This window comes from Aulonocara stuartgranti (genome assembly GCF_965226115.1).
Source record: "Aulonocara stuartgranti genome assembly, chromosome: 16".
NCBI classification, from domain to species: domain Eukaryota; kingdom Metazoa; phylum Chordata; class Actinopteri; order Cichliformes; family Cichlidae; genus Aulonocara; species Aulonocara stuartgranti.
In genome coordinates this window covers 26851325-26964353 of record NC_138952.1, presented here as the reverse complement: position 1 = coordinate 26964353, position 113029 = coordinate 26851325, and the positions used below count along the sequence as shown (strand labels likewise).

The window sequence follows — 113029 nt, the reverse complement described above, 5'->3', positions numbered from 1 at the left end:
TCAAGCAGAGGCAGCCATCTGCTGGGTGTGATAGGAAGGAGACAGGGCACAACACACACTGTGGAAGACTCACCAATTAATAATTGGAATAAAAGAAAAACAAAAAAAATATCCTTTAAAGTCAGGACTCTTAAAAGTAGTTCACGTGTAGCCACTGTTAGCAACTGATAACATTTTGTTATCACATGTCATACCAAGCAGCACAACAAGATACCAAGGACATGTTTCCACTCACTGTAGTTGACTACACCTTCCTCACTTTGACAAATACACAAGACTTTAAGAAACATTAGCAGCTATGTCAATAGCAGCTAAACTATAAACTAGCAGAAGAACAAATGTGTTTTCTGCAGGAGGAGTTATTGAAAGGGAGTGGCTGCAGGGGTAAAAGAGGATGCCTTTGTTGCTGCCCCATACTGTATCATATCATATTATGAATGTACTTCACTTATTACGCACATGACAAGTAAAACAACAAAGCAAAGAACATTACCCAAATGCCCGTCTGAACAGATGGGCTGTAAGCTGTTTTTTACATGATGCAAAGAGAGAGCAGCAAACACTTTCACAGATTTGGAGCTAAGGTCTGGAATGGACAATCCCTCTTACTTTTTAGACGGGTAGAAGGCTTCCAGGAGTGGAACTAAGGATCAGGCTTGGAGAGCAGGAGTGGAGTAAGTGATAAATGGGTGCCTCACCTTGTAAGGCCATAAAAGTAAGAACCAAGATTTTAAAATGATACCTAAACTTGAAGCATGTGCAGACACTTTTTAACATTTGGGTGATATGAGATAATTTATAAGGGTGAGTTAAAAGCCTTGAAGCAGCATTTTGGACAGACTGGAGGCGATTAATAGACACTTTAGACAGACAAGGAAATGGAGCATTGCAGTAATCCAAGCGGAAGGAGATGAAGGCATGAACAAGTTCACTTTTTGAGACAACAGTCCTGAGTTTAGCACTATATTTTTAATGGAAAAAGCAAGAGTGGGTCATAGACTCTATGTGAGCATCGACAGTCAAAAACTGATCAAAAATGAACCCAAGACCGAGTAAAATTTAGTATGAAGAGAACAAACAGACATTAGAGAGAAAATGCTCTGTTTAATGTTTGATCTGTATCATCTATACTCTGATGTTATCTAGTTGATTCTCAAATGAAAGCACATTTTTACTGTAATACGTTTTGTGAAGGCACACCAGGATCATTCACAAACATCTGCTGAAATAATGATAGCAAAGAAGTGTTTGTGAAAAGGCATCATATCAGAATTTTCTAATTGGTTTACATCCTGTTCATTAATTGGGAATCAGCATGTGCTGTGACTCGAAGACTAAATGCATACTTCAGATTAACACACTATAATTAGTTACAGCAACGGAACTGACAAAAACTACCCGTAATGCAATAATCTAGTGTCAAGCAGGGAAAAATGCTTAAATACAGGCTCTTTTATGTGCCATATTTAAACTGTGCAAATGTGATGCACTGAAACATGTTTCTTTGAGCAGAGCTCTAATTTCCTTACACTAAATATTCATCAGCAAACACTGTGAATAATCATATTAATCTGATGCAAGTAAACGCTATTACATAGACAAAGGCCGCTGTTAATAATTAAGCATCAAAGAGATGCTAACTCCTCTAATCTCTCCTGCTTTCACTTCTCCTCCCATCTTTCTGTTCTGTCTGTGTATCCTCCACCTGCTCCTTTTCACAGCTCCTGCAAACATGTGTCTGTCTATTGTCTTCTTGTCACGCTTGCCTTTACCCACACTTATTCTCCTTTGGGATTTCTTAGAAGAGTTGACTCTGCTTCTGTTCCTCCATCTCAGACCTCGTTACTCCCGTCAGTATCTCTGTCTCTGTTCCTTTATACAACCTGCCCCTTAGCCAGGTTAGAAATGTGGGTTAGTGTTTAGCTTTGGGCCTTCACCAGGACTCCTTCAGTAAGGGTTAGTTTACGTGAAACTGCACTTTCCTGATCACTAATATAAAACTGACCTCACAGCCCATTGTTCGTCAGTGGTGCTAGTTTCAGTCATTATGCAGATGCACTGTTTAAAAGGTTGGGGAAACCTGCAGTCAGCTCAGACTGAAGGAGTCACTTGGATGAGTGACAACACATTTCTCCCACTGAAAACGTTACGCCCAGGTGAGCAGAATCAACTTTTTGAGATGATCCTTTCTTGGATTAAGCAGGAAACAAGCTACTGGAAATACTCCTTGTAATTCAAGTGAGCCGCTTGAACATCCCTCCCCAAAATACTACATAATAACTATTGATTTACATCAGAAAGGGGAGCAATTTCCCCCAAAGTACTCATATCAGCACTTTGCACTTACCTAAAGCTCCTTCTTCACCTACTACCTCAGGACTTTTTTATTTTCCTAGACTGTTGCTGAACAAGTGACTTTCATCCACAGGAGAGCTCAAGGGGAATCACCTCACACAATCATTGCTCTACACAAGGAGAATGCTGTCTTGTCTTTCACAAAAGGCAGATGCCTTCAAAGCCCTTTGCTTTCAACCTTAACCTGTTGTGTTTGTTTTATGCTTTCTTTCTTTGCTCTGTGATTCATTTTCTCCTCATTCTTGATGAAGTATTGTTTCCATTTTCTCAGGCAGTAAGGCGGAGTTAAACAGGATTTTAAAATGTGCATGAACTTGTGTTTAAATCTAGCTTTCTCTCTGTGTGTAGGTGCACATCCCAGTGCTTGTTATCATTCATAAATCAAATGAGAGAGGTGGTAGCCAGGATATGTCTCCAATCCCCTAGACTTCCTTTCTCAAATTCACTTTTTATTAAATAGATCTTGGCTGGAAGGATACTAAATGACTGTCAAATCAAAACATTTAATTACTGATAAGATAAGATAAGATAAGATAAGATAAGATAACCTTTATTAGTCCCACACGTGGGAAATTTGTTTTGTCACAGCAGGAAGTGGACAGTGCAAAAGTTATGACGCAAAAATTAGAATACAATAAGAATAAATACAGTACACAACTGTACAGAATAGAATAAAATAATATACTATATACAGTAGAATAAAATAGAATAAAAATATACAATAAGATAAAAATAGAATACGAATGCTATATACAACTGAGTAAAAATACAACGATGCCAGAAAAGATTATTGCACTTAGTGTTATTGCACATGTGTGGATGTGTGTGTTTGTTCAGTTAAAGTCTTTGTTGTGGAGTCTGACAGCAGTGGGGAGGAAAGACCTGCGAAATCTCTCCGTCCCACACCGTGGGTGCCGCAGTCTCCCACTGAAGGAGCTGCTCAGTGCTGTCACAGTCTGCTGCATGGGGTGGGAGATGTTGTCCAACAGGGATGACAGCTTAGCCGCCATTCTCCTGTCACTCACCACCTCCACTGGGTCCAGAGGGCATCCTAGAACAGAGCTGGCCCTTCGGATCACCCTGTTCAGTCTCTTCCTGTCCCCAGCAGAGATGCTGCCGCCCCAGCAGACCACACCATAAAAGATAGCAGAAGCCACCACAGAGTCATAGAAGGTCTTCAGGAGTGGGCCCTCCACCCCAAACGACCTGAGTCTCCGCAGCAGGTACAGCCTGCTCTGCCCTTTCCTGTAGAGGGCGTCTGAGTTATGAGTCCAGTCCAGTCTGTTGTTCAGATGAACACCAAGGTACCTGTAGCTGTCCACAGCCTCAATGTCCATACCCTGGATGTTCAGTGGTTGCAGTGGAGAATGCTTGTGCCTGCGGAAGTCTACCACCAGCTCCTTGGTTTTACTGGCGTTGATCTGGAGGTAGTTCAGCTGGCACCAGTCCACAAAGTCTTGAGTCAGTCCTCTATACTCCTTGTCGTCCCCATCAGTGATGAGGCCGACTATTGCAGAGTCATCAGAGAACTTCTGCAGGAAGCACTGGGTGGAATTGTGGGAGAAGTCTGCAGTGTAGATGGTGAAGAGGAACGGAGCCAGAACCGTTCCCTGTGGGGCCCCCGTACTGCAGACGACTCTGTCCGACACACAGCCCTGAGTCCTCACATACTGTGGTCGGTCGGTGAGGTAGTCCAAAATCCAGGTAGTGAGGTGATGGTCCACTCCAGAGTTCACCAGCTTGTCCTTCAGAACCGAGGGAAGAATAGTGTTGAAGGCACTGGAGAAATCAAAGAACATGATTCTCACAGTGCTTCCAGCGGTCTCCAGGTGAGCGAGGGAACGATGTAGGAGGTGAATGACGGCATCATCCGCTCCAATGCCAGGCTGGTAGGCAAACTGAAGTGGGTCCAGTGATGAGCTTGTTAGGCGCCGAAGCTGAGCCAGGACCAACCGCTCCAGGGTCTTCATCAGGTGGGATATCAGAGCCACCGGCCTGTAGCTGTTGAGGTCCTTGGGGCGTGAAGTCTTTGGCACTGGTACAACACAGGAGGTTTTCCAGAGCTGTGGGACTCTTCCCAACCTCAGGCTCAGGTTGAAGAGGTGCTCCATCACCCCACACAGTTGGTCCGCGCAGGACCTGACGACCCTCGAGCTGATGCCATCTGGGCCCGCTGCCTTCTTGCCATTAATCCTCCTCAGTTCCCTCCTAACCTGGGTGGTTGAGAGAGACAGGCTGGAGCCTTGTGTTGAGTGTGTATTGGATGCTGTTGTTGGGGGTGGGGGGGAGTGAGCAGGGTGAATAGAGGAGGTGTGAAGTGTCTGAGGTGGAACAGCAGCAGTGGGGGTGGGTGAGTCTGCAGCCGATGTTGCAGACTGCCTCATGGCTGAGTCAAATCTGTTGAAGAAATGATTCAGTTCATTTGCCCACCTCACATCCCTCCCAGGCAGAGAGTTCTGCTGTTTGTGGCCTGAGATGGTTCTGAGGCCTCTCCAGACTTCACCAACGTTGTTTTGCTGAAGCTGGTTCTCCATCTTCTGCCTGTAGCTGTCCTTCCCATTCCTTATCAGTCCCCTCAACTCTCTCTGCACCCTTTTCAACTCCTCTTTGTCTTTGGATTTGAAGGCCCTCCTCTTCTGCTTGAGGACAGCTTTAATTTCTGGGGTAATCCAAGGTTTGTTGTTGGAGAAACACCGTACAGTCCTGGTAGGTACGGTGTTATCCACACAGAAATTAATATAGTCAGTAATGCATGTAGTAAGGCTGTCGATGTCCTCTCCATGGTCGTCACAGATCACCTCCCACACAGTCGACTCAAAACAGTCCTTAAGAGCCTCCTCGCTCTCCTCTGACCATCTCTGCACTGTGCGGGTGGCTGGTGGCACCCTGCGCACTAAGGGCTCATACACAGGGACAAGGTGCACCAGGTTGTGGTCAGATTTGCCCAGTGGAGGGAGAGGTGATGAACTGTATGCCTCTTCAGCATTGGCATACAGTAAGTCCAGTGTTTTATTGTCTCTGGTTGAGCAGGTCACATACTGGGTGAAGGTGGGCAGTGTGGAGTCCAAAGAGGCATGATTGAAGTCCCCTGATATTATGAGAAGGGCTCTCGGAGATTGTGTTTGCAGTCTGCTGACCACTGAGTGGAGAGTGTCACAGGCTGCATCCGCGTTGGCCGAGGGGGGGACATACGCTGTTGTTGCGATAACATGCGAGAATTCCCGGGGCAGATAGTACGGACGCATGCTAACGGCTAACAGCTCAATGTCTCTGCTGCAGAGTTGTTCTTTCACAGTGATGTGCCCAGGGTTACACCATCTGTCGTTCACAAAAACTGCCAGTCCCCCTCCTTTCCTCTTACCGCTCTCTCTCGTCCTGTCCGCTCGCAGCATCTGAAATCCCGGTAGTGTCACGCTTGTGTTCGGAGTTAGCGGTGTTAGCCACGACTCCGTTAGCATCACGATGCTACATTGCCGGTACTCCCTCTGTGACCAGGTTAGCGACGTGAGCTCATCCATCTTATTGGGCAAAGATCTTACGTTTCCAATGATTACAGAAGGAAGAGATGGTCGATAACGTCTCCTTCTCGGGCGACGGCGCTCCTTCCCAGCACGACACCCCCGTCTTTTCCTCCTCAGCTCGCTGGGAATGTCGGGTCCAATGATCCAATAATAGCTTCTATCACCCGCTCCTCACTCCCAGCACAAATAAACAGAAGGTAGCTCAACAAGACACTGCATGTCTTTGAACTGTACGGAACATTTTTCATGAGCAGTAAATCATGTCGAGTTTAACTGAGAAAAGCTGTAAGTCAATAGCTGAAGGGACTTACAGATCTCTGATATAAAATATTGCTCAAGTCAAAGCAGATGCTTTTAAAGTGAAACTCAGAAGAGATTCATTGGACAGCACCATAAATCCAAGCAACTATCAATGGGGCTGAAAAATGAAGCTAATGCGGAGCAGCCAAAAACTGCAGTTCCTCAAGTGGCCACTTGAACTTGAAGTAAAAAAGCATGTTTCCAAACTGGTACAAAAATTCGCTTTGGACTCTGTGGATTGCACCCCTATTCATAAAAATTAGGAATGAGGCTGCTTTGATTGACAGGTGTGTTGACAGAGGCAGCTGTAGCTGCTAGTCATCTGCTAGGCTAGTCACTGGACCCTTTGTCCGTGTTTGTCCTGCTGGGACGATTTGGAACATTTTGGATTGAACAGTCTGATAATGTATCATTTTATGTGGAGCAGCTCATTCAATATACTTTGTATTCTACTTTACAAGACTCTAATTGTAGTGTTTTATTATTATGTCATTTAGCACTTGCTAGCAGGTATGTGTTGCAGCTAGTATAGCTTGCTAACATAAGCTTATAACGTAGCATTTTATCTTCTCATCCAAATATGATCCCTTCCAGGTCTAATATGTTGGCAAAGGAAACTACTCCAAAGTAGTATTTCATCCATTTTCCATATACATAGTGTATCTACACACTATAAACCTTATAAAGGTATTTTTGCAGGAATATTAAACTTTTTTTAATACCCCTTGACACGAAATGTTTTTTTTTTAACTGTTTTACAGAGATTCATATTCATCATTTAATTTTTTTTTTCTGCTACTTTGATGCAGTCTCCATCGCAATGCACTCTGTCCTCTCACACCTGGACAACAACAACACCTACGCCAGAATGCTGTTTATAGACTTCAGTTCAGCATTCAATACAATCCACCCCTCACAACTCATCAGGAAACTGACAGACCTGGGCATCAGTTCCCTCATCTGCAAATGGTTACTGGACTTCCTGACCAACCGCCCCCAACATGTCCGGCTGGATAACCGCTGCTCATCTACCATCACAATGAACACCGGTGTACCACAAGGCTGTGTGATGAGCCCTTTCCTCTACTCCCTCTTCACCCACGACTGCAGACCTGCTGATGGTTCCAACACCATCATTAAGTTTGCAGATGACACCACGGTGATTGGCCTCATCAGTGACAACGATGAGGCCGCCTACAGGGAGGAGGTGGATCGTCTGGCTGAGTGGTGCGACAGAAACAACCTGCTGCTTAACACCGAGAAGACCAAGGAGCTCATCGTGGACTACAGGAGGAATGCTGACCCACATCCACCCATCCACATTAAGGGGACGGCTGTGGAGCGTGTGAGCAGCTTCAAGTTCCTGGGAGTCCACATCTCTGAGGATCTCACCTGGACGACCAACTGCTCCAAGCTGGTCAAGAAGGCTCACCAGCGCCTCTTCTTCTTGAGGACTCTGAGGAAGAACAACAACAACAACAATCTTTATTTATAGAGCACATTTAAAAGCCTTGGGCATACCAAAGTGCTTTACATAAAACAATAAAAGGTTCAAACATTGATAAAGGATAAATAAAAATAACGAGTTATGTTCATAGATAAAAGCTACCAATAAGAATGACTACAGCACATGGGTAATAGCAAGATAAAAGCTGTACCACCATAATAAAAGACACCAATAGAAAGATAGGAGGGAATTAATACAAGAGGTCAATAGGTCACAGCAACCAAACAAACAAACAAACAAACCAGCAATTAAAAGGTGGAGAAGGCAAGTTTAAAAAGATATGTTTTAAGCTGTGATTTAAAAGAATGAATAGAATCAGATGCCCGGATGCCAATCGGGAGATTGTTCCACAGCACAGGTGCAACAAGAGCAAACGATCGATCACCTCTAGTCTTAAGTCGAGATCTGGGCTGAGCCAGCAGTAACTGTGACGATGACCTTAAAGCCCTAGCAGGAGCATAAGGGTTTAAAAGGTCCTTAAGGTAGCTGGGTGCAGTGTTGTTAGTAATTTTAAAAGTAAACAACAAAATTTTAAATTGAATACGATATTTGACAGGCAACCAGTGCAGATCGGCAAGGACAGGAGTAATGTGGGCAAACTTGCTGGTTTTGGTTAGAATGCGAGCTGCAGCATTCTGAACTGTCTGTAATCTCTGTAAAAGGGAAGAGTGGAGACCACAATAAAGTGAATTACAATAGTCTAGCCTCGACGTTACAAAGGCGTGGATGAGCTTTTCGAGATCTTTATGCGGGATATAGCGCCTAGCCTTAGAGATAAGACGAAGCTGGTAAAAACTAGATCTGACAACAGCAGACACTTGTTTGTCAAGTGAAAAGGAGCTGTCAAATAAGACACCCAGATTCCTGACAGTATCAGAGAGAGAACAACTAAGAAAACCAAAGGCATCCCGGAGTTTGGCACGAAGGGCATTACTACCAAAAATCATAATCTCGGTTTTCTTCTCATTAAGGATAAGAGAATTCGACAACAACCACTTCTTGGCCTCGGACATGCATTCTCGGAGGCTATTCAGAGACAGAGCAAGATCGTCGTTTAGCTCAAAATAGAGCTGGATATCATCTGCATAATAGTGATAAGCAATATGGTATTTCTCAAAGATGGCACTTAAAGGAAGCAAGTATAATGAGAAAAGGGTAGGGCCCAGCACAGATCCCTGGGGGACACCACAGCAAACAGGTACAGCCGAGGAAGAGGATGTAGCCAGATGTACCGTAGAGAGCCGATTGGAGAGATAGGATTTAAACCAATCCAGGGCAGCGCCCTTGATGCCTACAGTGTGCTCAAGTCTCGCTAATAAGATATTATGGTCAACCATGTCAAATGCCGATGATAGATCCAAAAGCACTAAGACTGAGGGGCGTCCGTTGTCAGCCATTAGTAGGAGATCATTGAAAACACGAAGCAATGCTGATTCTGTACTGTGATGTTGTTTGAAGGCCGATTGAAATTTATCATTTATATTATTCTCATCAAGGTAGGTCTGCAGTTGGAGCAGAACCACCTTCTCAAGTATTTTAGCCAGAAAGGGAAGCTTAGAAATTGGCCTAAAATTGGCAAAATCACTAAGCTCAAGGTTCCTTTTTTTTAGAACAGGTTGGATTATGGCATGCTTGAGAGCTGAAGGTACATAGCCAGAAAGCAAGGAGAAGTTCAATATGGACAATAAACAGGGTCCAATTACACTGAAACAATCCTTAACAATACGGGATGGGAGAGCATCATGTACACAGTTAGTATTGTTCAATTTATCAATTAGACGCTTCAGAGTGGAGAGAGAAACGGGTTCAAATTGATAAAAGGTGGCCGAACAATCAGGAGTAGACATACAATCAGTCACCAGAGGAAGAGTAGATCTAAGGGATAAAACTTTATCTAAAAAATAGTTTCAGAATTTTCCACAAAGACCCGGGGAAGACAGCAGTGGCATAGAGGGACGGGGGTTCACCACAGAGTTAAAAATTTTAAATAGAATTCGTGGATTATCACCATTAGTGGTAATAATTTTAGAGAGAAAAGCCGCTTTAGCCGTTCTGGCAGCAGTTTGGAACTTCGAGCGGCTAATACGTAAAATATCATAAGAAGACTGAAGTCTATCACTCCTCCACTTCCTCTCATCACGCCGACATATACGTCGTAGGGCACGAACAGAATCATTTAACCAGCATTGTGAGAAAGTTCTAGGGCGTTTCATTTTGATGGGTGCAACAATGTTAAGAATCGAGGAACAGGTGGTAAAAAGAGTATTAGTAGAGTTCTCAAGTGTGTGTGGGGAAGAACAATCCAGCATACTAAATGGGGAGTTAACAAAAGACGTAATAAAGTTGACCACAGTATTGGCATTAATAGTGCGCGTAGGATAAAGAGGAGAGTTTAGGTATTGACCAGTATCACCCAGGTCTACATCGAAGATGACCGGGGAATGATCAGAGAGACCAGTATTCCTGATTTCCTTAATGCAAATGTCCACATTGAATGAAAAAAACCAAATCAAGGGTGTGGCCTTGAACATGGGTAGGCTCATTCACCCACTGAATAAGATTAAAAGAATCAGTCAGCACAAGAAAGTCTTTAGCCAATTGGTCATTCATACAGCAGACATGAATGTTAAAATCTCCAGAAACAATAACAGAATCATATTTAAAAAGAACGGATCCCAAAAAATCAGCAAATTCAGAGATAAACAAGAACCACCTGTCCTCAGACATCCTGGTGAACTTCTATCGCTGCACCATCGAGAGCATCCTGACCAACTGTATAACAGTCTGGTACGGGAACTGCTCTGCCTCGGACCGGAAGGCGTTGCAGAGGGTCGTGAAAACTGCCCAGCGCATCGCCGGAGCACCACTTCCTGCCATAAAAGACATCTACAGGAAGCGGTGTCTGAAAAGGGCTGGGAAAATCATCAAAGACCCCAGTCACCCATCACATGGACTCTTCACCCTCCTGCCCTCTGGGAGGCGCCACAGGAGCCTCCGGACTAAGACCACCAGGTACCGGAACAGCTTCTTCCCCACAGCTGCCAGACTCCTGAACTCTGCCTCCTGACATCTGACCCACGTTAAACTCATGGACTGAACATACACACACCCACAATGGACAACTGTACCCTCAAACACAATAATAACATGGACTGAACCACCACTCACAACCACTAGCACTTTATATAGCCTCTGTAGAAACTATCTACACCCTCACTTATCTTAACTGCACTACTGTATAGCTCTGTGTAAATAATCATTCTGTACATTCGATAATCTTTAATCCTACAACTGTTTACAACTTGCATAGTTCCCATTTCTGTATAGCTGTATATCTCAGATTCCTGTAAAGTTATTTATTTCATATTCTGTATAGTTTTCATATTTATATCCTGTTCATATCCTGTACATAGCTTGTACTCACTACAGCCTGTACATACTTATAGTTATAGAATATTCACAACATACTTCATACCGTGTACATTATAACATACCATAATAGACCCATTTCTGTAATATACTCACATATCTATATTATTGCTAATATATATTGTAATATATCTATATCACTAAAGCACTTCTGGATGGATGCAAACTGCATTTCGTTGCCCTGTACCTGTGCATGTGCAATGACAATAAAGTTGAATTCTATTCTATTCTATTCTATCAAGTTTTGTGGAAACTTGTTTTTAAGAATCTACACTTTTAGCACTGCATTAAAACGGAGAAGACTGCAGCCAGGAAGTTCAGAGCTGTGAACTGAAATGTGAAATTATGCCTTTTAAACAAATTAGAATGAGAATATTAGGCTCCATGTAGGGCAGCCAGTTGGAAACCAACAGGGGGTCATTACTTCCATTACATAAGCCACTGGCACAGAGGGGAAGTCCCCGTAAGCTACTTTGTTATATGCATCGATAATCACCAAAATCTCCAACTCTAGTCTGTTTCATTTGAAAGGAAACTGACTGATTTGGTTGACTATGATTGTTCTCATTGGTGTCATATCCAACAGCAGGCGGTTTTTGCATTCAGATAAATCTACTGCTTACTCACAGCATAACAAAGAACAAAAACAAAGGACAGTAGAACATTTAGTTTCTAAAGCGTCACATGCAAGCTCTGGGAGTTGGTTTCTAAAGCTTGCAAAAGTGACTCCAAACAAATAATAACAATACTCCGTCTCCTGGTTGTCTATATAGAGAGCTCATATTACCAATATGTTTGCCAGCAAAATTTTAGGCAATAATTTCTCCTTGATTTAAACCTGACTGGATTTTTCTTTTCTTTTTTTCCTGGTAGCATCACTAATTTGTTATTAATAAAATAATAAAAATGTGTTATTTTGTCAACATGCTTCTGAAGCAGCCCTTGAAACACATGAACATGCAATACACAGTTAACAGCTGCTTGAATATTGCAGTCTGGCAATCTTCTCTCAGTAAAAACACAAATTCTGCATATCATTGCATTCCCCATACAACTTTCTAAAAAAAAAAAAAATCCCAAAGGCATCAGCGCATAAATTTGCAGTGTGATCACAATAAAGTGGAGTGAAAAACCTGTAGTCCAAAACAAGCTTTGACTCCGTTGTCAAAGCTAATTACCCCAATCAAGGCTCCAGCATGCAAGAACAACAGACTCTAACTGTGGATACACTAATTACTGTTCTCTCCCTCTCACTTTGAAGAACTGCAAGTGAGAGAACAGGAACACCCTATAACTGCTACTCCATTTTTTTTCTTTTCCCAGCCCATTAAGCAGCAGAATAATATTGCTGACTATTATTAGATAAGAAAGAACTTTTCAACAGGAATTACGTGGGTAATGACATTTAAGCAGGGAAGCTGAGAGGTGAAAAATATCTTCCCCTGTTATTCCAAAACAGGTCTGAATGCTGGTCTGTAATGAAGTTCCTGTCCTCAGTGGAGTAAGAGTCAGGAAACGCACGCACGCACACAATCCACCACTATGTCTGCACTGTCTTGGAGAGGCAGATTCTTGAAAGGAATGCATGCGTGGGCTAAACTGTAGGGGTTTTTTATGATACAGAAGATGGGTGATAGGGCCTCCACAAATCTGCTCCTACCTGTCACAGTTTCAGAGCTTCATTCATCATCATTATGGCCATTACTGCGTTTTCCCTCAGGGCTCTTGCTGGCAAAAAAGCCAGCTCAGACACTGTCTGTGAGACACTGAGGCTGTGAGGTCAGCTGTGATACCTCCACCCTTGTTTTTTGTTTCTAGGAATCAAGATCGGAGAGACATGGATGAAGCATGAACACAATAGGTAAAGCCACAAGAGAGGCAGAGTGAGGAACCTCAGTTGCCTCTAGTGACATCAGTCCTTTCTTTGTCATTCATTATGACACTCCAACGGGTCTGAACCAGCTGAGTTATCGCATCAGATCTGTGGCACACAGTGGAATGTAGCTGGAGGAGAAAGTGACAGAGACAAAAGAGAGAAAGAGAGTACGGGAGAGAGAATGGTGGGGGTGGTTGAAGGTCTTGCCAGAGCAACTTGAGTTAGACAACGTGATGCAAGAGTGAAGCAGAAGGGAAAGAATGAGAGAGTGGAATGGGGGCAGAGAGAAAGGAGCAATCTGCAAAACAAATCAGGGTATATAGGCACACACACACACACACACACACACACACACACACACACACACACACACACACACAAGCACACTTAAATCACCATGCAGGAAGTGGAACAGGCAACAAACAATAAACAGCAACAACCAAAAAAGTCAGTTCCAGCCTGTAGCCAAGGCAACAAGTCCCCAGCCAGATGTGCATCCACCACCATGTGCAAAGTCAGCAAGTATGCAATTCTCATATGACTATGAGCTGGCCTGTGGATGACTCTCCTGGCTCAATATTTTGAGCCTCTGATAAATTAAGCGTAGCCCACAGCTAACTCCACAGTGGGCTGATTTAGCCACAAAATAAACTTTCAGAAAGCATGGAGGAGACACATGGAGAGAATTATACTAATCAATACAACTAAACTGGAATAAATGTCAGGATTCTGCATTTCCAGAATAGTTGATTGGCAAAGACTTCTTTTTGTGCTCAGAAAGTTTTTTTTCCACAGGGCTCTATGCAGTCCTCTGAGGAAAAAAAAAACCCTTACAGTTTCCATTGCAATTAACAGGGCAAGTATCATCAAGGCGATGAGGCCACTTGTCTGACAGCTAACTCTTTGTCCACACTAGATCACACCGGACTGCCTGTAAATCTTAATGTACTGAAACAACGTTGCAAAAAACTCAAAAATTCCTCCACACCAATGTGAGAGACTGATAAAGTCATATAGAGAAACTTAGCATATGTGTTTGTATTTCAAGTATCTAGCACAACAACAAGTCAACACATGGCAGCATACAGACAAACACTGTTTACTGGTAGTCATGGATGACAGCCTTATCAGATCTGTTTGGAGTGCTGACCACACTAACACTGTGCCAAAACCACATCCTCTGCATGACGTAAGATGCTTCATAGGACCATATGAAATTGGATGCATTACTAATGGGGGATTCACTGACTCTGATGTCTGATTTTACTGATGCCTTCATTTATTTCAGATCATATGATATCAGTAGCCACATGTACTGTATATAAGTGATGTGAATGTAGGATGTGTACAGATGTAGAGAGATTTCAAATAGCAGTCTGTGGTAGCAAGAAAACTAGAACAATGCCAGTTTTCCAAGCTTGCTCTCTTTGTGTTTCACTGGCCTGATATTACTTACACACTCATGCACAGAACCTTGCTTGTGTCTGAATCGGCTGTTATCATTACAAATGTTCCACTTTGGTCTGGCAAGACTTACCTGAGTTATTCAACAACTAAGCACATGGTTTCAGCAGAAACAAATAGCTTTTCCAGAGAGACTATGGAGTAATCTGTTCAAACTTTAACTACCTGACAAAGTCAGAGAAAACAGGGGCACTGTCTGAGTGCATGTTGTACATACAGTGTGTGAATGTGTGTGTGAATGGGTGGATGACTGGATATGTAAAGCGCTTTGGGGTCCTTAGGGACTAGTAAAGCGCTATATAAATACAGGCCATTTACCATTTTTACCATCTCTTCAGTATAGCTCATTTACTTACATATCAAGCTGTAATTTTACACAGCTCCCCGTGAGTTCATTACAGACCACAATTATGTTGCACCCTGCATTTTGTCCACTGTATCAAATAAGAGCGATGTGGCCGAAATACCTCTTTCCTTTAAATGCACTCTGATTAAGAGTTTGTGACACAGTTCAGGTAATTTTCCTTGGAGATCAGAGGACACTACCGTAAATTTCCTCATTGAAATAATCCATAAAATTTCATTTTGAACTCAGTCAGTGTAGTGATATCTGCTAACTATCAAACTAATCATTAATTGCGTGGCACACACAAAACAGCCGAATCACAAATGAACCGATCTACACACAGCAATTTTTCCCCGGGGAAGCACAGCATAGATACTAATGGGAAAGCACTGAACTGTATTCAGCAATGTAAATCTTAATCAGCGGACATAAGTGGATGAATATCACTAACTTGGTTTCCTCTTGGAAATATTTTTTTTTTCATGCTGTATTTATACATTTAAAAACAGCTAACAGCAGGCCAAACAGTAAGTTAATTTCATTTAACTTAAGAAAAGTAGGAGATGACATTGCAACACTGGGGCAGGGAGTAGCCTTGACCTGATGATCTTCAGGTTTGGACAGTGCAGGCTTCTCCACTGCAGAATGCTGTTTTTAGGTTCCTGTTTTTAATTTACCCTCAGGCAGTCGATGAGGCTACCCAGTCAGATGCCAGAACTTAGAAGTCATCTGGCTCCTATCATATCCAAACCCCCAAATGTTTTTAACAGCATGGTAAGAGCTGGAGGATCCAGCTGATTGTCCAAAACACACGAGGCAAACCAAAAATGTAATAATATACCTAAAAAAACTCCAGTCCTTTTGGCTTTCCAGTACTTTCTTGGATCTTAGCCAGGTATCTCTATTTGACCCTTAAAACACTTTTGGGTCTGTTTGATGTTCACCATAGATCAGGCGATCAAAAATCAAAGATGTTTGAGGATTAGCTACAACTACAAAGTCCTGCATATGACAACGTGGCACCTGTAATGGTGATCGATCACAAAATTCTGAGTTAAGGCATTTTTTAAATTTATTTATGATCAGGTAACAGAAAATAAACTGCTGTTCAAAAGCACAGACCCAAGCAGTGATACTAAGGAACCCAACCAGCTGTTCAGGACGTTGAAACAAACAAGAAGCTGTCTCTTCCTGTGCCTGTCATGTAGTTATTCGTTCTCATTGTCTGGGAAAAATTCCTCTCTCCGTAATATATTGGCACTAAACCAGTGACTGGAAGTGACTGGGGCACTCTGGAAAAACAGAGACTATCCTTAGTTTTAAAATGTTGAGTTTCCTTCCATAACCACTAGAGACAGGAATCTATACTGACCAAGCGTTTCATTTCTGGAGCCACACTTCAGCACAGAGCTACTCCTTTGACTAACAGCCTGCTGAAAGTGAGATTCCTTAAAACCTTACCTTTGACCAGCAATCACTACAACAATGCGGTACTGACAGGGGTGGGATGTCCCAACTACATGGTAAAAAGAACATATTAATGCTGAAAAACTGCACTTAAAACTAATTTGTTTCCCACAAAAAGTACATTAAAACTAGTTAGCATTAATCGTATTTATATCTGCATATAACACTGACATACTGACATGCTAAAAACACATTGCCCGGGTTATATCAATAATAGGTTTGCCTTTAATCATTTCATCAACATACACTCATGTTTGGAACAAAAATTGTGTCAGGAGAACTTGAATGATGTGATGAAATAAAGACGTGTAATCCTCTCTGTACCGCAGTTTGTTTTTCATCACTGCTCCAACAGTCTGACTGGCGGCCCATGTGTCTCCGTATCAGCATTTCTATGTGTCAGGTGCTCCGCCACTCTGTCTTTGGGTCTGTCAGCAGCACAGCTCATAAAGCACCTCCCGAGATTTCATGTCCAACTCAATTAGGGCTTGACAGGGGTGGATGTCAGGTGGCTATTTGTCAGGATGTGTGTGTAAGGTGTGGGTGTGTGCCCAACCCAGGAGAGACCTTTTTTAGGCAGATGAGGCCTCTCTCTTGCTGTTTTTCTCCTTTCCCTTTACAACACAGACATTCTTGTCTCCGCAGACTCAGACATAGACTGATACTACCAGCTAATGAGTACCAGAAAATGTGCTACAACTTCACCTAATTCAAATGAGGAACGCACCCTGCTTCCATAAACAATAAGAAATGTGGCTGCACTGAAGCATAAGACTCACCTGCAAAGTAACAGACCAAACAGAATGCTATCTGTCTCACTGTTGATGGCTCTTCAGCCCCTGTACAATGTCTCTATAGGTTCTCAGTCATCCGCGTCATGGTAGTCTTAAGAGCTTGAAAAGAAGGAGTCCGTTGTTGGGTGCAGCCAAAAAAATAGAGGGTACCAGGTACCTATCTACAGGTATGCTTTTTTGCAGATGATGTAATTCTGTTGTCTTCAATCTCCAGTTTGGAATAGGCTGGTTTGTATTTCAGTGTGGAGTAGCTAGGATGAGATTCAGTATTAATTATCATTAGTCTGAGGCCATAGTTCCCAGTTGGAAAAATGTAGTGTTCACTCCACATTGGGAAAGAGCTGCTGTCCCCAGGACCTCTGGTGCCTCTCAGCTGCCTTGGGAATGCCTTGGTGTGCCTCCAGAAGAGCTGGATGAGATAGTTGTCTGGCATAAGGATTCTGCTTAAGAGCGCCCCAGTAAGGCAAAGTAAAGCTGCCATTGCACATATCGTTCACACAAAGATGTACATTTACAGCAATGTGTTTATTGAAACAAAAAACAGAGTCTGTGTTTTTGAGAAATGTTTCCATCTACTGAGCAGGTAACATTCCTGTGGGTACATTCCTAACATACAGGGCTGCAAGCAAGCTAGAAGACTGGCATCAATCACCCAGCAGCTACAATGAGCACATATGCCCCTGCTTTTAATGTTTATAGGGAAACACTAAAGCAGGGGTCCCCAATCCCAGTCCACGAGGGCCGGTGTCCCTGCAGGTTTTAGATGTGTCCTTGATCCAACACAGCTGATTTAAATGGATAAATTACCTTCTCAACATGTCTTGAAGTTCTCCAGAGGCCTGGTAATGAACTAATCATGTGATTCAGGTGTTGACCCAGGGTGAGATCTAAAACCTGCAGGACACCGGCCCTCGTGGACTGGGATTGGGGACCCCTGCACTAAAGCAATCACCCCACCTCATGTCTCCTGCTAGGCTGCCACAAGATCAGCAATCAATCACAGTCACAGTCAATCTCTCCCTGTGGTGTCCCTCCTGTGATCAGTCCCACTGTAGTTTAACCCAAAGCCAGCCATGCGAGTTGCTCACACTTATTACAGTACGTAGTGAACATGTATTTGTGTGCCCAGGCATGAAATGTAACAACATCAGCAAGAAGTAGCTGAAAATAGATTGCACATTTTGCCAACTGCAAAAAAATACAGTGTGACTCATAGGGTATGCCAGCGTGTAAGAAGGGGGAAACACAAGATAAACACACATCTAACTGTGACTAATGAATGTAACGCCCCACTATACCACGTCTTATTTTGCGTTTGTAGAGGGACTTAGGATGAGTGTAACAGGTTAAGTGTGTGTCGGCACACAAAGTTATCCTAAAACCATTTGTGTTATAGAAAGGGCGCTTATTTTTCCTCACAGGCCCACTAAGAGTAAACAGAGGAAGCAGCATAGTCAGAGAAAGTCATGACAGCCATTGACTGAGAACATAAATAATCTTCTAAAACGTCATTACCCGAGCACCGGAGGAGGAAAGACTTCAAAGCAGCGAGAACTGTGTGGCAAATTATTTCTGGTGGTAAAGCACGGAAACCCAAAGAACACAATGAATGTAGCACCAGAGCTATCAGCATGCTGTGCGTATATGTGAACAACAGCACATAGTATGCAGACAGTTGTTTTGGCTACAGTGGGAGGGTGGGCCTGGTGATTGTGGTCCAATGAATGGATCATTGAGGCACACGGAAAAAGTGACCAGCAGGAAATGAGAGGAAAGCCGAGCGGTCTGGGATGCAAAGAACTGCCTCGGTTTCTAAGAATGGAGTTCTTGTGTTCCCTTGTAGAATTATACACAACACAGTAACGCATTATTGCCCACATATCATTCGTGGTTTTACTAAACATCCTAAATATGTTGCTGACACTGAATATGAAATTATAAATGTTGACTCTAACCAACACTTGCAAAATGTCCTTTAATCTGCTCACAATTACGGCTTGTGTCAAGCAAAAGCAAAAGGTTTTTTTTCTGAATGTATTATAAATGTTGGAAGATGATTGCATCAGGAAAAAAAGAGAGTCTAGTGCAAAATCTGTGCCATATTAAAACATGCGGATCCATCAGCCGTGACAACCCACTGGAAGAAAGGGGCAGCCCGGAGCACTTTTACGAATTATGAACTAAAGAAGTCAGTTTTTGTGTTAATAGCAAGCAGTGGCCATTCTCCAACTGGAAGTTTTACTTCATTTCTTCTGTAAAATTACAATTTAGAGACTAGTCTCCACTTATTACCACCAGCAAACGCTTGTGTGTATCGCTGCCATTATTTCAGTCTGTAAACATGATAGGTCAGAAAGTTTTTAATGAATTCTGATAAAAAAAAATTTTTTTTAAAAAGGCGTGTAAAGTGGACTCATGTTAACAATCTATTAAAATCTGGCTTCTATCCACTGAAGTCTTCAAGGTCCTTTAATATCATGTCACATTTGACCTGTGACCTCTCCTTCAAGGTCAATCGATTGAACTGAATGTCAAAGTGATAATAAAACTATATAGACCTGTTGCCATTACTGTCATTGCTTATACTGACACCATAGGGGCATATAGGGGATGATATATGGGGATTCTAAATATCACTTACTTTGGACCTTTGACCTCTTCTTCAAGGTCAAATAATATCAAACTTTCATAAAATGTCTCATCTTTCAAGCTACACTTAAAAGCATTTATTGAACGATTCTGGTATATGGGGACTCTAAACATCACATTATAGTTTGCATCTAAATATATCACATTTGACCTCTGACCTCACTTTTACATTTCACATCTGCCTTTCTTTCAGGTTGACTTGTTTAAAGAAAGAGAATGAGTTGCCTAGTTAAAAATACACTGCAGTATAATATTGCATTATAAAATAAAGCTATTTGTCCAGTTATTTACAAATCATACCATCGCCTACTCCTTCAGAAGGTTTCTGTAATCAAAGTAAACATCTTCATGCATCCCTTATCTGATTTTAACTGGACTACAAAGTTTTCAAAGTACATTTAAAAATGATTAATAATAATTATTAAAATTATTTAAAAATATTCCTGGATGGAGTAGAGCTTGAATTAGCTCCAGAATTTAAATATCTTGGGGTCATTCTAGACCCAACATTATCCTTCAAGAGTCACATAAATAAAGAGTCCCAGGTACTTAAATTTAATAATCGAAATTTTAATCATATACGTAATAATTTAAATATGAATGTTGCAAAAACTTATTTTTACTCAATGATCATCTCTCATATGGACTATTGTTTGACGTCCTGGTCACTTGCTTGTCCAACAACACTTAAAACTATTGAAAACATTTATAAAAGAAGTTTAAAACTACTTGACAAAAAACCAACTTCCCACCACCACTGCCATGTGTTAAAAAAACATAAATTACATGAACTTCAATAACTTAGTGAAACTTAAAAGAGTGTGTTTAATATATAAAGTCTTACACTCCCTTGCTCCACCACCATTAAAGCAGTTCATTAGGCATAAAGAAAGCTCAGACAGGACCACTCAAGCTTCAACCCGAGGAGACTTGTTTATACCCCACATACGGACAGCATTTGGGCAGAACGTCCTCTCTGTCAAGGGTGGCCATCTGTGGAACAGTCGTCCTCAACCCATTAGAGAATGCTCTACACTCAATTTGTTTAAGTCAAAGGTTAAAAACTGGTTATGGACAAATCAAGTGTGTGATCATGTATGAGTTGTATAGTTTTAATGTTTTATTTGGGAACAGAATGGTGTGTATGTGTGAGTTTGGTGATGGAGTTTTTATTATGAATGAATGATGCATTTTTTATGAATTATTATGTCTATTTTTTATGGACAACAGATGGAAATTAAATGGCTATAATCTGGTATGTTTACATTCATGTAATTTTTTTACATTTATGTTCATTAACATGCACTGTTCTAAATAAATAACATAAAAAGAACAAAGAAAACCAAACAAAAATTTACAAAATATGAAATGATTTCCCTGAAAGTAAAACCTGCTCAGAGAGTGAGCTGCTTTGACGGAGGTTTGCGCTCTCTGACTGCTTCTTGTTAAGAAATACTTAATCTTCGTCCATTATCTCCACTTGTTTTTTAAAAAAAAAAAACCATCTGCAGATAAACGGTTTTCTTTTGCAACACCAGGAAGGACGCTCGTCAGAAATGTGACTTATCGGATAATCGAGCAGCAGCAGAAATAGTCTTCAGAAGGGAAGTGATGGGGCAGAAATTGAATCAAATAGCAATGTTAACATTTATTAAAATGCTCTACATTACTTTTACAGTTTATTTCACCAGAAATTAACAATGTGAAAACTAGATACATGTATGAATTTTAATATACACTTTTTAATGCCTTCCCAACATGAGGTTCCACCCAGCAAATATCTTACATTTCCAACTAATCAGCAGCCCAGGAGCCAGAGGCAAATTAAAGTAGGTTAATAAAAAAATGGCATATGCCTCACTCACAGAAATCAATAGAGGCTGACAGCTGGACAGGCTTCTATTGATTCAACATAGTCAGGCATGAACAAAAACTATGACAACCAGGGAAGACACCGATATGATGTTTGATACACACTGACCCACTAGTCCTGTATTTTTCTCTTCATCTGTCTCGCAGTGAAAGTATTTTGTGTTTGGGAGCTCTTGCAATGAAAGGCAGCTCTGAGCGCACACGAGGCAACACATGTTCCACCAGACAGGAAGAAAAGGGTCTGCACATGTTGACATAGATGCTCTAGGAAAACACACACACACACATACACGCACACTCACACAGCGTGGGGGTGTACAACAGCGGCAGGCTTTAAAGTCCGCGTGCAGCCAGGTGGGAAATTCCCTGGTGGCAGTCCCAACATACCAAAGGCGCCAAGTTATTGCTGCTCGGCGCATCCTAGTGTCGGTCAGGTGGGGCTTTACTGTCGGCTTTCTTGTGTGTGTATGTGCATTTTTCTGCGTGACAGACAAGAAGTCAGGAGCTCTGACATAAATGGATGCTGTCACGACTCCATGGCCCTTCCCTTTGAGTTTCTCACAGCCCGATAGAGGACAAAGGTGTGTGTGTGTGTGTGTGTGTGTGTGTGTGTGTGTGTGTGTGTGTAGGGGCAAAAACACAATTAAAAAGAACAGCTGTTAGGCTGTGTGTTTGATCCCTAAATGGGATCTGAGACAGGCTCCAGGCATACGCGTCACCGATTACACAGCAGATTACAGTCACACTAAAAGAGATCACACACTTTGTGTACTGTAGCTGTTCCCAGAGGGACACAGCAAAATATCTAAACATTAGTTACTCTGTCATGCTAACAGGCTTCTTAACAATAACAAACTGTCAAACCCCCGGCTCGTGCTAATGCGACCCCTCCGGACCTGCTGCAGCCATGATAAAGTCATTTGATCTGACACAGAGTGTGAAGATTTTCAGCGCTTTCACAACAAACTTTTTGAAGTTTTGGGTGTGTGAGATAACAAGTGAGTGGACGGTATGTACTATGTGTTTGCATCAAGCACTCGATAACATTGTGGAGGTGAAGATCTGCTGCAGGATTTGGGGGATCTGCTTGGTGTCCATGGCGACAAAGGACCTCCCTGCTGGAAGGGTCTTTTGGAGTCTGAAACAAAAGAACACGAAGAGAGAATGAAGATAGAGGTCAAAGAAAGGAACTGAACTTTAGCACTGGAATTGTTTCCCAAAATTAAAAGAGACTACTTGTATTTGCTGTGTGAGCTGGCACTACATATTCCCATTAAAAGAATACAGTGTATGAGTGTGTGTGGATGAAAGAGATGCCTTTCACTCGGTGGAGCTCAGCAACAAGACAACAGAGCCACCTCCAATGCCTTTGAATCATTTGTATAAACCCATTTACTCTAATGAGCCTCTGCCTTTGTTCTTTCATTCAACCGTGTCCCTATGCATTTCTCCTCTCAGGACATACACACACATGGGCAGTCAACAGGGATATAAAATTAGCATTCCCAAAGTGTTGCTCAAGAAGGAAAATTATATAACTCTAAGGGCATCCGTAACCAATTCCAGGGCTTCCAGGGCATGACAAGATATTATTTTAATTTCTATCTTCAAATTCTGACAGCCTGCCCTTAAAGAGTAGTTGACTTCTTGTCTCTTTCTATCTTTGCTTTTTTTCTGCTCTTCGTGAGCAAAGCATAGAACAGGTTTATTATCTTCTGAAGCTCCTGGAGCTAAAGACTGCATTAAGCCAGGCAGTTCTTCAACGAGTTTAAAGCTTCAAGGCCTGCAAGCCTCAACAGAGAGGATGTATGTCTGGTAAGGAGCTACAGTAGAAGCCTGCAGTAGAATGGCAATGAGGATGAGGAGGAGCAGGTTAACGAGTACACTTGTTGCGCTTTCATCTGGCCTGGAAACTTGATCTGAGACAGGACAGTAAGGACAGGCAGCAGATGGGGATGCTGATGTTTTAATACAGCCCAAAAGGAGCTACTTTAACATTCTGGAATTGAAATTGAAGATTTAAAACCTTAACTAAATAAAAATTGGTCAATCTCTTCTTCAGGGTTATCTCCTCATTCATCTCTGGGACTGCTTTCAGTGATAACCGCAGCACTGAAAGCACTGGAGGGCTCTTTCTGTCTCCTGGCCCTTCTGTCTCTAATATGCCACTAGATTCCCTCTGGTGTGTCAAAACAGTAACCCTGCACTTTGCTTTCAATCAGAGGGAGTGGACAAATTTTCAGCAACATGAATCTGTGGGAAACTAGGGATGGGAATTGAGAACCGTTTCTAGCAGTTCTATTCCTAGTATTTCTATTTGTTTAGTCTGCTTGCTTATCAGTTCCACTCGCACCTGCACTACAATCAGCTGATTTCAGATTGTGTGGCTGAGGAGGAAAATAGAGCCACGGTCTACAGCGTGGATAAGGACTTTTATTTTTATTGCACAAAAGCATGAGGGCGCAATGGTAAAGTGCAAACTGCATCCAGGACAGAAACAACCACATTATGCTGCTAACACAACTTAGGGTCTTTGCAAGGATCTGCACAGACAGCATGCTAACCCTTAGTTAGCCAAGAACCTAGAGTGATGATATACATAAGTAAATACCGACCTCAGCCCTCAAAGTGGAGCCAATGAGATCATTATTAACAATAGTTCCAGATTTCAAAGCACTCACTGTGTAAATTTGAGGTCCATTTTTAAATTGCAACGACACAGGTGCAAGCAGACATAAGCAATCAGAAAAATAAAAGCAGTGTTGGAAGCAATACAGAGGTGCATGAGAAGATGACCTTGAAGAGCAAACTAACTAAATGCAACTGTTTGGAGCCCCAGAACTTAAGAATTGTCTCATGATGAGTTCTTTGCATCTTCATGTTCCTTCATCTACTCCTCTTTTCTTTCCATCTCTTTTGCACTTTGCTCGCTCTTAGTTAACTCCACCCAAGTTATCATCATCTTCACCTCCTTACCTTTCAGCCTGATCGCCAAGGGAGCCAATGAAAATGGCAAAGGCATTGACCTGTGGGTCAGAGGTCAAGACTTGGGCAAAGCGCTCGGGCCGAATGCCGTAGCGCTCCAGATTAGCGTCGCTCAGCACCACCACAAAGTGCTCATCTGCTTCTTCTCTCGCCAGCTCCTTGATGCTGGCCTCCGTCCCCTCCAGAGTGTAGTCACCACTCATGCAGAACTGAGAGTGGGCATGCATGACCTGAAGTGCAAGGAAAAGGCTGATTAATAAAGAGCAAGCCACAGATTTTATTTAGCTTCATACTTGCAGCCCCAAATGACATCGTTTGGAGATGTTCATCAGTTTGTGTGGCTACTTTGACTTAATGTACAATTTCATGTGAACACAGATGTTAAAGAGAAAGAAATGCATGCAAAACACTTTTTGCAGTCCAATTGGGTGAGCAAAACAAAGCATGAGAATACCTTCAGGACTTTAAGTCTCTGCTTGTTATTCTTGGGGATTTTGTCTGCCGTGACCAGTTCAATGTCGTAGCCATCGCCCGAGTGGCCCACTATGTCATACTGTGTAGAGAAAAGAGTTAAAAGACACAAAAGACACATTGTTACAACATTTAAGTAAAGACTGTAGTGATTTGACTTGTTACTTAACTTGTAATGTAACAGTCTCCCCGACAGAGGTGTGAAGGTGCAGAAAGGTCACATTGTAAATGCGAACATTGCAAGATGTTAACAGTGTCAGAGGTTTACATGTCTCCACCAGACCATCCATCATAACTGACTTACATAAGGCAGCTCACACTCAGCCTGACACTGTGAGCCCCCAGGCAGCTATTTGAAGACCCAGGTATTATGTATATGAGCCACATCTAATAAGGGCAGTTATGACTGTGGTGGTCAAAGGTATGCGACTGTGTGTCTCATGCATCCATATCACTGTTGCTGGGTAAGAAGACCTTTTGGTGCTGTCAATTTTGTATTGTTTTTCCAGGGTTTATTTTGCTACATGACTCATAAAGTCTAACACATAGCTCTAAATCTAACCAGGTTCAATGTCACCAAAATTAAGGCCATGTCAATCCACAGTGGGCGTCATCCACTTCAGGATTGTGAATGGGTGCCTAAAGAGTGTACTAAAAAAAGGCATCAAACTATAAAGTGACACGTTTGACTATCGATGGTGGATGATTGTAAGATGCAAACACGCATATAATGCGAAACTGCGGGCAGCACGGGCACATGGTGACAGTGTATATATCTTATGCGTTACCAGACGCTCTTTTATGTAAGGAGTGTTATTCAAAGACAGCAGTGAGACTGAAATGCCATGTGGAACACTGAAAAATGTGTATGCGAGTTTGTGTGATATGTGATCAGTATTAGGTTGGCTTGAGTGTCACTAAGGGGCCAAGAAGTCTGTCTCTCTCCAAAACTTTTTTTGTATGCACTCCCGTCTCCCCCTGTCTCTTTTCATGCTCCATCTCTGGACCGATTCCACTTCTCGTGGCTACAACGGACTCCTGATTTTCCATGAAAAGCGTCAACTGTATTACCAATTCCTACCCAATAAAGCACTGACAAATTAGATCACAGTGTGGCATGAGAAAGGCTTTAAAAGACACACTGCATGTTTTGATATACGAGGGTGCAATTCAGGAATTATGGCAATAATGAATTTCACACCAGAAACAAAAGCTTGAATAGTTATTATTATTTCATGTACGACTACTTGATACTTAAGTTAAAATAAAGATTTACACTAAGTATATAGGGTATGAAGTGTACTATATAAAAGTGTACTAACACAAAGGAAGCACAGTAATTGTTCATGTGAAGTAAACTCCATATACTGGACATGCAGCTGTTATCTATCACCTGACTTAGGAAAAGTCACATAGAATCTTCTGTATTGTGATGCGCGATGTAGCGTTTTCACCTTGAATTTGTGCTCATAGTTCTCAAGAGCTTCCATGACCATACAAACAGCTTCCATGGAGCGCTCCAGCCTGCCATCCACACCGTTGAAGCGGTACATGCTGCCCGACACGTCGGCCAACACCCGTAACCGCTTGGGCTTCTGCTGAGGGCTGCCCAGCTGTAAGCACACATAAGTTACTAAATAAATAAATACATCAGCAACTACTGATTAAATCGAGCTAAAATCCCTACTTTAGATGGTGTAGTTACATAAAAATAATATTTTACACAAGGTCGGGATTTCAAAACTGGGTGCAATTATTTCAATGTAGCTCAGCTCAGACCAAAACTATGTAAGACTTGGAGCTAAATACGTTAGAAAAACACAGTATTTATATTATGGGCTAGTGTGTGTTGGCATGATTAGTGTGGGAACTACTTTTCTGCTGTGTGCATGCGCGCACAGATGACAGCACAAGACGTAACTAGAAACTGAGTGAGCTGGAGCAGAAACAGCAGGGTGTAATAATAATCTCGCACACACACACACCGCTGGAATGTACCGCCTGACAGATAAAGGTCAAAATTATGTGTGACTGTGGGAGTGAGTGTAGCAGTCTTTGGAGGTGTGGCAGATTCAAAAATAAGAAAGTTTCAAGAAAAAACAAACACCTCTGGTTCCAGCTCTCCCCTGCGTTTATATATAGCCTTCTCTCCAGTCAGTCCATCGATGATCTTGGTGTCATCCAGCTCTCCCAGAGCCTGGTTCTTTAACCACTGCCGCTCCTTCCCTTTAGCCTGAAAGCACATCCACCAAATTAGAATAAGTAAGCCAAATATGCCTGGGAGAGATGATTTTGTTTTGATGGAGGTTTTTAAAGATGACAGAGGAGCTCAAAGTTCACCAATACCAACAACTAGCACTCACACCCAGCAAACAAAAAGAGGCTAAGGCTACATTGAAAAGGCTACACTGAATCTGTGGCCCCATTTCTTGTGATGTTACAAGGAGAAAACCTGAAAGGAAGAGCGCCATCACTCCCTGTCCTGCCCTCATCTTTCCCTCAGCGGAAGGAGATCTTTAGGGAGAAGACGTCAAACAAAGAGGAAACCCGATGTGCCTCTCCCCATTCTCTTTAGGTCACTCCTGCAGTTACTGGTGAGTCAGGATATTTGGTTTCGTGTCTTGAGATTTTCTTTACACGGCAAATGACGTGTGAGCACACAAAGAAACAAAGAATAGCCAGCAATAACAAGGTTGTTTGACTTCACATCATTGATAAGTAGTAACAGATGTAACAACTACTTTCACCTTTCTGAATGCAGTGCACAGTAGAACAGCACAAACAAAGGTAACGGAACCAGATCCCTTTTTTCCTCACTATGACAAACGATTCTGACATAAATGGATGCACATTCTCTTCGTTCATGACGCAACAACATTTCTCAAAGCAGGCACAAAAATTACCTATCCAGAAATACAACAGACTGAAGTTATTACTTCTGGTGCTTAAGCGCATCTCATTTAAAATACAAGGTGTCAGCTTCAATTTAACTATTCAGTTCAATTTTGTTCACATGGTGCCAATTCACAACAACAGTTGGCTCAAGGCGCTGTTTTTTTTAACTATGTTGAACTGTAACTGAAAGAGGTGTTGTGTTAGTGCGGCACCTAAATGTCATATAGGGCTGCCACAAACGATTATTTTGATAGTCGACTAGTCACCGATTATTTTTGCGATTAGTCATTGGACGTACAGCGTACAGCTTATTGCACCAGCAGCATCTGGTCTTATATAACTATCATTAGCTTACAGCTTGAAGTGTTTGTGCTAACTAAAAATAAAGACAAGATGGTAGTTTATTAATTTTTAATGAAATTTGCAGATTGTTTCGGTGAAGTTTAATAAACTCCTTGCTTTCTAAAATATAACAGGACACCGGAGTATATTCTCCAGCGTCTCACACTTCTGATAATCAGCTGTCTGCTTGACAGTTTTAGCTGTGCAAAAAACTATAACTTTAATCTCAGCCAAACCGATTTACTCAGGAACAAATAAAATACTAAAGAAAGCCAAACAATAACATTTTTAAGTTATCTAAGTGACTTATATATATGTTTAACCTGACTAGCGAAAGACGGCGGTGGGTTTGAAAACGATTTGCCGGGAGTCCGGTGTTCTCACGGCTCTAGTTAGCCTTGCCCCCGCCTAGCTAACGAGCTACTGGGTAACAGACGTCTCCGAAAACGTCGGAGCGCTTTTGAAAATATGAGGTGTCTTGATAAACTGAGCAGATATTTGAGGTTTACACAGCTACATTCTCGCCTGAAAATATGTTAAACGTTTATTTTGTGACCCAGAAAGAATAATAAGAGTAAAGTTAAAACTAACTAGCTGCCGCCATTGTTGACAGCTGCGCTATGGATTCTGGGACACAGCTTCTTCTTCTTCCGGGTTTAACGGCAGCTGGCATCCTTGTACATGCAGTGCTGCCATCTTCTGTTTCAGTCCGTTATTACACTCTTAAATCCTACTACTCATTCCTGCGTCCTTTGTGATCTTACAAAGCTTCAAACGATGCGTCGACTATTAAATTAGTCGTCGACGATTTTAATAGTCGACATAATCGTGACTAGTCGACTAATCGTGGCAGCCCTAATGTCATATTAATGAAATGTCTTGACGCAAAAGCCAGGATACTCTTCCTCATCAATAACGTAAAATAAAAACACTTTGCGGTCAGCTCGGACTGATATCTTACTTTTAGAACTTCACAATGCGGGCTGAGGGTTTGTATGTTCCAAGCCAGTCTATTGTTGAGAGGTAAATAGAGAGGGTTTTCCCTGAGGAAAACCCCAGCAGATGGAAACAATACACTATCAGTTTATTGAAAGCTTGCCATTTATAGTTGTGTGCGTGTGTATGACTCCTTTCAGTCCCTCTGTAGGAATGGCATAAAAATTGACATGACTTCATAGCGTCTTGCCTGCTGGGTTTTAGTGGGATCTCCATCATCTTTCCAGTGAAGAAGCTGCCCAAGGCAATAAGGACAAACGCAAATTACAACCAAACTCATGTTCAAAGCCCACCTGGATGGAAAACAAAATCACACACCCTCCACAGCACAACACATGCAAAAAAACACCTTCACACCTGGATAGAAGAATAATAGAGCACAGTTCAGTGTCACTGCTCTGTAATCGTGGCTGCATGATTGCGTTCTTGTCAGATGCCCATGAACGCACACAAACAAGCACACCCACCAGAGACGCTCGCACTAAGACGCCCAAACAAAGGGCGGAAAGTGGAAACCAAAATAATGAAACGTAGACAATACCACCACTCCCTGTGATCTTAGTCCGCATTCTCTTTAACAAATCAGAGTGCTCCTGGGGGACAGCACCCCCTCTTTCCGTGTCCAGCACCACGTGCGAGGATGTATAAGGTCAACCAATTGTCATCTGCTGACTTTATGACCCCATGACTTTTTTCAGTGTCAAGCCGTACAATAGAAGCTACTGCAGCCTGAGTTGGTGGTGTTTAAATAAACTGATCTGACAAAGACGAGCCTGTCATTACAAGCAACCACTTAAACCAGCAAATTGGGAATCTTGGCTTTCAATATTTTACTCATTTTATAATATTGGGACTGAGCAATAAATAAAAAAAGCTACTGCAGATGAACCTGGATGTTGCAAAAACACTGATACCTTCAAACAAGGAAACTTGTGTTAAACACAAACAGTGTGTGGTGTGACGCCAACCTGTAAACTGTCCAGGATGATGCGGAGTGACTGAACTTGTCTCCTCACGGCACTGGAGAAGCGCTCGTATGTAGCAGCATCGTATTCACTCATATCAATCTCCTTCAACCTGAGACAAAAAGTCAGACAAAAACAGAGGGGAGGGGGAGATGCATGGCATTAGCTATGACTAAACCTTTATTGTCCAAATTAACACCGTGTGCATCTTGAGGCAGTGAGATACAGAAAGAGTACAAACAGAGCCCTTTTTTCATTAGCCCAGGACACCTGAGAACAAACTGACAAAGGGTCAGTGTTTCTAAATATGAACCCATGTGCTCTCCAGAACACACCTGCGGGCATCAAGACACAGGTGCTCCTTTCTCCCCAAGTCATGCTTATCGGTGTAACGCCAGCGTGCAGGTACTTTAGTATTACTTATACACAAAGACACAGAACCTTCCTTAAGCGTGGTAAGGGTCCTTCATGCTGGTGTGTGTATGTGTGTGCAAAGTGGGTGAAATCCTCTGACACGCATTTGAAACCTTTGGTGACGACTAGACCGTCAACACTGCAGACATTCAGAGCAGTGACTTAAAAAAAACAATGCAGGGATGAGAGTAAGCCTTATCTATCACAGGCTGCAACAAATCTGTGTGGATCGGTTGTGTGTGAGCAGATTCAGACAAAATACTGACACAGACTGCACAGGCATCGGCTATGCAATCAAAACAGATCATGCATTCACACACACACACACACACACACACACACACACACACACACACACACACACACACACACACAAACTCATAATCACCAACACTTGGATGGCAGTTTTAAAAAATGTTAATTCAGGTAAGTCATGCAGTATAAAGACAAGAATTTGTAGTTTGAAAAGCTAATATTTTTAATTTGCATCCACTCAATTTGTTACTTCCTATTAGAAAAAAAGAAACTGCATCTCAGGCTTCATTAACGGAGGCTTCAAAAACAGTATATAAGTGACAATAATGATATTTGTTTAATGAATGCAGTTTCATGATGCAAAGCATTTATAATTGATCTATGATCACTAATGTGACGACTGGGGCCTTGTAGTGAAAGGGTTGCTTATTGGAATATATTTTAATAAACGGGTTTGCTAAAGCCTAAACCTTATGACTAACCTTAATATATAATTTAATTTCTTTGAATTAATTCCATGAGCCTTTTTTGGTTTGTATTCTTCTGGAAAACAGTAAATAACGACAGAATTATTATTATGATTATTTATTTCTTTAAAACTAAATTGGATTGAATTAAAGGCCTTTATCACTTGTGCACATCTGATCTGAGACCAGTCTAAATTTGTTTGCAGAGTATCCCCTGTGCACATCCTCACTGTTTGTGAATGACCTTCCTACAACTTATATAAATAAATGATACTTCAAAGTTTTTACTACTCAGCTGTTAGGTATACCACTCATCATATCATATTAGTGTCCTCTTGGACTCTTGGAGTAGAATCTATGTCAAATGAATCTAAAAGGAAATTAAATAAAGGTAAATGTACAATAAACAAACTTGATCTGCATTAAGTAATATCGGACCTACACACACAGCCATTTTGTTTGTTTCTGTGTATTCTTACTGCGTCGCGTCAGTCCACAAAACAAGAGCAACGCCTTCCTCCACACATTCCTATGTGTGTGTATACGTGCATCAGTGTGAGGATGCATGCAATGGATGTGGCGAGCAGACACTCTGGCCAGCGGCCGGAGCTATTTCCTGCAAATTCCTGAACCTTGACTTATACGGGAGAGAGCAACAGAGGGTTTTTACTAAATAAGGTGGAGCCAGCACACTGAAAACTCACATACAACAACCACAAAAACAAAGACTTAAGGTTGACACTCCCTGCTACTAAACAAGCTGTCCTCCACTCAAAAAAGCTCCTTTTCCAAGGACAGAGACAGTTTTATTTTCCTATTTTTCATAGTGTTTTTTCACTCCTTTATTGTCATGCATTTAATTAGAGGAACTGAGCGGTTAAATAGGCCTTTGTGGTCGCCTGACTATTAACTGTCACATTATGTGAGCATTTCTTTACAGTCATTGCAATGAAACTTTGAAATACAGTCCTCACTAAACAATAACAGCTTTGTTAACACCCATTAAATCTTGAAGCGGGACACCCATTTTTTGGATTTGGATCTGTTACTCTGGTATTTAGGAAACCTCATTCTTGTGTATTTGCTTTGGATTTCCTTAAACATAACTACAATCGTGTTTCCAAGCTGAACCAGTGGGTGAAGTGTAAATTTAACAACAATGTGATTATTTGTAAACGAATCTCATTGAAACCACACTGGAAGACTTCGGGAAACGAGAGGAACAACTGCAACTCAAATGTTTTCCAGTTTTTCCAGCTTCCTTTCCTGCAGTTTTTGTTCATAATCCATCAAATGTTTTCAGTGTTTCCTGCAGCACAGGAAAAACTGTCTGCAGGCCAGACATGACATGCTGAGGTCTGATATCAGCGCTGATGTAATACATGCAGAATGTGATGTGGCTCTGTTTTGCAGAAATAAAACAAGAGGTCTCCAAAAAGGCGTCTGGATCTGTTGTTCATTTGTGGTGCATTTTCAAATATAAGTGTTAGTTATACCAGCTGCACTCAAACCCACCAATACCATTATGGATGCTGGCTTTTAACAGCAAGCTGGATACTCCTGCACCTATTTAGACCAAAGGATGCTTTTTCCATGATAACAAAGGGAAATTCAGATTTTGATTGGACCATCTTAAATAAACTGCATTGCAAACCAGCATTTCTTCTTGTTTATATATAACTTTTGCTTTTCTTGCATTTGAGGAGGCAGATCCTAAGGGCACGTCCATAAACCCACTATGGAATTCAAATAAAAAGTAAGGATGCAGCAAGAGTGAAACTGTAAAGAAGGGGATGACTGCAAAGAGGAAAGAACAAGGCCACAAAACACAGGATCGAAATGGGAGTTTTACTATTTCTGGTGTCTTTCACCACCACTGAAAACAAGCAGAAGATCTTTGTGTGTGTGTGTGTGTGTGTGTGTGTGTGCGCGTGCGTGCGTGTGTGTGCGTGTGTCACTTACTTAAAGGTTTCTGCAAAGATCTTAGTTTTACTGATGCTTAACTTAAAGCTAAGTAAACATATGACTTTGGACACACATTGGGAAGGAATAGGAAAAAGGCTGACAGTGTTGGCTTGTGGCATGGAAAAGAAAAATCAAGCAGCCCTTTATTTCTATGTCTGTGCTTACCTGTTAGAGTGACATGTGAGTGAATAGCAGAGCGTCAGCATGTAGCTACTAGATATTATCTGAGCTTAGTGATAGACAGGCTGAAGACAAGGCAGAGGAAAAAATCTGAAAAACAAGGCTATTAAAATGGGTAAAGACAGAGGGAAGAGAAGAGGGGGAAAGAGAGAGAGAGGAGAATCTGAGAGGTTGTCCTCTTGGGGTGAAAGCAGGCAGTGTATGAGAAGGGCAATGCAGGAAAGAGGGAGGGGGAAGGGGGGACTGTTTGAAGCTAAAGTGAACAGAGACGCCCTTCATGGATGAGCTGGTGAAAGGGATGCCCTCGCAACCTAACCTCCTCTGAAGTGAATATGGGCTCAACACGCGCGCGCACACACACACACACACACACACACACACACACACACACACACAGAGGTCGCCCAGTGGGATCTACCACTGTGCTTTACCATCCAGCTGGGACAGAGCACCCTGGAGTTGTTTGGTGCACCATACCTGGGGTGGCAGATGGCCCACACATGCGTATTGTTCACACACATCTGGTTCACATCACATTACATTATACACCTCAGACACTTCAGTTGTTGTTTTTTTGCAACAATCAGTGAACAAAAAACCAAAAAAAAGTCTGCACACCTCTCCATGGTTTTGCACCTGTGGCGTTAACTCTATTTGGATATGGTTAAAGATCAAGCGTGCTTTCCAACACCGCACAGCTATTTTTAGCATGCATTTCATGCATATTACCTTTCTTTGAAGGCCTTTTCAGCCATTTCTCGGGCTGCCTTACGGACCTCTTCAGGAACCGCATCCTTCTCCACCTGTGAAACCTGATAGACCTTATGCCCTGCATCCAGACGATAGGGGCCTCCCTTGCCACCCAGCCCTGCTGTGTCTCTGCCACCTGTAGAGAAAGCGATTCAAACTGTTACAAAAGCTTTTGTCATTAATAAACGTTGACACAAAAGTATTGCCATACCTCACAAATGTAAAACAGATCATTATCATTATAACTGACTATATAAAAGTTGTTAATTTTCTGTTGACAGACGATACATTAACTGACTGTTTCACCACTACGACTGATGACGATTTTTCCTGCTGCCTTCTAAATTTGACCACATCTTCTGACTCAAAAGGACCTATAATGCTGCTAACAAGCTTGACATTTTTATTTTGGAGTTGTCTGTGCCTCTTTATCTTATACTAGGCCTCTGACTGAAAGAAGCCATTTCAGCTTTGTTCAGATTGGTTGCCATCATAAACGGGTTTGAACAGCAGGTGGGTGAGGCTTCTATCTTCACAGCCAGAGATTTGTGCCTGAGATGACGATACATAATCTATGTTGTGTCTATGATGCAGACTAACCAAGTTCAGCAATTTTGCTGCCAAAACACTAGTTGGTGGTGGAGTTTCTCACTTCCAGGGGATCCATTCTCTTCCAGTCAATTTAAAAAAAAAATGTTAGCAGAAGAAAGAGTCGAAAATGTGTACGTGTCATGCATGTAGTTACAATACTAGGGACATATTAATAGGTTACATTACAAGTTATGGCAATGGGTTTATAGAAGGGTCTGTGGATATATTTGGACACATGGATTTTTTTATTTCATGCATGTTACAATGTGGTCAGAAACAACTGTTACCTGTGCCTCCCGCCCACTGGTTACCCCCGACATGAGGAGCATTGTGGGGGTCGATCTTGCCATGTTTCGGGGCGCTGACATCCAGGCCACTGTCCCTCTGGATGGTGATCTGCAAGGATAGGATGAAGGGAAGCCATGTGGGTGATGTCATAAAAATGCCATAAACATCCAACAAAAACATGCTCATTTTTTGATACAAAATAACAAAAATGCACAAAATAATAATTCGGTATTTCTATTATTTTAGAGTAAATTGAACTGACAAGCTAAAAATGTATCCATATTATGAAAAAGAATCTAAGTATGTGTGTTCAAATAGCACCTAATGTAATCCGGTTTGAGATCAGCCATCATTTCTTGATAAGCCCAGATCATTTCTCTAAAACCTTTCTCTGCAATGTCATGATGCACTGAACTAGTGTGTGAGGGCCATACACACAACCAAACAGTCAGTTACATAGCATTATCAGTCAAAGCATTATTAGAATTAAAGGAGTCTCTATCATTTAGTAGTGAGGTCTTAGCAGAATGGATAGAATAAGCTCTGTCTTTCTCTGCAGGGGGGATAATAGACGGAGGGAAGGAGACACAGAGGTTAAAACTTTGCTTTTTTAGGTCCATCTCAATGGCACCATCAGAGCCAAAATCAGCATGCTGCCTCTCACTCTGAGGCAGGGCGGCAGGCCAGAGTCTGGCACGCTTGAAGGACTGAGAGAGAAACGGGTAGTTCAGTGAGAGACTAAGTGTATCCCCTGTGGTTCAGCTGCATTCTTACATATTGCAGGAATTCAAATGGTATCTGTGGGGGGAAGAAGGTCTCTTGTAAACTGTGGAAAGCGCTGTGTGTATGTTCAAGTTATTATCTTTTCTGCTGTTGATTTTTTTATTGGTTTCTTGTGGTCTGAGCGGTTAACAGAGACTTATCTGAAGGGAGCGGCAGTTTGCTGAAAAGGACCCCTCCCCTCCCCGTCCTCACCCAGTATCCACGCATCACACTGACACACAGAGGAGCTCAGAGCTCAGGCTCTGTTCCCACACCTGCACGAAGCTGCTGGATCAGCAGTGCTCTCTATATTTAGTTCAGATTAGGAGCACCAGTCTGATACACAGCAAGTCAGATTATACGGACAAGATAATGCCCATTGTGGTACTGAGCTTAAACAGAGGCTCTATTATTGATGACGGGATTTACCAGACAGACAACAGATGTTTGGATCCTTGAACAGATTCACATTAACGTTTTAAATCAAGCTGCACCTCTAAACACGACTTACACAGCAGCAGCTTGTTGATCACAATATAAGGTCCTTCTAAATCATATCCTGTGTTGTCAACCTTTGAGACACCAATGGGGAGCATAGTTTAAAATGAACATCAAGTTGCTTTCAATAAGAACTGAAAATAGCGATTAAGACCATGAACTCATCTTCAAAGTGTCTGCTAAATTCACAAAATGAGAGTCATTTTTCCACAGTCTATACAAATGCAACCAGATGAATCGCCCCTGCTGGCCATTAGAAAGAATGTATACAGAATGTATAATAAATTCCAATTTTAAATTTAAGACAACTAACTGTTAAAGTGTGTCTAAAAGTAGATTTGACATTTCTGATATTATTTTATTGCAGACAAAGTCACTCGTCAGCCTTAAAATAATAAGACAGAGGGAGACTGGAGGTAATGTAGAGCATGTGTCACCATTACAACGTGAGAGCACAGATGGAGGGAACCCTGCGAGCTAGTTCGGGCAGACAACTGGAGTTGCTCTGCGTCACACACACATAACCTGACCCTCTCTTCACATCACATCACAAACACACCCTCTAAGTTTGGCAGCCTATTTTAGCTCCCATCACCATCTGTGAAATGTCTCTCTGCCTGCTGCTTCAAACCATCCACCTCTACCACGTCTACTCATCAGTCCCAATTTTCATACGTAGCATACTGTGAAGTTATGAGTTCACATATGAGTAACATAGTGACAAATGAACAAACCCGGGAGAATATCTTTAAAAAAAACCAAATAAAGATCAAAATATTTTATTCACTTTTTCCTTTTCCCAAGGGGAGATGTCCCCAAACCAATCACTGGAGCCAAAATGATGCTTTTTCATGTTGATGCTGATGTGTAGCCTTGCCAAGACCAGCCTCAAAGGTTGCAGAAAACAATTGAGGCCTGGCTATTTAAAGCCATGTTATGGTACTTAGCTTGATGCGCTTGATTACAGTTGGACAACAACATGCGTGACTGGACCAATGTTTTTGATTTTTCATTGATAAATAGCTAATCAAGCCATACATGCAAAGCACAACTTTAAACACTCTCCTTTCCTACAAATAGACACAGACTCAAAGAGTGAGGCACAATCACAGCAGAACTCCAGCTGTGTGGGCTGCCTTACACAACAGACTGACATGAGGATTGCCTATACTGGCCGACAGTAAAAATGTCTTTAAAAAAATTAAGAAGAAACTAGTGTTAACCTAAGTAAGTAGTGAGACCTTGGTCAATAACCAAAGCTCACCTCCACTACTGTAACTGATCTCTGATTACACACTAACGTGCCTCTCAGAAACCTCTGCATAACATGAGCTGTGCTGCACACAGCTGTGTCATGTTGAGGAGTGGGTGTGTGCACTTGATCCACAGGAATATGACTTTAAGGCTTACAGTTGCTATACAAGTGTTTTTGAATGAGATTGCAATCACTCGATAAAAGTTAGTGCCACCAACCTAGCACCATCTCCATCAGGTTAACATCACCTGGTCCCCGATGCTCATTTTGTGCCTGTCATTCACAGAGGAAGTTGAGCTATGGGATTTTCTCAGCGTCGGCTTATTTCAGTAATTCACCCTTGTCATCACACTGTATATAGATATAACACTCTCTCTGCGTCGCAGCATAATTATGAATGTATCACCACACTGCTAATGCACTCTAATCTGACTCTGTCAAACCAGGAAAAGGGTTGAGTTCTTAGAACTCAACTAGTGTTGAGTTCTAATCTAATATAAAATCCATTATAAAAGCTATATTTTGATGTATTAACACAAATTGTTCTCCTTTAATTCCATAAAAGATATTTATGCACACAAAAATATTTGTATCATCTTTAGCTGTAATAAAAGGTCATGTCTAAAATCATTCCCTGTTTGCTACATGGTGTGTTACATATAATTTGCATCAACTGATCAGAATGTCTTAATTAAGGATGAGAACTTATCCGTGTAGTGCCCTTAAAACTGGAACGACAGAACAGAAAAGAAGAGAAAAGAAAAACGTACTTACAGTCTCACAAATGTGCTGAATTTAGAGTTTCCAGAATGATTGTTAAAGTCTGAACAGCCTATGGTAATGACACAATGTGCAAGCGTGTGTTCATTATGTCAGTTACTGTTCAGCTTTGAGTGAACTATCGGCTGTCTATTATACCAGGATTAGTAAATGAGTGATTTCAGACACAGCTAATGTTGGCTAAACTATAACTGTTCCAGTAGATCTTGCTACAGCAACTGAATGCTCATTGTCTTTGAAAAACACAACCGATGACCTCCCAGGCTGAAAAATAGATGTCATGGAAAGGTGAAAAAAACATGGACTTTCATGTTAAAATTCACTGAAAAAATGGTTTTAACCTCTATGCATCATCTCACATAAAACTGTACATTCTCTTTTTTATAATTCCTCCATTTGAATGGATTAGAAGGTCGTTGGGGCATTGCTTTACCTCCACATATCCGAGCCACTGAACTGGACCTCTTGAGCATGTTTAAAATAACAGATTTTATAAAGTTTATAACCAGATATGAAGTACAGAAGTACAGAAGCTTAAACACATATGGAATCTCTTACTTATGTTCATATGAAAAAAAATAACACAATATTTAATCCACAGTACATCTCAGTTTTTCAACACGATGAAGAAATTCTGCTGTAGTAAATGAAAAGAAATCTGTCAGGATGACTCTTTGGGACTAAATTGTAATTAATAGATCTGTAAAATTACATAAAAAGTACCTCATTTCCCAAAATGTCTTGTAATAAGAAAACACAGTTTTTGCTTCTTCTTTTTTTCTGTATAGACAAATAGATCAGTAGGAAAAACTGTAAAATAAAGTCCCAAACATATGCCCTTCTTCACATTTTCCAAAGCCGTCCAGTGGGATTTTAAGATATTGGGAGTCTCTGTCGGGCTAATTTGGCCCCCAGGCCTTCTGTTTGACACCACTGATTTAAACAATGACACACAATTGAATTAAAACCCTCGCTTTTTTTGTTTTTTTTAATACTGGCGTCTTTAGCATAAAAGGATTTAAGGATGGATGATTCTTACCAGTCACACGAAACTGATAAAACCACACACTGTAATGAATGAAATTAAGAGTTGAATGCTTCATGCGTAGAGATGTTTGCTTAGATTAGAATGAATATTCCAAGATTGTATCACGCTTAAGGCAAAGCTTTGATGCAGTTTAAGCAGCTCCATAAGAGCAGGAAAACACCTTTGAAGAACATGCTGAACTGTAAATACCTTATAATACCTGCATTGATGCCAATTTTCATTTATTTCTCCACAGAGTCTGGGTATGTTTGGACAGCATGCTTGATTGGTGCTTGTCTCATGCTAAAGTAATTTTGAATTTCCTGCTCCAAACAAAAGACAGATTACTACGCTCCGTAACCACAATTTGGGGTTTAAAGAAGCACCACAGAACTGAATGGTTGATGTCAAATTACTGCGTAAATCTTGGATAAATGTGTTTGTGTGCTGCTGTTGCTGCATGTCCCACTCATAAACAGTAAGCTAATGATGGCACGTTAGCGCTGAGAGACAGGCAGAAACCAAAAGAAGGAATTAAGGGAAAAAGGACGGCAACGTCAGTGGAGAAAACTTCATTTTTAATGACAGTGGGAATCAACGTTTTTACCCCTCCCTTTTTCTTTCTTTTGCTTTCTACCAGTATATGTCTCTGTCTGTCTCTTATCTGCGGTCCACGCCTTGTCTTCTAGGATAAATAACCTCATAAATTTCTTATTCTCCTTCAGACCACTACAGACAGACAGTGATATAAGAGCGATGGTGTAAGTGTGAATACACACTTTTGAATGTGTGTATGCAGTCACACATAGTGCATGAGGTCAGCCCTTTTCTTGAGTAAATACATGTCCCAGTGTGATGCTGGGCGCACGCTAGTGTGTGGGTGTCAGCATAAATGCGTGCCCGTACACGAACGTTCAAAAATATTCTGTGTGTTATATAAAGGTCTCAGTGATTCAGTGTATCTGCAGATTGATGAAGCTGTGTTATGTTGTGTGTGTGCGTGCAGGTTCTGAATGACCTGAAATTAATGGTGTAGGAAACACTGCACCATTAATCAATGGCTTTTCAGTAAAATGAACATATAGATGGATGCATGAATGGATGGGCATAAAGAGATTTCGGAAACTATTATTAAGATCGACTAATTTATGAAGTGAGCAACGTGGTTAGAAAGCTTTGTCTCAGAGTTCAACATGCCATATTTTTATGACTTGTATTAACATACTTGGCCCTATACTTTACAACTGGTACAGCATACAAATATGTCCATTAAGGTGGGACAAAGCATCTGTAGACACTTCTACAGATGCTTTAAACTTTGAGGGAGCAAGCATGTGCATGCATGAATATGAGTGAAACTGAAGAGCTTGTGTCAGTGGGGAAAGGCCAGGTAGATGGAAAAGTGGCACCTGGCCAAACCTGCCGAAAACAGGGAAGTGTAAAAACAACAAATCACACAATTAAGTGTCAGGTTGAGTGACTATAACTGGTTGCAATATGCAGGATAGCTGCAGACACCAATCTGGCACCATGCGTGCAGATAGATGATGAGTGATGTCTCCTATGTATCTTTGTCTGCAGGAATGATGTCAGCTATGCTGTAATGGAGCAAAGTCAGAGCGACGTGTGGAGGCGCCACGCTTACTTGGGCACACACACATAGCTCATTGCGTGCTTTTCCAGAAGTATACAGTAGAGGTATTAATGAGTATTACGAAGGCAATAAGCCATCATGACATGAGCTTTGTTTATTAAACCTGTTAACCACTTCCAGCATGAACAGATTTCCTTCTTTTTTCCACTTCACACTTTAGTCAGAACCCATTTTGTTATGCTCTATAACCATGTCATAAAAACAAGGTACTTGGCACATACTGTTCAAACATCTACGCCCATATAGAGCTAACGTAGTATGTACACTGTTTGGCAAAGCAGATATAGAGAGCCTTTTAGGCGGCTGTGAACAAACTCAGCAGAGCCCATGCTGTTTGCTGAGACTGAGCACAGGGAGAGTCTGTCCAAGTCTAACCTACAGTGGACTCAAGGTGACCCACCAAAGAAGATATGACTATTGACAAATCTAAACCAGAAACAGGCAGAAACGGTGAGCTATGGGTGTTTTCGAGTCTATAATCTCACACAAAGACGCTTGGGATAGCCTTGTGATATGTTTTACAGCAACCAATGCAAATAGCTCAGACTCCAAAAATTAGTCACTGATATTATACAACTTCATGATTGGTCTCCTTGTTACCATTTTTTCAGGCCATGTTGCATCTTCTATCTTCATGCCTGGTGCAACAAACACAGATCTGCAGCTAATGCTCTCTGCATGTGGACGACTCCAATATGCCAAGAATGTTTGTGTCTATGTGCACATGTGGGCACCTAAACAATGCTGTCTCAGTGCTCTGGTCTGAATGTTCTGACCTACACTAAGGGTCAAAGCTATTGCATCATCAGCACGACAGCCAGCCATTCATAACCACCCACCCTGGGTACAGCTGGGTCATGAATTATGGAGCTGAAAATATTCCCTTTAGCACAAAAACAGAAATGTTTCAGCTAATGTCTTCTGCCAGAGTGAGGCGAGCATGCAGAGCAACTTCCAATGGAGAGTTGCTTTAAAATAGAGGTGCTGCCCCTCTGTGGTGTGGAGATTAACTGCAGGCTGCAAGCGTTTCTAGTCATTGTATTTGCCACTTTGTGGAATTCTATAGAGAAACTTATCAATGAGCCATGTAATGTGCTCAAAGACACTCTGTTGTATTACCTGTATGGGTCTGCCGTCCTCTGAGCCAATCATATTCCTCCATTCCATCAGTGAGCGCTGCAAGGTGTCTAATCCTGTCTCCCAGAGACGGATGTACCCGCCCATATCCACCGTGACGACACCTCCAGAACCAAGAGCAGCTATCAGCACATCACACTCTGACACCTTGGACACCCAGTTGGTGTAGGGCGACACAGTCATTGACCTGCCAATTACAGATACAAGAAAAGGTCACAACACAGAACACAGAAAAAGAAGTTGATTTAGATAAGCAGGGACCATTGAGTTTTTATTCCACTCTTTTCTATTCCAGATCCTATGCAATTATAGTAATGATATTTATTCATGGTCTGTACAGATCTTATACTGGGCCTTGGGGCAGGCCTTCAGATCATCCTCTGAAACAAATGTTTTATCTCTTTCCACCCTTTAAAGCTGCCCCTCTTAAATAGATGATGGGAGGGGCTTCTGCGCTTACCGGCAGAATGGTGTACTTGAAATGACAATTTTCACATATGCTGGGTTAATTTTTTTGGAACCTGGTCCATGTTAAATATGAGTATCCATTTGTCTAAGAGACAAAAATTAGGGGGAAAAAAGCGTTTCCAAGGTTGAACACATGTAAGATGCAGAGAAGATATATTAGCACTTTTGGGTTTTTTTTCTTTTATAGTGCAATGCTGTCACTGACCTCTAGCTGGAGCCAAAGGATGTAAAGTTACATTCTTGTTCTGAAAGTACTGCAGAATGAGGTAGTGAGGTAGTAAGACACCAGCGGTTTACCTTGGAACAGGAATATATTTGAGCTTCTTGGAGTTGAGATCAGTCACCTCCAGGTATGCTGCTGTCATTGGAGGTGTGACGTCTGCGTGGCAAAGAAAACTAATCTTTAAACTTTTGAAAACTTTCAAAACTTATATTTCCTGAAAACCTTTATGTAAGGTGAACTCTGACCTTTGGGGTACAGCTCTTTTAGGGGGACTTTGTTAGGTGGAAGAGCTCGAACCACCTGATTGACCGGGATCAGACCGACACAATTCTCCTGTTTGGCCGTGGCGCTCCGAAGCCCTCCTCTGAAGAATGCTTGAGCCCCGCTGTCACCACTCTTTATCGCTGATAGGTTGACGGGTCTTTTAAAGCTGTACACTTCATTAGGTGACTCATCAAGAGAAGAAATCCGAAGGAAAACGTCACTCTTAAGCCATCGGTCATACGCATTAGAGTAACTCACTCACAATGCTCTTTGTTTTCAATTAACATCTTCTCTAACGCTTTCATTTTTTCATACATGAATCAGGCAGATAAAATACAGACTCAAAGCTAGGCCTTGTCTTAGCTTTGACTTTCAAATAGGTTCCAAAAAAATGTTAACGCCACATGACCCCGCTTCCCTTCAAGCTCTATAGAGTTAAACTAGATATTTCTACTTCTAGTAGAAACATAAAAAGAAAGAAGACAGGAAACTGGAAAAAGAATTATTATTGTCACACAAATTTCTTCACCAAATTCCCTCATAATCTCACCATGAGATCTGGGAAGCCGACGATGAGCCGCGCGTAGGAATCTGTGTCAACCAGCACACGGTTAGGGGAAACAATCTTCTGGTTCAGAGCGGCACTCAGGTTCTCGTTGGGTAGCTGCTCACATGACAGCATCTGGGGTATAGACAACTCGGCTGCAGTGATGGACCAGCATGAGTTTGGTGGAACAGAAACATGAAAGAAAGCAGTGAGAAAAAGAAAGAAATAGAAACTTGTCCATTGGGGGAAACTGGGACTGAGTGTTGTCGAGGGTCACATCAATAAGCTGAACTCACTCGTGCTCAATATTAATTTTTATTTCTTTATAAGCCCTCGCTCCTTGGGAAATCAATTGCCCTACTTCTGAACTCAACTCTACTCAATCTTTGTACTTCATGTGAAGAATGCAGAAATGACATCATTTAGAAACCTGTCAAGAAGCTCCCGCATTTCCTCTTAAGAATACAATCCACTGAAGTGTGACAACTATGAGCTATAGACTTTTCAAATGACTAAACATTTGAAAATGTATTTAACTTATGGCCATTTAATGTATAAATTTAGAGGTCTGAAATACAGCTGTTATTAGTTTAATTCTCTCTATTTCAGTCTCCATGTTAATTGGGTCTTTAAGAACTGCTACACAGCAATACAGAAGAACATGAAAATCTGTTAAATAAACATAGGGAGATTGCGGTTTGCCATTAGGTGCGATTTTCCGAAAACACAAAATTTCATTTCATCTATATGGTGACGATTGCCAGCTTTATCTATCTTTTAATCACTCTGACAGCTCCTCGGTTGGAGTCCTGCTTGATTGTCTTAGCGATGTTAAGTCAAAATTTCTAAAATTTTAACAAACGGAAAACTGAAGGAATTTTATTCGGTCTCAGTCGTTCTTTTGGTACCCCAGATGTTGACTTTGCTGCTCTGACCCCTGAAAAGCTCGGTTACTAATCTTGGGGTAAAAATCGACAGTGCGCTTTGTTTTGATGCCCACGTAAATGGCTTGGTGAAATCTTCATTCTTTTACCTCAGACGTCTGTCAGAGGTAAGCCTCTTCTCTCCAGGCGTGACTTGGAAACTGTCATCCATTCTTTTATAACCTCACGCTTGGATTACTGGAACTCCCTTTTAATAGGGGTTGGCCAGGGTGCTCTGTCACACCTGCAACTGGTGCATAATGCTGCAGCACGGTTTTTAACTGGTAAAAGAAAATTTGAGCAAATTACTCCAGTTCTGGCCTTCTTACAAAGGCTTCCAATTTAAAATCATTTTAAATTGTAAATCCTTAAACAGTTTGGCGCCTGTATATTTGTCCAATCTGCTGAAGCCCCCCTCGTTTACTCCGGTCAGCTGAGCAGCTGTTGCTCTCAGCCCCTAAATCGCGGCTGAAACTTGGAGGAGACTGAGAATTCTTCTTCTTCCTCGTCACATTAGGCAATCTACTTCAGTATTGGTCTTTAAATCCAGGTTAAAAACAAATTTTTATCCGCTGGCTTTTGACTCAGTGAGTAACTGCCATTGTTAATTTATTGTTATTGATTTATTGTACTTTTTATATTTCTGCTGTACAGCACTTTGGCTGCCCATGTGCTGTTTTTAAAGTGCTATATCAATAAATTATGGTACGGTACAAAGATTATTTCAAAAGAGATTTCACTAATTACGATCAAAACGTGCAAACCTTTTAAGCGCAGTAGGACCCGCTTTGTTTGTTTGTTCTTTTTAGTTTCTTTGTGGCTTTTTTAGTCCATTTAAAAATGTGATGAATATAATGTTGGAGAAAAAAAAACAGTATATCCCACAAGTGGATATTTGACATATTTAAACAAGCAAACACTTTGAAACAGTCTCTAAAAGTTAAAGGTGATCTACATGAGCAACATCACAAGTTATTAGCTTTTCAATTATTTATTGATAAAAATATAAACGGATATTCTTGAATGGAAAAAGTAAGTGCATATTTGGCCTCCAGACGCTAGCATTGAACAACATCTTGAAGTTGTTTTGCATATTTGTCCACCAGTTACTGACATCAGCTTTCTAAGATTTATGACCACAAGAAGTCAAAACTTGTAGAGAACATATCTTTATTGCTGGACTGACGTGTTTAGGCTTGTGGCTTTCATCAGTCAGGGTCATCAGGATCATGATGACCACGAAAACCCCGAAGACACGTCTTGTGGCCATCAGAGCTAAAGGCCACTAGTCAATACAGATTACATCTATCATTACAGCCCTCTTCCTCTGCTTGTCTACCACCACTATGTCCAGTTGATTAGCCGCCACCACTTTGCCTGTCTGTAACTGGAAGTCCTACAGGATCATAACTCGGTTGTTCTCAACAACTCAAAGGGGCATTTTCCATTTTGACCTTGGGACAGGCCATACTCAGCACAGGTATTCCTGTATATTATACAGGCTACCTGGTTCTGCTATTCCATGTATGCTCTGCCTGCTAGCATCCTGGACACTGTTGTTATGTGCTGGATTGTCTCTGGGTATCTTTGCACAGCCAGCACCAAGGATCTTGCCTGGTGTGATAGACCACAACATCCCAGGAACGACATCAGATCTGTGTCCAGAAGAGCACCAGTCTAATTAAAGCTAAGATACTGCGCAGGACCATTAAGCTCCCAGACCTCTGGTAGAGGTCCCAAGCTTGAATGATAAAGACAAGAAAAGTAAGATTTTTCATTTCAACTCTGTGTGTGTGTGTGTCTGTGTGTATAAATATATACCTGAGCTTGTTCCATGGCCTGAGTTGACTGAGTCCTCACTGATGCTGTGAAGCTGACAGACTCCAGAGTCTTCAGCTGCCATGTGCATGGGCTTGGTCAGCAGGAACTTCCTATACAGTCAAACATACACGATTATTTTAAAGTTCAATCCAGAGACCTGGACAGATATTTGAGATCCATTACTTACTTGTTAGAGTTGCTCTCCAGCAGCAGCCAGCGGTCCTCTGCCACCAGGAAGACAGACTTTAGGTTGATCGGAAGGGAGATGGAGTGAACTCGTCCCTCAAGCACATCCAGGACCTCCAGCTGGTTGCTGCACATGCAAAAGCAGCGACTGATACCACAGGACTTCAGGATGCTGGTGCTGTGTAACAATGTCATGGATGTAGTTTACCTGTCCTCCTTATAGAACAGAAGCCAGTTTTTGTGGGAGAAGTCACGACACATTTTATACCCTGCCTGCAGGCAACAATCACAGAAACAAAAACACATTAAGTTCAAATCTTTTCACGGAATGATCAGATGAATAATTGACAAGTCTTTTCATAATGCAGTCTAGTTCAATGTCAGATTTAAATCTAGTCACGTGGAAAAAATAAAGCCTTGAATGAAAAGCAAAGAGTTTACGAGCCACAAGTGAATTTAAATTTGTCTCTGGAGACACAGAGTCTTCTGACCTGTTGTTCCTTACTGTTCCACCAGTTCGACGATCTGCTGGAAGACTGATCACTGTCGGGGGAAATCATGAGCCTCCGCAAGGCGCCTGTCACCAAGTCCAAATGGAGCACTGTGTTACCCTAAAGAGACAGAAAGAGGAATTAAAACTGGAGAATACAACTGAGAGGAGCCTGAATTCTGGCTGGTTTTCAGGGGATCAAACACTTTTCTCACTCGGTGCAAATTATAACTTTTGTATAATATGTTTTTTGGTATGTGTTTTTTAAATGATATTCTGTCTCTCCATTAAAATTAAACCATAAAAATTAGAGTGTTAATTTGTCTATTTGGATGCCATTCACCACTACACCACAACGCACCACTGCAGGACTTTCCTAACTACAACTACACAGTTTTCAAACAAAGCTTGCTGACAAGAAAATACAAGCTCACTACACCAGCACTAGTAGTGTCATTCAGGACACTGATTTTAACATACAGCTGCTTGTCTACAAATCACTCGGCAGCTCTGTGCCTAAACACATGTCCAAAAAGCTAAATACATATTATATGAAATATTTTGTTATTTGAAAGACCTAGGAGTGTCTTCTCATGTTTTAAGGTTCAAAGGAAACCTGTAGTGAGGTGGGCAGCATTTTTACAGCCTAATCACTTGGAGATCCAACACTTTTGTATAACACAAAACTGTCAACACTGAATACAGTTGTCAGCAAGCGTACTTGGAAGATTGATGGAAAAGGTTGGTTATTAGTCTGCTAAGACAGCGGTCCCCAACCTTTTTTGCGCCACGGACCGGTTTATGCTCGACAATATTTTCATGGACCGGCCTTTAAGGTGGGTCATTCCCCTCATCCCCAGACTCTGCTTCCTCCTCGGAAGACGTGTCAGTGGGATTAAGGAGGTCCTCGAAGTATTCCTTCCACCGCCTGACAATTTTCCGGGGGCGAGGTCGCTGAGGCAGTTAAACAACTCCTTGGTGGCAGAGCCCCTGGTGTTGATGAGGTCCGCCCCAAGTTCCTGAAGGCTCTGGACGTTGTAGGGCTGTCCTGGTTGACACGCCTCTGCAATGTTGCGTGGAGATCAGGGGCAGTACCTGTGGACTGGCAGACCGGGGTGGTGGTCCCCATCTTTAAGAAAGGGGACCGGAGGGTGTGTTCCAACTACAGGGGGATCACACTCCTCAGCCTCCCTGGGAAAGTCTATGCCAGGGTGCTGGAAAGGAGAGTTCGTCCGTTAGTCGAACCTCGGATACAGGAGGAACAATGCGGTTTTCGTCCTGGTCGCGGAACACTGGACCAGCTCTTTATCCTCTCCAGGATACTTGAGGGTGCATGGGAGTTTGCCCAACCAGTCTACATGTGTTTTGTGGACTTGGAGAAGGCATTCGACCGTGTCCCTTGGGGTGTCCTGTGGGAGGTGTTGCGGGAATATGGGGTGTCTGGCCCATTGCTATGGGCCATTCGATCCCTATACAACCGTTGCAAGAGCTTGGTTCGCATTGCCGGCAATAAGTTGGACTCATTCCCGGTGGGTGATGGGCTCCGCCAGGGCTGCCCTTTGTCTCCGGTTCTGTTCATAATTTTTATGGACAGGATTTCTAGGCGCAGCCAAGTGGCGGAGGGCTTTCGCTTTGGTGGCCTCAGAATCTCATCTCTGATTTTTGCAGATGATGTGGTTCTGTTGGCTTCATCGGGTGAGGGCCTCCAGCTCGCACTGGAACGGTTCGCAGCCGAGTGTGAAGCAGCGGGAATGAGGATCAGCACCTCCAAATCTGAGGCCATGGTTCTCAGCCGGAAAAGGGTGGAGTGCCCACTCCGGGTCGGGGATGAGTTCCTGCCCCAAGTGGAGGAGTTCAAGTATCTCGGGGTCTTGTTCGCGAGTGATGGGAGAAGGGAGCCGGAGATCGACAGACGGATTGGGGCTGCAGCTGCAGTAATGCGGACGCTGCACCGGTCCGTCGTGGTGAAGAGGGAGCTGAGTGTAAAAGTGAAGCTCTCAATTTACCGGTCGATCTACGTCCCTACCCTCACCTATGGCCACGAGCTGTGGGTAGTGACCGAAAGAACGAGATCGCGGATACAAGCGGCAGAAATGAGCTTCCTCCGAAGGGTGGCTGGCCTCTTCCTTAGAGATAGGGTGAGAAGTTCGGCCATCCGGGAGGGGCTCAGAGTAGAGCAGCTGCTGCTCCACATCGAAAGGAGCCAGCTGAGGTGGTTCGGGCATCTGACAAGGATGCCCCCTGGGCGCCTCCTGGGTGAGGTGTTCCAGGCATGTCCCACCGGGAGGAGGCCCCGGGGCAGACCCAGGACACGCTGGAGAGATTATATCTCTCGGCTGGCCTGGGAACGCCTTGGTATTCCCCCGGATAAGCTGGAGGAGGTGGCTGGGGAGAGGGAGGTCTGGGCCTCTTTGCTTAGGCTGCTGCCCCCGCGACCCGGCCTCGGACAAAGCGGATGAAGATGGATGGATGGATGGATGGACGGCCTTTAAGGTGTCGCGGATAAATACAACAAAATAAAACTAGTACCGGTACCGAAAAAAATACGATTTATTCATAACACACTGAAAAGACCCAGGAAAACCGAGTTAACGATAAAAACAATAATAAAACAACGCTGAAAACCGATAAACTGTCCCTGAGCTCATCAGTGACTAGGATTGTCTTTTGCTTCCAATAACCTCCATCTGTGCTCTTTTACACCACCCACACAGCTGATCGACTTCTTCTTAATTAGTTTCACTGAATTAACTAAATATTTCTTGATTTCAACTTGTAATTCCCTGTGTGGTCTCCTGTTTTTGTTAATTATGAGACAGTTTATGACCATTTCTGTTTAATACTATAAATCCTAGTGTTTATTTCCTCCAGAACAGTTCCTCCATCAACAGAGGGTGCTCTTCTTCCAGTGGAACCCTCTGGTTTGGGTGCTGATGTTCCTCTACATTCAACAAATGTGCCTGCTGCACTTTCAACTAATTCAATTCAAAGATAAACCGATTGCCCGTATGGGCTTCTGTGTTTGTATGCAGGATATTTGTGTGTGTGTGTGCGTGTGTGTTTTGGATGAACTGTGCAAAAGGCTTTCGTTTGTGACGCACAAGGATTCATCTTCAATTGAGTTTTATGAGAAGGAGCCACAGGGGAGCTGGCCTCGGGCCCGGCTACCCTGCTTCACGCTAATGGTTTCCTTATGGCCTCCCATTCCTGACACTCACACAGTGATACTGAAGACAGAGAGGGCAAACCCCATTTCCTGATTCTAAACATACACTGCCATTGGAGGAAGTATGTACATCTGAGAACACACGTGTGCATCCTGCATGTGGATGTATCTGCACTAAGATTTTGTGTATCTGAGGGATAAAAATATAACTACTATGTTTTCATACCCTTAAATGTACCATTGTGATGTCTTTAAATACTTTCACAAGACTGTGGATGCATTCATTCATGTGTGTATGCTTAGCACAATCGGCCAACCTCTGTAGATTATGTATCGGAATTTCAGGAGCGGGACCACGCCTCCAAATACGCTCCTTCCGGTCGTCATCTATATAGGTTCCCACAGTTCTGCAAGCTGTTCATTCTCGTTTACGTGCCCCACCCTCCCTCCCTCCTTGTTCTCAATTCTTTAACTTCTTCACTCCTATTTAAGTACAAGGGGATCTGCCAGGCCCGGGAGCCATTGCCAGTCCCCTTCGGGGCCTTCCCCAAACCGCAGCTCACTTCATGTCCAAGCATTCACCTTTACCTACTAAAATGCTGTCAAACCTAATATGAGGACGTGGAACCAGCTAGTGAAATGTGTGTGTGTGTGTGTGTGTGTGATGGTTTCCCTGATCTCCCTGGAAGGCCAATGACCTGCAAATGAACTTCATGTTGTCTGGACCTCTTCATTTTTAGACAGACGTAACATGATCCATCGCCACAGTATTTTTAGAAGTCCTCCTCTTGCCTAATATGCACCAGCTGTGGAAGTGTTCTGGTCGGAAAAACAGCCTACACACATTGTTCTTGTCTGACACTCTGCTGTCATAGGACAGGGTCTTACGGGGTAAGAGGGATTCAACGACCGACTCAACAACCACTAACCTCCAACCATTTTAAGAAGCGGACTTCTGCACAGCTATTTTAAATCTGTGAGGAATCTGTGGTTGTCCTCAAGAAATAAAAAAAAAAAGTTTAAATACCAGTGTTGTGTAAGTGTCCGGTTACTGGATTGTAAACAAGAACGTTAGACAAAAATGGTTAGACTAGGGTTCCTCAGTGAAGACCAACAGATGCAAGTGCACCCTTTCTATACCACTAAAACTACAAAACATACTTAATGGTGATTCTTTTCATTTATGTGTGTGTGTGTTTTTGGTTTTGTTGTTTTTGTTTTGACTCCCCTCCACTACCTTGAAGACACACTGTTGTGGGTTTTGACCACTGGGGGTGCTGTACAGCTTTGATGAATAAATCATCTTCTGGAACTCAGACGTTTATATCAATTGCAAAAGCCAGTCAAGTTTGATGCTGTTAAAGTTAGCAACACCCAAACGTATATTTGACCAGTCACGGAGGCTCCACTACCACCTGTCTAAGACAGACCAATCACTTCAAGGACACGAGGTTTCCTGACCACATTTATAAAAGCGCCTGGCACCATACCAGGTATTGTTGATAAATAAAGAAGAACGGTCTGTGGCCACCACCTGGAGTTGCTACTCCAGTGCACCTGCTGTCACCTTCATTTGCACCAAAGCAGGTGAAATAGATTCATAATGGTTTATGGTTCCTAACTGGACAGAGAGATATCCCTGAAGGTTAACTGACTTTGTGCTATACTGTGATGATCCAGTGTTTCCTTTTTATGGAGTACCTTGTGCTAGCACATCTATTTGTGTGATGCACTCATACTGTATATGAATCAACCTGCTAGCGAAGCCAGACACTTTGACATAATGACTTCAACCTTATGATGGTCGTCAAAATACTTTTGTATACAGTCTATGGTTGAAAACTGAAATCATGATAACATAGCAAAATGTACAAACTGATCAAAGTGGGCAAAAACTGAAAAATGTCACCTTGTCCATAGGTATGTTAAGTGTTACAAGCTACAAGCCTTTTAGGGAGTGTGTGAGAAATGTCAGCACAGAGCAAGCCCCAAACCCCACTTCCCTTTGAACAGGCATTTAGAGCAGTTTGGATAAACGGCCATTGGGCTGTGGTGAAAATGTGTAACATTAACAATGAAAATCTCATTGGGTACATTAATTTCATTCACTCGATCTAATGCAATCTAATCATGCAAACATGTCTTTGTGTACATGTGTATATATTTGTCTGCCAACCTGTTCCTCGTGCAGCACCACCTGTCCATCCAGTGGACTCCCAAGTGGAGCAACCGTAACAAAGGGCTGCCAGACACCACTGATGGTCCTGGGGAAGACATCGTAGAGCTCTATGCACTTGATAGTTTCCCCACGCTCCTTCATGGAGTACAGGGACACTGGGTTACAGGTGGCCACATACAGCACATCTGTCAAAACAAAGATTGAATGCATTCTCTGAATTGAGCTACTGCAACAGGCAGTACATTTCCCAGAATGCAAGGTGCTAATTAAATAGAGTAATGTTACTCTGCAGCTGTCGTGTCGATGCAAAATGGTGACAATCTGAAATTAGGGGTGGTCATCATTGATCGAATATATAGGGATTAATAAATACACTGTAGGGGTGATTTCTGACACAACCGATGTTATAATGGACACATGGCACTCAAGTGATTCTGGATTGAACTGATGAAAGAATTCTGCAGGAGACCAAAAACTTATTTGGGGGTGAATTCAGCAAACCTTTGAAGTTTAAAATCGGATTTTTAAGGAAATTCTGTAAATGTAAAGTTTGTAAATCCTGATGAATACTGAAATAAATCTAAATACACTTAGATAAAGTTTCAAAATAGCTACCCAACTGAGTGCATACAGGTGTTTTAAGATGGCTCGCATGGTGTGAGGCTTGCTTTAAAGGTTTTTTTTTTTTTCTTTTTTACCTCCAATGTGAAGTCTGACAGGTGCTTTTCAGTATGCTTCTGATTAGGCCACCTAAAGCTGATATAAAGCTTCTATAAACTTCTATGTTTTCTTATATATTGGTTAGTTGATATCATCGGCCAGTATGGACTTACTGCAAAGATATGAGGATATATGTTGTCCAGTATGTATGGACTGATTCTTATACAGCGCCTTTCTATTCTTCTAGAGCACTCAAAGCACCTAATATAAGATCCCTCATTCACCCATTCACTCCAGCACTTTTTTCTTCTATGTTTAAGTTCTTTTGTATCTAATGGGATTAGTATCGTGCCCGAGGATATTTGGCATGCAGACTGGAGCAGCCAGGAATCCAACCACCACTTTTCCGATTAGTAGATAGCCTGCTCTACCTCCTGTGCAACAGCCACCCTTGTGCATCAATGTAACACTTGTGATTGTCTCTTTTATAGAGCATGGTGCAGAAAAAGACATCTGGGGTGATTTACAAATGGTGTCATCACATAGTTTGTTAAGCAGAGTTACGTCCTCTCAGCACTGCCTGCAGCACATGTAGCAGAGTAGCACCACAGCTGAACAAACATGGCGCAAAGTCTAACCGTGTGTCCGTGGTAAGTTTCCAACTACTTTAAACTGTAAATTACTGAAAAGTTGTAACAGTAACTCCATCCTTAATAACTCAAGAACCAATAACTCAGGGGAAAAAAACAGTATTAAAAATCCAATCTCTTCTAATATCTTTTTGTTTTTAATTTTACTAAAAATTCTATAATTAGGAATTTTTAATTACCTTGTTAAATTTCCAGGTGTTTTTTTTTAAATGTTCTTCTGTCGTTAGTGATTTTCCTATTGGTCTAATTACTTTTTAAATACATGAATCCATTCTTCATTATGTCATGTTAATGGTATCCTGTCTTCTTCCAGTTTATGATCACTGTCACTGCATATCTTGTGCTTTTCCTCTCCCTTACACAGCTGCACACTGTTTCCAGTACATACTTCAAACAGTTTCCTTGCTTCATCCTGTACTGTCCACACACACACTGAGGCCTAGGGTAAACGTTTTTTATTGTTGTTATTCCTTCCTGTATATAGCACCTTATTTACTTCATGATGCTTCACCCACTGAAATCTCTAAAGCATCACAAAGAAAAGAACATCTGATAACACAGACTCGAGGAGGGACTGCTTAATAACGTGCGCAAGTTTGTGTTTGCTTGTATAATACCATCTTTGGTGGTGACGTCACAGATGATGTTAACTTCATTCATGGGAATCTGCCAGTGGGCTTTCTCTTCAGTGAAACTCAAAGCCCTGCTTTCCTGCCTGTTGCAGGGGTACTTCTGGACACGCAGAAACACTGGGCCCTGGAAACAGACGTCAGACACTTATAGCAGTGCGCACGTACTCACAATATATCAAAACAAGTCATACTATTGCAACAACATGGCACACTCTAGTGTTCTGCTTGCAGCTTAAGTGCGAAAGAGTTAAAAGAGTACATTTGATAAGCAATGTAACCAGAGGAACCATTTGGGTTGTGGATGAACATCTTGATACATTTCTTACGTTAAAAACTCACTGCTGTCAGTCTTTTGTAGCTGGGAGGAATGTAAGATAACCACAGACACTCACTTTGAGTACTGGTCCAATACACGAGAAGTGTGGGGCATCACACTGTAATAACCTGTCTTCATGTGCATACCTTGACATCTATGGGCCGTGTGTCCGTGGGACACAGTAGTTTGCGTCGAGTGTTGCCACCTTGGTTTATGGTCCAATATCCTGTCATCTTGACCTCCGGCAGCGGAAACCTAAAAATTGAAGGTCACATGATAACTCCACTGTAAGGCCTGCAAAATGTAATTTATAATAAGAAAGTACTGGCACAGATGCATGGAAGTTTTTTGTTTTTTTCTGGGTGTGGGTACTGATGTTGTGATTTCTCATTTTGGAAATGGGAAACGATTTTGCTTGCCCACATCAATTAAGATGAACTCAGCCTACTTAAGGGCTCAACGTGGCTGCCACAAACTGACTTCAGATGTGAGCCTTATCCTGTTACAAGCTAGATTTTTAAAAGAAAGACTTTGAAATGTGATCCCATTGTCTCAAGAAAGGCTAAAGTCAACATATTCAGAACAAGCGTCTATGTGTTTGTGTCTGACCAGATGTCCACTGGTTTTCCCATGAATCTTATTGGCTGCAGGTGGAGTGAAAAATGCATCAGTACCACAAAAAAAAAAAAAAATTCTGGAGGATAGACAGTTCTCTAATCATAAGCATTTCTATGAATGGAAAAGCAGAAAGAGAAATTACTCTTTGTTTTCCATTTCCAAATCTGAATGGACAAATGTTTGCTGTGATGTGGGTAGAGAAACTAGTCTGATAAGGTGTTTAAGATGGGTGATGACAGAAGAGTAATTTAACGACTTGGATTGATGTCGGTACAGACATAACAGGAAAATACTTGTTTCTGCCCTGTTTGTTTCAGGATTTACTTGTTAATGAGATATGAATGTGTATTTATAAATGTGATACTTAAATAAAACCACAGGAGACAGAAGAAACAAATATTTTCCTTTATTTAAAAGACAAAGCTGTACATTGTGAGGCAATGGGGTTGATTTCAGAATAGATTTTTCTTATAAATAGGTTTTAGAATAGATCTTTGTTTATTTAACACTTCAGGAAGCATTGTGGAGACTTCATGAAAGCCTAAAGATCTAATAGAAACCACTCATACAGTTCAAGGCAGCATCAACCGAGTTCAAGCCTTTCAGGAATTCAATGCCAACAGTCAACAACATTTTAAAATTACAAAATGATGCCTGACAGTCACACACTCACGTGGAACAGTCCCTGAAACCGCTGACCTCTCAGAAGCCACTTTCAGCTGGCAAGTTTCTGGAAAGGTTCTTTGAAAGGCAACAACAAAACTACCAACACAACAAAAACCACTGGCATTAAGACAAACTCCGGGGGAACAATTATGCTGAAAAATCTATGCATTAAAAGATTGCATGGCCAGGATTACTACTGCATGTCTTCTGCATCTTTGAGTTGCTCAGCTCACTACAGAGTGCCTTCCACTCGCATCGCACTAATTTAGTGAAGTATTTCACTATATCTCTTTGTAATATGTAATAAGAGAGACATTTCTCTGTGATTCATTTGCAGCGTTCAGAGCCAGCTCCAAACCAGAAGACAGATTTGTGTGCCGGGGGCCTGTGTAGGAGGGGCAGCACCGTGAAGAATGCACTAATGGAGAAGAGCATCTTGCATGCACGGCAAATATTGTACACTGTGCACGTCTGCCATCACTTTACCAGACTGAGGAAGCTAGCAGGGTTGATTATTCACATTTGAATGGGCATCATATTAGATTATATTTCCACTGTGTGTTAAGCATCGATAGTTTTTGATATATTTAATATAGCTGACATGCTAAGATAAACTCTGAACAAATCAAGTAATGACAAGTTTAGGTTCCATTATTTAAAACCGCTTCTGACAGATTTCTAATTTTATGAGGGATAAAGGTTTGGATTAACAAGAAAAACGGATCCTCTGTGGAACTGATAAAGATCCGAGATAAGGCTCTACTCTGCGATCATTCTGAGCAGCGCCACACATCAGCTAGCACCTTTTATAGTATGACAAACCCCAAATCTTGATCTGCTCCATCGTTGACTATGTGTTCGTCATGTATTTTGGTCCATCCAGCTATTATTATCCCCCTGTGAGGCTCTGTGACCACAGTTCTAACAGTGCAACAATCTGATTCTGTCTGTGTGTGTGTCACGTAATTGATGTGCCTCTAATGTGTGTGTGTGTGTGTGTGTGTGTGTGTGTGTGTGTGTGTGTGTGTGTGCGCGTGTCTTGTCAAACATCTTGTGCTCCCGATGCCTTACTCCTTAGCCAGCTTGACAGAGCTGGGCTTGGCTCCAATGGGAATCCCGTGCTTGTGCAGTGCTTCAATTAGAACCTCCCGCATGTCTTTGTTGTATGAGTCAAAGTCAAAGACGTTTCTCACCACGTTGGCCAGACCCTCATCGGGAAATTTCTAGCGGGAGGTAAAGGAGAGTAGGAAGGAAAGGCCAGAGAAGAGGAAGTAAAAGAGGAAGGGTCACCAGGGAAAGAAAAGGAAGAGGAAGGAAGGACACAGAGAGTAGGAGGGGGAGAAACAATGATAATGACAGGTGGGAGGTGGGAGTTATGGAAAAGGGGGCAGAGACAAGGAAAATTAATATGATTTTCAGCTCCTTAACAGGGGTCAACGCAGGGAAAGTTTGGGATAAGACATAAGAAACGAAGATTAGTCATCTCTAAACTCTGAACAATGACAGACAACAGCATCTTTGCTCCGTCTTTGATGATAATTACAGACTCCAGTTCTAATGCCTAAAAGCATTTTCTGTATTACAAAGCAAACATGGTGGCACATTTGAGAATGATACTACCTACGTACTGTACAAGTGATGTTTCCTGGCAGCTTAGAGCAGTCCTTGGATTACTTGTATACATGCTGACTTCAATATTTGATACTTACGCCAGTTTAATATGAGAATCCACCACTGGAAGAATATATTTACAGTATGACAGACAATAGAGGAAAGAAGAAATGGTCTTTTTTAAAACAGCAGATTTCTGATGCTTTCTTTTATATAAGCAGACAACAACCTAAAACATTGTTGGAGTGAAGATTTTGGTGACAGACTTTCTTTTTTTTTTTTTACAATACCAAACCAGCACAGGGGTTTGGAACTGTTTGTGTGCACACTGAATATTTAACACCTTTAGCAACATACTTATTTTTAAGATCTGTTTTTGGTAATGTAAAAAATATGAACAATAAGTGTAATATACCATGTTTGTCTGATTAGAGTATTATGAATAAGCAATGAAGGGAGAAGTAAAGACAGACATTACAAATCTAATTTGATAGCTGCTTTCAGTACTTGACAGTTATTGAATATTTCAGAAATTTTTCAGACTATATTTCCAGGCATAGAAGTGCTTGACAGCAAGGTGGAAATTAACATAATAGCTGCAAATACGAATGCATCCCCTGCCCTTTCAACTCCTTACTGCAATACATCTTCAGTTCTGATGTGAGTAATCTTCATGCCATTATTAGGACCATAATTGCACTTTTAAGCCTCCATATTACAGTGTACTTATACAGTCCAGTGAATCGCTGCACAGTCAATAGCAGTCTCTCCCAGTAGGTTACAGCTGACTATAGAGCGCTGGGCTGCATCGATCACGATGGTATAAATTAAGGTTAAAATAGCAATGAAGGCATAAAACGAGCTATTTAGAGTACAGCTAAATTGAAATGATTCCCTGTCACACCCAGTCATTCAGACATCAATAATGGTGGTGATGGATGAAAGAACTGGGAGGTCACTCAAATATGAGCTGGTCTCTGTACACTAAACTGTTGATCTATAGTGCAAGCTTTAATGCTTAATCCCCTCTCCTTCTCTTCTTTTGGAGTCTGTCCTTTTTGTGCTCTATAGCGTGTACATTTCTGAAGAATGTAACCACAAGGAGGCATGGTAATGTGACAGCTCTGCATGCAGCCATTCACTTGCTTTTCTTTTTCCAGATGATTGAGCTGAGAGGATGATGGTAAACAGCAGCTTATAGCTATTGATGGTGGGAGACTGTTAATGTAAACAGCATGCGCTCTGTAATGTGGCTCCATACTGTTCGTCTGAAGGTGGAAAACGGAGTAGCTGCTCAAAAGACTATGGTATCAAAGGGATAAAAAAGATTTGAAAATATGGTGACAATCACTTCTAAAACCTTGTAAAATATCATTCTAAATGTAAAACAAAACATCTACTCATTGAAGAAAGTCTAGCAATTTTATACTATACAAATATGTCGCTTTGATGACATATTGATGATCATCTCGCCTATCTCCTAAGTCGGTTTGTGGTGCACATCTGTGGGCTCTGAATACTAGGAAATTAGAGGGTTAAAGAGAGGAATCGGTGGCCGGAGAAAGAAAGACATGACAAATGAGGGTGGAGGGACTTTTAAGCTCCTATGGAATGGACTGGAAAATTCCTTTTAAGAGCACAGCCAATGTAACATATGATACTAATTATTTTAATGTTGGAAACCACAGTCCTGCATCAGGCAATTTAAGGCGGAGCCATTATGCTTGTCTTTATGATATACACATCACAAATTACAAAAAGATTCGGTACACTGTGAAAAATGTATATTAAAAAAAATGCAGTGATTTGCATATCTTACCTAAGCCACATTTTACTTACAAGAGAATACAGAAAATATATTGAATGTTTAAACTGAGAAAAAGTATCATTTTAAGAAAAAAAATAAGAGCATTTTGAATTTGATGGCAGCTACAGGTCTCAAAAACAGTTGTGACTGGGCCATTTTTATCACAGTGTAGCATCGTCTCTTCTTTTAACATCAGTCTTTAAAAGTTTAGGAATTGAGAAGAGAGCTCTTGGACTTTTGGGAGAGGAACGCTATCCCATTCTTGTCTCATATAAGAGTTTAGCTGCTCAACGGTCCTGGTTCTTCTTGGTCCTATTTTTGTGTCACGATGCTTCATTTGATGAAAGCCCTCTGACTCTTCTATTATGAAGCCATGCCATTATAATATATATGGAGTATGCTTTCTATCATTGTCTAGCTGAAATACGCAAGGCTTTTCCTGAAAAAGACACCTGGATCTTGTGGTAAAACCTGTATTTACCTTATAGTATGGATGGTACCTTTCCAAGCTGCCAATAAATGAGCCATGATAAGATTCTACTTTTTAGTCCAGAGGACGCAGTGTCCATGTTTTCCAAAAAGAATTTCAAATTTTGATTTCTCTGACCACAGAACAGTTTTCACTTAAAAAAGCTTTGGCCCAGAGACAACAGTGGTGTGTAAGGATTTTGTTCACACGATAGAGCTTTAACCTGTATTTGTGGATGGCACAGTGAACTGTGTTACTGAACCCCAAGAATCACATCTGTTTTCACTGCAGTGCTGCCTGAGGGCCTGGAGATCATGTTCATTTATTATTGATTTTCAGCCTTATCCCTCGGGCAAAGAGATTTCCCCAGTTTCTCTGACTCTTCTGATGACATTATGTACTGAGGATGATGAGATATTAGCTTTTTGCACACTGGTACCCATCTTCACTTCTGAGAATCTCTGCCTCTCTGAGACGCTCTTTTTACACCCTAACATGTTACTAACCAATGAACCCAATTAGCTGCACAATGTTCCGCCAGCCGTCTGTTTCTACAATAGCACCACTTACCTTTCCAGCATTGCCCTAATCATAACTTTTAAAAGACGTGTTGCTGTTATCAAATTCAAAATGCCCTCATTTGTTTTCATTAAATAGTAAAATGTCTTAATTTAAAAATTTGATATATTTTCTGAATAAAATGATGATTTCTATTTTTTATTTCATTTTACACAGTATACAAACCATTTTGGATCCAAGGTTGTATATAATGCTCCAGTGGTGCATGCTCTTATAAAAACATGGTCAAGGTTTGAAGTAATGTGTTTAAGCTATGTACAAGTATATATATATATATATATATATATATATATATATATATATATATAGAGAGAGAGAGAGATTTTTTTTTATTTTTTTTAATTTTTTTTATTTTTATTTTTTAACTACATGATGTTTATTTGTTTTCTTATAGGTTGTTTTATATTACGTTCCTTATTTAAAAACTGTATTTTCTTTGTTTCTGGGAAATTCTAAATTTAAAAAAAAAAAAAAGCTATGTACAAGTAATCCACATGAGTCAAAGGTTCACACGTCAGACTGCCACGAACATCAATACTGCTATTTCTAGATACCAAAGTTCTATAATAATACTTTTTTTTGTTTTAGTACTACAGGTACAGTAGATAGTACATGTACCAGCTGGGGCAGCATAGTCTTCTCAATGTTCTAGTCATGCTGATGAATGAAAAGAAGGACACCCACAAGTTCAAGAAAAAGTGTGCAAGGAATAGCAATAACTGCAATGGAAGATGGTGACTAGTCCAGCTGTTGTCACAGCTCTGCTCTGACGTGGTTATAAGAAAGATAAGAGTTTAGTATGGAAGCACTTTTCATTTGAAGCAGATGACCAAGGGCAATATGCAAACAATCCTATCATGCTTCTCAGACCCAGGCAGGAAATACTTGCAGTATAGTGACAGACCTAAAACCATCTGTTCAAAGAATTCAAGTTGACAAAATTTCAGTTAGTAACATATAGTTACTATATGTTACTGAGTTAGTAACATATGTTGTTACATATAGTAAGAACATCCAAAGTATTATCCTTCTTGTTTAGATGTTTTTTTCTTCAAAACAAAGTTCAGGTTTAAGTACATGCAATATCTTAATTATATTGGTAAAGGTACAGACTACTACATTTCCTGTATTGTGACATTCCTAGTAGAGAGGGGGCATATTTAATATGGTCATCTCAGGCATAGAGGTCTGGCTGGGGGCGCGGAAGCCCCACCCACCTGTTACTCAAACCTCTTTTTTTTATATCATTGATAGCCAATCAGAAGAAACCTGGCTTAAAGGAACAGAGCTAAAACATAGATTCGATTTTTTTGAACTCTCAGTCAAGTAACGCCACTTTACAAGAGGATAAAAACATGGAGATACCGTTGATCCCTTTAACTGACAGTTAGCTGTATGTTTAAGCTGTAAGCTTCTGAAAGTGGACCAAAGCACAGACACCCTCTCTCCTCTCGGAGACAGCTATATTTTGAGGAGACTCTCTTACATTATTAAAGCACTAGCAGTTCAGGATTCAGGTCGCATAAATGTTATGAATTATTAATAAAAGGTAGTCAGTATGTACCGTATTTCAGTGTGTCTTCCTACCTGGAGGTGTTTGACAATGTTGACCACCTCTCTAGTAGAATAGGGGTAGTTGATGGTACCCTGGTCGGCCAAGGACCTGAGCTCTCCAAAGGCTGCCACGAGCTTTTGCAACGTAGCATCGGGAACATCGGGGCCATACTGTTTTAGCATAGCCAGCTCCGCTTTGGGCTTCGGGTTGTCCACAGCATGGCAGCTAAAAATATCGCCTGGTACAAAATACAAGACAGAATTTAATGTGTTTCTCTCCATATACAATATTCGATACCCAGGGCAAAAAAAAAAGTTAAGTGTTTATCTATTTTTAATGTGTTGGGGTATTAATGTTGTAGGAAAAGCCTCAGTTTCAGTTGTGCGTGTGTTTTTGGGTACCTAGAGCTCCAAAGAAGTCATTGCCCAGAAAAGGAAAACCAGGTCTGTTAGCGAGGACGATCATCCTGAAGTCTGGGTGCATAATTATGGTGTCAGGCCTCCCCTCGGCTTCACGTGGACCTGTGGAACAGACAGTTGTTGTCTACACATGACCAAAACAAGCACAGTTTCATCTCAGTCTGTTTCTGTATGAATCTCCTTTTTTACTCTCAGTGTTTTAATTTGTCTCACAGATTTTCACACACACCTCTACTACGCTGACAGCCTGAAGGTCGTGTTTATGAAGTCTCAAGATTGCGTTTACATTCCACTAGGAGGATGAGCCTCTCAGGAATGGAGTAGCTGTCAGCAGCCCATGTGATTACATGGGAATATGTGGAAAAACTAAATGTTTACAGAGCAGCGTGATCCAAAATCTGTTGGTACCTGTCCATAAAGGCTTTTATCCTAAGCTTCCTTCAGTGGCCTGCATCTGATGTTCCACTCGTGTTTGCCTTGTAGTACATGCAGTCGTTAATTCGTCGTAAAAACAGTTCTCGTTCTGAATCTGGGACATGTCTGCTGTCAAGGTGTGTGCATGCATGAATGTGCGTATGAGTGCACCTGAGATGATTCTGCGTCCATCAGCCAGGATCATCTCTCCGCTCTCCACCAGGGTTTTGAGAATGCAGGTGACGTTTGTAGGAGCTTTGTCGGCCTCATCTATCACTAACACATGGCCAAACTTCACTGCCTTTACCTGAACACAGACAACACACACAAACATACACACACATGCCATTTGACTAACAAAAAAGCACAACTGCTGTTACAGTTGGGAAAAAGCTGATGATGAAGATGCTGTCCCAGATAGAAAGAGTTCATGTGGTGAATACATATATCAAACTGGCCTACACATTCACAATCCACCCTCACAGGTTTTTTCACTTATTTTGACTAAGTAGTCCTAATTTTGGGATTGTGTAGGTGTGCATCACAATGTACTAAAAGCTCTGGACACTGTGTTCTGAGAAGTCATCAGATATGCTCCTATGAAAGCTGCTTATTCGACACATAAGTTGAGAAAGTTCTTAGGCATATGGGAGACACAAATACCACAGTTTCTTCTCTGCTGGCGATTAGAACAACAAAGCTACTATTATGTATTTTTATTTTCATGTATTTCATGGAGTAAACCATTAAGAAGCCTGCCATTGTCAAGCAAAATAATCCTTTTTTAAAATCTTGATCTAAAATGGCCAAGATGGATATCTTTCTCTGAGATTAAAAAACAACAAATAATGTTCACACACAACTCTGTGCCACTGCACCCAGAAACGTAATACACTATTGATGATTTTGTATCTTTCACTAAAAAGTCCAGAAAATAAGACAAATCACTGGTAATCATAAGTGGAATCCAATGACAGTCCCTGAGCATTCACATACTGTTATACATAATATTATATATTTACATGTATGAGTCCTCAAGGCTCCATCCTTGGATCTTTCATACTTACATATACACCCTTTCTCTATCTCAGATGTTGCATTCATATTACATTTCATTCTTATTCACACCGCACACATCAGTGTCACCTCAGGACTACTGAGCCCTACACTTGAAATTAATGAGTGGATGTGCCCAAACTTCCTGAAATTGAAAGAAAGGACTGAGGTATATTTTTTTCACCTCTAAAGAAAAAAGAATTAAAGTCTCTAACCTATCTAGACGAATGTTGCTTAAATTCTCAAACCAGGAAAGAAATCTTGAAATAATTATTGACTGACCTAAATATCGATAGTCATATAAAGACAATTAAAAAAAAATCAGCCTATTAACCTTAATCTTAAAACTATAGCAAAAATGTATGGATGTCTGTTGTTACAGTTGTGAAAAAGCTGATGATGAAGATGCTGTCCCAGATAGAAAGAGTTCATGTGGTGAATACATATATCAAACTGGCCTACACATTCACAATCCGCAGGATGTCTGTCTAAAACTGATACAAAAATAAATAAATATGTGCACAGATTTCTTTTTAGTGGACTATTGTAACAGTGTCTTTATGGGTCTTACTAAAACTCCATCAGACAGCTCATTTAGATTCCTGTAATTACACAAAAACAGTTGAGCACATTAGTCCAATTCTCAAATCTCTGCACAGGCTTTCTTCATCACAAAAGATGGCTTTTAGAACACTTCTAATAGTTCACACTAAGAATTAAACTGACTGAGTTACATTTCAAATGTACTTGTACCTTACAAAACATCCAGAACTCTCAGGTAAATAAGAACATGCTTTCTATGTGGCAAAAACAAATAAAACCATACAGAATAAAACGATTCCAACACAACTTGATTTGTGGTGATGATCATGTCTACCACAATATACATCTGTGGCATCTGTGAACATGGGGGAAAAAAAAACTAACTGACCAGAGGGGAGTCCTCATATGTAATGATGCCATCTCGCACCGAGGGCTGTAAGGTCAGAGTCTGGACTGTTGTATCCCTGCAGAGGCAAAAGAAAACGAAAAAAGAAGATGGTTACAACAGAGCCATTACATAAGAGGAAACAGGCTCAAAGAATTCTGAGCAGAAATCCATGTGGACAGTAAAGACGGCTAGGTAATGGGAAACATATCTGCTGTCATGTTGTTGCTCTAACCCGTAAGCACAGCACTAATTATGGTAGTAAAAATGTGGGTAAAGGTACTTAAAAAAAAACTTTTTAAGCCTTGCTGTAATGTGAATTACTTCTACACCTGTTCAGTGCTTTGGTGCAACAAGCCACAATGCACACCAGTCAACAATCTGCCTTGACTTTGGACTCTCTAATGCGCGGTTTACACCCTTGTTAGCATCCAAATGAATGTTTACCCTCTCTCCTCATTCATTCAGCGTTTCAAGATAACTGCCCAGGCATGTTTCAAAGATGGCTGCTGAGTAGCAAGACTGGCATTAGAAGGACTTTAGCTACACGTACATGCACAGCAGGGGAGAAGCACAGCACATCTTTATTAGACAAACAAATTGTACTTTTTCTTTTAATTATATAGTGCTAGAAAAAAAGCGCACCCTTAGAAATGCTTTCTATTTCTTAAGGACCTTTTTGGGGACTTTTCCTTCATTAGATAGTGGAATGGAGAGTGGAGAGGAAAGCAAGGGGACTCGGGCCGCATATGAACCCATGGTGCCTCATTTCAGCCTGGTTGCATGTGCTCACCTGCTTGCCCCATAAGCTTAAGTTACACTCAGAAATGCTTTGTATTAAGAACAAAAAGGGCAAAACAGGTTCTGGTTACTAATTCTTCTACAAAGTAACTCCTAACTGAAATGGCTAAACTTAGTCTTGTTGAACTGAAAGGGTAACTCTGGTGATCAGATCTTGCACATGTTTCTCGTAGTGCTTTTTTACTTGAACATTTGTTACTATCATTTGATGTAGATGCAGTGCAGCTAAAAAAAAAGGTGTCAGTGACACTGTACTTGGTTTCCACAGGCCAGCCACACAATCATAACACTGAACATTTCCCCGACAACTATAACTCCCTGGGGTCGCCCAAAATTTTCTCTTCCTCTGAACATCTCCTCTCGCTTGCTCTTCGATATCTCACAATATCTGACCCAGGAGCTGTCCTAGTTTCCTTCCTGGCCGGCTGCACGTGTCTTGCTTTTTCTGAGCCACATCTCTGTAGGCCTTCAGTCACACAGGCTCCCAATAGCCACAGGCAGATATTTCTGCCTCTGCCCTGGTCTAATATTAGCTACTGCTACAGTAGCAAACCAGGCCACATCCATGCTCAGCTCCACTTTGACTTTCACATGACTTTAAACAACTACACACGCACAGGCAGTAGAAAAATCTGGCCTTAAGAATGATATTGAATATGTTATTGATCTAGAATTGACCGGCGTCAAAATTAAACTTTTCTCCAGTAAATTGCTCGGCTTCCATCAGAGTCATTGATTTCTTATAAGTGCCGAGATCAAAATGAGGCCCATCTCTTGGCTCCATGATCTGAGCTACAGAACCTGACCTAAAATTCTTATGGTGTCACCATGTGAGTATTTATAGAACCAGGGGACCCGAATTAACAAAGACTGAAAAGGCTTTTCTTTAGTTTGTCCATGTAAAGTCTTCGTTCTGGGAAAGAAAGGCCTAATTTACTGAGGAAAAAAATAGATTTTAATGCTCTTATATGAGAAGGTCAAGGCTGCCAAGGTAGTAAGAAAAATACTGGCTTTTTCCTTACAGCTTTTGGTGGAACAGGAAAGTTTAGTGATATCTTTAAAAAACATTAAAGCATCAAATTAAAAGTGGCATCAGACACACTGAGCAGGGAAGTCTTCTTTGTCCATCTGATTTATTCCAACAACTGTGTTGTAATAAAGAAGCTCTTCATTCACACCTCTCACGTTTGTCTGTCTTCCTTCACCCACAACCAGCCAGGCAGATCCCTGCCCCTCCCTGAGCCTGGTTCTGTTGGTAGTTTCTTCCTGTTAAAAAGGGAGCTTTTCCTTCCCCCTGTCCCGAGTGCTTGCTCATTGGATGGGTCCATCTGATTGTTGGAGTTTTCTCTCAATTATCGTAGAATCTTTACCATTACACTATAAAGCACTTTGAGGAAATTGGCGCAACTTGGAGCTATATAATGTACTAATTTTAAACTGGAGACTGCCACTGTGTTGGCTGGCCATTTCAACTCATTTCTTTGCCATTGCATATGTGTTTACAATTTTCATGTAACCCACAATAACAGAGAAAATCCAACAATCCAACGTCACCCTATGAACAAGCTTTTGGCAACAGTGGGAAGGAAAAACTCCCTTTTAACATGAAGAAACCAGGAAGAATCAGGCTGAGGGAGGGGGCAGCCATCTTTTTTGACCAGTTGGGGGTGAAGGGAGGGGGCCAGGTGAAAAGACACACTATGGAAGAGAGTCAGAGATTAATGACTAAATGTGAATGATAAGAGATAAGTGTCTCTTAACTGTTCTGCTGGTCAACTCGGTTCCTTGATTCAGTTAAAAAATGAATTTAAGATTACATAACATAATCTTTCCACATACCTCCTTGTTACTGCAGAAGTACCCTCTGAAGCAGAAAGTTGTTGGTTGGGAACCACTACTCTAAACATGAACCTCATAAAACTTTAACTTAGCTTCTGGAACTAAAAGTCTCCAGAATGACTTCTCTGCTTCCAAAAATAAGGCTACTTGTGCTGAAATCCATGGGAAAACAAAATTTAGGCTCTCTGATCTAATCAAACTGATGAGTTTATGGTCTCAGTAACTGGTTTTAGATCTTATCACTGGCAACATAAATCATTAGTAAATCATGATTTCAATTAGAGTCAAAAAGAAAAACACCGTAGGGTATGCTTAGTGGAGGAGCTACGCTGTGACTGGGGGTGCAGAGTACCTTTATTTCTCAGTGAGACTTCTTAGTTGGCTCATGAAGTTTGGTTTCAAAAAGGCTAGGACAGCAACAGAAAAATGATGCTATGGTGATTCTCCTCACCTGTGGAGCTGTAGATATTCTCTGGGCCTGTTGAGAAGGTGCAGGAACCGGTCCACAATTTTATTTTTGCCAACACCCTGTGGAGGGACATCATCATCAGTCTTTATATGTGGACTGTGTTTGTAGTTAGACCACAAAGATAGAAAGAAGCATCCATTTCAACTTTCAAAGAGGCAGGACTGAGAGGAAGACCCAACTGCATCCCTCTAATTTTGATGGTGCTTTGCTGTGACAGGGGCTGTTCTTCGGGACTCCCACCGGCATCCCACAGAGCCTGTCGGATCTCTCGGCCAGTCTGTCAGATGTCCAGTAAGTCGCTCTGACAGCTCGTAATGCCTCAGCGTGGACCGTGCATGGTCACACACTCAGATTTGCAAATGCCTTCTGCCACTCAGTCCCTCTCATATGCAAGCGCACAAATAAACACAAACACAGAAACACTCCTCTGGGCTCACAGCACACCATGTCCAGTCATCCATCCTCATCTATCCTCCCTTTAACCCAGCCCAGTTGGACAACGCTGGGGGCACAGAGTGTCCCCCAAGGAGTTGCTGCATGTGTCCTTATGTTACTTATGCCTTATGTGAACTGTGACTGCGCAGGGTTGGAGGGTGACATGAGGACGCAGGGAGTCTATTTCGTAACTCTTCCCTCCATGCTCGAACAGAGCTGACATGGGTGGCCTACTTCACTAAAAACCACTACTCCAGAAATTAGACAAAACCATGGTCTGCAAACACAGATCTGACCTCTGTTTATTTTACATGACAAAAAGTGGGTTTGTAATCCTGACCATAAATGGACCAAAGGTTGCCCAGGGTTCTTTTCTGTGGGCAGAGGAAATTACAATATGGTGAAATTAATACGCTTTCAAACATCACTCACCTGGTTTCCCACTAAGAGGAGGTGCTCTCCTAACAGAAAGTCTTTCAGCATGTCCTCCATCACCATCATGTGCTGCAGAGATATTTAAGCAAACACATATTCAGCTGAACAAGTAGCTCAGATTGTAATTTAACCCAGATGGATGTTGCAAAGAGCAATACTGCTTACAGTTGAGAATAAATCAGCTTAAAATGTATTAAAAACAACAAAGTTTGCTCAGAAAACAGGTCATTCATAAAGTAGGTCATCCTCGTTGCTTCCATCCTATCTCAACCTCTTCCACCTTTTTTATTTCAGACCAAAACACGGGCAGGCAGAGGAAAAAGCGCAAAATGGGGACATGAAGAAAGAGATAAATCATCAGTGTTGCCAGAGGATGTCACAGTATCATTACCATGGCTGGTTGTTTTTTGGATATACTGCAATTAATGTCACCAATAAGGCAAGGATTAGGCACAAGACACTAGCATTAAACCAAACAAAAACCTATTGATTTATCCGCTGAGGAAAGCGATCTGTAAACAGGATACCAAAGGCAAAATTTATGGAACTTGCTGCATTTAAAGATTTGATTCAGATTCAGCTGCTTGAGTTGTGATATTTGTTACCACTCAGCATCAATCAGCACAGAGCAACAGAAGTAGGACTGTGAAGAATCTGAAAAGAAAGATAAGCACTTGGAGTTCTGCCCATTTTCACCCCCACAGCATGTACCCTGAAGCCGATGTGACTTTTGTATTTTTGGCAACTGAACATTTTAAAAACTGAAAAACACAAAGTCCATCAGGAGGAAGCTTTTTAAAAAAATTTTGATCCTATTTAAACACCAAAACTCAATGTGTATCACACCAAACATTCAGCAGTAATCATGCCTGGCGTACACACGACGACACAGACAGTTAAGAATTTTATTATACCATAAAAAACCCCAATACCAACCAATCAGAGGTCGCTAACAGTGTATTGGGGCTGATGTTACTGCCAGGCCAGATTAGCATCTCTAAAACTATCTGATAAGGGTCCAACACAGATGAGAAAGAGCATGGCCAGAGGAAATATCAGCTAATACCGGAACTAAAAGCAAAATCCTTACACAATGAAAACTTTAATCTGACAAAGGCAAGTATGATAACGATGACAACAAGGGACAGAGCTGTGTTTTCATTGGTGTATGATTGCCTGAACTGGGTGGTGGTGAATCTGCAGAGCTAAGCTTTCTCAGTTTGAGGGAGAAAAAAAAAAGAGCAATTGAAATTCAGATTACGCTTTACAGGTTGTAATCTGCCTTAGGACTTATGTGATCAAATCTGGGTCATGTGCTGAGACTGAAAAAAGTCTTTTCCAGCCCTCTCACAGCTTACCTGGGGATTATCATAGAAGAGCACGTCAGGAACCTTCATTTTCTGGTCAGCATTGTAGATGGGAGCGGAGACACTCCCAATGGTCAACACACCGTCCTTTACCATACCTGTAGAAATACAGCAATGTGGGCCATAAACATGATGTCAATGGAAAATTGTATTTAGTAGTCAGTATAATCTTTTAGTGATATAAGTTTGCATATGGTAGAATACTGCATGTAGTTATTTGTATTAGGAAATATTCAACCATGTATACTTAGAGGCATATAATTAATTGTGTGTGATCTCTAACAGGCTGCAGGCTTGGGGTGCATCCCAGGAATGCACCCCCACGTCTGGGAGCATGAGAGCTCATACCTTGTTGTATTGTTTTACGGCAGGATTAACGTAGCTATGTCTGTTTTAGTTTAAGTGCTTCTTTACATATAGATGAACTGCTGGACTTCCTCACCATGTTATCTAGGGTGGGGGAGACTACCCCCTTTCCTGACCAAGGATGTACCTTTTGTGCTCTCATGACCCTTTGATCAGCAGGACACACACACACACACACACACACACACACACACACACACACCTACTGAAGTATAAATAAAGATTGGGGCAGTTTCTTAGTGCGAGTCTCAGTCTGGAGGCTGCCCTTGCTAGCAAGAAGTTCTGTGTGTTTCTCTTCTCTGAGTCTTTACTGAAGAAGTGTTTTAGAATATTTTCCCTAACACATGGGCTTCTTCATTTAGACTGACTAATGCTGGGAATGGTTCCTTTTACCCCAACTCAGACTTTGAGATGCAGTGATTTGACCGTACAAACTGCAATAAAACTGCATTTTCTCACATGCAGCCCATGCCCAAACCTTTCTGGACATGACAGAAACGCATGTGAGACAGAGGTGCCTCCAGAATTTTTTAATTATAGGGGTGGCCATATGGGAGCCACTAAAAATATTGGGGTGGGACACAAAAAAGAGAATTTACAGTTTTATTATGCTGTTGTCAAAAAAGAGAGAGTGCTTGCAGTACTGGTGCCTTCTGGAGCTGTTTAATTGAATTGTCTAAATAATAATCGGGCGTGCTGTGTGGTACAGCCAAGTTTGTGCTTTATCTTTGGTGAGTAAAATGTTATTATTATTATTAGCAGACACCTTAGGACTTCACCATCTTGTACAAATATTCTCACTTCTGGCTCAAAAATAAAATAAAATCCAAGTCTAACGCTCCAGAAACCTATGACGCCATGGTGGCTAGGTCTATCTTTTAAGTACAGTCTTTGATGAAAATATAACATTGGACACTTTAACCTGCTGCTGCTGAATACAAAGTTGGTGTGATGTCAGATTGTGCTGATGCACGACTATCAAAGCTAACAGGAAATATTCTTCCAGTGGAAAAGAAGAACTATCAACATTCATAACATAATGTGGATGAATAATGCATATCAGAAATCTGATACTGTCATTCATGTCTAGAAGATGTATCAGTGTAGTTGGCAAAAATTCGGAAACGTTACATTTCTATTGCTTTTTTGTTTTTGTTTAGGTACCTTGCCTGTACTGCAGGCAGCACGTGTATTGAAGCTGCAGTTCTCTCAGAACTGACAGGGACAGCATACTAGTGTCCTTAAATGCTGAAGAAGGAGCAATACACCCAAAAGCACAGGGGAAACTGCAGGCAGAAGATGGTAACTAATGCTGCTACTGCAAAATCTCTGCCCATACTTTAAGAAAGGCAACAGGGCTATACACAAACAATGCTAATGTTGCTAATTTCAAAGCAAAGGAGAAAATACCTCAAATTTCATGAAGCAGCTAAAAGCATGGAATTACAGTTTCATTAAGAATTCCAGGTGGATGAGTTTCAATTCAACATTCAACAACATCCACAGAATTATCCTTCTTATGTTATCCTGAAATACACATTGGCGCTTTGTATGAGACAGCTGGCTGTGCTAGGTTAAAATCAGCTTTGCCCCATCAGTTACAATATTTGCAGTAGCTAATATAGAAATGCTTAACTGAGCATAATCTAATGAATGTCATACCTCATAGTGACATTAGCAAGCTACTAAGGAACCAACCCAACATTTCCTGCTAACAAAGCATTGTGCCAACATTTTAAGTAAACAACATGCCACCACCAAGTTAGTGGATTCAAACTACTTTTTTGACAAAGGAGGTTAAAAACATGGAAGAATCATTTTGTTTTGACATCAAATGAGCATCAAGAATCATGTACCAATATTAGTAACCCAGTAGTAAATATCCTGGATTGTGACATGTAATACAAAGAAAAATAATCCATGGAGTTCCACAGCATCCTTTTATTTTATGTTTTGATCTTACCTACAATAGCATCATTAGCTGCTTTGTCACTGAGCATTTTGTCACCAGCTTTTTAGTGATAATAATCCCACTCACTGGTTTACATGAGTGGTGCTCCTAGTTCTCACATGCCAACTCACAATCGAACACTAATCACACACTCAAGTGATCCACTGTTCAAATTATTAGTGCTTTGGAAAACATCCATTTTACCTGTAACCAGAATAATTGCATGCATGAGTCAAATGAGAGAGTCAAACCTGATTTTTGACAATGCTGAGAGGTGCTTGTGAGTCAGAAGACGAGATTATTTTGGGTTGAGCTGTTTGTTTTCTTTGAGGCCAGCTGAATCCTGCTTTCCATCTTTTAAATAATACATGTGCCTGCGCTACCAGTATGTCCACACAGTAGAAGTCGACATTTATTCTTTACAAGGAAACATCACAAGTTCAGAATGAATGCTAAGAGACAAAACTTTCCGGCTACCAGCTTTACAAGTTATTTGTCATTTATCGTGCATTGTTCCATTTCTGTAGAATAAGCGATTGAGGTTGCCTTTGGAGGGGGGTTACAGTTCTATATTCAGTTATTAACCTATGTTCCGTAATATTGGTACAATAAAGACTTTATTGCTGTATGTAAATGAAGCGAACTGATTTGTGCTTCTGCTGGTATACAGTGCTGTGCAGAAGTCTTGAGTCACAATCTTAATGGTCCTCTATGAATCATTCAAGAACAAAAAAGGCACCTAACTAAAGGGATGAGCCTGTGTTATGTCAACAACACATAACACACAATTTCGCATAATATACCATTTTAAATCTAATTGATCTAAGTGACTGGAACTCACAGGGATAATCAAGAGAGCGATCAGCGGGGTCTGTTGCATCCTGTATGGAGCAGTTCATGAGGTTTTTTTGAAGAGAGGAACGGGCCAGGCTGGGCAGGAATCTAAAACACACGCACACACACACAAAATAAAAACCCACACAGTTGCCTTGTTTTTATGACACACAAATCAAATATTAACATTAATTTCTGTGTATCCATATTGCTGAAACCTAACCCAGCCATCACAGAGTGAGATGTGGGGTCTACCCTGGACAGCTTGTGTGTGTGTGGGTGTGTGAGAGAGAGAGAAAGAGAGAGAGAGTGTGTACCTGGAGAGACAAGCCTTATTAACTGCGTGAGTGATGCTCTCCTCAGGGTGCTGAGAGAGACGGCGACAGATCCTTAGCAGCTGTCTAGTGGAGAGAGACGAGGCCAGAGACTGTGCCTAGCAACAGACACCATACATGAGTAGCCTCCAAACATCTCTACCTTTATATCTGCACGAAAAAATATCTGCAATCTGACACGTGACTGTTGGACTGTACACTTCTGACATCCATTTACACCACCTGGAACGAGAACAACACCTGTATTTTGGGAAGTTTCTCAAAACTCCACTACCATTTACCTGTGTCTGTAGTTTGTCACATGCTAGGTCTGGTGAAGTAAACCCAAAATTCTGTTGTAATAATGCAGTAATAATGTTCATGTCCCGCCCACCATTTGGGAACTGCTGCCATATGTAAAGCACACACACTTACTGTGGGGTCATTTGTCTTGCGGAGACTGTGTGCGAGGTGCAGTAGCTGCTCTGCTCCTTCCATCGGTACATTAGGAGCCTAAAAACAAAAGAAGAAAAAGAAGCCAAGAAGGACTTATGATGAGAGTGGAAACAGAGGCGTTGTCTTCCAGTTAGAAAAATACTGGCAAACACCAGTGCTACCCCTCAGCCTCCTAGAGACACATGTATGGGATCAATTTCAAAATCCTACGTCGCCTTGTTTTCCAGTTATCAAATTCAAAGGATTTTAACAAAACTTGACCACTGACCTTTGACCAAGGTCAAGGTCACTGAGATTGAAACCCATCCAAGATTTTTAGTAGGTCTCAGTATTTGCATGTCTCACCAGTCCCTGTATGAGGCCCATCTCCTCTTCTTTGGCCAGCGGCATGACATTGTGGTAAAGGAACATAGTGAGCACCTCGGGGCCCAACCACTGCTGAGCTCTGCTGTTGCTGCCTGCACTCCCCACGACAGGGGGTTCTGCTAGGGCCAGCACTCTGAACGATGGATGAATGGGGAAAACTGATCTAAAAAGACACAAAAATAAACACACACATTGGATCACGCTGGCACACAAGTTGAACATCTGTTCAAGTCGATGTGGAACGTAGGTGCACACAGTGTTGCTCACGGATGTATCCGTTTGCATGTGTGTCCTAGCCAATCGAGCTCAGGGTTAAGAGCATGACTTTTGACAGCTGCCCATGAAATCTTCTGATTCAAGAGGACAGCAATGTCCATTTCTATCAAACCACGGAGACACCCATGCTGCGGCAGGATATATTTACACTACTGTGGGCAAAGTGGGCGCTAACCATCATCCAAGTCACTGGATGAATGTGTGGGAAGATATTTTATGCATAAAAACACACTCCACTATCTGCTGTACTCCCTCTGTTTGGTTGTATAATGTAGTGAGTATGAAACATTTAATTGTGTGAGATCCTGTTTCTCTTTAAACTTTATTCTACCTTATTCTAGTTGCTCAGACCTTTGCTGGTTAACTACTCCCTCAGTTTTCAACCGATTTAAACTTTATACTGTTCTGCTCCTTCTGCTAATGCCAGCTATATCTTTTCATGCTAATAACGTTTATACTTTTTGAGATATTAAGCTTTTTATTCAATTTTTGGGCCAATTTTGCTTAATGGGACCACATTATCAGTGTGATCACCAGTTTTGCTTGCCAGGCTGAGCCATGTTTTAGCTCAGTGAGATGAGCAGCTGTTCTCAGAGCAGGAGTTCGAATCCCGCTTATGACAAAAAAAAAATCAGTTGACAGTTCAACTGTTTAAACTCTTTTCAACACAAATTTCAGCTTTTTCACCCCTTTTTAGCAGAATGTTCACTTTTTCCACTACTTTTCAGCACAAATTCCAGCTTCTTCAGCTGTTTTCAGCACAAACTTCAGCTTCTTTACCTCTTTTTTTTTGCAGAAATTCTGCTAATTCACCTGTTTTCAGCACAAAGTTCTGCTTCTTAATCTCTTTTTAGGCAAGGCAAGGCAAGGCAATTTTATTTGTATAGCACACTATCAGCACAAGGCAATTCAAGGTGCTTTACATGATTAAAATAAAACACAAAACACTATAAAAGTAAAATACAGGAAAACATTTACAAGAAAGCATTTACAATAAAACAATAATCAAGACAATAATTTATATGAAAAAATTTAAACAAAGAAGTAGAGAGCCATAATAGGATCAGTTACTCATAAGCAAGTCTAAATAAGTAAGTTTTAATTTTAGACTTAAAAGAGTTCAGTGTCTCTGCAGCTTTAAATTCTCCCGATAGTGTGTTCCAGATGTGAGGAGCATAGAAACTAAAAGCTGCTTCTCCATGTTTAGTTCTGGTTCAAGGGACGGTCAATAAACGAGAGCTGGAGGACCTGACTGATCTAGATGGTTTGTACCATGATAGCAGATCCCTAATGTACTCTGGTGCTAACCCATTCAAAGATTTATAAACTAATAAAAGCACTTTAAAGTCTATTCTCTGAACTACAGGGAGCCAGTGTAATGACTTTAGAACTGGAGTAATGTGCTCTATTTTCTTGGTTCTAGTGAGAACACGAGCAGCAGCGTTCTGAATCAGCTGCAGTTGTCTAATTGATTTTTTGGGTAAACTTGTGAAGATACTGTTACAGTAGTCAAGCCGACTAGAGATAAATGCATGGATGAGTTTTTCTAGGTCTCCTTGTGTCATCAGTCCTTTAATCCTAGAAATGTTCCTCAGGTGACAGAAGGCTGACTTTGTTATAACTTTTATGTGGCCCTGGAGGTTCAGGTCTGAGTCCATTATTACACCTAAATTTCTGGCCTGATTGGTAGTTTCTAGTTGGACCAGTTTGAGCTGATTACTGATATTTAATCAATCTTTTTTGGGTCCAAAGATAAGTACTTCAGTTTTGTTATTGTTCAGTTGAAGGAAATTATGAGACATCCAATTATTAATTTGCTCAATGCATTTATTAAGAGTTTGGATAGGTTCAATATCACCTAGTGACATTGAGATATAAAGTTGAGTATCGTCTGCATAATTGTGGTAGTTAATATTATTGGTGGTTATAATCTGGCTTAACGGGAGCATGTAAATGCTAAATAAGAGGGGTCCTAGGATGGAACCCTGGGGGACCCCGCATGTGATTTCTATATTTTGTGATGAAAATTGGCTAATTGACACATAGAAGTTCCTGTTCTTAAGGTAGGACTTGAACCAGTCAAGTGCTGTACCAGAAAGTCCGGCCCAGCTCTCTAGACGCTCCAGTAATATATCATGATCAACGGTGTCAAACGCCACGCTAAGGTCCAGTAGTACCAATACTGTGGATTTCCCACGGTCAGTATTTATACGGATGTCATTAAACACTTTGACAAGGGCTGTCTCAGTGCTGTGGTGCCTACGAAAACCAGACTGATAAATATCAAAGCGGTTGTTCATTGTGGGAAAGCTGTTTAACTGCTGGAAAACAGCTTTTTCAATAATTTTACTGATACATGGAAGATTAGAGATTGGTCTGTAGTTCTGCATTAATGTGCTGTCTAGGTTCTTTTTCTTTAATATTGGTTTGATAACTGCTATTTTTAAGGCTTTGGGAAAGACACCTGATAGAAGGGATGCGTTAACTATTTGGATCAGATCCTCCCTGATGGCTGGGAGGACCTTTTTAAGAAATAATACTATATAATAATATATCCAAGCAGCAGGTGGCAGAGCTTAGATTGTCAATAATTTTATCGAGGCTTGATTGATTTATTGTTTGAAAGTGAGTCATTTTCTCTGCATAAGTGCTAATTGGGCTTAACGTCGGTATTGGGGTTGAAACTAATGTGCCAATCAATCTTCTGATTTTCAAGATCTTTTCAATAAAGAAGCTGGCAAATTCATTGCAGGCCCTGGTGGAGCTTAGTTCAGGGGTTATTGCCACTGGAGGAGTAATTAATCTCTCCACTGTAGCAAATAATGTCCTAGCATTATTGTTTTTTCTATGAATAATCTCAGAGAAAAATGACTCCCTTGCATCCTTCAGGGATAGTTGATACTTATTCAGCCTCTCTTTATCTCGCAGTGAACCTGGAGTTGAGTTTTCCGCCATTTTTTCTCAGCACGCCGGCACTCTCTTTTTTCATTACATACCAGTGGATCACTTCTCCACGGAGACTTCTTTTTACTAGAGACAGTTTTAACCTTGAATGGAGCAATCTTATCCATCATGTCTAAGATTTTGGATAGAAAATCATCTGTCAGTTTGTTTACTGAATGTGTGTTGGTGGATGTTGGTGATTTAAACAAGGTGGAAGTGTACATCAGTTTAAAATATTCAGCTGAGTTTTCTTTAAGGAAGCGTTTTTTAACAGTGATCTTACTCTGATTAGGTATATTGGCTAAGATGTTGCTATCAAATGAAATGCAGAAATGATCAGATAATGCAATATCAGTAATGGCAATGTTAGAGATATTTAGATCTTTGCTAATACGTAGGTCCAGAGTGTGTCCTCGATTATGCGTTGGCTAATGTGCTGGATTAGATCAAAGTTATGGAGGACATAATTTATTGCTTTTGTTCTGCTATCTTGTGGCTTGTAAGTATGAATTTTAAAATCTCCCACAATTGCTATCTGGTCATAGTCTAGACATATTGCAGAGCAAAGGTCATTGAAATCATTAAAAAAGTTTGTATTAGATTTTGGTGGTCTATATATGTTTAGAAATAAAACTTTGTTTGGTTCATTTATTTCAATAACTAAATATTCAAATATATTTAGCACAATTTTCAGGTTCCTTATCTCTTTTTTGCTGAACATTCAGCATTTTCACCTCTTTTCAGCACAAATTCCAGATTCTTTTTTTAGCAGAAACCTCAGCTTCTCTTCCTCTTTTCAGCAGAAATTCTGCTGATTCACCTCTTTTTAGCGCAAAGTTCTGCTTCTTTACCCCTTTTCAGTAGAAACTTCTCCTGAAAGTTTCACTGCCCTCTCTTACCATCGGAGTGAATTTGGGACAGACACAAAAAAAAAAATGTCTAGTGACAATTTCTGAATAATATAAAGAATTTCACAACACAGTGAACTAGAAAAACCTTCATAAAAACAAGAGAAGACATTTTTTCAGCCACATGAAAATATCTTGAACAACAAAGAGTGGAAGAACTGAAAGGCCTTGTTATTGTTACGCACTGTTTTTTGCATGGTGAGGTGCTCGTTGCCAAGATCTAGCTCCTCTGTCAGATGATGTTGTGTATGTGATGAACTTTGTCAGGACAAGACCTCTGAGAAGCTGCATACAGCCATCTTCATGTGACGAAATGGAAGCAGACGCACAACAGCTTTATTATCCATACGGAGGTCTGAAAGTTGTCGAGGGGCAAAGCCTGTCTATATGAGCTGCAGAAGGAACAAAAACTGTTTTTGACTGCTGAGAGGAACAGTGATGAGTGGTGTGTGCGGCTGCCATACAAGGAGACATCAACACTGCCGCACTGTGTGACATAACAGGTAAACATCTGGAAAGTCTTAGAGAGAAGTTGTCATTTTATTTCCTTTGAACTTTCACTGAATGCCTTCACTGGGATATGAACCACAATAGATCAGCAGCAGTTTTTGGAAAGGAAGTGATTTGGTAAGAGCAGGAGGAACTAACTGAACTGAGACAAGCGAAGCTCTGCTGATCTACCTTTGGACAGTTTTTAGCCGACTACACTCCACCCTTTTCCGGCTGAGAACCATGGCCTCAGATTTGGAGGTGCTGATCCTCATTCCCGCTGCTCCAAACTCGGCTGGGACCACCACCCCGGTCTGCCAGTCCACAGGTACTGCCCCTGATCTCCACGCAACATTGTAGAGGCGTGTCAACCAGGACAGCCCTACAACGTCCAGAGCCTTCAGGAACTCGGGGCGGACCTCATCAACACCAGGGGCTCTGCCACCAAGGAGTTGTTTAACTGCCTCAGTGACCTCGCCTCCGGAAATTGGGGGGTTCATTCCCCTCATCCCCAGACTGTGCTTTCTCCTCGGAAGTCGTGTCAGTGGGATTAAGGAGGTCCTCGAAGTATTCCTTCCACCGCCTGACAATTTTCTCAGTCGAAACCAAACCGATTTGCTCAGTTGTAAATAAAACAGCAAAGTAAACGTGACCCGACAAACAAAACCTGAGTGAATTAAGTCCAGTTAAACACTGGACCACTGAACCACTGAGTGCTAACACTCAGGTGAGGTTTCAAAGCAGTGTGCCGGTGATTGGACATAAGCCGCTGATAAAGTGGGTTCACCAATAAAGTGCTCTGTTGGGAAACAAGCTCCAGCAGCTCTGCACTCAGGGAAAAAACGATATTTACTTATCTTGTGCAGAAAAATGTGCCGACATTGCGTTAAATCGAGCACCGGCTGCCCAGTTAAACTGTGACTATCACCAGGTAACGTGGGCGTGTTTCTTGAATTAGCAGCAGGTGTTAAACAGCTGACAAGTGAGGAGGAGGATGCATGCAAGTAAACTGAGGGTCTGTTGAGCTGATCGCTGGTGTCGTGAGAAAAATGTCAGCTCCTTCTTTATGTTACAGAAGCACAGAGACACAAGACCAGGCGGAAAGAGACGATCGTTCGGTGCAAATGAGAATCTGCGAATGCAACATGTGGAACACGGAGAGTGGAATATGTAAACAAACCGGTTAACGTAACCCCCCCCCCCTGCCTTTTTCCCCGAAAAACAAACAAGCTAAAAAAAAACCCAAAAAAAAACTGTCAAGATGGAACACCGGGGCTGTGAGCTTGGTACACTCTGTCAGCTGACTGTTAGCAGAGCTAGTGACATCTCTGAAAACACCTGAGCACTTTTGTAAACATGTTCTATGTTGACAACTTGACCAGACATGTGAAGATTAGTCTTGACTTACTTGGCACGGCAACCAATCAAATGTTAGAGAAGCTGCAGTGGCAGCGTTAACCCCGCCCACTTAGTTTGATGGGTGAGGCTGACAGATAAAATTATTTCAAGGTGAGACATGAAGGGGACAATAGTGCCATAATGAATTAAATAAATAAATTATTAAATAATTCATTAAAATGGTCAATAATTAATTAAATGTGTCAATAATTAATTAAATGTGTCGTATATATTTATTAAATTAATTATTTCCAATTTTAATTAATTATTGCCACATTTAATTAATGATTTAATGGTGTATTTAATTAATTCATTATGTCAGTCCTGGCGTTCCATACTTGTGCAGACGTATACTGCGAGAAAAGTACTGAAACACGACAAATTTGCATGAGCATGTACATGTCCTCCATCTGGCTGTGTATGCTAGGCTATCACCAGCTTCTGCAGCTCCATCAACAAGCATTTGGGCGCACTCTGAGGAGGGTGCATTTGCTCGCAGATGAAAGAGGGTGTTGTTAAAACAGCGCTATTATTATTATTTTTTCTGTTGACTAGTTGTATTAGCTCCATCATTATTAGCAAACTTACTCATGGGCAAATAAATAAATCGCCCTTGTAAAAACTTTCAACGATAGGCTCGATATATTCGTCCAAACGCCCAACCCTAACACACACACACACACACACACACAAACTAGAAGGTTCTTTCTTCTTGCTCTGACTTTGTCAAATCTATGTTTCCTACTGGATACACTTCATCTGAGCCACAGGAGTGGGAGAAGTGGAAGTGGGTTTATTTAAGCCCAGACACCCCACCACAAACATCCTTCCTGCCAGCTTCGGTGGGGGGTTTTAAAAAGTGCATGCTCATACATACACACAGAGGCACTTCACGAGTTACATGCAGGGTCAAAACCATCAACAGTTGTTCACATGTAAAATATGCAAGATTGTTGCCCCCACTCCCTCACACCACCCCCAAAGAGGTTTTAACGGAGTTGGGAAAACTGGGAGAAAAATAAGTATACCTGAAAACTGGAAATCATGCCTTTGACTTCCAGCAGTCACTGTCAACACACATTGTCACACTCAACCCACTCCCAGTACCACTGCTCTAACGCAGTTTGTCTTTTTGTTGTTACCAGTTTTGTTAATTAGGAAGCACAATGGGCAGTCAGAAAATAAGAAGAAAATGGATGTGTAGTGTATAAAAAGTGTCTGATCTTATGAGAATGTTCTCAAATGCTGCAGATCCAAGCATTCTTCTTTACTTTGGGCTATTTTAAGAACCAATGTAACCCAGCCATAAATTACATATTGTTATAATTACACAAAATGTGTTCCTTATACCTGACTGTTAGGACCTCCAAGCCTGTAGTTATATTCATTATTAGTTGGAGCCCCTCCTCATTGTTCTTCTTCTTTGGTGCAACCCTATAAATACAGTGTACCCCTTTGGCCTCTCCCCTTTTCTACAATTCCCCTGTGGGAGAGGTGGGTGTCATTTCTTTCCAGACACTGTATAACACACATATAATGTATATTTATCCACCCTGATGCTTCTGATTGTGATTTTAGTTCAATTATTGCCATCATTGTGCTTTTTTTTGTGAGATGCTATAAATGTGTAGTATGTGTGTGTCACAAATGTGTTTTAGGCGCCATTAACGCTAGCATGATATATAATTATAATATAATTCTGGCTAGCTTGGAAGTTGTGATGGGTTGAGCTAACCCTCTCCCCCACTGTTTGTATTTGGTCGTAGGAGCTGGAGCAAGCAAGTTATTTACTCGGAGGTCTTTCTTTCTTTTACCTTTCTTTGTCAGGTATGTCGGATTTTGTGTTGGTGTTTTTTTTTTATCTTATGTCAAATATGTCCCATGTAAGTTCGTACTTTATGTTTAATGTAAAAATAAATGCAGCCCTTTTTCTACAATTCCCCTGTGGGAGAGGAGCTTTCTTTCTTTTACCTTTCTTTGTCAGACACAACGCAGAAACACACCGGTTACACTAACATCTTGTAAGACAGTCTCTGTGATATTATCCTCAGAATATGTTAGATGAAAGAGATCCAAAAGAGAGATACAACTCAAACACACGCACCTATTACAAGTCCTACAGTGAGTTTCAGTATCAAACCAATGAAACCAACAAAAATCAGCTTCTCACTCTCTTTTAATTTTTATGGAATAATGTTTTGTCTTCACTCTCTGCTCCCCACATGTTTAAAACAAAGAAAACTTCACATACACTACTGTGCAATAGTCTTGAGCTCCCCCTGATTTCTTTATATTTTGCCTACAATGAGCCTGACTTTAGTCATCTGTAGTCAAGTGGTCTGAAAAGAAAGACATTGGCTGCCTTTTCTATCATATTCAGTTCAGTCTTTGTGCCTGACCATTTACAGAGAAATGTCTTTGTTTGTTATCGTTTTTCCCTAAACCGCTTAACACTGACCTATGAATCATTCAAGCATTTTAAAAAAGCACTGAACTTATGAGATACATCACTATTGGGTCTACACAAAACAGGCAACCTAAGACAGAACCCATTTTAAATTATATCTTTAGTCACTTTGTTACTAGCAACCTGTTAAAAAAACATACAATGTATGTAATACATGTGTGTAATGTATCCTATTTCTTTGGTTGAATCTACAAAAAAGGAGTTGGCATAAAATAGTATTCCTGCACCAACAACGCATGTTTCAGCATGGTGTGCAGTGCATCCTCAAAAAATAAGAAGTGGTAGGCATGAAAAAAAATCCAACTGTAGTAGACGAGGAGTATATGACTCATGAGAGGGGGAAAAAATACAGTAAGACCCAACACAGTACCTGAGAGATGCATCTGGACCTTCAGTTTGGGTTATAATAAAACTGTAAACTGTGCAAACTGTTTTTACTCACTTGGAGTTTAGGTGGGTTACACAAAGTTGGGATGCACAGTCAGCCAAGAGTAGATGTCATTAGATATGTTATCAAGCAGACACAGGAGCTAAGGACATTTAGTGATGGGGACAGGATTGGCAGTAAAACAGGTATCAGCCACCAAAAATAATAAATCTAATATTTTCTATTAATTCTATTTTTTATATGATATTCGTTTGTTTCAGACAGTTGTTCCAACAAGGAACTTAAACTCCTGCACTCTTAGCAAACACGGCTAAATTTTTTGATTTATAAAAAACACTAGAGCTGTACTTCTTCTGCTTCCTCAGTAGGTTGGTAAGTTTGTGTTACTGTGTCACTAAGGTGCTAGTTTTTGTTATTTCAGTAAGTATCCTGTGCCAGTACCCTCACTTCTTGTACTCTTGTTGAAACGACAGCTACATTTTTTAGCTTATTCTTTCTCATCCTTGTTGACTGGTGCCACACAAACAATGCTCCTCTGAAGGCTTTTGAATCTAAAATTTAAGAGAAGGTGAACTACAACTTTACTTTTACACTTGAATATATTATTTATTTTATCACTCCATTCCATCACTTTAAGCGTGAGCCTGGAAGCTGAAATAGACAAGGGACAGTGGAGATTTGGGATTTCACGAGTGTGCAGTTAGAGAAGAGGTGAAAGCACTGCCATGGCTTTATTGTCTTTAAGAATTCAAACATAGGTCAAACTTGTGATATTTGTTACTGTCTTTAAAAAAACAAAACAAAAAAACACTGTCACATTTCCAAGTGTGATCACCTTTCGTACAATTAACCCAAATGTGTGTGATAACCTGTGTGCATGCATGTGTGTACCTCTCTTGCAGTTCCTGGTCACTTAAATGTAGTTGTTCCTTTAGAGTCTGGTATCTGTCCCACCTCAGCAGCCTGGTCCCATCATACAGATCTATCTCCCTGTCATGGAGTAACCTGGGGCAAGAAAATAAAATCTGAGAAATGAGCTGAGTGGTGTGTGTTTGTTTGTTATTTTACAGCACCGGCTTCCTTTATTAAGAAACTGAAACAATAAGAAATACATTAAAGCAGAACCTTAGCTGCTGTGGAGCGTTCTGAAAGGAGAACACAGAGTACAGATGGCACAGATAACAGAAAACCCAATATCAACAGAGCATTTGGAAAATATCACAGCAGCTACATCCAGGAAATGAGCCAAAGCACCTGGATAGTACAGCCAAGGTTCCCAGGTTGACTCTGTGTATGCCGTCGAGAAGCAGCAGCTTGCCCTCCATGGCAGCAGTGACCAGTGGAGATGGCCTCCATGCTGTGTCCCCATTTGGGAGCGTGTACCTCTGTTGGAGAAGGTCCCTGACTGTCATGTCCTGGGAATCAAACACAATGGAGGGAGGTGTGTGATAAAGGCAAGAAAGTGGGAGATGGAAAATGAACAGCAGAGACAGATGTGTACAGCAGGTTGGCAGAGCAAAAAAGATCTAAAAATAGTCAGAAGTGATTCTGTCTGCGATTGCGTTTAGTAACTGTGAAGACAAGATGACAAATGCACCAGCTTTCCATTTTTCCCTCCTTTAACTCTGTTCCCAGATGGTTTGGCCCAGCTGCTAAATGCAATATCTCTACTTTACAGATAACACTGTCTGTTAAGCAAGACTGTCATATTCACTATCATGCTGCCATGTCATGGTAAAGACAGGGGGTAGACGAGGGAGGACAAGTGCAGAATTTGTTCTAGGCAGTGATTACTGCAATCCTAACAGCTTCACAGCAACATACTACTCATTGCTTTCTTGAATTAAAGAGAATTAGGTACAGCTGTAACAGCAGCTGGTATGAGAGAGCTTCATTTTGTCACAATATCAAGTTCAAACATTAAAAGACTCAGAGGAAGTGTCATTCGTCCTAGATCTGGTGACATTTATCATTTCTACGCATCATAAACCCCTCAAGTCCTGTCTATTATTTTCACATTTTTATCTAACAGAACAGACAGTGATGCATTCAGTGAGAGCTCCAACAAGTAAGCCACACTGATAAACATGGGACATAACAATACTATATCTCCCCATCACCAGGCTGGAGTGAAAGCCTGAAAGCCTTATAATAAATCAGAGAGACTGGTGCTATTGAACCAGGTTAATTTTTTTTAAAATGTCATCAAAAAAAAAACATCAACAGTGCCCATGCGAAGGATGGTATTCTATACATATGCTCTTTAAAAGATTTTCTGCAAACTGTTTTATGACGATCCTGATGAAGGTCATGAGTCAAACCCCCCCCCCCCCCCCCCCCACACACACACACACACACACACACACACTCAGCTTGTTGAAGGACACAATCTATATTCTGTTCTCTAGCCTGACATGTCACTTTGCTTTCCCAAAAATGGGGTTTTCAGAGTTGACCAGATGAATTGTGTGGTGAAGGATTCCACAATTCCCGCAGCACAGGTCACCCCTGACCTCAGCTAGCTAAGAATAGCAGCTACATGATGCATTCATACATACAGAGCTGCAGCACACCCGCTTCCTTCACAATTATCACCGAGCTGACTACATTCCACACACACACATATTGCACACATGCACTGTACACTCATTCAAAATTCTAAAAGCAATAAAAAAATCAAAATAAATTAACCAACTGAGCATGCACTTCAACTTATGCTTTTCCCTATTTTCTCTCATATATACATATTGCTCAAAAAATTTACACGAACACTTTTTCATCAGAGAACAGCATCAAGTCCATTAAAATTCTGGGATTTTGATCTGATTGGTTAGGTATCGGGATGATGCCCTGGTCCAGATCTGGGTGGGCACCATCCATCATCTCAGAAGGCCAGAACAGCTCCAATATAAGATACATAAGCATTATATTTACCTGTCAATCATGCAAAGTTAATCTAGTAAAGTCCAAATTTTTAAATATGAAGCTGGAAATTTGCATAACAGAGCCACTTAAATCTAAGAAGACTTTTAATAAAATACCCTCATAGCAACATTTGCTTGCCTCTCCACCCTACTGGTTGGGGTTCTCTATGGCAGTATCACACTGGGGCCTACACATTCCAGAGAAATAACTGACGCAACAGTTAAATGAATAAGCAATCTCATGCTGAGTGTGCACGGTCATGCCAGGCTGTGCCAAGGTGCAAAAGCATCTGGACATCAGTGCCAGAGTATAAATTGTTGTTAACAAAATGCTGTGTCCGCATGTAGTGCTGGGAGCCCAAGGTAGACAGAACAGTGCTACACCCTCTTCATGACATATCTGAGTTATCTGAGCCACTGGTAATAATATTTTTCCCTGACATTATAAATACATTATTAGATTAGCATATATTTACTGCCTAAGTGATACTGCTTTAATTTGCAAACTAAGACAGATATATACATGATGCACAGAAGTATCTGTAAAAAGAAATACTGCAAAATCTTTTACAATGTAGGTCAAAGGGATGACAGATGGTGAAAGATATGACTGTGGCATTAATTATTCGGGGTCTGTGACGCAAATGTTTGGTGGTTACATTCGTACTTCCCCTCATGCTCTGCAGACAACTCAAAACTTCAGAAATAATCATATTTTTGAACATTTTAAAGACCAGACGTTTTTACCTGGTAGAGCATGACAGGCTCCATGCTGTAACCCAGCATCTCAGCAAACTCTCTGGCAATCACCGACTTGCCGCAACCCTAGAAATAAAAGAAGGTATTCGTTATTAAAATCAGATTCACTATGTGCATTGTATGTGTATATGTATATCAAGTGTTAGCCACCTTAGGTCCTATCAGACATATGTCCTTAACCATGTGCGACTGTATCATCTCGGCCAACAACTGGGAGTGGCTTGGTGTATGAATGTAGGTGGGACTGCTTTTGGGTGGACGTGGCTCCTTAACGCCTGCTGGAACCTGAAGTTTCATAAACAGGAGAAACAAGCATGAAGGAGGCAAACAACAGCAGCGGCATCTGGTGAAGCCTGACATTTTACCCTGTGTGGGAAGAAAAAAAAAGTAAAAAAGAAAGTAAAAATATGTTTAGCTCCCTTTATGGTTACTTTCTTATGACTGGCTGCCCCTCACAGACAAGTTTGCACAGCTGGTGTGCAGAGTTTTGTGCTTGCAGCCAGCACTGTGTGCATATTAAGGATGTTTCCCTTTATTGACTTAGTACAAAAACTAGAAAAAACACACATACCACTCCCTCAGTGGGTGAGAGTGGTATGTGTGTGATGGTTTATATCGATATTTTGGTTTTGCTGCCCCCAGACTTGGGTCATTCCACCACGGTCATCCAGACATCACCTGGAGTGGCTCTGTGCCCCACAGATTAAGAACCACTGCCCTAAACAAACCCGTGATTCACAGATTCACGGCCGAACAGCTGGAAACAAAATTCATTATTTTTTAAGAACTCTGCGTTAAACAAGCAAAAAAAAACCCCACTACATATTAGGAGCCAACACAGTTCCTGCCACACATGAAGAAAGTGCAGCCTCAAAGAGTTAACCAGAGTGATATCATTTGTTTACCTGCAGGATCCACACCACTATTTTTAGTAGTCTGAAAGGATGTCTGTTTTTCCAAACACTATGCAGTAACATTCACACGCACTGCTGCTTTTTTATCTAACATGAAAAATTAATGACTGATAAACATGTTGCCTTAACAAAATTTACATTCAGCTACAGAGTGTCAGTGAGAGATAAGACGGTCAAGCTACTGATACAGTGTGTCTGCCTGTCTGTCCGTGTGTGGTCTGCGACGTGATAATGGGCATCTCTATAAAAGGATGACTTAATCACTCTGCATGTTTTTTGATTCATAATGAAGCCTAATGCTTGCACTCATTAGGATCGATTACACTATAGATTTGCTTTATGCATTTTTTTTATACATTAAATGCTTTTTATTGTTAATGTTTGAATGGACTAATGGAAATTTAATACAGTGACTTTTATCTGAAAAATGCAGGATGGGTTTTCTGCAAAATCTAACCCGTCAATGCAACGCTTCAGTGACTCTCACATTGTCAAACGTGAGAAACGCTAGCTAACAGTTGCTTAGTAAATGAGCCTGCTAATCATAAATATCAATAATGACTAACTGTGACTATTGTAAACGACTCACGACTCCAGCTAGCACAGAAAAATTACACAGTATCTTAAGAAAAAAAAACCCAGTGAAATAAGTACATAAGGCTGGCTAATTTAAGACTGACACATAGTTGTAATGAATTTGACCAAATTATAAGCCATATCAATGTTGTACGATTTGTGTTAGTCAGAGCTGGCTGGCTAACCGCGTAATATGTATGCTAACCTTGCCAGACAGTTAAATCTGCACAGCGTGCAAACTAGACTTTAGCTTAAATGTTTACTGCAAACGGTGACCAAAAAATAAAACCAACAAGGACGTATTTAAAACTGCTGTTCCTTTGATGACCACTTGAGGTCAGCTCCAAAGACACTAATCTCCACTGACTCACATATCAAAATGCTCAACTTTACAGCAGAAATACAGTATGTCTATGTCATGGTATTAAAAGAAATGGTATTTAAAAAAAGAAGAAAAAATTGCTATCTTGAAATTAGGGTGTTTTTTTCTTCACTCATTGTATTAAGGTCTAAAGGTTGGTCTTGATGCATACTCAATTTGGCCGTAGCGTTTTCAGTGGGAGAAACATTTCGTCACTCATCCAAGTGTCTTCAGTCTCAGCTGACCACTGATCTTTGACCACTGATCTTTGGCGGAGTCATTTACATGAAACGGGAAAGACCATCTCTGAAATGAGGAGGGGGCCTAAGTGTACATCTTTTCCCATCTTACTTTGCCGTGATTGCAGCCATTCCCCAACTCTCTGTGAATGGTACTCATTGCCATCAATCAATGATCACTGATCAATGGTCTTTGATGAGTGGTTATGACAATTTGCAGATCAAGGAACTGACCTCACATCCCACTGTTCATTCAGTGGGCTAGATTTGTGCAAATGTGCTGTTTATAAAGTTGGGGAAACCTGCAGTCAGCTGAGACCGAAGAAGTCACTTGGATGATGACGCAGCGTTTCTCCCACTGAAAACGCTACATCCAGAATCAGTCTTTTGGGGTCTAAAGGTTGGGTAATAATTGCGCTGTCCACAGAGGTTGCTTGACTTTATGTGTTCTGCTCGTCCCTCTGGAGCATCTTTGAAATGCTTATTTGAAGAAATACAACTTGATTTGTTTATGTCTAATTAGTGAATTAAATTTTATCCTTCATTGATTTGTAACATCGTGATACTAATTGGTTATCTGTGTCTTTGCAATGATCCCAACTTGCAAACCAAGCTGGTTAGCTGATAAGCTACAGTCCAATAAACAAGAAGGCAACTACCACACCTCTAAATTCAAGGCTTCAAAATAAAAGTTCACAAAGCAGTGGGCGATGTTATGCTGGCTATGTCTGTCTTTTATATGTAGTCTATGGTGTACACCCAGACTGCTGGTACCTGAAAGGTGATGTCTTTGTCCACTACATGTAAAGTGATGTCTGCATGGCCTTCTACATCTTTTGCCGTGGACACACTCAAAATGGTGGTGGGTGCTGGCTGACGATGACCATCCAGAAGCTCAAATCGCTGTGAAAGAATGCATATAAAGCAAAACTGATGCCTTCAATCAACCATATGATGTTCAGGTTATATCAAGCATGCACCTGAGGTAAAACCATATACAGACACTTTAACATCACATCTTGACTTACACTGAGTACACCCTCAACAGCAGTGCGACCGTCCTTGCCCAACATACTGTTATATGGATAAAGCCTATGGAGCAGTTGCTGGGAGGATAGCATTGGGAAAGAGTTCTGGAAAAGGACAGAAAAGTCACACAGGCACTAGTAACTTTAAAACAAATTCTCCTTTAAATTTTTGGCTTTCATTTTTCTATCTCGCTCCTGTCTCACCAGGACATGAAGGACAGGAAGCAGGTTGTCCACAGGAAAGTCAGGAAGGCCTAGGCTGGATGATTCCTGGGAGCATAGCGTAGTAGCTAGTGAGAGCAGCTGGGAAACTCTGACACACAGGAAACAACACAATACTGCATGAAGACACAGACCATCAAAGAATACTCGCACTTCAGTATGCATCTACCTAAATGTACCTTTCTGCAGCGACATTTGGTCCTGCTGAGTACAGCAACTCCAACTGGTCCTGAAAATATACAGAAGAAAACAAGACTTAAATATCCTCAAAGTCTCACAAATTTACCGCAGAACACTGTTGGCTGAGAGGCCAGAGAGAAAGAAAACAAAAGCTCAATACTTAAATTCCAGAACAAATCCAAAACTAATATATCCTCTAGTATTATCGCTAATTTTCTTCAGTATAATAACATTTCAGTATGTTGTACAAAGTGTGTTATGTTTATTATCAGAGTGCATAAAAGGAAAATTTGTATCGGTTCGTCTCTTTCTCCCCCACAGCCACACCTTTCTTATCTTATTGAAGCTTTCAGATCTTATTGAAGCTTTCAGCTTGCAGATTACTTTCTTTTAAGTAATCCATAAATTCCTGGATTGACCTTGAATGGTAGGTAATAGACGTCTCTAGCCTGGAAGCGAGAGCGGAGAGGAGGATCCAGCGGATTGCCTTTGTACTTGGGTACAGGAAGACCAAGCGCGATGACCCGAAAGTCCTCGCTTACGCGGACAATCTTCCAGCTGTCCAGCTCTTCTTTGGTGTGCTCCTGAAATGCATCAAGGTAAGAAATGGCCTATAACTTTCTTTCATCTCACACATTTGATATTAAATGCTATTTTTATCCAAAAGGCTGCAGCTCCAAAGCTCCATGTGACAAGTACAGACTCTGAATGTCGCACAGCAGCAGGATTTATAGCAACAGCATTTTTTTCCCTCAAAACACAACAAGAGCACTGTAGGAGTAGTGTGGAAATTCACTGCTTAAGTGGGAATTTACATATAGACATGACTCCATAAACAACAGCCAGCATTATAAAAAATAATAACAGCGCCCCCTGAGGCTCCCAGTAGATGAACCTGTGCTAGAAATGTGAAAATCCGAGGTAATATCCTTCTTGAGTTATCGCATTTTCACCTTGACCTGGAAGTTAAGATGACCAATATTTGAACGTGTCTGACATTTTTAGTGAATGCACCTAAGTGTCAATTTGAAAATCGTATGTCGCCTTGATCTTGAATTATCATGTTCACAAACTTGGGTGCCCACACTGCCCAGGGATTCGTCCAGCGTGGCAACAATAGCCCATCAAACTTTTACAGCTGAGGGGTTAAAAAAAGTTAATGCCTCAGCTGTTGTTACCTAAAAAGATTAGTCCCATGTGTAAGTTCTAGTTTAGAAATTAGCCGTGGGAAGTGTTTGACTTGTGCAGGCGAGTGTGCTGCTCTGACCTGCAGCAGCTTGTCATAACGCTCCGCTGACATGAGGAAGCGGCCATCCTCCAGCTGCATCTCTCGATTCTCCAGCAGGTTGTTAAGAACAGGCAGGACGTTCCTCTCAGCTTTCTCCAGCCCCTCCAGGACCAGGACTCGGCCTCTTATTGCGGCCCTTACAGCACACTAGGAAAGAGTATTAAAAGTCAAGACAAAGCGATGAAGTCAATCAATACTTCAGAAATAATAGGAGAGGAAGGGGAAGGATGTTGTAAACTCTTCCAACACACGATGAGTTTTGCCTCAGGTCAAATCTGTCGCTCCACTGTACAGGATGACCTCTGATCTCTGGGCTAAAAGCTTTTGTACAGACAGGGAATCTGACCTTCCACCAGTCCTCATTGTGCATACTCTATATAAGACAGTATAAGCTTCCGATAAAGCTTTTCCTGAGGTTGTCCTCATCTGTGTTTGTCCTCCAAGCTACTCAGAAACTTTCAAACCAGTCTCTGCTGTTTTAAGAACCTCTATTTTCTCCCACCAAATGTGGGATAAAACATCTCAAGTTTATACAGTGTGTGTGCAAATGCATGTGTCTGCGCACATTTCTGCAGAAATCAAAAAGCACGTCTGACGTCAAGAGGCAGGAAACTTTAGCTGTCTGGGTGGACCACAGAGCGAGCGGCTATGTAATTAGGTTAACATGTAAATGCGTGGCAGGTTGTGTGGGAAGCAGAGCCATAAAACTATAGTGAGGACCAGATGCTCTATATTTAACTCTTGATCCATTTTCGGCACCAACGCTGTAATCAGATAATTGTTAGAAATGTAAATGACGCAGGATGTAGAGTAGGAGAGAGAGAAAGAGAGAGGCAGGGAAGCACAGAGGGGCCTTGTGCTATGTCTGACACCAGCCATGCGGAAAAAAAGAAAACATCCCACCAAATGCTTTTAGCCACTTAGAAATGTTAGAAATGTCACAGAACAGTGAATGTGTAATATTAATGTAGCTAGAACTATTAAAAAAAAAGAAAAAAAAGAGTTAAAAGTCTACAGAGACATCACTTCCTATAACATCTCTTTGTGTTATATGTGATGTTTCATTTTTTTTCATAATGCTATGTGTATGAATCAAAAAGCTTCTGTTCCTAATTTACCTACTTCATGCACATACAGAAGCATGTTTTCCCCAATGTGTTTGCAGGTCACAACATAGACTGTATACAAACGCTAGATGCAGCATCAGGTACGTCCAAGTTCATTAAACCTGCATTCTTTGAAATGACCAGTAAAGGGCAACTACCTAGTGGCAATTTCTCTAGTGATTTATGACCTCAGTAAGTATTTTCCTAATAGATTTATTGTCAGTAGTTTCCAGTCTTAATGAATGCAATATGATGTTCATAGTACGCTGTATTTTGAATAAGAAAAGACTACAAAGAAGGGAATCCTTCAGAGCTTGTGACTGAAAAGTCGCTACTACACAAGTGTGCAGTCTGCTCATTTTCTCAGACAGGTCTACCTATGCCCATCATGTCACATCAGTTTAAAAAACAATAAAACAAACCAGAATGGCGATGGCAAACACAAACTCTTAAGTTGAGACTTTCAAAACAAGAGTCCACAAACCAAAATGGGTCAAGACTCCAGTTAACAAGGGTCCAAAACCATTTTAAGCTTTAATGGTAGGTTGAGAACCTAAAAAAGAACAAATTTAACACAACTCAAGCTGAAAATAAATTTGAATGATTTTTTTAATAAATGGCCTAGCATGATATAAAAAAAAGTTTTAAAAAATCAACCCTAGATAATATTTTTAATGTCACATAATATCCAATAAAATAATTTTAAATGTCCCACAAACCAGATTTTTAGAGTCTGATGTCTTCAGGCTCTGCTCTTGTTCCAGAACCTTTCAAATTAAATCAATTAGACTGCTTGAGTCCTGAACAAAAAGGTTTTCCATTATTTCCGGATTTTTGGCTTCTAATTTGACAGCAAACCTCTATTTACTCTGTGGTAATTCAGCCACAGCAGTGAGTTTTGTTTCCCCCATGGGGCCAGCCCTTTAACTTTAACTAGTGGAAATAAGAGAATCCAGTTTTCTTGTGGATACCTTTGAATTATATTTATATTTAATTATAACTACATGTGATATTTAATTGCAAGTTTTTTTGTTTTTGTTTAATTTTTTGTGTTGGAAAAAATTTTGTACTTTAAAAAGACTTTTCCAACATGTAACTCTGCCTAGAAAGTGTAGAAAGTGCATCCTGTCAAATGATTTCAGCACAGCTGTACGTTTGGGTTCAGATTCAGCTCCAGTGGAGGTGGAAGGCTTTTTATTACTGTAATAGAGACTTATTTGTAGACTGGGTTTGAGGTAAGCTGCCTTACATAAGAGCCAGCTAAATGAAGAAGGGTGACTGGGAAATGTCAAAAATATAACAAGCATGCGATTACATCCATGTGACTCCTTCATGCATACTTTGAGGGTAGGGTGATGCTTGGAATGAAGGAGGAAGGGTGAAAAAAAGAAAAAAAAAGAAAAAAGACCAAGAACCAGAGATAGAAAATGAAGTGGAAGGATGGGAGGGGAGGGACAGCTTAAGCTCAGGGACTGACACGTTAAGCCTGAATATAGGGCTCCAAATCAGCACAGACCCCTGAGGAATACTTGGATGTTCTAGTTAACACACAAACGCACACCTCCTACAAAACTATTCTCAAAGAGAAAAGCTCTCTAATTTGCACCCACACATCTCCAGTCCATAAAACAAATGTTGGAAAATATAATATGTACACAGTGTTATTGCACCAGACACATGGCACAGGACTCATAATCCACAACATCCCAACAACATAAAACCTTTCCACTGGACGTTTGAATGTAGGAAAGCCCACAAATAAGCAATCTTTCACCCCATTTATTAACATCAATAATGCTGTTTCTATGGAAACAATGGACAATGTTTTGATTTAGATAAAGAGGTGGGAGGAAGATGAGCCTCAGGCAGAGGAAGTTGGATGAGTTGGCTAGCTTTTCTTGTTCCAGGGAAAGATGTGCACTGATAGAAACAAAACTATTAAAGTCATTAAGGGATGAAGACTGTTTAATCAAACAACTTGATCATGCATATTTTTCACAAATGGTTATTCCCAGTTTCAGTTTGTGTCTATGGTTAAATGATTTTCCATGAAAACTCTCAAAACTGATTTTCTAATGTTCTAACAGAGCAGATGATCCGACTATACAATGCTACCTTACTTAAGTTACGGGGAAGTGTTGCAGCCCTAATCCAGGGTTTGAGTCCATGTTTGGTTTATCACTGAACCAGTGATACAAGTGAATATGCAGATATTCATAAAACAGTTACAGCATTTTCAACAACTCTGTTGGAGCTTTGATGGACTGGCGACCTGTCCAACAGCCTTTTGTGCTACGGATTGGTAGCCACTAAAATATAGCAGTTTCCTTTATGAACTTGACCATTTATCTACATTACATGCACATCTATGATTCAGAATCACCAGTTAACCTAACATTCATGTCTTTGGACTGTGGGAGAGCGCTAGAGCACCCAGAGGAAACCCAAGTAGGCACAAGGAGAATGTGCAAACTCCACACAGAAAAGCTGAGCCAGCCGCTGGGTTTGAACCAGGAAACCTCTTGCTATGAGTACTAGTTACTTCATAGCAAACCTAGGAAAATAGGTGGATAGACATATGGATAACAGTTAAAAATTTCAGCATGACTTCAGCATCCCTTCCATATCCAGTCATATAAAAGGACCAATGCTGGAAGAAAATTCCCTCAACATGACTAAATGCTGTTAATTTCAACTAATGAAGAGTGTGTGTTGGGACTACTTCCTATTTCAGTACATTGTGTTGACAATTATAAAATGTGAAAAATAAACTTAAATTGAACATATTAATAAAGTACCTAGTATCTCAAATCCAATCATTTGCCCCAGTTGTTATATGTAATTTAGGCATTTTGTCATGGTAAACAAACCCAGGTTGTAAGATTTACAACGGCTGTTGAAACTGATTCTACTCTCATCAGAGAGTACAAAGCTCCGAATTCATGAGTTATTTTTCAAAGGCGTCTGGATTCTATTAATGCTAAAGCTTGGGGAAGGGGAATCATAGCTGCACTGGTAAAATATGGAGGAGTGCACTGATGCATGCTATTTCTATAACTGCCCAATAAACAGTTAAGCTGTATTAGCCTGAGGTCATGCTAATAATAACATAGTCAACCTGGTACCTTCTACATTAAGGTGCCCACAACGGCCCGGTGTCGAGGCCAGCCAAACATCTTTATTGTAGGTCACACCTGTTTTAATCTCTTAATTTCCTGTCATCTCTCTACTGACAGACTCAAATAAAAGCTTAGTTCATGCAGAAGACGCTACTGATAACAGTCAATATTGCTTCTAGTGTTTGTTTAGTGTGGCACACCAAAGCACCTTTTCCCTCTTAAATTTGCTTACAGTTGTGTGTGACATCTAAAAATAGTCTATTCCTCTTATCTGGACTACATTGTACGCATGAATGTTGGATTGCTTTGGTTATGAAAAATAAAAAACAAGTCTGGTTTTATAGAAGTCACGTTATGGGATAAGAGCTCTTTTTTCCCCACGGTCTACACCCTGAGTAAATCCTTTACTGATAAGTTTGGTCTCTGTCACCAGTTTCAAGTCACTGATTATAATATGACTTTCATTGTCTAAACCATGGTCCAGGGATATATATACACACACATATAACAATTGTTGTAATCCTATATAATTTTGATATTTTTTTCCACAGGTAGTTCACAGAGCCGAGGTCATAAATCACTAGAGTGTACAGAGCTGTTTATACTTCATTCACATTGAGACCTTCTGGTAAAATATCTTTTTAAATTTCTGCTCTGTAAGTATCCCTTAACTGGATGCCCCATTCTCTAATTATTTTTTTCTTGTAAGTTGATCAAATGTCTTAAAACATTTTCCCTCTATGAGTGGAGTGGTCTGGAAGAGCCACAGGCAAACATTTTATAATGAAATTGCATTGTGTCACATAGATGGAACCCTGCCATTCAATTTAGTAAAAGGAGTCACAAGCATCAAAATGATAAACTTAACAAAATCTGCTGGAGGTGAACAAAACTACCACGTCAGCAGTGTGAAGGCACTAATGGCTGATTTGTGCTGGAACACAAACAAGCTGCCTCGCTTTATCAAACCATAAAACTGCTCAGTACACTGCTCATGTGTAGGAAATGCTGCTTCTTTGATGTGTTTACTCCTGATGCATTAACAAGGAACTCAATGCATATACATATTCATAAAACCACTTTCTCAGAGCACTAAGAGCAGTGAAGACAGTGGAGTAGCACTACAGTAAGTGGACTCCCTTCCAGCTGCAGTCTAATTATAAGAAAGCCTAATAAGCTGCAAGTCTGTTCCAGGAGAGCAGCTTTCTGAGTAAAGTTTAAGGAATAAATGTGCTGAAAATAAAACGTGAAAAACTTCCCCGTTTCCATGGAGCTGATGTCTGAACTGTTACACAACTGATTTATTTTTTACGCAGATGAAGCCATGTGCTAATTAGTCGTGGATAATGACATGACTGACTAAATGTTAATTATCACAGCTTATTATCAGTTGTGACTCTTTGAAGCCCAATGCCACAGTTTAATGATCAGCCTAATCTGGATGTAACAGTGCGGCCCTTAGCGGCTGGAAACACAGTGAGATGGACCAAGGCAAGTGTAGTGGAACAAAGTATTTATTTGCTATACAGCTCTCCTTACAACAATTAACTTGTCGAGCTTCTTCACAGCACAAAAATCCATCCTCTAATGAGGACTGGCAGCCTTAAATATGTTCAGCTGTCACAGACTTAACCATTATTCCACTCTCAGGTAAATTCTTAAATCCCAACCTTCCACCACAGTATACAATATATCAATAAGAATAAATAAATACATTTTCACATTTACATATTAATAAATATTTCACACTTTAATGTTACACCAAACCCAATATTATAAAAACCCAGAAACCCAAGCACAAAAAGATTCACCACACTCTCTTTACCAATGGTCTCTCCCGGAACCTTTAAATGGTGTCTGGACCCCCGGGGAAACATTTGCCCAAACACCTTAAAGAGGACACAGGCAAGAAAGGTGAGTAATCATTATCTTACAAACACCTATTTGCACCACTTTTATCCCTAGATTTCACACACACACTTGCATTAGTTTTCCTTACTGGTAAACCTTGATCACAATCACCATTCTTCTCTCCTGACAGACAACCACCACATTCCTTGATGAGGAGCAGCTGTGCCGGATCTGAAATAAGGCTACCAACTGATTTTAGAATTCCCAATAAATAGTCAATAAATATTTAAACTTCTTGTGTGCAAATCCATGCTTAAAGTGCAATGCTAAATAAAGTGCTTGATAAGGTGCTTTTAATAAAGTGAAAGGTGTGCTCTAAAGTGCTATACAGATAATATAATATAAATAAATGCAGTAAGGGAGTCCTCTTCCTTACACTGGACTTAGCTTTTCTTCCCATTTCATAATTCGTTTTTCTGTAGCTGTGAGACAATAAATGGAGATGGATGGAAAACACAAAGTTCTCCTTAGAGAAACTGGCCTGGATAATGAGGAACTGCTGGTTTCTATGAGGTGCCGTAAGGGACATTATTACTGAAACGCTCTCACACACACACACAACTGAAACGCTCTCACACACACTACTGAAACGCTCTCACACACACACACAACTGAAACGCTCTCACACACACACACAACTGAAACGCTCTCACACACACAACTGAAACGCTCTCACACACACTACTGAAACGCTCTCTCACACACACACTACTGAAATTTTAGCTCTCACACACACACAACTGAAACGCTCTCACACACACACAACTGAAACGCTCTCTCACACACTACTGAAACGCTCTCTCACACACACACTACTGAAATTTTAGCTCTCACACACACTACTGAAACGCTCTCACACACACTACTGAAACGCTCTCACACACACTACTGAAACTTTAGCTCTCACACACACTACTGAAATTTTAGCTCTCACACACACAACTGAAACGCTCTCACACACACTACTGAAACGCTCTCACACACACACACAACTGAAACGCTCTCACACACACAACTGAAACGCTCTCTCACACACAACTGAAACGCTCTCTCACACACACACTACTGAAATTTTAGCTCTCACACACACAACTGAAACGCTCTCACACACACACACACAACTGAAACGCTCTCACACACACTACTGAAATTTTAGCTCTCACACACACTACTGAAACTTTAGCTCTCACACACACTACTGAAACGCTCTCACACACACACACAACTGAAACGCTCTCACACACACAACTGAAACGCTCTCTCACACACACACTACTGAAATTTTAGCTCTCACACACACAACTGAAACGCTCTCACACACACTACTGAAATTTTAGCTCTCACACACACTACTGAAACTTTAGCTCTCACACACACTACTGAAATTTTAGCTCTCACACACACAACTGAAACGCTCTCACACACACAACTGAAACGCTCTCACACACACTACTGAAACGCTCTCACACACACTACTGAAACGCTCTCACACACACTACTGAAATTTTAGCTCTCACACACACTACTGAAACGCTCTCACACACACTACTGAAATTTTAGCTCTCACACACACTACTGAAATTTTAGCTCTCACACACACTACTGAAACGCTCTCACACACACACTACTGAAACGCTCTCACACACACACTACTGAAACGCTCTCACACACACTACTGAAATTTTAGCTCTCACACACACTACTGAAACGCTCTCACACACACTACTGAAATTTTAGCTCTCACACACACTACTGAAATTTTAGCTCTCACACACACTACTGAAACGCTCTCACACACACACTACTGAAACGCTCTCACACACACAACTGAAACGCTCTCACACACACACTACTGAAACGCTCTCACACACACAACTGAAATTTTAGCTCTCACACACACTACTGAAACGCTCTCACACACACACTACTGAAACGCTCTCACACACACTACTGAAATTTTAGCTCTCACACACACTACTGAAACGCTCTCACACACACACTACTGAAACGCTCTCACACACACTACTGAAATTTTAGCTCTCACACACACAACTGAAACGCTCTCACACACACACTACTGAAACGCTCTCACACACACAACTGAAATTTTAGCTCTCACACACACTACTGAAATTTTAGCTCTCACACACACAACTGAAACGCTCTCACACACACTACTGAAAAGCTCTCACACACACTACTGAAATTTTAGCTCTCACACACACTACTGAAACGCTCTCACACACACAACTGAAATTTTAGCTCTCACACACACTACTGAAATTTTAGCTCTCACACACACTACTGAAACGCTCTCACACACACAACTGAAACGCTCTCACACACACCACTGAAACGCTCTCACACACACAACTGAAACCAGAGGCATTTCTGCTGAACAGGAAGTTGTTTCCTGACAAGGAAACTGATGGAAAAAGTGGTATATTTCAAAACACTACAAGGATTTCTACTCAGCAACCTGCTAGTACAGCAGTCCCCAACCTTTTTTGCGCCACGTAAACAATATAAAAAATAAAAAAACGATAAATACCATGAAAACCATAAATAGAAATGTGTTCGAATTTTTGTGGAGGAATAAAACCCATTACATAGAAAGATCTCAGCTTGTGAAGGGATACAATAAAGGTGGTATCAAAACTCCAGAATTGGAATTTATGGTTGGCACCCTTAGAATTAAATGGTTAAAATCTTGTCTGTCACAGCCAGACTCTACTTAGCTCCACATCCCATGATTCTTGTTTAATAAAATAGTATACAGGATTAGACTTTATTTTGAAATGTGATTTTGCGGCAAATAAAATCCCCATAAAGATATCAAACTTTCCAAAACAGACGTTGCATTTTTGGGAAAATGAGATTTACCCACAACTTCTCCCCATAATTCAACCTTATGGAATAATAGGGTAATAACACTTAATCAAAAATCAATTTTCAAGAGTGACTGGTTTGAACAAAAATATTATATTCATAACAGATTTGTTGGATGATAACGGTGTCATTCTAAGTTACACAGACTTTTCAGAAAAATATTGTCTAAACTGTTCTCAAAGAGAATATAACAAATTTTGTGAACTGGTCCCACTGCCTCTGCTTCATTTGATTAAAATTTTTATGATATACAATAATTTCTCATCAGTGCTCCCAAATTTATTGCTAGGGCAATGTCAGCTGTTTGATAAAAATGCAATAAGAAATTTTTTAGTAGTTTCTTCAAAGACAAAATATTTCATAGTTACAACAGAATGGTTACATGGCATGGTTCTAATTTAGTTATTTCATATACACTGGATAAAGCATACTAAAAAATTATGAAATAGCCTATTCTACCTAAAGTTAAAGAAACACACTTTAAACAAAACTAATACTGTGGCAGAATTTCTAAAAAAAGAGATTTGGCTTTGAGGTGGATCAGTGTTCTTTTTGTACTGATGAAAATGAAACCCTAGAACATCTTTTTTTTTCCTATGCCCTATCACACAATGTATTTGGTGCAACTTAAAAAATTGGATTTCCCTAAATATTAATGATGTGCCACTGTTTGAATTACATCATAATTTTTTTTATATGGATCATCTAGCATTGGATGTCTCAGACATTATTAACATCATCATACTTGTTGAGTATTGCAGCATCGACAGCGATCAACTCGAAGGAAAATGACGACGGAGGCAAAAATGTCCTTAATATTTTTGGGAACTTTATTCCTCATCAACATGCGGTAAAACTTTTCTCATGGGTGCCATTTTCGTTGTGGTATACTTTTTTTTTTCTTAGGGGCGTGATGACGCAGCATCCGTGCTCTTACAATGAAACAGTGCCTCCTTGTGGTGGCAACTAAAATACTGTCTCTGTTAAGTAATGCAGCTGTCTCACTAAGGTCCAGAATCGATTTGTTCCACGATTCGATTCAATTCAATTCGATTTGATTATGGGGAATTTTGACAGTCAGAAATATTATAATTCAGATCAGTACATTTACATATTTTTGTATTTAAAAAAAGGAAGCTGACACACGCAAGACTTTATCAAAGGTGTGAGCATCACAGGAGATGCCTTTGTGTCAAAGTAGCTGAAGATAAAACACAGAAAAACATGAAGGTGGTTTTCCTGGCCTGGGATTTTATAAAAAATATTCTGCAGTACATCAAAAACGAAAGAAAACCATTAATCAACATATGAACGTTACCTCTGACGTTACAGCGGTTTTATTAGAGACACGGCTAACGTTTTGCATTTTGCATAATTTTAAAAAGTTTAAATTTATTCAGTATTGAACGGCAGAAATTAGGTTTTCTTTTCGGAAGTATGTAAAATGAAACAAAAAAAAAAAACAGCGGCCGACTGCGCTGTAAACAACAGTAGACTTGTGCATAACAAGCAAGCGAATAATACAGAAAACAGATTTTTAGACGGGAAACTGTTCTTGAAGTACAGAGAGAGAGAAAGAGAGAGAGAGAGGGCTGTGCATGACGTGCGATTTTATCGTGGTGGAAGCAAAACAGTGAGGGAATTCATGACGATGTTTATGTGAAGCGCAGTTTGGATCTTCTTTTGCTGCTGGTTCAGTCAATGTTGTTTGGAGAGAGATCAAACTAACAGCTTTAGAATCGGCGCAAAAACGGCGTGAAAACAAAGCGCGGACCTGCCGACAGATCAGAGTCAGCGAGCTGTCGGCTTTCAGCCCCGACCGTGTCCGTGCTGTCGGGTGAGAAAGGCGACATCTCACTGATTCTGATCCGCGGGTCCGCGCTGTGTGTTTACGTCTTTGTGCAGAAGCCGTGTACCTGCTCTCATTTACTGTCTTAGCTGTTTGGTGGTTGTTGAAATTTTGTGAGGTTTCACCAGAGATTCTGGCATTTCGGGTAAAATAAATTTATATTAAAAAATCGATTCAGGATTTTAATGAATCGATTTCACGTTATCCAAGCCAGAATCGATTTTAATCAATAAATCGATTATAAAAACCCACCCCTAACTAACAGGTTGCTGAGTAGACATCTGTGTGGTGGTTTGTTTGAAATCTAACACTTTTTCCTTCAGTTTCCTTGTCAAGAATTAACTTCCTGTTTAACTGAAATGCCTTCCTGTTTAACTGAAATGCCTTCCTGTTTAACTGAAATGCCTTCCTGTTCGACTGAAACGCCTTCCTGTTCGACTGAAACGCCTTCCTGTTCGACTGAAACGCCTTCCTGTTTAACTGAAATGCCTTCCTGTTCAACTGAAATGCCTTCCTGTTCAACTGAAATGCCTTGGTTTTTCAGTAGTGTGTGTGAGAGCCTTTCAGTAGTGTGTGTGAGAGCTAAAATTTCAGTAGTGTGTGTGAGAGCGTTTCAGTAGTGTGTGTGAGAGCGTTTCAGTAGTGTGTGTGAGAGCGTTTCAGTAGTGTGTGTGAGAGCTAAAATTTCAGTAGTGTGTGTGAGAGCTAAAATTTCAGTAGTGTGTGTGAGAGCTAAAATTTCAGTAGTGTGTGTGAGAGCGTTTCAGTAGTGTGTGTGAGAGCGTTTCAGTAGTGTGTGTGAGAGCGTTTCAGTAGTGTGTGTGAGAGCGTTTCAGTAGTGTGTGTGAGAGCGTTTCAGTAGTGCGTGTGAGAGCGTTTCAGTAGTGTGTGTGAGAGCTAAAATTTCAGTAGTGTGTGTGAGAGCGTTTCAGTAGTGTGTGTGAGAGCGTTTCAGTAGTGTGTGTGAGAGCGTTTCAGTAGTGTGTGTGAGAGCTAAAATTTCAGTAGTGTGTGTGAGAGCGTTTCAGTAATAATGTCCCTTACGGCACCTCATAGGTTTCTATGGTTACTCAACTTACAGAGTCCACACAGAATGGAGGCATATGTTTGCCGAAAGCCTCGATCGATCAAAAAGGAGCATGGAAAGCAAGAGAATGAAATTTGGAAGAGTGCAAAACTGTGGTGAAGCAACATTTTGTGTTACTATGTTTCATGCGAGGACAAGGTGCACTCAGTTAATGTTCTACTCACACTCCAAGCTGTGTTTGCCTTCAACTGTGGTTTTAATGGTTCTGTCGTATTACACAAACACATAGCCAGAAACTCATGACTGTACATTTTTATTATTGTAATTAATGCAGAAAAAGCAATCCCAAATCTTTCAGTTGTATTTAGCACACAGGCCATGCACCTAGCATACATCCAGGCACGTGCAGAGGGGGGGGGGCTAGAGGGGCTTGAGCACCCGCCCCTTTCCTGATGGATGCCCAAAGTGCCCTTTTGTTGAGGCAACTTTTTTTTTTAAATTATTTAAAAAAAATTTTAATGTGTGTGTGCGTGCGGAGTCCTGTCTGTGCCCCTCAACAATAATATTTAACTATTAATCACAGTTTTGCTAAATAAAAGGATCTGGCTTGCATTAGTCACATGATCACATTTAACCAATGACTGCCCTTGACGGCAGAACGCGCTGGTTACGAGCCGGGAACGAGCTCACAAAGAGCACGCGCATTTTTTGCGGTCCGGAGCTGTAGGAGAAACACAAGTTAACTCAGAGACACAGACTGATGCGACAAAACCAGTAAGTAGGTGTACAGCGTACACTGTAGTGTGTAGCACACAGGAGTATTAGCTTATTACGTACACGTTGGTAAGCTGTCTTGTTGCAACTCACGAACTGAAACAAACGAGCGTGCTGTGTGTGCAACAGCGCGACAAACATTACCTGTCCTTTTATTAACTGCACAAGTAGTGCTGGTCATAGCTGCTGGCTACCTGTGTAAGGCTGTCATGGGTCTGTAGCTCTGTCACCGTTTTAGGGAACATATTTAGTTTTAAAGTATTTAGAAACATATTTAGTTTTAAAGTAAGTTTCCGGGCTTTTCCTGCCTTTCTGGAGGGATTATATTTCACTAAAAAACGATCTAATATGCATGTCCACATAATTATGCATTATTATAATTATAATATATTAAAAACACACGCTGTATTTTAAAGAACATACATTAAGAAGCAGATTATATTAGATTTATATTTTAAATAAGACAAAATTTGGATTTTACAGCAGTAAGATTATTGTATCTCTACAGTTTAAAAATGTAATAAGCTTTCTCCCTGCACAGAGTGGATAGTGAAACAAATGGAATCATCATAATGACATTATTTCATATTTATTACTTCCCCCTACTCATTGCTTTATTATTGTAGCTCTAGTAATAAATAATAATGTAAGGATTCTGGATCAGCACAGTGATGCCCATAGTATATACAGTATTCTGAAGAAGGTCTAAAATGTCCCTGTGTGTGCGTGCATGTGTGTGTTTTATTTAGATGGATTTTTAAAAAAAATATTACTCATGATATAATATTGTCCAGACATGGCTGGTAAGGACATGAGGAGGAAACAGTAGGAGCTGTGTGAGGCTACTAAAGGCAGGGCTATAACATTTTTCTGTCATCACTTTATTATAGATTAAGTGCAAGAGTTGTTAGGTGTGGATAATTAGATTATAGTTTATTGCAATAGCAAGTTGTGCCTTGTTCTCAGATAGACAGCAAGTGGAGAGTGATATATGAAATGATGGGATGGAAGGAAGAAGAGAAGCAAAGAGTGAGTCACAGGCAGAGCCTAAATTATTTCTCACAGTTTTTTGTTGCCTTATGGTTCCAAGTGCTGTCACCAATCTTTGCATTTTGTTATTATCTCATGACACTTGTTTAATCAGCTACCATCTCTCCTGTGGACTTTTTACTGTCTACAGTCTCAGATCAACACAGCCCCGCCCTCCAGCACTATCAGCAGCAACCCCTCAACAGCAACATTGTACCATCAGGTAAAACATTGGCTACGTTTGCTTTGCCTTGTTGCCCATATTAGATTCTTGATGAATGTGTGTTGTTGTTATTCAGCCTGGTTCAATGTGCCCCTTTTTAACTTTGAGCACCCGCCCCTTTAAACCTCTCTGCACGGCCCTGCATACATCCAGCTGTTGTGGCAATTGATTTGGCTTTGTGATGCATAATGCACAACTAAAATAAAACAATATTTCAGAAAACACAATATTATACTTTACAGCTTTCATCAAAAATAATTCAAATGTCGATGTAAAGTGGATTTATGTCGAAGCCTGCATATTAGACTGTGTACAATCCATTAAATAAGCTTACCTGGTCTATGTAGAAGGCCGTCCCCGATCGAATCTCTCTCCTCTGTTTGAGGTCGGTCTCTGTGGTGTCCCTGGACAAAGCGACATACTCCACTTCCCGTTTAGTCAACTCCTAGTCAAGAGCAAGAGAACAAGTTTGGCTTGTTAAAAGTTAAAAGCATATTCTCTGGCTTATCTGATGCCAAATAATATGATAGAATTGTAAAAATAAATCAAATTACTATGCGTATCCTGCAAAGACACTCCTAGTCCATCGTTTATTAGAACAAACCTGGTAGAGCACAATTTACTCTTTACTTTGGTGCCGAATTTGTATAAAAGTTTCCATCGCACTATTAGAATGATACAACTTTATATTTATCTTATTAAAGCTATGCAATGTTTTAAAACTGCATTTACATTTCACTACTTTTGACTGTATGAACTTCTGCACTTTCTGAATTTTGCCACTTTGACAAATAATCGTTCTAAGGATGCTGCACTAGAATAAGACCTGTGTGGGAGTTACTGTGAGCCATGTACACATTTCCACAAAGGTCAGTGAATTTACTTTAGGCAAGCCACACGGTCAAGCTCAGCCACGATCCCTGAAAATCAGCAAGTGCTTAGTTACTCCACATCTGCAAGTCGCTTTGCAACCAAAGCCAAAACTATGGCATCTACAATACTGAACCGCAGTTCCATCTTCCATATCACGGTAATGTTTAATGATTGTTTAGCAACAAGTGAGCAGGAAAAACATCAGAATAATGGAGTTTTTAATTTTTGTTCATGGTTCAGTCCTAATCACATGATCAAAACTGTGGTTTAAAGAAAAAAAAGAAAAAGATACTCCTCTTTTATATTGAGTGTTTCAGTGTGTAACATGGAGGACTCACAAGGTACTGCATAGCTATGGATCTTCTCAGGGGTCCTGGGGGGCCAATGAGGAACACATCCTGACCCAAAAGGTCTTTCTGCATAATCCATCGGAGGTGTTGAGCCACCGTCTGAGGTAGGGAGTCTGAAACTGGCCAAAAAAAAAGCAAAAAGGAAACGTTTTATGCTGACATACCTATAGGCTTTGTTGTGACATACACACACAGAAGATTACCTACTGTGTTTCACAGGAACAAGCTCTGGATTCTGGGGTGGCTTGAGTTTGTAAGTGATCTCACCAATCTTCACTGTGTCACCTGTAAAGGAACAGGATGACCAATGCATGCAAGATGGTTTTTGACAGACAAGTCAAGTCATAATCACAACAGTAGAGTTGATTTTATATTCACATTAGTGTTAGTCTTTGATGAAGGTACAATAAAAAATAAAGATATAAAAAAAAACACTTCTCAAACAGTTTCGGTTTAACAATATGGTTTTATTAGATTTGCAAATCACTGCATTCTGTTTTTATTCAAATTTTACAGTGTCACAATCTTTTTGGAAACTGTTCACTTACTTAACTTTTGACTTGCATAAGTTTCAAGTATATAAAAGGCAGCTGACTCAGGGGTATGAATCAGTGTTGTGCACTGTGTTGTCCCCCTCCCCCTGGCAAGACTGTCCTATGTTGGTAATAATGTAGTAAGGTTCCAGAAAACCTGGTGCGAATCCCTGGACAGATCTGTGGTGCATCTCAGGGTGAACATAGAGACAGGCAACAGTTCACACTCTTGCATGATCTAATAATTATTTGTCTTTCCTGAAGTTTGCTCTCAAACTTAAGATTTACTCTCCCAGAATGGAATTAAGCTGCTTCTGCTCAGCTCTGCTGAGAATCAATAAAGCAATGGTCGGGACTTCCAGTCAATCAATCAATCAATAAATTAAAACATGATTATAGAAATCAAAATCTTATTTGGTTTTCATATATCCTATTTTCAGTGATATCAACTTTAATAGCAGAAAATTAACTAGGCATATAATTATTTTTTCTCTCTTTTTTGCCATATTTTTCAAGTATCCTTCGTGAAGCCTGGAGAACTATTCCTGAAGACTATTTAAAGAATTTACATGAAAGTTGCCCAAGAGAGTTATGGCTAATGAATGAAGGTGATCATACACACTTTGGTTTTGCCTTAAATACTGTCTGTATAATTTCCTTTCCCATTTTCCTATCAAATTTCTAAAGAAATGAGCGGCAGCCCAGGACTTTTGCACAGCACTGTAAATATAAAATTGAGTTATTTGTATTAACTATTACAAAAGGTTGATATTAAGATGCAAGTTTCAGCTTCAGGTTTAATTAGCATACATCGTTAACTAAGATTTTGATGTAAATCAGGTTTTAAAAGGTGTCCGGAAAAAAAACAATACATTTAAAATGGTGTTTGGAACTAAATGTGACAGAAGTATTGCCGTTATTTCAGCATGCTCCAGTTTAAAGAGCAACACGTGTGTTATACGTGGCTAAGTACCATGTTCCAACCTTTCACCTAGTGCAAGGTAAATGCATCGACTGTCTCACTAGATCACTTCTCACTTCAGATGCTGAGCTTACACCGTTTTCCTCTACGTGGAACAAACTATATATTCAACAGTATTTTTGCTACCAAGGAGCCACCGCAGTGTGATTCCTGCCCCATTAGACAACAGCTATTTATTTAGCCAGTTAGCTGTCACCAGACACATGTGTTCCTATTTCCAGCTGAAAACAAACTGAAAACACCTGTTCACTGGCTGTATACGTGGCATTACAACTTAAATGAAACAATGAAATGAAACAAGTGAAATGGCATTACAACTTAAAGGCCGGTTACCTGAGGCTGTGTTCAGAAGTTTGACCTCATGAGTTCTGAACATCCAGCCGTCTCTTCCCAGGACACAACCCAAAATATACCGCACCCTTCTTGCAGCAACAGCCGCAGCTGTGCCGCCACATAAAATTTGGGAGTGCATGTTCAAAATGTCTACGTTATCATACAAAACCTAACAATGAAAAAAATTAGCAGGCTGTCTTTTAAAACGGTCTGACCCGCGGCCTTATTCCCATTTCACAACAAGCGTCAGCTCATTTTTTCGGAGTCGGAAATAAATAACAGAAGGACCAAATGGTCCGACAAACAAGTCTTCCGTGGGAATACCATTTTAATTGAAAAGTGTTCCGTTCGCGCCGATAATTTTTGCAATATTACTAAGATTCTGTTGTTTAAAAAAAGCATAGTTTTGTTTAGTAATATTTTAGGTTATTAATTTTGCACCTGGTTGTTTCAACTGGCTTTGGCTAATAAAGAAGGCTACAAATATTGTTTATTGAAAATAACATTTTTTTGTCTTTTGGAATATGTTATGCCCAAATAACTCTTTACAATATATTCTAATTTTAGTGGCTTTATTAATCTGAATCTATTCATTTATTTGCTGATTCTGCTGTCCCCTCTTCAAATAAAATCCATTCTTGGATTCAAGTTTTTAAAGTAACTCCTCCAATTCTCTAAACGTAAATTTTAAGAAATCGCTGCTAAAAATTATAGAAAGTTCTGGAAGTTCATTGTCGAGATTATCCCGTAGTTATAACCATTTTTGTTAACTCACAGAAATGTCCTTTTTTAAATTTATTTATTTTACTGTGGATGCATTGTATTAAAAAAATAAAACAACATTAAAGTAGATAGTGAAAAAACAGGAACTTTTCTCTCATTTAATTATTTTTTTTCTCTTTCTTCATCACTGTGCTGTAGTATGAATGGCTTGGAGAAGATCTTTATCAGGAGGACAAACTTTAAAATGTACCAAAATACAGTTGAAAGTACTAAATTTATCCCCTCCTTCACATTTTCCATAGACTACAAATGGGACGGATTGGAGTCTTTGCTGTCCAATTCTGGCCCCCTGGGCCTTATGTTTGAAAGCCTAGAATTAGATTATCAATATAGCATATTTAGAAACAAAACTTTACAGAAAACACAACAATAACAATATTATAACAGAACAAAATTGATCCGGGAGGAGATAGGAACCCAGCCTCAGAGAGTCTCAAGCTAGTGCACTCCTTCTGTGCCAAATCAAACACATGGCAACCCCTTGGGAGAAAAGGAAACAGCCAAAGCACCTCTTTATATTTACAAAGCAAAGCACTGGCCGAAGCTGTGGCGAAGGGCAAGGGTGGCACCAGCGCCATGTGAAATATTCAATTCAATTCAATTCAATCTTTACGTCCATATTTTAAAAAGAACAATAACACAACATATAAACCATAATAAAAATGATAAAATCTTTTTTAAAATATAAAACCATAATATACATAAAAACCACAGTTACTTAAAAAGAAATCAATAAATACACAAACAACCAGTCCTTCCTCATGCTGGATGAGTAATGGGAACCACTCACTGTCTGATCTGTGAGTGCTAAAATTATACTCTTAGCCATCCAGTCGTTCTCTAAAAGTAAACATTAACTTTCTTAAAAGTGCTTTAAAAGTGCAAACACCCACAGCTACAAATATCTGCATGTTATATGATGGCCCATCGTTCACATCTGCACGTAGCTGGACTGGCCATCGGGCATACAGGGCATTTGCCTGGTGGGCCGATGGGTTTTTTATTGTTTTACTCTGATGTTTGGTGGTGGCTATGGCGGAGCTTCCACAGAGGCCAGCAGGTGGATGAGGGAAAGTGGAGGAAGGGACCCGTGGTGGCCGCCGGGTCGGCCGCGTTTCGTATTGGGCTGAAAAGGAACGCGATCTGTCCCGTACTTCAGCTAGAATGAAAAAAAGACACAAAGCTGGAGTTATTCTGTGTCTTTAGGCTGTCAGCTGCCTCTACTTCTCTCATTCTCTCCCTTTCTCTGCTGTTGCTACTTCAGTCACGAAACTGGCTTTTCTCTCTTGTTTGTTTATTGCCCACTTCGCGCCAGAAACAGGAAACCAGCAGTGGTTGCGCTAAACAACAGCAGCACGTTTAACCTTGATCAGCTGTTGTTAGAATTTATTAAATATTACTCTCTAGTATCAGCTGATGTTTGCTGGAGCCACAGCTGTAAAAGCTGCTGGTCATGATATGTGGTGAGAGGGAAACATGAAGATGAAAACAGGAGATGTCCTTACTGTTCTGTTATGTTTCTGAGAGACAACTTACACCAGGATCCTTTTTTACATGGCTGACAGCTGGTAACTGTGCAGGGGCGGGTCTAGCAAAGTTTTGCCAGGGGGCCAGGAAGGGCATTAACAGGGAAAAGTGGGCATAAAGAAATACTTTACTTTCTTATATTCATTTAAAATGTCTAGCTTTTAACAAATAATTATCTGAATCTTACAACCAAAGTTTTTATCAGATGTAAAATGTATAGAATTCATACATATATACCAACAAGACACTGTACATTAGTGTCACAACAGCATTTTGTTTTTATTTTATTCTTTTACCTGGTGGGCCGGTCTCGAGTCAAAATGCCCGGGCCGATTTTTTGTCCCAGTCCAGCCCTGCATCTGTACCATTACTTCAGTACAATTATGACCTTCCTCTAGGTAAAGTACATAATGTACCCTTTGTACTTGTAAGTAATGCTTAATGCTTTCAAAAAAATCCGAAATATTCGGAATTCCTCTTGGAGTTGTTGTAGGTACTCCCTCTGTAACACTGTAGTGTGTATGGTCCAGGTTACATATTTATTCTTCCTATGAAACTAAACAATGCTTTCCATAAAGCAACCTACAACATTATCATCAAACTAACGTCAAACGAAGTGTTCGGAGCTGCCAGAGAGTAACTGGAGGGGCGTGGGTTTTACTGGACTGAAATGACACGAAGAGTGGGGGAAAATCTGAGAACACTGAGAAAAAAAATCTATGCTAACTAAATCCGGACCGGCAATGATTATAGATGACGTCATTGAAACTACCCTCACAATTGTGCTCACACGTGCACACAGTTGGATTACACACATTCGCGCCCCCCCCCCTCCCCTCGCGAGCGGTGCCGAACGAGCCCCGGCAGTTTAAATCGCTTTGACATTTATCACGTGTAACGCCAATAAGCCCGGTTCTTGAAAGAAGAGAGAGAACGTCGCGGAGGAGGAGGAGAAGGAAAGGAGCGGACAGGAGGAGGAGAGGAGAGCGGTGGGAGGACGAGGCGAGTGTGTAGTCCAATCTGTTCGGTGTGCACATGAGTGGCGTAGCGAGGCCAGTGAGCGCGAGGCAGGTTGTGAATTCCTCCACCTTCCTTCCCTAATTTCGTTTCTTTTCTCTCCGGAGCGGACGCTGAGGTCTGGGACTATGGAAGATGTCTACCCTTACAGCCGCAGCCCAGCCTGGGAGGAACTGGTTAGTAACGTTCAAAACTGGTGGAGACTTTGTTTTGAATCGCTCCGCATCCCATTCTACTTTGAGTTTTTCCAGAGAAAGGAAAACAGTGAGACGTCTTGCGTGGTCTGTTTGTGAGTTTGCACACTTTGGCGGTGTTTGGTCCGCTAAAGACTGCGCGCGCGCCTTTACCCCCTCATTGGCGTTATTACGACGGGCTGTCATTCTGTTAAATAAATAAATAAATAACTAAATAAGTGGCCCGTTTAAACTGTGTCGTGGGACGTTCGTAAGTCTTAGTTAACAGTTCTCAGATAAACAACAGTTTTTGATTCTTTTTTCACCCACACAGTCTGTCCATTTCCTTTAGTTTTAAATCGAAGTAAAACTGTTGTCCGCTTCATGGAAATTCAATTTAACGCTGTCTTGTCAAATCAGTTTAGCGGTTTAGTTACATACATAAAAGTGAGTTATTTGGACTTGGATTATAACACGGAAAAAATTGTATATTTATAGAAAAAAATACAGAAAATATGCCTTTGTGGCCTATATGTTCATAACTCCTATAGCTCTCATTAGGCCCACAACAGCAGCTATAAATAGAAACAAATATTATGAGACTATTTCTATGAATTACAGTGCCACTACCATA

The 113029-nt window shown here is 40.8% G+C and overlaps 2 protein-coding genes across 3 annotated transcripts in view; one reads left to right on the top strand and one right to left on the bottom strand.

The window, feature by feature from the left end:
* Nucleotides 1-21336: 21336 nt before the first annotated feature.
* vwa8 (von Willebrand factor A domain containing 8) lies at nt 21337-109182 on the bottom strand. Of its 2 annotated transcripts, XM_082509321.1 has the most exons (45): nt 108896-109182; nt 107255-107332; nt 107036-107166; nt 106159-106269; nt 91877-92044; nt 91029-91193; nt 90609-90658; nt 90412-90520; nt 90208-90312; nt 89954-90082; nt 87240-87374; nt 87078-87155; nt 84661-84821; nt 84298-84411; nt 74517-74700; nt 74151-74228; nt 73719-73834; nt 73409-73509; nt 70242-70348; nt 68881-68952; nt 67996-68072; nt 64908-64983; nt 63092-63227; nt 62489-62608; nt 62120-62325; nt 57138-57289; nt 54929-55037; nt 54452-54590; nt 52522-52709; nt 47181-47300; nt 46898-46962; nt 46691-46816; nt 46504-46613; nt 43763-43914; nt 43194-43398; nt 43023-43104; nt 42240-42444; nt 35144-35252; nt 34245-34401; nt 30238-30346; nt 27144-27269; nt 26491-26649; nt 25020-25118; nt 24557-24795; nt 21337-22718 (listed from the first exon to the last, which is right to left on the bottom strand). In XM_082509321.1, exons 1-45 carry the CDS (start codon nt 109032-109034, stop codon nt 22610-22612), a joined length of 5706 nt encoding a protein of 1901 aa, XP_082365447.1. In that variant the 5' UTR covers nt 109035-109182; the 3' UTR covers nt 21337-22609. The 2 variants fall into 2 exon arrangements, with proteins under 2 accessions (XP_082365447.1, XP_082365448.1); XM_082509322.1 differs by lacking the exons at nt 91029-91193; nt 91877-92044; nt 106159-106269; ... (1 more) ...; nt 107255-107332; nt 108896-109182 and adding an exon at nt 90937-90960.
* Nucleotides 109183-112035: 2853 nt separating this feature from the next.
* Nucleotides 112036-113029, top strand: part of dgkh (diacylglycerol kinase, eta) — an 80221-nt gene continuing 79227 nt past the window's right edge. The window contains exon 1 of the mRNA XM_082509330.1: nt 112036-112398. Within this exon, the coding sequence (XP_082365456.1) occupies nt 112351-112398 (48 nt within the window). The 5' untranslated portion in view covers nt 112036-112350. The remainder of the gene's footprint in view (nt 112399-113029) is intronic.

What these genes read in the sequence shown, in the direction of transcription:
- vwa8 (XM_082509321.1), bottom strand. Translation starts at nt 109,034, where the DNA reads ATGCACTCCCAAATTTTATGTGGCGGCACAGCTGCGGCTGTTGCTGCA. An exon ending in TGACTTCTTTGGAGCTCTAG is followed by an intron (nt 62,326 to 62,488) that starts GTACCCAAAAAC and finishes ATTTTGTACCAG; the next exon opens with GCGATATTTTTAGCTGCCAT. An exon ending in AAATATATTCCTGTTCCAAG is followed by an intron (nt 42,445 to 43,022) that starts GTAAACCGCTGG and finishes TGTAATTGGCAG; the next exon opens with GTCAATGACTGTGTCGCCCT.